The sequence below is a fragment of the Pogoniulus pusillus genome, chromosome 2 (assembly GCF_015220805.1).
Source record: "Pogoniulus pusillus isolate bPogPus1 chromosome 2, bPogPus1.pri, whole genome shotgun sequence".
Taxonomy (NCBI): Eukaryota; Metazoa; Chordata; class Aves; order Piciformes; family Lybiidae; genus Pogoniulus; species Pogoniulus pusillus.
The window spans coordinates 34,373,319-34,474,534 of record NC_087265.1 but is presented as its reverse complement, the minus strand read 5'-3'; the positions used below and the strand labels follow the sequence as shown (position 1 = coordinate 34,474,534).

At 43.5% G+C, this 101,216-nt stretch overlaps 2 protein-coding genes across 9 annotated transcripts; one reads left to right on the top strand and one right to left on the bottom strand.

Annotated features, from left to right (window-relative positions):
- The first annotated feature begins 1,061 nt into the window (after window positions 1–1,061).
- ADARB1 (adenosine deaminase RNA specific B1) lies at window positions 1,062–77,672 on the top strand. 7 transcript variants are annotated; one of them, XM_064160366.1, is made up of 12 exons: window positions 1,062–1,170; window positions 25,228–25,264; window positions 35,383–35,457; window positions 42,278–43,209; window positions 51,871–51,985; window positions 54,979–55,147; window positions 56,530–56,678; window positions 57,291–57,459; window positions 64,362–64,543; window positions 70,372–70,550; window positions 71,543–72,801; window positions 77,530–77,672. In XM_064160366.1, exons 3-11 carry the CDS (start codon window positions 35,430–35,432, stop codon window positions 71,717–71,719), a joined length of 2,100 nt encoding a protein of 699 aa, XP_064016436.1. In that variant the 5' UTR covers window positions 1,062–1,170; window positions 25,228–25,264; window positions 35,383–35,429; the 3' UTR covers window positions 71,720–72,801; window positions 77,530–77,672. The 7 variants fall into 7 exon arrangements, with proteins under 7 accessions (XP_064016436.1, XP_064016429.1, XP_064016448.1 ...); XM_064160359.1 differs by lacking the exon at window positions 1,062–1,170 and adding an exon at window positions 1,497–1,612; XM_064160378.1 differs by lacking the exon at window positions 1,062–1,170 and adding an exon at window positions 1,819–1,840.
- A 5,321-nt stretch (window positions 77,673–82,993) lies between these two features.
- POFUT2 (protein O-fucosyltransferase 2) lies at window positions 82,994–100,567 on the bottom strand. Of its 2 annotated transcripts, XM_064160330.1 has the most exons (10): window positions 100,086–100,567; window positions 99,258–99,508; window positions 98,065–98,209; window positions 97,619–97,729; window positions 92,033–92,099; window positions 88,721–88,846; window positions 87,988–88,168; window positions 87,088–87,211; window positions 86,668–86,852; window positions 82,994–83,676 (listed from the first exon to the last, which is right to left on the bottom strand). In XM_064160330.1, the coding sequence occupies exons 1-9, from the start codon at window positions 100,502–100,504 to the stop codon at window positions 86,699–86,701; spliced, it is 1,578 nt and encodes a 525-aa protein (XP_064016400.1). In that variant the 5' UTR covers window positions 100,505–100,567; the 3' UTR covers window positions 82,994–83,676; window positions 86,668–86,698. The 2 variants fall into 2 exon arrangements, with proteins under 2 accessions (XP_064016400.1, XP_064016391.1); XM_064160321.1 differs by lacking the exon at window positions 82,994–83,676 and having other exon boundaries at window positions 85,114–86,852.
- Between the last annotated feature and the right edge of the window lie 649 nt (window positions 100,568–101,216).

Genomic DNA, 101,216 nt, shown 5'->3' with positions numbered 1-101,216 from the left:
GTGCCCAGCCCAACACATACTGTGTGTGGCCATGTGAGCTGATTTTCTAGCTCAGACATAGGGGCGAGGTGTACGTTCCAGGGATAGGCCAATGACAACAATGGGTAAGTGAATATAATTTCATTGGAGCATCAAGAGCTTTATGTCTAGAAATACAGCTTGTTCTTGCCCCTTGCTGGCTTCTGCTGCTTGAGCTGCACCTGCTGCTATCCTCCCCTGCTGCTCTTTTGGCTGCTGCTGCTTTTGCTGCTTTGCTGCCACTTGACCCCTTCCCCATCTTCCTTAAGGTTATTATATTTTTTCTCTAGTAGTTCATTTCTCTTTGTACTGTTATACTTAAACTGTAAGAAATACAATTTCATCCTTCCCTGACGTTCCAACAAATCCGTGTTGTGGTGAGTTTACTCTACCGGGGGAGGGATCCACCCTAACCCGGGACACTGGAAACAGCTGGGCCACCCCACTGCCACCTGCCTGATGAGATCTGGTTCAGAGCTTGGCCAGAGAGCGGCAAGTCTGGCTTTGCCATACTGGCCTGGCACATGGCTGCCTGCCGTCTGGGGACTGGTGGTGCAGAGGTAGTGTCAGTGAAAGCAGCGGCGTGCTAGGGAGCAGGACACGGCACACGGTGCGAACGTGAGCTGGACCCTGCCCCAAGCCAAGACTCTGTCCCGCCTCTGCCTCCCTGCCTCTCTACACCCGCCCCTGCTCAGGATCCTGCCCTCCGGCCGACGCCGGTCCCGCCTCTGGCCATTCCGCCCCGCGGTGCCGCCCGCCCCGCCGCACTCGCCCAATCAGCGCCGGCTCACCGAGCAGCCGTCCCCGCCTCGCTGTCGCTGTCGCTCGCGGTGCGGGAGCGCGGGCCGGGCTCGGTGCCGCCGCCCCCGCCCCTCCCTCCCCGGAGCCGCCAATGGGGAGGGCTCTGTTGCCCCGGCCCCGCCCCGCGCGCGGGGCTCGCGCCGCTGGCGGGCTGGACGCGGCCTGCACGTCGGCGGGGGCGCGCGCGGCCGGTCGTTCCGGTCGCGCGCAGGCGCGCACGGCAGCCGGTATCGGCGGCGGCGGCGCAGCGGGGGCCGCCGCTCGGCTCGGCCGGGGGTCTGCGGATGGCGGAGTGGCGACGGCGGCCGGCGGCGGAGCCCCAGGCAGCGGCGAGGCGCGGTGCCGGGGGAGGTGAGGCTCGGGTGCGGCGGCGCGAGCGCCCCGCGGGACCTGTCCAGGTCCTGACGCGGCGGCAGGTGCCGGTGCTGGCGGGCCCGGGGACTCTGCACCTGTTGAGCTCCGCGGGGCGAATCGGGGTGAAGGTGCCGGCGGGTGGCGTGGCGGGGCGCAGTGCGGCGCGGGGCCCGGCCGTGCCTGGCAGCGGGGCGGGGGCGGGCTCCCCGGCGGCCTTACCCGGTCAGGGGCCGCGGCGGCGAAGCCATTTTGAGGGGGTGGCGGCGCGGCGGGAAGTTTGGCCCCGGTCACCCACCCCGGGAGAACCACTCGCCCCTCGGGTCCGGCCGCCGAGCTCGACACCTTCTCCTTGTTTCCTGGGGACGCGGCAGCTCTGGGAATCGAAGTACCTGCTCAGGCCGATGCACTGCCGCCTGGGAGCCCGCTGCTGGCAAGGAAGGTGAGCGCGGCGGTCGCGGTGGCCTGCCCGCCCTCCCCTTTCCCCGACTGCCACCCGGCCGCTCGGGGGCGCCGTGCCCCTTCCGAGGAAGCTGCGGCTGCCGGACCCCTGGCACCCGCTGCTTGCCCTCTGCAACAGCGAAGGCAGACGCGTCCTTGCGGTGTGAGCTCGGGCGTGAAATGCGCCTTCGCCTCGCAGCGTCTCTCTTCTGGCTGGCTAAAATACCTTGTAAGCCTGTTTTTTTTTAACTTATTGGCTGTTGCTTTGGCTTCTGGTGGGTTTGGGTTTCGCGGTTCCGCCTGGATTTGGTTGGATGCAGGCAGAGCTGGAACAAAACTGTTACTGTGCAGAAAGTCTGGTTTGCTTAAGAAGCGTTTTCAGAAATTGAGGCATGCTTAGTTCCCCCATAGGGTGCTTGGCTGGCTGATGGCCTGGCCCAGCCCTGCTTTTGCCTATATTTCACTGTCTCTATTTTCATCTTGTATCTGCTAAAACTCAGGGTGACAGAGTGCTGGCTAGAGAGGGAGGCTGCAAAGTGGTTGGAAGTCCAAATTCAGACTGCTGAAACCACAAAATATAGCAACGAATGGCATAGCCACCAGCAGCCAGACTGGTCCTTGGTAACACTCTTGGCTTGGAGTTTTGTTTAGTTCTTCAGAAAAATACGTCTGTGTGCAGGAACATCTTTATTTTCTCTCGAATAGGTCCTTCCAAGCAGCAGCAAACCACAGCTGGTATTTTTGTGTTGCACCATATTGGAGTCTTGAGGCTCTGAATGTGGTGTTGCTACTCATGGCAAAAACCCTTATTCGTTGCACATTAATTCTTCAGGTAATCTCTTTCAGTGATATATTAAAACTTCCTGTATTTTTGTAGCATAAACAAAAGATTGTGGTCTCTTGGGGTTTTTTGTTTGTTTTTTTGGTATGCAGAAGTGGTGACGAGCTCACCCTGGCTGTTAAACTCTTACAGACATGCCACCTGCTCTGTGAGTTATCTGTCACCACTGTTGGAGCATCACACCAGTGGAGCTGTAGCATCATTCTGTGAGCTGTTACACTGTAGAGTGGCAGGAAGCCAACTTAGAGAGTGCAGAAGATGTTTAGAATAATTAGTGATGGAATACCCTTTTAAAATAATTGTTTGGTTTCATCTAGCACTCCATCGTAGTGGTATCTACCTCTAAAAATAGTCAGGTCTCCTGTGTAATGAGTCTTGTAGTATAAACAGTCGTGTCTTGAATGACTGTTGTTACTTTTAGGATGTCCAAGATAGATGCTTTTGGGGGGTTTGCCAAATCCGCTGTTTAACTTCTTTTTTTGTCTGCAGTGAATAATGTGATTCTTGGCCCTCATGGCACGCAGTCGTGTGATGACCAGAGGAAAAGCTTAGTAGCTCTCACCGTTCAGGACTGGCATAGCAGGACAAAAAACTTCCCACCACTGCTCTGGCAGCCCATGCTTGAGCAGCCCTGTCTTTTGCACATAATCCAGGCACAGTACACGTCTATATTTGCAGAATTGTGGCCAGCAGTGGGCTTTGACAGGTGACTGTGCATCACCTTTGCTTTGAGGCACTGTCCTCAGTCGCTTCAGTGCAGAGCTCTGTCGGCTGACTGTGCTGGTAAGCTCGTGGTCATGCGATGAAGAGCGGGCAGCTCAGGCGTGATCGTGATCAGTGCTGCTTCTGCTGGTGTGTTTCATAAGGCTGACCTCCTGGGATGCTTTCCCCAAGTTGGCTGAGGCACAGTTGCATGAACACCCAATTCTTGCTTTCAGTGATTAAGAAAAAGGATTGTGTGTGGAATTTTATCAAGGTTTTCCCAGCAGGTTATCAGAGCGTAACAGATGAGCTGTGGCCCTAACGCCTCTTGCACATGTGCTTTTTAAAGGGTTTTTTTCAGCAGCCAGTGTGCTGGCCAAGGCTTGCCTGACATGGCTTGTGGACAATAGCATCTACTCCTCAGCCCATCTTTTTCAGCTGGTGGAGAGTTGGCTTTATGAAGACTTGTCTTAGGAGTAGGTGCCGTAAAGGATATTGTGCTTAGTGTTTAAAGTGAGAAGTGTCTCGTAGCTCTGTTCACACTGCGCTCAGACCTCAGGCTATTTTACTATTTGACCATAGTTTATTCAGATTTATCTGCTCTGATGAAAATTTGGTGCCCGTTTGTGGGATGTATGTGGTTTGCGAGTGATAATGTGGTGCCGCAAGCTTTCAATGGCAGGCCTCTTGCCTTCTATAAGCACATGAGTCTTCTGGAGTATTTTTCATTTTTATTATAAGCAGATGAGACTTTTTTATCTTCTAAATGATTACTGTGTTTTTGCTTAAGTGAGTAAAACCTTCTAAATATCTGGGCTTATTAGCTCAGACAGGTCATCATTGCAGTTTGGGACTGCAGTCAGGTCAGACTCTGCTGTCTCCAGCAAACTCACTCTGTGCTTGGTACACACTGCTCCAGTGCCTTTTGTTGTTTGCAGTCACCTCGTCAGAGATTGTGCATGGGAGCATGAGCTTTCCATTACACAGGGTGATGGTAAACACTTGTCTGGGAGAGCTGTGAGACAGACCACATATCCTCTGAGCAACATCAGTGACTGTGGGATGGCATCTGTAGCATGAGGAAGTTTTGGGGTGGCAAGGGTGGGCGTACCCCCAGCGAAGGGTGCTTCTATGGCTGTAGGGGCTGAATGAGTGTGTCAGCGCTTCTATGCACCAGGATGATTTTAAGCAAGGCTGAAATAGGGCTGTCTTCAGCTGCTGGTAGTGAGTGTGGCTTTTCAGGTTGATGACTTTTGCATTTGCAGTTGGTTCAGTGGGTATAGGACCCTGATGCATTAGTTGAGGATCTTTACTTGAAACTCTAAGAATGTGGTCTGATAAAGAGAGACACTCAGCACTTGCTGTTTCTGCAGCTTCTGAAATCGGTAGTTGCTTGGCACATTCAAAACACAGGCCATCCAACTGCCATAGTACAGATTTCAGATTAAGTACCAGAGATTAAATCTGTGGTTTTGAACTGTATTGATCAGTAGAAGCTGTTATTTATGCACCTTGGTTGTACAGTTTTAAAAGAAGTATCTTTATTGGATAAATTTTGGTTGACTGAAAAGAAAAAGGTTAGTGAATTGATTATGTAAGCAAATGAAATGACATTTTAAAGCAAATTTCTTTCCTGTTTGCATGCAATTTCCTACCATTTAACAAGAGAGTGCACCTTTTCAATCCTTTTAGTGAATGCTTTTTGTATGATAGGTACGAAAAATACTTGGTTTTGCAATTTAAATCCTTGAAAAGGCTGTTAGCAGGCTCAGGGAGCTGGCAGGAGCCAGCTGTGAGTATGGGGGTCTGCATCTGACAAAAGCATTGGAACATCTGTGTATTTAAAAATACTAATAAAAAGAAGAAACCTATGTAATGGATATTACTCAAGGAGCCAAGCTTGTTTCAGAGTGATGCTCCAGACAGCTGTCCTCTCAAGGATATCTGGTTGCAAAGGGAATTGGAATCTTTTTATGTTCTCTGCCTCCAAGTCAGCCACCACATTTGTCCGTCCCTGTGCGCAGGGAATTTGTTGCCTCCACAGAAGCCGTGAGGGTTACCTTGAGCTTCCTATGCCGGCAGGGAGCAGGAGACTGAGTCAGTGTTGGCAACTGAGGGCCATGACTCAGTGCTGTCCCCTCAAATGCACACCTAGGTTGCTGCCAGCCGATCTAGGAAATAACCTGATGACAGTAGTGTCCTCCCAGAGAGGTCTGGGAATGTCGAACTGCTTTCAGTAATTATGTGTGTGTTGGTGGAAGTTGGGCATTACTGATCTTTTAGGTGTGACACTGAGCAGCCGTGGAAGTGTCAGGGAGCTCAGAGGCCAGAAGCTTCTTTCCTTTGTACCTTACAGCAGTGTTATGGATTTATATCTTTGTAGGATATGTTGATTTTAATTTTCTTAATACTTTATTTCTTTTTTCATGTTTGGGTTTATGGGGGTTTGGGGATTTTTTTTTTAAACTTATGTGCTTGAAGAGGAATGATGCTTTGTTTTCCTTGGGGAGAAATTTCTTTTCTGATGCTGTAGGGATTTATTTCTGTGATCTGTCTGAAAGTAAGGATGCTGTCCACGCTCTTTATTCAGGATTGCTTCGTGAACAAATAAACTCCTAACTATGTTAGGACTCTGAACTCAGTTTTCTACCGAGTGAGTGTCACAGTGTCAGTGAATGAAACTGACCAACCACACTGAAAGAGCCCATGAAATTTAAGAAAAAAGAGTGGAGATGTCACAGGTAAGTGCTGAGATGTGTGACCACAAGAATCTGCATGGAGGAAATTCTCATGTTAGTGCTCTGCAAAAAAGCTGTTGACTGAGTGCAGCTATAGACATCAGAGGATCTTTGTGGTAGGGAGACAGTCAGGAAATCGAGTTTCACAAGTAATTCCAGTAGACGCTGTTAACCTTAAAATCCTTATTTTCCTTTGTGAAAGTGGTGAGGCAATCTTGCATTGTCATAGATAACAGAAGAAAACAAAAGGCTTTGAATACTGTTTTTCACCCTGCCCCTTGTTGAAGTGGGAGTGAAGATTTTCAATTTCACTGTAGAGGCTTTTGCAATTGCCCAGGAAAATGTTCTTTTATATAGGTCCCATGTAACCACTCTAACCAGGATTTTTCTGGGCATAGTGCTTTTGGCAGAGATGCAAAAGGAGGGTCTGCTTGGGAGATTGAAGAGTATCACCTCTTTCCTGTTTGCAGGACTTTTCCTCTGTGAGGCATGCTGAAATGGAAATTTTATTTTAATTTTTGTTTGAAAGAGATTCTAACAGAACAGAGCTCTTGGACCTGTATGTTGTGTCATGCAGGTAAGATACCTGAATATCCTGAATACTCTCATTCAGGGCACATTTGGGAGGAATATATTTTGTTTTAAATTTAAAAGAAACTAGAAATCATCTTCATTTGGTGATGAGTTTGGCGCTGCCTGTCAAAATGTACTCTGGTTACTTTGCTGTCTGTTGCTTTTGCTATTATGATACCTGAACTCTGATGTATATTTTTTTGTGATAGGCCTTTGGTAGTAATAGGCTGATGGACTATACTGATGCCAGTTGATCATTGTTCCAAACTCTATGTGTTCTTGCATTCTTAACTTCCCAGTGTCTCTCCTCCTCCTTTCTGTTATTAATTTTGTCATATCAGCTCTAGGGAGAGATGAACCCTTTAAAATTTGATCAAAAAGAAAGCAAGCAAGTATGGAAAACATTAGTTTCTTTCATTTGTCAGATGTAGCATGGGCAAATGAAGTTTTTACAAAGGGATTGTGAGGCAGCCGCAACTAGAAGTGTTTTTTTTTCCTGTTTAATCTGTTTAAGTTTTGAGAGTTGCAGAGATAATTAGCACCTACATCTTCCATTCTGAAATGCTTCTGCTGAAAGTGTTCAGTGTGTCTAAAATGAGATTGAATTTTATTTAGGTTTATTTATTCAGCTCCTCATCTTTATTAGCAAACAAATCTTTTAAACTTTCACAGCTTTTTTCCTTGCTTACTTGTACTCTAATGTTTGGACACAATATGCTGGGAAACCATTGTGGGGGAAAAGATTTTTGACTTCTTTATTCATGTGCAGATTTTACAAAGCCCATTCTGAATCAAAATTACTTTTTTTTTTAATTTCAAATATTGAGCACAGGTACTGAGTAGTTAATAAGAAAAAAAAGTATATGACTCTCAGTAAGAACATAACTTAAGAGCATCATCAGCCCTCTGTTTTTGTTAATAAAGTTTACATGTGCATGCAGATTAGCTGGAAAATAAATGTGGACAGCCCTAGCAGAGGGCTTCAGCTAGGAATAATAAAAACACCAAGGTAGAGACTGTAAATTGGGAAGTGTTTACAGCAGGAATTTCCAGGGACTTGGGAGAACATTGAAAGAAAATCTGTCTGCAGGCTTGCAGCAGCTGCCGAGGGAAGAGTATAGCCCTCAATATGGTGGAGCCTTACTGTGGTCCACCCTGGATGCTATTAAGAGGGTAGGAAGGAAAAAATGTGTACTGATCAAAACCAGACTAAGGTAACACATTTCCACACTACTTTTGTGTTTAGAATTGCCATGTTTTTCACAGTTAAAGATAGAAGATCAGTAGTGATATATTTAAGACTCTAAAAAAATGAGAAGAATGAACCTAAGCTGGTGGCTAAACTGTGCTTTGTTTGTGGGAAACTTGTAATAAAGCTAGCTCCATGGGGAATTTGGTTTATGTCCCTCCTTTGCTGCCCACATTTTAAAGCTCACACAAGGAAACCAAAGGAGAAAGAGATAACTTCTGTTTTGTCAGGTGCTTGCTCACTTTTTTATTCCGTATAGCCTTTGGTCAAGCTCATATATTGGAAAGATCTTTGTAGCATGCATGTTTTATGTTTTCCATGCTTAAGAAATGAGCAAGAGGTTTTATGTAGGGAGAACTCCCCTTTGTCATAGCTGCTAATCTGTATGAGAAATGCCACCATTTTCTCACTTAAATTTTAGTAGTTTTGGTAGCTGGAACTTGTAAACTGGTTGAACTTCCCTGTTTGGACACTGACTCCTTGCAGCTTTACAGGCCTTTGAACTTGTTGCCTGTGGAGTCTGCCCATCGTCTGGGTGTTGTTTTGAAGGTGTGTTCACAGGCAGCTGTGAACTGTTGTCATATTCCACATTAAACCAGACTCATCTTTTCCAGCTAGGCTAAAACACGTTTTCATTTTTTTCTCCTTAAGCTTCTCAGAGCAGCCATGTGGCATGACACTTCCATTTTCTCAGCAACATTGGCTTTGATGTCTTCTCTGGAGCTGCAGCCCCTCTCACAGCCCCTCTCTTGGTTAGAAGCACTCTTACAGGCAGTGAAGTCATCATTCAAGTGTTGAGAGCAGATGTGCTTTCCTGAGAGTCAGTGTATATTATGCAGACATTCTTGTTGTCATATTTTCACAGACGCTTTTTATCTCCTGCTGCTTATCAAGCAGTGTTCCGTAGTTTGATGTGTGATGCTGTGTTTTGATAATGAAGTGGAGCTTGATATTAATGCTTAACTTGAACCTGTGATCGTGGCAGTTGTGTGTTAAGTGTGTATACTAGCATTTTAATTTGCATCAGGAACGTGCTTTTGAAAGTCTTGCTTGTCTCCACCTCTGTGATTTAGCTCATGTGGAGGAGTGAGTTGGGAGTATGGGGCCAGGTAGCCTTTGGAGTACATACAGTGAGTACAGAGATGAGCTCTAGGAGTGCATATGCTGCCTACAAGTTTGTGATTGGATTGTGTCTCAATCGCTAATGAATGTCCAGCTTTTGATTAATCAGAAGCTAAACTGGGACCCTTGGCTGAGTTAGCAGCTCTTAAAAACATGAAACAGAAATATAGCTGATTCAGTGAAAAGAATCGAGCTGTGGTGCTTCTGACAAAGTACAGAGAAAGCAGCAATGCCTCTCAGACTGAAAAGCTTTCAAGAAAGTGCAGAACATCCTCTCTTAACTCTGTCACGTACGCTACATGCTCAGACCGATGGAGGCTTGAGCCTGGTAGCCTCTTCTCTGTCATGCCCGTCCATCATAGTAAAGTCTCATTTTTTCTTTTTTTTCACCCATATGTCTTTGAACATCTTTGCAAACCTCTGGGAATTTACATTAAACCCAGCTCTGTTGTTTTCCATGATAATGATAATGAGTTGACGGTGCTTCCCATCTGCACAAAGGGCGCACAAGTCTGAAAGCCTTTGGGTAGTTTATCCCTGTTGATGCCTTTCTATCGAAGTTGATTTCCGTAGACCTCAGCGCTGATGAATGCGGATAATGAGGGATAGTGAGTGGAGCTGGGTCTGTTTTTTTTTTAACAGTGTAGCCTAGTTTCTCTTCTCTTATCCCCTGAAAGCTATTCTTAGTAAGTGGTTGTTGTTTTTTTTTTAATTAAATGAGTGAATAATCGGTATTTCATTCACTGTCCTTACATATGCTTAAATATAGTATTAGCATAATCTTCTTATATGCTTTTCCTTCTGCTGCTCCTGAGTTCATAAAGGAACCAGGTTCACGGTTAATAACATCTATGAATGAACTTCTCTGGAAGTAAAAGTATTCTTTGGGACATTAGCTCATATTTATGGGATTTATGGGCAAGGTGGTGATTTATTTCTATTTTTGGGAGATAGCATCATTCCACATGCGAATAACTTCTTGTACTGTGCCATTCCCTTTTTTCTTTGGTGCTGTCAAGAGTAATTTTTCTGGGTACAAATTCCTTAGATGCCATCTGTGATTTTTTCTTTGTTGGTGGTTGTTGTTGTTCTTTGAAAGTAAAATTACTTGTCTGGTGGCAAACTTTCTATTCTCTCTTTCAGGAGGGATGATGATCAGCTAGAGAAGACCAAAGTGGTGGTTGATATGTGTCAGTGAAGGAGCTTCGCGCACCTCTCTTCAGGGAGTGCAGGGAGGGTTACGGAGCACAATGGAGTTGGGGAGCTCAGGGAGGAGGTTAGAGAGCTCGCTGGGGGTGTCAGGGAGCTCAGAGCCGGGCTCAGGGAGCGCAGTGCCGGGTTCTCCCCACAGCTCCGCCGGCGCTGCTGCGGCGGGGGCGCGCACGGGCGGCTGCGTGTGCCGCCGCCCGCCGGGAGCTGGGAGCTCTCCGTGGTGCCGAGCGGGACCGGGGGCCGCCGCGTCCCTGCGGTGGTGCTGCGGCCGAGGCCGGTGAGGAGGGAACCGTGTCGGCTGGCCGTAAGCCTCAGTCTGCCCTTCTAATTCCAACCTATTCCAGGGTCGGACCTGTCGAACGGGAGCTTTGGTCGTAGGCTGCTTATCCCGGTTTGCTGAAGGTACGTGGTTTGTGTGGTCGCTGCGTTCAGAGGAACTGCTCCTTGCTCTGCTGAGAACTTGAGTACACTGGGAATGCAAACTGTGAGCACTCAGCCATGGTCACGTTTCCCGGAGACAGAGTAAATACAGTGTGACTAAATATAGCCAGTGTGCCTAGAACTCACAGGGATTTTTCAGCCCCTCTTCTTTGTCACTGCATTTCAGATTATGACGGCTAGCTCTTTAGTAGCCCGGATAACGCTCAGCACTATTGGACAGCATTCCCAGATCCAGTGTTCATTTTCCACTTCCTTTGGCCTCCTCTTGCATTTTTCCTCAGGCAAAACTGTCTGCTTTTCACACAGGGTACAGTCTGGTTTAACAGCCAGTGGGTGAAATCTCAGTCGAATGTGAACCACAATATTTCTGAGGACAGTTTTGTCAGCCCTGTTATGAACACATGTGGCTTCTTTTAGCATCAGTGGTGTCCCTGCTGGCTCTTTCAGCATAAGCCTGTTTCAAGTTCAGTGTTATTCTTCTGCTTTTGATCTGTTCTTTACTCAGTGACTCGTTCAAGAGATTTTATTGTAAAAGCAAGTTGGCTGTCCAATCTCAAGCAAGCTTCCTTGATAGCTGTGAGAACGTTTTCTAAATAGCTGCCCTTGATTATTTCAAGCAAATGTAGAAAAGACTAGAAATGCAATATTTGATTCTTGCAATAAAAGCTCTATTGAGGAATACAGCTATTGACTGTTATACTCTTGCCAGAGTATCACCTGATCTATAGGACTGCTTGGATGACACAAACTGCTTTAAATCCAAAAGGGGGAAAAAAGCCAGTAGTTTGAAGGTCTTTATGATGCAGTGGTACAAAGTAGAGAAAAGAATTGTTCTCTGGTAGCTTTCCGTGTGATATGAATCCTCCATATTAGCTAATGTTTTGAATGTAGTATTCGTGCTGCTTCCTGGCTTATATACCATCCTTGGCTGCCTCTGGCGGTTTCTTTCCTAGGTTCAGTACATTGCTGTAGTCCAAATGGGACAAGCCTATTTATTAAGATAGGATAGTCCCTTGTCTGAGAAGAGGTAGGAAGCACTAATGCTGTCCATTTAGCTGCAGGCTTGCTCTGATTAGGAGACCCAGAAGAATGATTAGACAGTGGATTGTCCTGACAAAATGCGAGTCAGTTGTTTAAAATGGAATACTACACTGCCACTGTAAGGTATTTGCTGCTTTTGGTGTTGAGCCAAAACTGTCATCTTGTGTGATAATTAACTGTGCCAATAATCAGCTTTTTTGTCTGTAGAACATTTGGACAGGTTGGTTGTAATGGTTCTGAGACTTGCATAGGACCCTCTGATACAGAAATATAGTGAGTGTCCTGTGAAACATAGAATCAGTGCAGCCCTCTGAATCCTAGATGTGCGGAAGTGTGTAAGAGTGGGTATAAATGTGTATTTTTGTATCCTCTGGTACTTAAAATGCAAGTACATAAATGCATGTATATTTCTCTTGCTCCAGTGGTTTGCTGGATTTGAAGTGTATATCATTCTGGCAGCACTGGTAGTGAGTACTATTTTAATGTGTGTGTGTGTGGTGAGATAGTTTTGAGTAAATGACGTTTGGATCTGTATTAGGAGGCCACTGGTGTTATTGGAGGTTTTCCCTTCACAGAGCTTGATTTGTTGTTTAGTTTATGTTCACATTGCTTAGTTATCCTTTACAGAACAGCTAAATCTCTATACTTCTGAAACAGGAGCTTCTGTGCTTCACAGAAAATGTGTGCAATGTGTGCATATAGATGAAATACATGCATATGTATATTTTTTTTGTCCAGAATAAAAAAGTCAGCCTAAAAGTAACTTAGATACAGTAGAAGGGAAGCTACCTTTTCATGGTTTGTTCACGTGTGAACTGATGTATTCCTTGTTTTGGTGACTGAGGTTGCTTAGGTAGTCGTTATTGCATTAAATGCCTCTTTCACTCTGTAACTCTGTTGTAGGGAATCTGAAGCAATTTTTACTTCTTGAGTTAGTTACTCCCCTGTGCTGGCATGCCAAGGAAATGGGGAATTTCCACCCTGTTGCAGCAGCTGATAGAGCATAATCTTCAGAAGCAGCTCTCATGTCTCTGTTAATCTCTTGCTGTTTTTAAACTCGTGGGGACCTGTGATGGCGTGATCTTCAGACCTTATCTTTATGTTGGTGTGTGTGGGAAGTGGCAGAGATTGAGTAGGGATGCAGTGGCAGTACAGGTATGTACATGCCTCAGGATGGGGATGATGGCACTGGCATCCTCTATCTGAGCAGGGATCTGGGATGGCAGTGCCGTGCTCTCATTTTAGATGAAGTGAAAATGCAACCAAAGCAGATACAAAAGAGACATGGCTCTCTGATTTCCAGCATAGTCATGGTGAGGTGCCCCCTGACTCCAGGTGAAGACTGGCTTCCTCAGCTTTTCCATCCTTTCTTCCACTGAGGCTCAAGACTGGCTGGTGGCTGGGCACTGCTCGGCTCATCAGCTGCTCTGAGCCTGGCAGCTCTCTTCCAGGTGGCCTCAGGAGGAGATGCTTTCTGAAAGGCTGTAGGAAAGCAATAGCACTTCTGTCTAATCTGGTGTACTCCTTGCTCTGCCGTCATCTGCAGCGTACATCAGTTCTGCCTGAAAAGCATCACTCATTTCTTGCCTTCATAAATGAAAGCCTCATTCGGTTCTGTACAGAGCTCCCTTCTAGGACAGATACTGTACAGAGCTCCCTTCTAGGACAGATAGTTGCTTCCCTTGTTTCCTTTTCTCTCTGTGTTTGGCATAGTCATACTCTGATCTGTTCTATCAGGTTGAACAGCTCTTGGGAGGCTTCCCCTAAACTTTCTGCTTTATATCATCCTGTAGTCCTTCCCAGTCTGCCTTCTGCTTTGAAATGATATCCATTTGCAAGAAATGGCACAGATGGGTAGGCTTCTCTTTGCAATTTTGCCATGCCTCATGCACTGCCAAATTCCTGGTATAAACAATTTGTTTGGATTGGTAAATTTTTCTTAACAAAATGTCCCTGCTGGCAGAATCCAGTCCTCTCAAGTTTTAATCCCTCTTATTCTGGAAGTCACCATCATCTCTGCAGGATTAGTTAATTATTATGGTCTTCCACCATTATACCACATTGGTTTATTTTTACTGATACAAGTTGTATTATCTCCAACTCTTTCAATGCCCATCAGAGTGATGATGGTGACTGTTTATGAGTGATGTGTGATTTCTTGAGAGGGGACACTGGCAAAAGCCTTTGGAGAGTCTAGGCAAAGTCAGAATACCTGCTTCTAACCAGTGCTTTGCTGATGCATTCACGATACCTAGTGAATGCAGAGTTTGACTGATGGGGTCCCATGTCCCATGGGGTATGTGGTCTTCTTTGAAGCTTCTCCTGCTCTTACTCAGCAAGACTTTGTCTTTGGCCAGTCTCACTCAGCAGTTGCCTCAACTAATATCTATAGGAATTAATTCTTATTCAAAATGTTGCAATTTTTTTTTGTTCTAAAAAGAACTTCTGCATCTTTTGCCCTAAACATTTTTCCATCTTTCCCAGTTGTAGGGGTGTATTGCTTTTGAATCAGCAAAACGCTTGTGTGGGTTCAAAATGAAGTCCCATCACAGCAAAGAGCAGCAGCAGCAGTATAGACTTTACACTACTTAGGGAATACAGATTTTGACAGCAGCATGGATGTAAGTAAGCACAGAGTACTGAAGTTGAGGAACCTCCCACCAAGATGTTGTAATTATGCTAAATTATGTTAAAAATAATAATCTGAAGGCTCAGTATGTGTAACTGAAGTACCATTTCTCAGCCATTGTTAAGACTTAGGTTTAACTCATGCTGTTTAAAAAACCCCATGCATTTTTTCCCTTTTTGTGAGACTGAAATTTCTTCACTGCTGTTTTCTAACGTGACTACAAGTAGCTGTCACTACACTAACCTGGTTTTGTGAGCAGCCACCATTCTAACCCCCTGTTTTCAAGGAAAAGTAATGAATTTGGAAAGGGCTTCTGCCTGTATATGCACAGAGGGAGGAGAAACACCAAAAGGTAACTGGAAGATGGTGGCTTTTGGCATAAGCCAAGAGATTAGCTAGCTAAGAGCTGATTTACAGGGGGAAATGGCACTTGCTTTGACCCTAGTAGTTAAGTCAGAGAATTAGTATTTTCTCTGTTAATCAAGGGGATAGGCAACCCCAAAGTTCCCATGAGGTTAAAAGAAATTAGGACTTTGGAGAAGCCAATCACCTAGCTTTTTGTGGATAAATATTTTCATGCCCTGCTATTTAACTGTTTGGATTTTGAGGATCATGTGGATCCTATATTCAGGATTTTTTTGCCTATGGGAGTAATGCATCAAAACTACCTCCTATACTCTTGAGTCCCTGTCTTCATACACTCAGATATTTTGGTCCAGTTGCCCTCAGCTGTGGTTTCTGCTCAAGAGCCACTACACACTAGACTTTTTCAACATTTTTTCTGTGTGGAAGTAATGCAAGCCAAGGGTTTGTTCTGGACATGCCATCCTGACCTGTGCCCTCCCTCTCTTTTGCTTTCCTTCTGCCCTATTGGGACTCTTAACAGGTGTTTTCCATGCTGGCCTTGTGAAACTTGTGGATGTATTACAATTTATTAAGAAAGTGCAGTCCCAAGCACAAGTACAGGCTGGGTGGTGAATGGCTGAGAGCAGCCCTGAGGAAAAAGACCTGGAGATCTGGGTTGATGAAGAGCTCAACATGAGCTGGCAGTGTGCCTGTGAAGCCCAGACAGCAACTGTGTCCTAGGCTGCAGCAAGAGAAGTGTTGCCAGCAGGGCAAGGGAGGGGACTCTCCCCCTTTACTCTGCTCTCCTCAGACCCCACCTGGAGTACTGTGTGCAGTTCTGGAGCCCCCAGCACAAGAAGGGCATTGAACTGTTGGAGTGAGTCCAGAGGAGGGTCACGAAGATGCTCAGAGGACTGAAACATCTGTCCTATGAGAACAGGCTATGAGAGTTGGGTCTATTCAGCCTGGAGAAGAGAAGGCTTTGAGGAGACCTTATAGTAACCTTCCAGTATCTGAAAAGGGCCTACAGGAAAGCAGGGGAGGGACTATTTCCAAGGTCTTGTAATGACAGGATGAGGGGTAGTGGGCTTAAATTGGAAGAGGGGAGATTTAAACTAGATGTTCTTTACAGTGAGGGTGGTGAGACACTGGCCAGGTTGGATGAGGCCTTGAGTAACCTGTTCTAATAGTGGGACCTGCCCCTGCTTATGGCGGGGGGGGGGGGGGGATGTGGAACTGGATGGTCTTTGAGGTCCCTTCCAACCTAAACCATTCTATGATTGTAAGTACCATTTCTGTGCAACGTGGCTGTAAAATGTCTAATGTTCTGTGATGGCAAACACTCAGCCCACACAACAGAACGGTGGTGGAAGTCAGATTTTACACCATAAGTGTGGTTGGTGGATTTTTCTTTTTTTAACATGCAGATATTTAGTACTGAATAGCAGCACAAGAAACTACTCTGGAAGGGACAATTTTAGTTTTATGTTAGAGAGATCTCTGGTAGCCAGCTGTAACTGATCCCAAGGAATGCTTCCAGAAACTCAGAAGACTGAATGGCAGTTAATCCCTCTCATAAGTTAGCTTGAAGTTCATCAAATCCACTCATATTTGTAGTGGGGGGGGAAGCAGAAATGTGATTTTAGAAGTGAAAGGTAACACTTCCATGTTCTTAGAAGGGCAGCAGCTGGTTCTTCCAGAAACATTGCAGGGATGAGACACACAGAGAAAAACTCTGAAAGGCGCTGCCATGGAAATGCAAGATGCCAAGAAGACTTGAATTACAAACATTGGGTACTTCCAGTTAGGCTTGTTGAGGCTGCTGCCATATGCTCTCCATGCATGCTCTGCGTGGTGGTTTAAGGCTTATTGGAATATTCTAATAAGAGAAAATGGTACTTTCCTGGAAGTTCAGTGCAGAATGTAACTAAATTAGATCATTGGTTGTAAAAGAATAATAATGATAAAGTCTATATCATTCATTGGCTTGCTAAGAGGTATAAAAAGCCAGTGTATAAACAATCTTCTTGTTCTTAGCTCTGAGGCACTGGCTCTGTTTGCTGTTCCTTTGCTTCTCTCTCTAACTAACTTTGATTGACCAGATAACACGTAAGCTTTGCTGGTTGTTTTCTATCTGTGGAGAGGGAGAGTGGTGTTGACCTTTTCTGGGCTTTTTTGTTTGGGGGCAAGATTGGATTTCTGTATTATTTCTAAATTGTATATAATTGTAAATACATGTTAATATTTTGTGTATATATGCTTGTAAATTTAGCTTTGCTGTAAATACAGCTTTATCTTACTTCCAAGCCATCTGAACTGCTCTGGTAAGTTTTAATTGGGGGAGGGGAAGTTCCAAATACAACACATTGTGATGGCTTGAGAGCAGGCCTCTCTGGTGCAGAAGGCCCAGTTTAAGGTGCAAGTTTAGCTTCCTTCTGCGTTGAAGCAGGTTGTATGATCCCTCCTTCCTTGCCTTGTGCAGCAGGGCAAGGGCCACAGGGTCCTGCAGATGGGTCAGTCCTGCTTGTGGTCCAGCCCCAAGGCTGGGCTGTGAAAACAGCTGCAGCCAGGCTGGGCTAGGAAGGCAGAGCAGTGTGTGCTGGTATGTGATCTGTCCTGTCTGCAAGAAAAGGGCAAGAGGTACAGTTCTGTGCAGCCTTTGGCAACTAGCTTTGGCAGCTCTGTCGCTACCCAGGTTCCTTGGGAGCTTAGCCCCACTCCTGCCCTGCGTTACTCTCCTATAGCCCCTGCTTCAGCCCAGAGCACAAGATGGATATATATATATATACACATCTATGGGGAAGCAGTGAGAAAACAACTGACCAGGAAATGTGATTCCCAGCTAATCACATCACAGCCCTTTGTTTGGGAAAACAGAGTGATTTGGGTTTCTTTTTCAGTCTTTTAACTTCTCTGCCTGAAGTTCCTATATTATGCAAGTTAAAGCCAAAGGATTTGGCCTTCTTAACCCCCACATTAAATGTGTAACATTTATGAAAAAGTCAAATACATACAGTATGCACCTGTGTGCTTTGTGACCACTTGTCTATATCAGTAGGGCAGTTGCTGAGATGGCATAGTACTTGCTATTGCTGTGGGTGCCCTGGCTTTTGGGCCACGTGTGCAGTCCATGGGTTTTGTTTCCCCAGTTTAGTTTGTGCTGCTGGCTTTTTGTACCCAGTGAATGGAGTTTCATGATGTTTTTCCCAGTGGGAAAAGCTGTGGCTGAGCTGCAGGTTGATGGAGAACGATTAACATCATGGTTTGTATCAGACGCTAAGCCCAAAATGTGCACAAGCAGTATCTGCATTAAGGCCTATTTCCAGCCTGTACATTTCCTTGTGATGTAATCTTTTATTGGAATTGTAGCACCTTCTGCTGCTGTTTTATTTTCATATAGGTGCTGTAAACTACAATCAAGATGCCTTCTAATCTCCTCCCTGATTAAATTAATGAAATTGATTGGCTTGGGTTGTATAAGATTTTTTTTTCCTGTATTCATTTGTGTGTGAGGGTATGCCTGTGCTCCTTAGGTCTTGTTGATAGGAGAGGGTCATTTTCATCTCAGTCATGTCACTTGTCCTCTATCAGATGCAGGTAGGTAACCCTATCCTCATTCAGTGCTCTGCTTTGAGATCCAGCAGTAAATTGTGTTGGTTCTTCAGTCTGCAGAAGTGGTCTGGTAGCTCCTGGTGAGGTGTATCTCATTGCCAGGTGCTACTTGGCATGGGCATACTTCATCTCTGCTAACTGCTGCTCTGTCTCCCAGCTTTGTCAGCAGCTAGTTGTTAAATCTGGAGGCTGGAGGCAGCTGACAGCAGCAGTTTGCTTTTCTGCCCGGCAGCTGCTTGGCCGTCCCAACCTACAGTTAAAAGTAAAAGTCTGTGAATAAGGTGTGCTGTTTCAGAGATTCTGCAGCAGTAAACTTTATTTAAGGGCTGTGAGGAGTGACTTCCTACAGTCAATACTAAAGAAGATGCTCATGTGTCCTTAATGCCACACAAAATTTCATGGTTTTGAACAGTGTAGCTAATGTTTTGCATCTTTTTACTAAACACTGATTTTTGGACCAGTTTTCTGAAGTCTAATATTGGAGTACAAAATGGTCATGTGCATCCTATCTTTGCCCTAGGGAGAAAATAAAGATGAAAACAATGAGCCTGCCTTGTTCCAAAGTCTTTAAAATGTCACTGTTGTTCAGATGAAGAAGGCTTTTGCTGCTGTAGTTATGCTGAACATATGTAGAACAAGCTTACAGGTGTTTTTCCAGAATGTGTTAAGCTGAAACCCCAGTTGCTCACCACAGCAGAGATAACAGCTTTCAGCAGCTTTCTGCCTTGATGCAGGAATGTCTACATCTTAGTGGAGCATCTTCCAGTGCCAGAATTGGTTAGTGCAACTGGAATGTGTGGATTATCCCATCACCACCAGTCCTTTAGCCTAAATTCTCATCTGCAGTCAGTCTCTAGCCTAGACTAATCTTTTTCTGCAGCTGTTGTCTAAAAGGTACTAACTCAGAACAGGGAAATTTCAGTTGTTTTCTTACATTCCTTTCTCTTTCAGAAGTTGCTGCTTAGTTTCAAGGTTGCTCTATTGTACTGTTTCAGTTTGACGTTTAAAACAGCTAAATGAGTAATGTAAATGTTTAGACATCAGGTATAGTGAAATAAAGAAAAACAAGATTAAAACCTAGGTTCCCCTGAGGATGCTTATGGTAATTTAGTTCATGTGAATAATTTTTTCGGCTTCTGTCACATTCTCTTCTAAGGTAACAGCATTTATACATGACATGTTGTGATCCTGTGGAAAGGTGGAGTGGCATTAAAATATTTGATTTTGAAATAATGTTGTTTCAGTACTGAAATTTTATATTGAGGCTTTAGGCCATCATAAATACTAGTGCATCAACACATTCTTAATGTAATTTTTCCATTGTAGGAGATGATAAAATTAAAAAAGCAGAAATAAAGAGTTCCTTGCTGATATTATGTGGATATATGAAACTGTTTTTTTTTTGGTGGAAGGATGCTGGAGTGTTCCAGAATAAGTGATAAATGTAATCTGATTTGACACCTGCAGCAAAAGCAGTAATAGCTTGGGCAGTACTTTATGGAGTAGCATTTTCTTTTTTCCTCCATGGGTAGTAGCCTGATTGCTGTTACTTAATAGATGCTGAATTTTCATAGCTTTTGAAGTGTCAGTGAACTTTGTTCCAGTGTCATACAAGCAGATACTTTCTATATGTAAATTCAAGAAAAGAGTGTTGTGTGCCAAGGGAAGGAGGCACATTTGACAGCTTTGTATTGTGTACAAAATGCACTTACTGCTTTCAGCAGCAGCATGGATGTCCTTTTTTCCTGAACTAATTTTTGGTTACAGTAATTGGTTGCTAGTCACTCCTGATTTGTTTTAGAACTTTAAATGAGCAGTTTGAAAGATACAGGGATTTCAGTCTGATAAATTAAGGAAGGTACCATCATAGGTTTCAGATTGCTTCTTCATGTTTGGATGAAAAAAATGGTTTCAAGAGGAAAACCCATCTCTAGAGTTGTGCTGTTGAGCTGAGGTTGTAATTTACAGCAGAGATTCATCTGCTTAGTGCATGCAAGGATGTGTTGTTAGCCTGCAACAGAAGATGCACTACAGATTGCTGAGAGGAGCAAAATCTGCCATGAAAGCACCTCTTCTCTGTGTTTTCTGAGAGAACAGGAGACGAGTGAGACCATGGTCTTAGTAGCTGCTCAGAGCTGATTTCAGAGAAGAGACACCCTTCCCTTTCAGGAGAGCCAGTGGCGTCCTGGCCTGTATTGGGAATAGCATGGCCAGCAGGACAAGGGAGGTTATTCTTCCCTTGTATTCAGAATTGCTCAGGCCACACCTTGAGTCCTGTGTCCAGTTCTGGGCCCCTCAATTCAAGAGAGATGTTGAGATGCTGGAATGTGTCCAGAGAAGGGCGACAAAGCTGGTGAGAGGCCTGGAACACAAACCCTATGAGGAGAGGCTGAGGGAGCTGGGGGTATTTAGCCTGGAGAAGAGGAGAGTAAGGGGTTAGCCTCATTGCTGTCTACAACTACCTGAAGGGAGTCTGTAGCCAGGCAGGGGTCAGTCTCCCAGGCAACCAGCAACAGAACAAGGAGACACAGTCTCAAGTTGTGCCAGGGGAGGTTTAGGCTGGATATTAGGAGGAAGTTTTTGCCAGAGAGAGTGATATGCCATTGGAATGGGCTGCCCAGAGAGGTGGAGGAGTTGCCATCCCTGGAGGAGGTGTTCAAGAGAATACTGTTTGAGGCATTTAGTGCCATGATCTAGTTGACTGGACAGGGCTGGGTGCTAGGTTGGACTGGATGATGTTGGAGGTCTCTTCCAACCTGGTTGATTCTATGATTCTTTGGAAACTGGTGGTGGCAGCTGGAAGCAGGAAGGATTCTTCGTTGAAGGAGAGAGTGATGATGCAGAGTAATATACTTGGAGGGACAAATTCTAGAAATTGAATACATCCAAACAAAAAAAAAAAACCAAAACACCGTCAGCTGCATCTGCTGTGCAGCTGCAGTGTGTTGCCACTCACTTGTGTCCCAGCAGAGGAATGGGCAGATAGTTCAGGCTGGAGTAAAGGTTTCTTCTAGCTGCTCACCTTAATCTGGGGTTGGCAGGCTGAAGCAAGTTTATTTTAACTCATGGAAAGGTTAACTCCTCTGGTGCCTAGGGAGGGTGTAAATCAGTTAGCAAAAGCTGTGTCTGTGTGAAATACACACCATCTTTTGAGTTTCTTGTTTGACCTCTCTGAAATGTTTTGGTGCAATCTGTGTCAGGATGTAAACGGAGCAAAAATCAGCTGACCAATGCAGCTGGCTTTCCACCTCTAATCAGCACTATTTCCTGAAACAGCAGTATAGTTGGAAGTACTGAGCATGCTGGATTTCATGGAACATGTGGTTTTTGGCATATGGATGCCTTAGCAGTTTACCTCTGAGTTTCTCAACTCTGCAAGAGTAAAATAAATAGGAAAATAAATAAGTAAAAGTTGGAAGCAACATGTTTTGGCCTGTCCACATGGCTGGTGGTAAGTATCTCCAGATAGTTGCCTTGTGGTTGGGGAGTTCTTCTTGCAGGTTTCTATCTCAAAGTGGGACCTCCTGTGCTTTGTGGGATGAGCATTTTGGAGGTCTCTGTGGCTGGCTGTCCTTCCCCAAAATTGTTCAGAATGGAATAAATTCTTTTAGTGTCTTGCAAATTTAAAATACGGTGGAAAATCACTGTAAGTTACTGCAAGGGAGCACAGGCACATTTGTGTGTGCTCTCAGTGTGTGGATGCTTGCTCCCTTGGACTTCTGCACTGGTGTCATATCTGGGACTTGGGGCTGCAGCTTCCTGTGAAGGAGCCAAGATGGAGTGCCATGTTCTCTCTGACTTGGTAGTGTGAGCCCTGGCCTGGCAGCATGCTCCTGCTCCTCTGTGCTAGAGGAGATGAATTGGTGTGGGACTGATGGTTTCTGGGCTGGGGCATGTTTGGGCTCTAGAGTTGGGACTTGCAGGATCTCCACCACCTGCTCAGCCGAGGAGGCCTTTGTTGTGTTCAAGGAAGGTGATTGCAGGAAAGCCCTCAAATTTTCCTCCTTTCTCAAATGCTTTATGACTGTTGACCAGTGGAGGCCTCAACATTTTAAATGCATGCACTTCCCAATGTCGTTCTTGTAAGAAAGTTTTCAAAGGGCTGGCAGATTACTTCTTCAGATCACCTCCCTGTCCTCCATGTGCCTTATCAGAGATTCTAGGAGAATCTGTCCCATGATCTTCACGGGCACCAAGGTGAGGCTAGCAGGTTGGTAGTTCACAGGCTCTTCCTTTCTACCTTTTTAAAGAATGGGTTGCCTGACATTCATATGAGACTGAGAATTGATTTACTGATATTTTGGGAAGGGATGATGTAAAGATGCTGCAGGGAGGTGAAGAGCTCCTAGAGTAGCCCTTCTGGCAGGCAAACATCAGTGTCCTTGCAAGAAGTGGTGAGAAAGCATGTTATGACTTGAGCAAGCCCCAAAATACCTATTTGCCATCAGACAGAGCCACATAGGACATGTAGAAGATGAAAGGTCTGTTCCTGTTTTTTATAACAGTGGTATTTCCTTTCTCTCCCATTTAGGGTCTTTACTGGTTTAAGGTGTTGCAAGTCTCATTTTCCCCCTCTGTTTTTCATGGTCTTTCATCAGCAAAGCTGACTTCCTCAGTCCTTTTGCTGGTGGAGGGGGTTAGTGCTACACCAGGACTTTGGCCTGGAGACTGGTTCATGGGGGCCTTTTCTTCTGCTGACGTGGTGCTGGAGCCACAAAAACTTCAGAGCAGAGTGCTCCTCTGCTGAATGAATGTCCTGGAGCCCTCCTTGAGCAAGTGCCTGCCTCCTGCAAAAAGCCACTGTAGATAGCAAAATTTGTCCTGTTTGACTGAGATTAAAATATAAACAAAAAATTAAAGGAAGCATTTTTTGTTGTGGTGTTGAACAGATGAGTGTAGTGTCTTAGGGCTGAGCAAAAGTGCTCAGCAGTGTTTGGGCAAGCTTGCAGCACCCATCCTGCTTACTCTCCCTGCCAGCTGCCATTCAGCTTTATCAGCATGGACCTGGACTGCTGTGGTTTGCCATCTAGAAAACGAAGAGTTAGAAAATATGTGTTTGAATTTTCACTGTAGATACATTTTTAAGTAGTACTGCAAAACTGTTCCTTATGCACTGTGCCTGTGAGCTGTCTGTAGAACTGTCTGCAGCTGTCAGTATACAAGGATTTTTGGCACTTAGTAGTAAACTTACAGTAGGTCTTAAGTGTCTGCTTAGTTTCTTTGAAACTATGAGACACATTATGTAAACCAACTTGAGCTTTACCACTAATGTGTTGTCTGAAATAGAGGTAACTATGTAAAGCAATGCTCATGGAGAAAGGTTTACCCAAATACCTTTTTGTGGTGGATTTTGCCACACATACTGGGATTTCATGTCACACAGCTCATATTGTAGGGGTTTGGAAGAGTCTTTCTTTGTGGATGTGAGGGTACTAGGTTGGGAAAATGTCAAAAGATATACAAATATCTCTATTTGGTGGACTTGAGTGTAGGCCATTGCAGCATAGGAAGCTGACTGGCTGACACTGAGCTGAACTTTTATAGGCATTTCTACTACTTCACCAAGTATACCAAGATATTGGTGTATTTTTCTGGATTATTAGAAAATGCCACTCTGAAGTGTTTGAAATTTGAAATGTGTGTTAAAACCAACAAGGTTTGAAATTTGAAATGTGTGTTAAAACCAACAAGGTTTAATTAATGCAATCTTCTAAGGTATAAACTTTAAATATTATGTCAGATCCTTTCTTGTCTAAGTTGACCCATAGGGTTTAATTTGCTATATATTAATCCAACGGTTTGTACTGTCCACAGCTGTGATTTAAATTGTGTTATGTTTTTGTAAGGTGCCAGCACCCTCTTGTGGGCAGTGTAACAGCAGAGACTTCTTTGCCTTTTCAAGGTGCAGGTATCAAAGTCCTTTACAGGTGTGGGTGGTTCATAGATTCATGGAATGGTTTAAGTCGGAAGGGACCTTGAAGATCATTTATTTTTGTTCTCCCTGCCATGGGCAGGGACATCTTTAACTAGACCAGGTTGCTTAAGGCCCCATCCAAACTGCCCTTGGACACCACGAGGGAGAGGGCATTCATGACCTCCCTGGGCAACCTGTTCCAGTGTTTCATCGCCCTTACTGTAAAGAATTTCTTCCTGCTATGCAGTCTAAATCTGACCTCCTCGAGCTTAAAGCTGTTCCCTATAACACTGTCACTAGAAGCCTTTGTAATGTCCTCACTCTGGCTGCTTGTATGTTTTTGCAGAATGTAGCTGCATGACAGAAATGTTCTGTTGCTTTGGAAAAGTCTCCCGTGATTCCCTGAGCCATTTTAGAATAGTGTATTTTCACACTGATAAAGTCACATAAATATTTTCTTAACAACTAGGAGGCTATCTGTAAAAATAAAGCCATCTGCTCCTCGTTGAACAGCTGTGCAGTTTATACGTATCCATGGAAAGAAGAGAAAAGGTCTTGTAGCATCAGTTCTTCCTGTTGTCCTATATCCTTCTTACCCTACATCTATCATTTATTTCCAATCCCTCTGCTGGTAGTTGAGGGATTGTCCAGTTTTACAAATGCTTCAGGAAAATGCAAATTGATTCCAGTGTCAAGAAACAGTGTCAGTGTTTGAAAAGGGGGTCATAGTGTGAAGTGTTACGTGAATTAAAATCAATAACTTTAGATTTGCTTGTAGGTTAACTTGGCTGTGATAACACAGAAGTTGATTTTAGTTTTAAGCCATTTTTGACCACTTTTTTGGCCAACCCTTTCTGCTAGAAGTCGCAGAAATTGCAGACTGGGTTCTGCTAAATAGCTGCTTGCACCTCTGGGATTTCTTCTGGTCTCAAGCACTAAGCATTGTGGTTCTTGATTTTATTTTTTTTTTTTTCATTTAATTCCCTCCACCAAGCCAGGAATGTCCAGAATTGTTTCACCCCCTCCCTTTGCTGGGGTTAAAGGGGATTGTCTCTGTGACTGCTTATATGCAGTGTGTACTATTTATTGTTACAGAATCAGAAATGTGTCCCTTTTAGTGTCTGGAGTTGCCATTTGTTAATGCACTTAAATTTGTGAAAGAAATAAATACTAATTGTGTTTCCTTTTTTTTTCCAGATAGCAGAATCAGCATGTGTCTGTAATACATTAAAAGGTAAGCACACCATCTTTGCAAACATGTATGTAGCAAGATTCTTTGGTGTGGTGGTTTGGGTGTTCCCTGTCCCCCCACAGTTTGGAAATCACCCAGACTAGACTCAGCGTCTCTGGAAATTGAATGAAGCTTATATTTACAGCTTAGCAGAATATACAAGCAGATATTTACAATATATACAATTATAGACAGAAATACACAAGTTAAAAGGTAATACAGAAACACAGCTCCCCTCCCAGAAACCTGAGTCCCCAGGAGGGGCTCTCAACTGCCCTTCCACCTTCTCCCACCCCTCTCCCTTACCCCAGATCTTGCCTTATGCCCAAGGAGGATTGGAGAGTTGGCCAGAGGGGTTTGGAAGCAGGTGGTTTAATCACAGAGATGGCAGGTTAGGTTAGAGATAGATGCAGCCCTTATCTATATTTACACTGTTATTCTTGTAGATCTCAGCAAGCCTATAAGTGAGGTAGACATCACCATTGTTTCCTTTTCACAGCCTGTAATCTAATTCTTCTGACCAAAACATTCTAGCTAGCTTCAAACTAGCATATCTGAGTTTTGATTGATGCATTCAGCTAGTAACTTGGAGGACAGAATTCATCTTAATGTCTTTGAAGAGTTGTGTAAAACTTTATTATTGTATATGTTGCTTTTTTATGTTTCTTGCACTAAGTGCCTTCAGATATATTGGATCAGTACAGTTTAAAAGTAGAGGAAATATTGTTAAGAAATATCAATCTGTATCTAGTCAAAGTTACCAAAAATGTTCTGACTGCATATTTTCATCCCATCCATATAAATAAAATAATATGCAAAGCTGACATGCAGGACTTGAAAGTTTGCTGAGTGTTTGAGCTGAGCTTAATAACCGTGATGGGAAAGGAAGTAATGTATCAAATTTATAAGTCCATCTCCTGATGCCCAAACATGACTTAAAAATTATTGTTATTATTATTGTTATAAAATAACTTAAAGGTGTTTGAGACTTTTAAAATCTCCTGTAAAACTGCTTTAGATTTTTCTTCCAAATAGCTATCATTTTCCTTAGTACTACTGGGTAGCTGCATCTATTACCTTCTAAAGGAGGATGATGAAAATACTGATGTTACTTACATGCAGATCTAGGCTGCTCAGTTTCTTCCCAGAACAGTTAGCAGCTTTTCCTTGGAAGCACATCTTAAATATGTTTCCAACAGTCATGGATATTTGAGGAGTCCTTGAGAAATTGTGTATGTTAAAAGTTAGACATTCTGTCCTCAAAGTAAGCCAGTAAGAAGGATACAGACAAAAGATACAAAACTTCATAATAGATACATGTTCCAAAATAGTTCACTGTAGACTAAATCTGCAGACATCTTAAGTCATTTCTGATTTAGAGCTGGGCTTGAGACTCTCTTAGTCAAGGGAGCAATAGATGTGAAATCAATTATTTATGTAATGTAACAGTAGATGGTGCTGTTGGAGTGGATTTAATGACTTGAGGAGTTGAACTGCAAGCTGAGGCTATGGTATCAGAGTTCCTGAGGTTCCTGGTGTGCAGCCAGCAGCTTTGTGTTTTGAGAATTGCCGTGCCAAAAAACTGCTCAGGCTCTAATTAGCCTATGCAAATCTAGCAGTTGCTGCAGTACATAGGGAAACTGCTGTTGGTCTCCTTGTGCTTGAAAAATACATGAATTGCAGCGTTGGAGGGGAAAAAAGGCAAAATGAATTAAAGTGCTTACAGAATACAATGTGCAACTATTTCTCCAAAGAGTGTATAAAGTAGGCTAACAATAGTGGCCAAATCTGGGAGTAAATGAGACTTGGAAGGTTTTTTGTAGTACAGTCACAAATTGTTTGGGTGGTTGTCATGAAATAAAAAAGGGAAAAGTAGTGAATTTCTTCTGTGTTCTGTTTCTCCTTCACCTCTCCCCAGGACTTTCCCACTTGCATAATTTGAAGTGAGTCTGATGGATATCTAAAGATAATAGATTACTGCTATGAATTCTGTGAGGAGTGGTTGGGGAAGGAGAGAAGTGCCATGTTTGACAGCAGGCCTGCACCTAGTGCCTCGAGCCACCTGGTGCTGAGAAATCTCAGTGGGCAGGGATGGATAGATGCCATAGCTTCTGGTTCTTCAGGGTGAATTCTCTCTATGTATCAATGGTGCTTTTTCTTCCAGGCTATGTAGATACCTCACCCTCCTTGTCCTCATCGTGCGCAGCTTAATGTGGCTTGAAAAGTCAAACCTGGTCTGAAACTGTTAGAGAGGTGCAGAACTCCAACTTCAGTTTGGAAATAGCACTGGTCAGATGCGCAAGTTCTCTGGCAACACACAGCCAATGTCCATACTGACACTGCAGCTGGTTTCACGCACTAGGATGTGGACACATGTCCTTGCATATGTCTCTCCTTGTTCCTGAGATGCGTAAGGCTGAGGCTACACCAAAGAGGTTCCCTCCTTTCCAAATAACGAAGCATAAACAAATTGGCGTTTCCACACCCAACAGTAAGGTTGTGTTCGGTAGTGCCTTGCTAAGAAAATCGTCCTTCCTTGCCCCTTTCACTTACAGAAGGGTTAATTGTCACATGCGCCTCTTGCGGTGAGTAGGGACCAGATGCAGCATTCGTTCATTCATCTTTGTTCTTCACACAGTGCGTTGAGGCACCCTGTATGTAGTCGGAGGAACGAGCCTCAGCTCGGTGTAGAGAGCACAAGGCAAGGCAGGGGTGGCAGTCCTTTGGGGGGCTGCATCACTGCCTCGTTAGGAAAGGGGTGCAGCAGACTGGCAGCGGTGGACCGTAGGGGTGTGTATGGCATCTTTTCTAGCCGCAGCGCTCGGCATGGGGACCCTCCTCAATGTGGTCTGGCGGCGCTGCAAACGGAGGAGGAGGAAACGATCGGAGCGTAAAGGTAGTGTTTTAATTGCTCTGTGATCAAAACAAAGTAAAGAGACCTGTCAAGGCAGTTTTCAGATGAGATTTGAACCTTCCTTTCTAAGTGCAACTTCAGTGTTTTCAGTTTGGATCTGTAGAGTAAAATAAATACTTTGAACAGGGTCTTTCAGTATCTCCCAACATTTTGTTTGACTTGGCTTTCCAAGTTTGGAAGGAGAGTACTTTTTAATAAACTAAACGTGGATCTTTTCTAAAGCTGCTGCTTTCTGGCCTTTTTCTAACAAGAGTTTGGTTTCATCTCTCAGGTTATGTTTGGTGGGCTTTTTTGTATATGCCATTTTCTGTTAACATAAAACATTAGGGAGCTGCTCAATTTTCCTTTCAAAGGATATGTAGTTTTCCCTCCATGATGAGGCTGAACCAAGATAGCTGTTTAAAGGGTCCTTCACAGCAACTTTTGTGTGTGTAGGGAATATACGGAACATTAAACCAAGAGAAACACAAGCTCATTTTGTACTCATGCAGTATATAATTGCTAGAGCAATATTTAGTTTAAAATCTTTCAAGTAGCTTCTTTGGGAAATAAAGACAAATATCATTGTGTTGGCTTGTATGTTTTCTTCTAGTGTTCTTCATGTCTTTGAAAGTACCTTATGGGGGATAGTGCAATCAAAACCAGGAGGGGGTTAAAAGTGTAAATATACTGTATTTTTTCATGGCTCTACCTATATTGGCATACATTTAGATCTCATTTTCCTGTTTGATGTAAAAAATAAAAGCTTTTATGTACTTCTGCTTGTAGTCTGATCATGCAGGGTATGTTGCTATGCAGAATCGCTTGGTTTTGGGGGGGTGTATCTAGCTGATAGTTGGACTTTGGCTTGCCACTACAAGTTCAAAGCAAAAATCCTTCTGCTGCACTACTGGAGTACAGTTTATACTTGAACTTGTTTTAGCAGTATAGCTGAGAGAAAATAACTCATGCAGCCAAGGGGAAGGCTTTCTCCACAGTCCTATTTCACATAAAAAGTGCTGTATATGGTCTGACCCAAATCAGTTAACTAATAGTTATGTCAATTATTCTTTATTGTTATTTTTGAACACTCTGCATATCTGAGCAGTGATGAATCTTTTCCCTTGATTCTTACTTTTTTTTTCCCTCAAGCTAACAATTTCTCCAGTGATCTCAAGGAGTGTTATTCTACTTGTGCCACTTAATCCCAGAACATTCTTTTTTAGGAAAAAAAGTGAGGGTTTACTCTCACCTGCTGTTGCAGGCAAATACACAGCTTCAATGGAGTCCTTTTGGAAGCCATCAACAGTTACCCAACCTCAATGCTGAAGCAGTTTGGAGACTTTGTGCCTGTAGGACCTGAAAGGTTTCTGAACATCTGTTGCTAAATGAATTATGTACAGCCAGTGAATGAGTTTATTATTGCAGTTTTGAAGGTCAGAGAAGTCAAAAAATGGTTTTCCTTCATCAAAGTGAAACAATAAATGAATTATTAATGATTTCAGAAGTAATCAAGTATGCTTGGCAAGAGAAAAAGCTCATTTCTGTGGAGATCAGCCTGAGTTCAGGGTCTTTTTTCTGAAATAAGTCTATTCCCAAATGTATGGAAGAGCTTTTAAAAATCTTTTTTCATTACCTTTGGAAGCTATATGAAAAAATAGTATAAAATCATGAACTGCAGTGGGAGGAAGTTTGGAAGATAAATCTCCTAATTAATAATGTGTACCAAAAATGTTCAGAAATTCATTTAGTGTTATTTGGACTTTATTACTAAGTATATCTAATTAATTTTCTTGAAAGTATTTCTGAGTTTTAAGGGACTGTTGAGAAACCATTTGTAGTGGCAGTCAGTGATGTGTTACTTGGGTCAGAGGAGTTGTAATGAAAAGCACTCAGCTTTCTACTTGAGGCACTTTAAGAGAGACTTCAGGTGTACTTCACTCCTTGCTTTAGGCACAAAAGTCAAATCCTGGCCTTGGTAGGACAGCTTTAGAGTAAGGTCAGATAGGGTCAGTTGTTTGCCAGACAAAGGGCAGACTCCCTGGATGCTTGTGGAGTCAGTGAATGAAGGATTTGCATCTGTCAGTGTACCAAAACATTATATACATATATTAGTAATTATTTTTCTAGCTTTTCCCTGCCTGGGAGGGTGATGTGTCCAGAGCTTGGTAGGCGGCGAGAGTGCATTATTGAGGTGAGATGTAGCAATGGAATCACATAGGTGCCACGAGCTAGTCCAGTGTGCTCTCCGTGACCCTTTCCGCTCCATTCAGGGTGAGCTTCAGTGCCTGCAGCACAACACCTAGGGAATCAAAGCGTGAGAGATCATGGTTTGTTAGCCTGGGATCTGTGCTAGGTGAGCAAATCAGTGAGGAGAGCAACACAGGAGTAAATTGCTGTTGCAATCCTGAGTGCTGGAGGAAAGTGCTGAGCACTGCAGACTTTTATCAAGTGTGTTTTTATATAACAAAGCAATGAGAAAAAATGTGGTCATCCATTATATGTCTAATTCTTAAACACATATGGTTAAACCTTAAAAGGGCACAAACACTTCATTAACAGAGTTTATTACTCTAGCATTGCATCCCTTATGTGCCTGACAGCTCTTCTGTCAACTATCCTTCCTGGCTGTTTATCTTAGTTTTATGCTTCTAAAATCTGTTTAGCACACTTAGTTTAATTTATAAATTAAATTAAAAATTAAATTGTGTAAATTTTCTCTTTATAAACTTCAGTAATGCCACTAGCAGGCTGTTACACAGTTGGAGACACACAGATCTTTTAGAGGGAGTCCAATGGAGAGCCACAAGGATAATTAGGGCACCTGAGCATCTCCCCTGTGAAGAAAGTCTGAGACACCTGGGGCTGTTAGTCTTGAGAAGAGACTGAGAGGGAATCTGATCAATGTCTATATCTGAGGGGTGGGTGTCAAGTGAAGTGGGACAGTCTCTTTTTGGTAGTGCACAGTAATAAGACAAGGGACAATGGATACAAACTGCAACATAGAAGGTTTCACCTCAACATGAGGAGAAGCTTCTTTATGCTGAGGGTTACGGAGCACTGGAACAGTTTGCCCAGAAAGGTTGTTGAGTTTTCTTCTCTGGAGACTTAAAAAATCTGCCTGGATGCATTCCTGTTGAACTACCCTAGGTGATCCTGCTTCTGGCAGGGGGGTTGGACTCGATGATGTCTGGAGGTCCCTTCCAATCTCTAACATTCTGTGGTTCTGTGAAGTATTTATGCAGCTGAACTTCCTATTTACCTCTACTTTTGCCAGATAGGAAGTTGCTTTTCCTCTGCTTCAGGCTGAAGGAACAGAGTGTTCATCTGCGGAGGCATGGTGCTGAGACCAGAGTGATAAATCAGCTCCTCACGGGGGAGTTCATCCCTGGTACTGCAGCGTGCGGCACCTGTGCAGCATTTCTTGTTTCTGCCTTGGCTTGGGTAGCTCTCACTGATCACTCAGGCAGTGACAGGACTAAGGGGAATGGAGCAAAGCTGGAGGTGGGGAGATTCAGACTGGACGTGAGGAGGAAGTTGTTCAGCATGAGAGTGGTGAGAGCCTGGAATGGGTTGCCCAGGGAGGTGTTTGAGGCCCCATCCCTGGAGGTGTTTAAGGGCAGGCTGGATGAGGCTCTGGCCAGCCTGATCTAGGGTAGGGTGTCCCTGGGCATGGCAGGGGGGTTGGAACTAGATGATCCTTGTGGTGCCTTCCAACCCAGACTGATTCTATTCTATGAGATGGCACTTGTCCCAAGTCTTTTGTCCTTGAGCACACGGTGGTGCTGCAGGAGTAACTGCAGTTTGATGTGCTAAATAAGGTGGCAATTATTTGCATGTCCTGTTGATTACAGTCAGCTAATTTCTTCTTGTTACACTGGAGTTGTGCTGATGCTGTATAATGTAAATGTGAAGGTGCAATAAAATGTTTCTTTAGCAGCTCTAGAACTTAAGAGCGAACTTGGGTTATTTGTTGGTTGTGGTTTTTTTTTCTGACAGGAGAAAAAATCTGTTTGTTCTATGCCTCTAAAGTAGTCACCAAGGTTAAAACTAATAGAAAAATTAAGCCATTCTGAGCCTACCTAGCAAAGTACCAAGTTTAGAGTCAATAGCCATGTAAAAAATTACCTTAATGAATTCTTACGCTTTAAGCAACATCTAAGTAACTGCAGAGACCAAGGCAGCTGCTGTACCAGCTGCCTAGCTTGTGCTGCACGCTTGTCTTGTTTTCCAACTCTCCCAGTAAATATGTTGAGGCAGGAGCAAATGTGAGTTTTGAGAACCAAGTTTGTTAGGACAGTAGCAACACTTCATCTGGTCTGTGAGGGATGCGCATTGCTGGGCATTATGCTTCTGCAGGCAATAAATCAAAGCAGGAGCTAACTTCTTCCTGTTTTTCTTCTGGTTCAGGCTTGAACCTGATACTTGCATCATTTCTCACTCTTCCAAAATCTCACTGGCCTAGTGCAGTGATAATAGCACTTGACTCTGATCACTGAGAAGAATTTCCCAGCTGCTTGCTCACACTTTTGATCTTTATTCAGTTATGTGTATGTCATGGGGATGCAGATGTTTTAAAACTGATGTGTTGCTTCTTCTGTTGCTGTAGAGAAATCTGTAGAGAAATGTTTCCCCTCAACTGTTATGCATAACTGTGTGTAATACTGTCCCTAATATTACTAAATAGTCTGGTTGATGGTAATATTAGTATGCCACGAGTTACAGCCTTATTGGTAGTACAGAGTAAGTTAGCATTGCAATCAGACTTTTTCTGTGGTAATAGGAAAGCAAATTTAAGCAGCTTTTACAGAGCAAATAGAAGTAGCCTATTTATCAAAAGTTCTGCTCAGATTTCTAATCTCTTTAAGGGAAGAAGGATTATGTGATTTGTATGATCCTCTCCCTTCGCTCTGCCCATCTGCTTTAGCAAGGACAGTGACCAGGAGTGAGAGAGATGCCCAAGCCAGCAGTGCTGCAGTGGATGGTGCACTTTGTTGTTAGAAATCGATGAGCCAGGTGTTTCCAGAACTCGTGAGCTTGATCCTGCACACCTGCCTTCAGCTGTTGTATTACAGGAAGCCCAGCTGATGGCAGAGGTCCTCCTGAACTTGTCTTGCTTGTATTCAAAGTATGCTGTAGGATAACATCTCAGATTTTCTGAGGTGATGTCATCTTTCTGAAGTCTGTTGCTCCCTAGCCGGGACTAGCAAAGTCTCAACGGCTTAGTGTCTCTGGCTTCTCGTTTGTGTCGCACTCCAGCAGGAAACAAAGCAAGGTGCCTGGTGTCATGTCCTCCCTTCCTCCTGCTGCACCTCCAGCCATACACATCCCGCATGAAAGCAGTTGTCTCTAAAGTGTGGATGTTTATTTTGACATTCTATGGAAAAGATCTGTTTTCCCTTCCCAGTTCTCTCACTCATTCCTTCTTCCTTGTAAGTATTTCTGTTGTTCGTGGGTTATTGCTGGCATTTGTGTACCTGCCATTTGAGCATCACTGTGCCAGCCTCCAGTGTCAGTGGGCCTAGGGACAGAAAGTACTGCAAGAAAGGCAATAAAACACGTACTTGCCAAGGCTAAACATACAAAGATTTGCAATTTCTTGTTCAGCACAACACACTAGCATAACAACATGATGACCTACAGGGGAAAGGCTGGTAGTTCTTTCAGCATTCAAGAGTGGCAGGTACAAGAAAGTTTTCCATGGCCTGAGCCATTCAGTGTAAGAGTGCAAAGCCTATTGATGCTCCATGACTTTTTCCTTCACTTTAATAGTGGATCTTTTGTTAAAAGTGTAAATCTGTGCTTGGTTTTGGGGTCCAGTGATTGCTGTGTTGTGGCATTATGAGATTGGAGTGATTACCTAAAAAGCAATAGATGTTAACTACTTTCTTTGTTTTCAGGAAAAAAACAAAACAAACCCACAAAACTCATCACCCTTAAATTAGTGCTTTTGATTTGGAAAAAAAGAGTTGCCTTCTTTCAAACTGTTTTCTAGGTAGATTACATAATTTGCATGTCAGATGCTTACATTCACCTTTAGATCTGTGGCTCTTGAAGCGGGAGTCCCTGTTGTTCATAAAATCTGTTTCTCCACAGCCAGATAAGCTGTATGTAGTGTCCTCTGAATGTTTTGTAAGTAAGAAGGGCCACATGCAGGAGCAATGGTTACATTACCCACTCTGTCCTTCACCCGATATGGGGTTACACCTTTCAGTTGCCTCACTTACAGGAGGGATCTTGTCTTAGGATTTAAGCAACCAAAGCAAACATTCATCAGTTTGGTGCTACATCTTTAAACTTGTGGTGGTTTGGCTGTTACCTGCCCCCCCACACTTTAGAAGGTACCCCAGCTAACTCAAACGGGCTCTGGGAATATAAATGAAGCTATTTATTTACAGCTAGCACAATATACAAGCAGCTATTTACAATATATACAGTTATATACAGAAATATACAAAGTAAAAGTAATACAGAAGCACAACTCCCCTCCCAGAAACCTGAGTCCGCAGGAGGGGCTCTCAACCACCCCTACACCTTCCCCCTGCCCCTCTCAACCTTACCCCAGTTCTCAGGAAGAGGTGCAGCCAAGAGGTTAAGGAGCAAGGTTAATGGCGGTGAGGTTAGGGAGATGTATCTCAGTCTGAAGCCAAAAGCAGAGAGAGAAGATGGTGAAAAGTGTTATCTAATGTTTACTTTCTTGTTCCCATACCTCTCAGCGAGACTGTGAGGGAAGGAGACATCACCAATGTTTTCCTTTCACAGCCAATTATCTACTTTCTCTCACCAAAACATTCTAGCCTGCTTCAAACTAGCACAAAACCGCTTGAATTGTTTGTGTGGCAAACTGCAGAATGGATTTGGCATTATTTTGGAGTTTAAAAAACAACAGCAACAAAACAAATGGTAGTGAGATCAAGTAATTTACTTTCAGATGAAAACTGCTGTAGTCACCAGGAAACTGCTGTCATCATATAAAATTCCAGTTCTTGCAAACCTTGTTGAATTCACAGCTCTGCAGTGTGCTCCTCAGCTACAGAAGCAGGCATTTTGGGCAGATACTATGTGAGAATTGATCAAAACCCAGGGACAATCCAAAGCAAAGCCACTGCCCAGGCTGCTGCTTTTAAAGGAGATTTTACAGGGTCACAGGATGTTAGGGGTTGGATTTAATGCTTTACTTTCTTTGTTGGTACCCTAAAGTGTAACTATTTCATGTTCTGTATTGCAGACAGAAGCAGTCTCCGCCAGCCAAGAAACCAGCAAAAAAATTTCACAATGGATGTAGATGATGAAGAAAACATGAGTAAGATGTGTTTATTTACACACTAGTAAACTATGTAATGGTTTCTGAAGGTGACTTTTTCCTCACAAGCACAGGGAAGACTGTGAAGAAACTTAAGAAGCATAAAAATATTTTTGGGTGTGTTCTAAAATGTGATATAAAAGAGTGGATTGGAGTTTTTTCATTAAAAGGGTTTTAAACACACTTTTATATGCTGGTATAGTTCTGCCTTGTGTCTCATTTTTCTTCCAGCAACAGATTAATCAAACAAAATATTTTCCTGTTTTGAGGTGTCAGTGAAGAAGAGAATGAGAATACCTTCATTGGTGATGACAAGGCCTAGGGACAGTCAGAAGTGCAAGGGGCGAGGGAAAGAACATGGAGTGGGAGAATATAAACTAAATGAGGGAAACTAGAGATGGAGGAAGGAAAAGCAAAAGGAGACCCTAGAAGAGTTCCTTGCATGTCTTGTATAGCTAATTATTCGCATTAGATGCTGATTGTTCCAACCCTGAGCAACTGAATTAAAGTGTCTCTAAGCACAAAACTAGTAAAATGCAATGATCATCTTGGTGCACTGGTGAAGTGCTGTGAGGTTGCTGATTGTGTTAAGATTAAGATCTGATAACCTGTGGAGAAAACTGTCCTCACTAAAACATCATAAAAATACATTTACTGTTTGTTGACCCTTCAACTATCTTTTGTGAGTGGGAGAGTTTTTCCGTAGCTGCTATGCTGATGTGCTGTTCCTGACTGTAAATAATTGTGTATGATGTCATAACAAATGTGCTTATTTTCCCCCTAAGTGGCAATGGCTCAGTGGCACATCTCTAGCAAAGCTGACAAAGCCCAGGAGTGTAGGAGGCTTTGAAACAGCAGAGTTGTAACTCAGAGTTGCAGAACATTTCAATCAGAAGACAAAGAAGTTAGATCATTGTGTTTAAAAAAAAAAACAACCACTGAACACCCCTGCCTCAACTCTTAAAATTGTCTGGACTAGAATGTATCTTTTATTCTTCAACTGCAATAGTGAACTCAACAGGAATACTTGGCTAATACTTTCTTTTCCTTAGTATAAAAGAATTTTTTTCCAATAGATGCTTTAGCTGTTTCTAAAAGTAGCTTCTAAGGGGGAGTTTCAGTAAAATAAGAGCTATAGTTGGATAATTGACATAAGACTATTTTTGGGGTAAAACATCCCCTTATCTCAATAAGGAGTATATCTGAGCATGAACAAGAGGTGTCTTCCTGAGCCGGAGAAAATATCATCTCTTTACACGAGCCTTCTGTAAGTGTCTTTAAGCAAAATACTCAATTTTTATCTGCTTCTGAGATTTTTGTGTGTTAATGTATCAGTATAGGAAACCATGCACTGAACCTTTTGTTTTGTCAGGAGGCTAGTTCCATGGAGTTGTTACAAGTTTGAGGAATGCTGTGTATAGCTGCAGTTGTCTCTCAGAAGTATGTTTTCAGATGTCATTTGTGTCATGTTTTCAAAAGGAAACTACAGATAATAATGTCTACTTGGATGAACCTACAATAAGACCTTCCTGTGCCTGTATGTCCACACAAATTGAAATGTTAAATCATAAATCTGGAAGGGAGAAATCACAGTTCAAATTCTTAAGCTGTTCACCTTGATTTGTGCAAGGATTTTAAGAAGAAAATCTTCCCTTTCTGTATTTTTGTATCTCTTCAGATTGTAAGGTACAATTGTGTAAGTTGCTACTAAATGTTTTATTATTTTATGTAACTGCCTTTTGGGGAAGTATCTTACAGGAAAGGAAGGTGGACTTAGGCAGTATTTGTAGCTTGCAGTTGCATTAGAATGGCTTTGCAGAAGCCAGAATTAAAATTGTGTTGGTTTGGATAGAATGTGAAATGCTGGTGAGGTTACGAGAATGTCTCTGAGAAAATACAGTATCTCAGATTTCAGAGTATAAGGTCTTCCTTCTTTATGCATTGAACATAGAGCAAATTTTATGAGATTTGGGGAAAGATTTTATTTTTTCAGAATGTTTTATTTGGGGTTTTGGATGGAGGGTATGTCTGCAGAACTCTGAATGCCCCAGGAGGCAGTGCTGGAAGCCCATCGGCATTTTATCCCAGCACCAAGTCACAGAGCTTTGCAGAAGCAGCAACACAATAGGAATAAATAATTTGCTAAATGCTTATCCTTATCAACTGTGTAATGGGCAAGGAGAAGTGGGGCATTTTACAAAACACTTGGGATTCAAGCATGTGCCTGTCCTGACCTTTGTCTTGCATCATTTTTGCCCTTTCCGTAAGAAGATGCTCAGCAGAGATCTTTTTTTTCCTGCCTCCCTCCTTTTTTCTTTTTTTTTTTGAAAAGATGACTTACTCAGAAATTCCCCAGGCCAGTGAATGAGAGCAGCAGTGTAAAGGGTAGCTAGAAACATCTTTCGATTCAGCTAAGAGTCATCTCAATGTAATTAAGTGTGCTCCAGATCAGAGAGAGCAGGGAGAGTGTCGTGTATCAGTAAGCAAATGATCGAAGTTTCCCAGTGGATAAAGTATCTTCAATTACAGACAGTTTTTCATTACAGGGAATAAACCCAAAAATAAACCAATACACATGGAGAGAATATTTTTATTTACTAGAATGAATTTTCCTACACCTCTTTCCTTCTTTGAGTACTCTTTGTAAGCCCCTCAAAAGAGATTTCAGAGGCAGGACTTTTCTCCTGCTGCAACTGTCGGTATGTGATATTGTCAGCTGTGATTTTTACCAAAGCAGCTTCTACAGATGTCAATGAAATCTCTAGTCATGGCTACCAACTATTTTTAGTGGCTAGAAAATAAGCTAGTGTTGCAAAAAATGTCTTATTCTTAAGTTGTGGGTAGTATCAACATTCAAGAAAACAGGATCCCATTATCAAGTGTTTATCTCTGTACTGCATCCAGTTCTGGCTGCCCCCATCATAAGGACATGGAGCTGTTGGAGTGAGAGTGAGTCCAGAGGAGGGCCATGAAGATGATCCAAGGGCTGGGACAATCCTGCTATGAAGATAGGCTGAGGGAGCTGGAGCTCAGCCTGGAGAAGAGAAGACTCTGGGTGGGACCTTATAGCTGCCTTCCTACAGACAGGCCAGAGAGGGACTGTCTAACAATAGGACACAAGGGAATAGTTTTAAGCTGAGGATGAGTAGGTTCAGACTGGATCTAGGGAAGAAGTTCTTCAGTACGAGGGTAGTGGGACCCTGAAATAGGCTGTCCAGGGAGGTTGTGAGTGCCTGCTCTGTGGGGGTGTTCAAGGCCAGGATGGATGAGGCCTTGAGCAGCCGAGTCTAGTTGTGAGGTGACCCTGCCCAGGGTGGGGAGGTTGGAGTAGATGATCTCTAATGTTGCTTCCAATCTATGATATTAAAGCTACTTTAAAGAGTTGAATACACAGCAGCTGTGATGGAGCACCCTGAGCTGGAAAGACAGGGATGAGGAGCAGTATGAAGCCTGAATAATCTTAAGAGGAAATGGTCAGTGACCTACTACATCACTTAGATGCATACAAATTTGTGGGGCTAGATGAGATTCCCTGCAAGGGTAGTGACAGAGCTGGCAGAAGTGCTCACCAAGCCACCTTCCATCATTTATCAGCAGTCCAAGGTGTGACGCCCATCTACAAGAGGGGCCGGAAGAAGGATCTGGGGAACTGCAGGCTTCTCAGATTATCTTGAGTGTGCTCACAGGCTGTGGATGTTGTTTACCTGGGCTTCAGTAAAGGTTTTGACACTCCCACAGCATGGAGCATTTAATATCCTCAAATTATAAAGAAAGTATAAAGCATTAAAAGATATGGATACATTGAGACTAGCAGATGGAGGTTCACAGCAAGCAATGGGAGGTGTTTTCATGCAATGTGATCAAATTGTGAAGTGTGCTGTCCAGGACATTGTGGATACCAAAAGTTTATAGGGTCTTGCAAAGCAGTTAGAAAAATTTGTGGTGGGAAAAGCCAAACTCATGTCTCCCTGCCAGGCTCTCTGGGATGGTCCAGAGTTGTGGCTCTATGCAGGCTGAGAAGCTGCCCTGGGGAAGGGTCCATGTATCCTTGCTGTCTTTTAATACCCTCTCTTGGCATCTGCTGGTTGCCCAGTCACAGGTTGAGACCAGGGCAAGACAAAAATGAGCAAGGAAGGCTGCTCTTCTTTAAGCAGGTGAGATGCCTGGAAAAGGGAGAGCAGTTTCTGAACAGTAGGAAGAGGCTGTGTTGGGGGAGTTACTGCATATCCAGATAGGACAAAATTGAGATAACTTCTCTAACTGTTCACAGGTGGTGATAGTTAATCTTACTTTTGGACTAATCTGTCAGCTCTTCTGTAGCCCTAACGTAATTAGAGAACCTCACCACTGCTGTGCAGGACAGGCTAAAGAAGAGGACCAAACACATCTCTTCACTCTCCGGCTGAGAAGCTGTTACTATTTTTTGCAATCCATTGGCTATGGATTGAAGCAAACCTGGGTCCTCCTGGTTCAGAAGCAAAATCTTTGTCTTTTCATCACATTCAGGGCTTGGATTTGGATCACCTCCATGATGTAGACACTTGCTTACTTCCATGGTCTCTGGGCTGTTTGGCTCCCTGCTTGCTTTCTCTCCTATTTTTTTTCCACTATGCAGATCCTTCAAAGCTAACAAAGCCCAGTAGCACTCAGGCAAGGAGTAATTTTCTTTCCTTCTTTCTTTTTGAGATAAGGTAAGCATGCAAGTTTCTTGCTTCCTACAAGCCTACCCACCCACTCTGTCAGGAGTGCTTCCCCTTCCTATGGCATGAGATAGCTGTGCTGACATGCAAGTCTCTTTTTTCTTGAACATGTTCAGCCAGAGTCTATTCAACTTGTGTTTTCCTTCTGTGGTTTCACAAATACTATGTATGTTGTAGCCTTCATATTAAAAAAAAAAAAGTTAAAAATGGAGCCTGTAATTATCATCAACTAAATGATTTCTGTTTAGCTTGGGAACTGTACTGATTGATCACAAATACCTGATGCTGCTAGTAAGAGCAAAGTTCCAGAAATGGTGTTTTAGATGAGATGTAATTTTTTGAGATAACAGCCTCAGGTAAGAAATTCAGTGCAGGGAATGATTTAAAAATTCACTCCTTTATCTTTAGATTCCTTCACCTTACATGTGTGTGTGTGTATACAGAGAGATAGATTGATAGAGATGTAGATACAGATAGATGTTTAATGAATACATGTGTGTGAACATTGTGGGTTGACAGCTGTGGCCCTATAGAACACATTCTACAAGCAGTCTGATTTGTGGCTGAATGTTACAAGAGATACTTTATTAAATTTAGCAGATTTCTAGCAATAAAATACTTAGAATACTCAATGTTTCGTTCTTGGCCAAATTTAATTGACTGGAATTTAATGTTCAGTGCTGTACAAAACTTTGCTGTGCTACTGTGTCTTAACAAAACATGTTCCTGCTTCGGCTTTTTCTCTTGATCTTGTTTTTCTTCTTCTTTTTTTCTCTTTGAGCACCGAAAGGAGTAACCTATCGAGCTTTTGCTGGAGGATGTTATAAATGAAAATTTAGTAACCATTCCATCAGCTTTGTAACCTGGGAAAAGTGATGTGTGCATGGTAGGGGGTTCTTAGGGAAGATGTGAAGTGTGACTGAACTTTGTCACTGTGAAAGAGCTTCCACCATGATTTATTCCCATTTGAATTAATACTTTTCACCTAATACCAGCGTAGATGTAATGTAGACATTTTCAAGTTTCAAAACAGAATCTACTAATTTTACTTTTTCATTCACAAATGCAAATATAGAGCACCAATAGTAAATTTCATTAGCTTCTTTGTCAGAGTAAAAATGAGATCTTTGCAGTTATAGCAAATATAATTCTTTAAGTATACCTTTGACATATCAGCACTCCAACTTTCCACTTCAGAAAATAATTTACTACAGTACCTTTTTTCTCCCCATTAAATATCATTGTGATTGCTCAGCTTCTGTCAAACTTCATGATTTTCCATAGTTTGAGAAGATCTGTATCATGATTTGGGGATTTTTAACTCTGACAGCAGTTTTCTTAACCTTGCAAGAAATTACAGAATAGTTCATAAATGACAAATACAGGATTGCCTAATAGAAGGCTGTGTGTAAATACATAAAATAGTCTTGTAGTGGTGTTGGCACAGTGGGCGTCTGTAGCAAATTGGGGTGAGGTGAAGAGAGAGTCTAGAAAAAGAACTGACTACAGAGAATATGGAATAGCTAAGGAGGAAGGCAGCCATTGAACAACTCTTCAGTCCAGGTGTCTACCAAAGAACTGACTCATTTTTCATGGCTCTGGTTTTGTTTATGTCATTACTCAATTTGGACAACTGAAATCACTGAAGGGGGAAAAAGTAACATGAATAAAATAAGAATAAAGAAGAACTAAATATCTACCTCATAGGACTGGTCTTGAGCATCCATTTTTATGTTATTAATGGTAATAGTTTTTTTAGTAGGTGTATACTGCTATAACTTATGCTTCTGATTTAAAGCATTTTCCAGGCCGAATGTAACTTAGGAGTAAAAGTTTGTTCCAGTGTGATTTAAGTGAAAAACAAACCAAAAAGGCTGCGGTGTTTTATTGCTGTATGGTTTTGGCACCTGCACAGTTTGAAAGTCATTCTTCGATGTGTTAGTTCTTGAATTATGGAGAGGCTGTATTGCATTATTGTCTCTGATCATGTTGCAAAGCATTTAAGCTGTGAGCACACATCACTTAACCAGTTACAAAGAGAGATAAAGGAATCTATAAATTTTGCATTTACAAGATCCTGCAACGAAGGCATTGTAAGTTACTCTTTCTGGGCACCGCAGGTTCCAGCAGCACTGATGTTAAAGAAAACCGCAACATGGACAACGTTCCCCCCAAGGACGGCGGTGGGCAAGGTGCCGGGGAGGGAACACAGCTCTCCAATGGTGGTGGCAGCAGCAGCAGAAAGCGTCCTTTGGAGGAGGGCAACAATGGCCACTCCAAATTTCGCCCAAAGAAGAGGAAGAAAATGCCTGGCCCCGTTCTGCCAAAGAACGCCCTGATGCAACTCAATGAGATTAAACCTGGTTTACAGTACAAACTCCTCTCCCAGACAGGGCCGGTCCATGCCCCTATGTTTGTGATGGCAGTCGAAGTCAATGGGCAGGTATTTGAAGGGTCTGGCCCAACAAAAAAGAAAGCCAAGCTTCATGCTGCTGAGAAGGCTCTGCGGTCTTTTGTCCAGTTTCCAAACGCCTCAGAAGCCCACCTGGCCATGGGGAGGACTCTGTCAGTCAATACGGATTTCACCTCTGACCAAGCAGACTTCCCTGACACCCTTTTCAATGGGTTTGAGACACCAGTCCCTTCTGATGCTTCCTTTTACCTAGGGTCCAATGGGGATGGGTCCTATAGCTCTAGTGGGGACTACAGTTTGCCGTCATCGGCTGTAGCCAGCAGTCTTTCACAGTCACCTCTCCCCATGCCATCACCCTACCCCTCTGCCAGTGGGAAGAACCCTGTCATGATCCTCAACGAGCTGCGGCCGGGCCTGAAGTACGAGTTTCTCTCGGAGAGTGGGGAGAGCCATGCCAAAAACTTTGTCATGGCTGTGGCAGTGGACGGTCAGACTTTTGAAGGCTCAGGAAGGAATAAAAAGCTGGCAAAAGCTCGGGCTGCTCAGTCGGCCCTGGCATCCTTGTTTAACATGCAGCTGGACCAGACCCCATCTCGACAGCCCATTCCCAGCGAGGGGCTCCAGTTACACTTGCCACAGGTGAGAAGCCCTTTGGGTTTTGTTGATGTCTTTGGGTAATGACCAAGAGTAGCCAAGCTATGCATATTGAATCAGCTTGAACAGCATTTCTACTGTTTATTCTGCTTCTATAGATGTGGGCATGCATGTATGTATATGTGTTTTAAGTGACTTATCCATTTATGGCTTCTGACAATTGTATGAACTCTTTGTATTCTATTGGACAGAGGAGCCTTTGTTGCTGATGCTTTCAGCCTTGATCATGTCACATCAAAGAGCACTAAGCCCAGTGTTGTGCCAGCTTGGATTATGGTTTGTGCTGAGGAGAGGTTGAATCTTGTCTTGTGAAATGGAGTTCAAGTCAAAATCGACGCTTTAAGTAAAGCTATTTGATACACCAGGTTATAGCAGAGTAAAAAGTGTTCTCTTTTTGCAAACTGAAGTTGTTGGCAGTAATGAAGCTGTGTAGTGGAAGTCGAGGACAAAGTATGTGAGGCTGATGCAGTTGCCGTGTATTTGCAGAGTCTCAATAAATGACACACTTGCAGTGCATGTGTCCAAGACATATGGTCAAATAACTGTCGCGTAAAGGGTTGTGCTCTGATCAGATTAGTTAATAGGTAAGTTACATAGGCAACTGAATCTGAGTAAGAAATAGTTAAATAATTAATGAACTAGGGAAAGTATCTCCATCCCTGGAGATGCCCGACAAACATGTAGATACAGCATTTTGGGTCAACAGTTCTGTGATTCAGTGAGGTTGGAAAAGAATTCCGAGATCACAAAGTCCAATCTATCACCCAACACCATCTAAATGCTGTGGTTTAGTGATTGTGGTTGTGGTTGTGTTGGGCTGGCAGCTGGACTTGATGATTTTAGAGGTCTTCTCCAAGCTGAATGTTTCTATGATTCTATACCAGATATAGACTAGAAATTTGAAGTAGCTAGAATGAGGTAATTAAAAATAAAAGAAAGAAGAAAATTTCTCCCTTACTCCCTTGTGTATGTTTCTCTCCAGTCAAAGTGTAGTAAATATTGTTTGATTCCTCTCTTGCTGCTATGTCTTTTGGATCTTTTTAATGATATTGTATGCCTGTCTAAATTCAAATGCTTGCCCGTGACTGTTTTGCTGCTTCCTATCTCTGTATTACTAGAATTTCTGTGGCTTTATCTCAAAATCATTAGCTTAGATTTCATTGCAGTTTTAATATACTGGTCTGAACTGATACTGAAAGACCACTGAAGAATAGGTGGGTAGGTTGGTAAGTTGGTGATGTGATTGGTTTAAGGACGTTGTTTTCCCAAAGGACATGGGCAATATAGGTGGCTCAGAAATTTCTGTGTGCTTTGTTTTTTAATGTTCCACACTGTATTGCATTACTGATGACTATTTCCTTCATTTTCAAATCTAGGCTCATGCTGTTTCAGGTAGCTAGATTTCTTTAGTAGATTCAGTAATACAGACTGCATTCTCTGCTGTGCTTTTAGACACACATTTGGCCCCGAACACCAAAAATATTTCACTGCCAGTACTTTGTGTGTTGTTAGTTCTTGAATTAGGAAAATGGTGAAAATTGGAACTGGATTGAAGAATTAGGAAAGAGCGAAATGTGTGACGTGAAAGAGATGTCATTCTAAGAGGATGTTATCATCCCCCCCACCCTTTGGAAATCACCCAGACTAGACGCAACCAGCTCTGGAAATTGAATGAAGCTTTGTATTTACAGTTTAGCACAATATTTGTGCAGGTATTTACAATATATACAGTTATATACAGAAATATACAAGGTAAAAGGTAACACAGAAACACAACTGCCCTCCCAGAAACCTGAGTCCCCAGGAAGGGCTCCCAACGGCTCTTCCACCTTCTCCTACCCCTCTCTACCTTATCCCAGATGTTGCCTTGTGCCCAAGGAAAAATGGAGGATCAGCCAGGGGCGTTAGGAAGAAGGTGGATAAATCAGAGAAACAGCAGGTTAGGTTAGAGAGAAATGCAGCTCATGGTCCAGACAGTTCCTTATCTGTATTTACCCTCTTGTTCTTATACATCTCAGCAAGCCTATGAGTGAAGCAGACATCACCATTGTTTCCCTTTCACAGCTTCTAATCTAGTTCTTCTCACCAAAACATTCTAGCTAGCTTCAAACTAGCACAGAGGGTGAAGTGGTTTCTCTACCCAGCAGCCTGGTGAATGACAGCTTACACAGCCTCTTTAAGGGACTCAACAGAGCACTTGGCAGTGCTGGTAGAAATGGTTTTCATCTGATGGTAGGAACCTGCTGGTGAAGGGGTCCTCTTTAGACCACTGATGGCCTCTGTTAGGAAAACCTCCATTTAAGTTTTAGGATGATACTTCCCAGATTTCCTCACACTGTTTACTTTAAAAGATAGCTGACAGCCAAAATGCAAAGAGGTGGAAATGAGAGAATCAGAATTGCAAATACTGGAGCTTAAATACAGAGATATTTAGTTTACTGAAAGCTGAGCTATTGTGAGACAAAGCAACTTTTGCTACACAAATAGGCACCGTAGCTGCAGCTGAAATTAATTTTCAAAAATCCACTGGAGGGATTTTTTTGTACTCATTCACCTAATTGTGTTGCAAATCCAATTTATCTTGTGTATCATTGTGGACAGACATTGAAACAAAATGTTGAGCTGGTGTAGTGGAAGGTGTCCTTGCCCATGGCGGGGGGGGAACTGGAATTTTTGAGGCCCCTTGCAACCTAAACCATTCTATGACTCTATGAAGACGTGGAGTGAGGATGAGTACTGCCATGGCTGCTTTTACTGGGAGTGCTGTGTCAGTCCTGGTTAAGTCTGGAGCAGGGGGAAACTAGAAAAGAAGTGTTCAGATATAAGAATGATAGACAAATTAATAATGTAAATGATCTGACTTCTGGGACAGCTGCTTCTGCAGAGGTACTGAAAAGCTGTAGGCAGTTTCTTGCAGTAGACAGGAGAATGATAATGTAACATTCAGATCTAGCAAAACCATAATACTGAATATATTTATGGGAATTAATTATACATTGGAATAATTGCTGTGGTATTGGAGGAAATGTAAAAGATGTATCTGCTTATGGAGTAGGAGACTCTACTGCCAGACAGGAATTTCTTTAGGTACAGGAAATTTTTGAGAACTAGGAAATAGTTACCCTGTTTAATTAGTGTGGATTTACATCTTCCTTCTCTGAAAGGTGTGTGCTTGCCACCAGCAGAGGAGAGGTACTGGTCCTGGTTGACCTTGGTTTTACCATGAGCACTGCCATTGCTTGTCAGCTTGTGGAAGTTCACATAAGCTCTGAACTGTAGAGGTGATAAGAAATAAAGCTGAGGGAGAACATTTGTGTGTGACAATGATCACTGGAGATCCAAGGAGAGCACAAATATTGGGAGGCCCTGGGTCAGTTGCACAGTGAGATCTGGGTGCTGTTAGCCTGTGCTGGGGAACTTCCCCAGCTCCTACTGCCTTTGTTTCCACCACACAGGTGATTGGCAGCATTCATCTGGGGTGATCTCAGGGGGCTGCCAAGGTCTTCTTCAGATCCAGACAAACTTTAACTTCTTCAGCTTCAGAATATTTTAAAACATGGATGGTCAGGAGGGTTCTGCCACAACATTGCTGCAAGACAGATACTAACAAAAATCTGTCTGTAGCGATGAATTGGATTCCCTGTAACTTCATCGGAGAGAGGAACAATGCACCCAGAATAGCTTTGAGCTCACATGCCTCAGTGAGCAAACTCTCAGCTATTTTAGGGCTTTCTTTTTTAGAATTTCCCAACTTTGAATAATGATTTAATGCAGGAGCGAGATAGAGAAGCTGTGTGTCAGATGTTAGGGCAGTCACTGGGAAGGCGAGACATGAGCTCAATTTCTTTTCCAATTAATATTTATTTGTATGAAAGGGAGTAAAATCAGAAGAATTTACCTGAAAGGAGGCTGTAGCCAGGTGGGGGTTGGTCTCTTCTCTCAAGCAACCAGCAACAGAACAAGGGGACACAGTCTCAAGTTGTGCCCGGGGAAGTATAGGCTGGATGTTAGGAGGAAGTTCTTGCCAGAGAGAGTGATTGGCATTGGAATGGGCTGCTCAGGGAGGTGGTGGAGGCACCGTCCCTGGAAGTGTTCAAGAAAAGACTGGATGGGGCCCTTAGTGCCATGGTCTAGTTGACTGGACAGGGCTGAGTGCTAGGTTGGACTGGATGATGTTGGAGGTCTCTTCCAACCTGGTTGATTCTATGATTCTGTGAAGAAGTGGAAGAACCCTACTCAGGCCAATCAGTGCCCTGGGCCTGTTGGAAAAACAGCTTCAAGTCCTTGTTTTTTTATATGGGTCATCAAGTACATCAATTTTAGGCCAGTAAGCCTTGCACCTGGCATTGCAGTGGTCTGATCATAGCCTGCCTTATTCCCACCTCTTCAATGCTCTTAGTGACTCTTAACTATGTTAATGCAATAGACCACCTTGGAGAAAAAAATAATTATTCTAATCTATCAAGCAAGTGTTCCAAAAACAGACCAAAATCTTAGTAACTAAATCTGTAGCCATTTTCAAGTGTTTATTTCTCACCACCCACCTGTTGTCATGCAATTTGATATTTAATAGAATCAAAAAAATCATTAATTTATCAGCCTATTTTCTGGCAGTGATTTCTGCCTCCCTCTCCCCCTTTACAGTTTCTCGCATATTGTTTGCATCTGTAGCGGTCATTTGTCTCGCTTGAGCTCTGCTTAGTCCCTCTTATCAGCTCTCCCCAGTGTCTGGTTTCATGTTCATTCAAGCGTTTTTAGGTTTCCTTGCCAGCAGCTTAGTTCCAGGCTGTTTGAGATGCAGCTCCATCTCATCCTTCCGTGCCAGCTTTCATCTTCCCAGAGGGACTCGCCATCTTCTCGCTTGTATACCAACACCACAGCTTGCTCTGCTTTGCTTATTATGTAAAAAAACCCCAGTGGTTTGTGAAAAAGCTAGTGTGTCCACCTTGTACACAAGCATCCTACCCAAATGCTGTTCAGACAGTCTTTTGTCAGCCGATAAGTTGGCCATGGGTTTCTTCCCAAAAACATCTGGCAGCTTCATTTCCTGCCTCTTGGTGAGAACCTCCCCAAACCAGCTGTGGATCCCCCAGGGAATGGCAATGGCATATCTCTGCAGATTAGCCTCTGTTTGACCAAGTAGATTGAGGATCAGTGTGGTGAATTATCCTTGTTCGATGATATTGGTGGGAGCATCCTTCTCTGTTCACCTTTGGCAGCATTTTGGTATTACTGTTTCTGTTCTGTGCTGAACTTGGTGCTTTGGTGGAGCTCAGTGTTGGAGAAGATCCCTCCAGTTAGGAGTTCATCAGTTCATCATGCTTACTTTGTTTTTGGAGACGGGGCAACCCATACTGTTTATTACCTGGATGGCAAGCCTCTCTGGCAGGCTTTGGAGCCTCTCTGGCAGGCTTTGGAGCCTCTCTGGCAGGCTTTGGAGCCTCTCTGCAGCATGTATTTTTTGGGGAGATCAGGAAAAGCTTGTTTCACTAACTTATTCCATCGTAATGTCATTTGGCATGATTTTACATTACCTGGTATCTTGTCAGCTGCCAGATCTGTTCTCCTGTCCAGCACATCATGATGTAAGCTCTAAGATATATATTACAGAAATGAGATCATAAGACTTAGAATTGTGGAGTGCTTTGGGTTGGAAGGGACCTTTGTCTAGTCCAACCCACTTGCAATGACCAGGAGCATTTTCAACTACATCAGGTTGCTCAGAACCCTGTCTAATTTGAATTTGAATGTTTCCAGGGATGGGGCTTCTACCACCTCTCTGGTAAACCTATGCCAGTGCTTCACCACTCTCATTGTAAAAAATGCCTTCCTTATGCCTAGTTTTGTTTAAAACATCACCCCTGTCTTTTTGCAACAGGGCCTTCTACAAAGATTGTCCCTATTTTTCTTAAATGTCCCCTTTAAGTACTGGAAGGTTACAATAAGGTCTCCACTGCGCAGATGAAAAACAGTATCCATAATTATGCAGTGGGACTATGGATAAAACACTGGAATGGAGGCTCTGCAGGGAGGTTAATAATTTACACCTTTGGTGTATTCATTTTTTGCTTCTAAACCCAAGGTGCTAATGAAACTCTTGCTCATTATTTTTGTGTGCGTGTATTATATTAAAGTTCAGCTTTCTGCACTAGGTAAGTACAGGCACAATTAAGTGCAGATTTTGTGCTGCGTGGTCATGGTGTTGTCAAAATACAGACTGTACAACAATTCTGGGTCCAAGAATAAAAAGACCTTGTTTGAAAAGCAGACATATTTGTAGCCTCAGCAAAACTGTGTTCTTGAAAAATGTCTCTGTTGATTTAAGTTTCTGAGTTGCAGTCCGTTCAGACATGTGAAGAAAAATGTTATTTGCAATGTTAGGAAACTTCTGACTCTGCAGGTTGTGCAGTTGCAAAACATGGACCAACACTTGGTGCAAATGTGACCTCAGTCACCACTGACTGCTGGCTGCTGTCTCCAGCCAGATTCTGGGAAGAAGAAGCTGTTGAGCTCCGAAATCATGACATGTGAGCTTTAATTATTGCTTCCTTGGCTGCTAAACCTTTTCCAGAAGGAAGTTAACTTTGAGGGCTCCTCCACATTATTTCCAGGCTGTCCATTCTCAGAATGTGGTGGGTGAGGAACTTTCCCCACCTCCACTATTGGAATTTGCCAGACTAGCTCAGATGGTTTGGAAGTAAGATGATATTTAGAGCAAAGCAAAATTTGCAAGCATATATACACAATATATTTACAAGTATTTACAATTATATACAAATTAGAAATACTACAGAAATCCAAACTCCCTCCTGGACAAATAAAGCTGCCCAGAGGGGCTCAAAGCTATCCTCTCTTTCTCTCTCTACTTTCCCAGAGAGACAAATAGAACAACCAGCAAAGCTTAGATTGTCTTCTGTTAACCAAGATTAGTAGAAAATATATTAGAATGGGGTGAAGAGGAAGTGAATAGCTCCAGCATCACAGACCAGAGTGGGACAAATTGTTGACATTTTGGCTCTTTATCCCTCTCAGCAAACCAGTGAATGGTACAGACTTCATCATGAGTTTCTTTTCACAACCAATGATCTAATTTCTCTCATTAAAATGTTCAAATTACCCTCAAACCAGCACCACAGGAGCAGTCTGAAGAAAGTGGTGGCAAATCAGACTGAGAATCTTCAAATCCTCTTTGTTTTTATTTCCTTTTGACTCTCGTAGTCTGGTTTTAGAACTCATTCAGGAGTTCATGCTGTTTGAAGTGGGTGCCCTGAAGCTGCTGCCTGTCAGTCCTGTTGATTAGCCTTGGGTCTTAGGGAGGGATGAATGTGATGATCTTCCATTACTTAACAGCCACAAATGTTCTTTGGGGCTTGATGTAGTTGCTTACTTTTGTGTTTGGCACCATTTTGGATGCTCTTGGGTGCCTGGAGACATCTGCATGGTGCTGGCAGATATGACACAGGACCTGTGTTCTTCCGGTGTGTTAACCTTTTGGCCAAGTGGTTACCCCAGAATATCTCAGATATTGCTGGATACCAACACATGGACAGCTGGATCAAGTTCTTTACACCTGGCACCTTGAGATAGGAGACTGAGCTCCCTCCCTGTCCGCTCCTCTTCTCTTGCTACAGGTGCTGGTAGAAGATGGATGGGGATGGTCTGCCCTGTTTCTCCTGCCAGCCTGCTGACTGCTCATTGTGGCATCTAGCTTGTATCTTGCCTTTCTTAGCCACTCCCTTGGGAACAACCAGCAGTACTAGCCATGATGTTGCATAGATTGCTGTGGTTTTCAGTTTCTTTTCATGTGAACATTTCATCTTGATTCATCTCTTCCAGCTGTTACAGTTCCAACTGCCTTATAAATGGCAGGTGAGATTAGCTGCAGTGTTGAACTGAACCACTGTTCAGCAAGAGCAGGGCTGGTATTCTGAAGGTTTGCTTAATATTAGACATTAACTCCATTTACAGCATGACTGACTTGGTTGCTAAGCCTGCTGGCAAGACACAACAAGGCTGTGACTGATCGTTCAGGTTTTCATGAAGGTAAAAGAGATGAATTCTGATTTTGACATAGTTTATTTTGGGTTATAAAGTGACATTTTCTTTTCCTAAATTTGTACATGTCTTGTATAAACAAGGGAAAAAAAATGCTTAACCAATGTTGAAAAGAGATTTGTTCTTGTAGATGTAATAGCTAGATCATGATTCTGATAATCATAAAAGGTTTGCACATTGATTTGAGGAGCCTGGGTTTTGTACTTCAATCTTTTTGTTAGGTTCAATGTTGAGGATATGAAATGATGCATTTTGAGGTTTGAGCATGAAAGTATAGACTTATCTGTCTATCCAGTTGTTTTCCTAAGCCTCACATGTTCATAGTGATCATGAGCATTGGTGCTTGCCTTAGGGCTGTCTGACCCTGTTTTTGTAGATGCTCTTAGGGCTGCAAATGCTCAGAATGACTGAGAATTGGACCAAACCACCTCCTTGACATACTGTTGATGCCTCAAAGTCCACTTTTAAAGTGAACAAAATATAGTTTGATTTGTGTCAAATAATGTAAAAGTGCAAAGCTCGATGATCTGATGCTGCTTTAATTTTTAAATGGTTTAATTGTCTAAGGCCCTTTTCTGTCTGATCCTGCAGGTTTTAGCTGATTCAGTTGCACGCTTGGTTGTAGACAAATTCAGTGACTTGACAGAGAATTTCACATCTCCACATGCACGAAGAAAAGTCCTTGCTGGAGTTGTCATGACAACAGGTAAAAAAAAGAAAAGTACCATTTTAATACAAGATACTAAGTATGAGCACTTGCTTTGCATTCGAGGAAACTTTATTTCAATCAACCAATACCGAAATGTAATTTTAGTGTTTAATCTTCAAGGTGCACTAAATATGTCAGTTAGATCTTGGCTAATAATCATTACAGGAAAATGAGACCTGCAAATACTTGGATTTCCAGAGAGTTCCTGTCTTCTGTCTGATCGAAACATCTGAGATAACTCATGGACTACCAAATACATCTACCTTTTAAAATTAACCATGCAACTTTTGGAAAGTAAATCTAAAATTAATCTCACCACATCAGTCACACAGATGGCATTCTTTGGGTTTGGCATATTATGTAAGAAGTCAAGCTTGCTTTCCAAGTTTCTAAGGTTTCGCACTTTGTTATTCTTGCTGTAGTTCATTCTTAGTGCTTTGTGTCTCAATCATTTTAGTAAAAATATCTGACGAAAGTAAGCAGCTTCTGTTCTGGCAGCTGCCACTTGTGTGCTTGTACAGACAGCAGCAAGGCCGTGGTTTTCTGGTTGCTGGCATGAGATCTCTGCTCTGCCAGGTCTCCCAAAACAGTGAAATTCTGCCCTAAGCTGATCTGTGACCACACTGCTTCTTTTCCTCATGCTAAAATTTGTCTTGATCTTCAATCCATTCAAACACATAACGGGATATCAGTTTTGGGGACGTTATGAGCTATTTCCACCTATCTGTATGAATCAGATGGGGATTATAGAATCATAGAATCATAGAATCAACCAGGTTGGAAGAGACCTCCAAGATCATCCAGTCCAACCTAGCACCCAGCCCTATCCAGTCAACTAGACCATGGCACTAAGTGCCTTATCCAGGCTTTTCTTGAAGACCTCCAGGGACGGTGCCTCCACCACCTCCCTGGGCAGCCCATTCCAATGGGAAATCACTCTCTCTGGCAAGAACTTCCTCCTAACATCCAGCCTGTACTTTCCCCGGCACAACTTGAGACTGTGTCCCCTTGTTCTGTTGCTGGTTGCCTGGGAGTGATAAATGTGCAGCTTCCCCTTGTTAATTTTAGCAGCACCAGCCCTTTCCTCCTGTGTGGATGTTTTTAGGAGCCTCCTCCACAGGACAAAGAGGTCTAGGATGCTGGTTAGGGCAGATGTTAACTGCGTGCTCTAGGGACAGGCATTGTGACAAGAAGGATGTGACAAGGGGATAATGTGGCCCAAAGTCTGTCACAAGACATTAGTAGTGGACTGACTGTCCAGCAGTCAAACACCCACCCAGCATTTTGCTTGCTGCTGTCTCAGCTAGAATTAAATCTGGCTAGGGACATTAAGGAGAACAAGAACAACTTCTTCGGGTATATTAGTGAGAAAAGGAGGATTAGGGAGAATGTGGGACCCTTCCAGAAGGGAAATGGAGAGCTGGTGACAAAATATATGGATAAGGCTAAGGTGTTCAATGACTTTTCTGCCTCAGTCTTCAACAGCAAGGTCTCCAAACACAATGTCCAAGTCCCAGAGAGCAAAAGTAAGGACTGGGAGGAGGAAGATCTGCCCACTATAATTGAAGATTATGTTTGTGAGCACCTAAGAAATCTGAATGTGCACAAGTCCATGGGGTGTGACGAGATTCACCCACAGGTCCTGAGGGACTCTGAGGAACATGCTGCTTTATTTAATGTATTTTGTGGTATCTAACAGCTTTTTAGTGTTACTGCAGTCCTGTGTCCACAATTCCCAGAACAGCAACATAACCAAAGAACAAGATTTAACTAATGTGTAAATACAGCTTGATTCACTGGAGGTAATAGTTTTACACAGAAATAAAAAACATCTTTGCATGGATACCTGTCTGGGGAACCTCTGGAATTATATGACTCTATGGTGCAGCATTGTGTTGTAGGGTGAGGTGATTTCCTGTTTCTCCTCCATGGTTTTCTCCAGCCCTGTGGGCATGAGGGGACAGCTGAGCTCAGGTTCATTTTTTAAGACCCTGTATTTTATTCAGAGCAAGAGCTCAAACACAGTCCATGTTTCAATCACCTCTTTATCCAATTACCAACTGTCTTGCCCTTATATGAGCATTGCCATTATGCAGCCAGGTGGTTAGAGGAGTATCCTCAGCACTAGGTTCTTGGAGTGCATTGAAAGTGTTTTTCCTGCTTTCCCATAGCACAACAACTGTTCTGGGGGAGGAAGACAGCAGAAGGCATTTAGCAGGGCTTGGCTGCTGTCTACCTCTGCTGATGAGGCCTTGAGAACTTCAGAAGAGTTAGTATGGCCTGGTGGGAATTTTTTTGATGAGTCTTTGCTAGAGGGATGTAACATTTTAACCTGTCTTTCTGAATTCTTCGTGCAGCTGACCTTTGGAGTTTTGGGAGTTTTTGTGATAAAGACAGTTTTCTATATATAAAAACCAAAAAGTATTTTAAATTCTATTGTATGGAGTGATTTAATACCAAAAACCACACTTCCAGAACCATTATACACATGTTAAGCTTTACAGTGATTTAAGCATTTAAACTGCTTAATTTTCTAGTTCTGTCTTTCCTGTTGTTGGCTTAATACTCTTCCATAACGTATTGCTGCTTTATGAAATCAGTGCCTTTCAGATTTTTAAAGCTGCTGTATCTGCATAGGTGGCTAGAAGGTACATGCTGGAAGTTAGCTGGCTGCCTGGGGGCTACAGATGAAAGCACTGTCTTTGAAGCTCAAGCTTTAATAACTCTTCCTAAAGCAGCAGTTTTTCCCTGAAGGTTTTCAATTTCAGACTTGTCTGAATTCTAGCATGAAGAACTGGCAATAACCATAGACCATGCTGGGACAAGCAAGGTGTGGCTGACTGAAGCTTTTGCTTTAAGTAATCCACAGAAAAAAGTTTACAAACAAAAAGGCAGCAAACAAAAAGGAGCCTTCTTTGGGTTCTGCAAAGCTACTTGCTAGGTTATTTGTGATGTTAATTGCGTCTGCTGCCTGAAATTGTGTTTTGCAGGTACAGATGTGAAAGATGCCCTGGTAATAAGTGTTTCTACGGGAACAAAATGCATCAATGGTGAATACATGAGTGACCGTGGGCTTGCGTTAAATGATTGCCATGCAGAAATTGTGTCTCGACGGTGCCTGCTTAAATTTCTGTATACGCAACTTGAGCTTTATCTAAGGTAAGCTACAGGGAAGGGGAAGGTGAGCTGATCACATGGGGCTGAAAAGGTGTGAAGAGGAAGGTGAGCTGATCACGGGGCTGAAAAGGTGTGAAGAGGAAGGTGAGCTGATCACATGGGGCTGAAAAGGTGTGAAGAGGAAGGTGAGCTGATCACATGGGGCTGAAAAGGTGTGAAGAGGAAGGTGAGCTGATCACATGGGGCTGAAAAGGTGTGAAGAGGAAGGTGAGCTGATCACATAGGGCTGAAAAGGTGTGAAGAGGAAGGTGAGCTGATCACATAGGGCTGAAAGGTTGAAGAGGAAGGTGAGCTGATCACATAGGGCTGAAAAGGTTGAAGAGGAAGGTGAGCTGATCACATGGGGCTGAAAAGGTGTGAAGAGGAAGGTGTACTGATCACATAGGGCTGAAAAGGTGTGAAGAGTAAGGTGAGCTGATCACAGGGCTGAAAAGGTGTGAAGAGGAAGGCGAGCTGATCACATAGGGCTGAAAAGGTGTGAAGAGGAAGGTGAGCTGATCACATAGGGCTGAAAAGGTGTCTGTATAACACAGCAGCCTTAATTATTTCAATACTTGCCCAGTCACAGTAGGGTTCTTACTTCAGAACTCAGACCCTTTGCCCTAAAGGTTGACTTTAGTAAAAGATGTATTCAAGTATGTGTCAGTCATGAGAGAGGAGGATAGAAAGGCTAATTTGGAATCATTTTGAAAACTGTAAGCATGTAAATCAACATAATTTCAAGTGGATTAAAGGGTGATGATGTTTCATTTGCTGCTAAGTGTCCAGAAGAGAGATGTTGAGGTGCTGGAATGTGTCCAGAGAAGGGTGACAAAGCTGGTGAGGGGCCCAGAACACAAACCCTATGAGGAGAGGCTGAGGGAGCTGGGGGTGTGCAGCCTGGAGAAGAGGAGGCTCAGGGGTGACCTCATTGCTGTCTACAACTACCTGAAGGGAGGATGTAGCCAGGTGGGGGGTGGCCTCCTCTCCCAGGCAACCAGCAACAGAACAAGGGGACACAGTCTCAAGTTGTGCCGGGGAAAGTATAGGCTGGATGTTAGGAGGAAGTTCTTGCCAGAGAGAGTGATTGGCATTGGAATGGGCTGCCCAGGGAGGTGGTGGAGGCACTGTCCCTGGAGGTGTTCAAGAAAAGACTGGATGAGGCACTTAGTGCCATGGTCTAGTTGACTGGCTAGGGCTGGGTGCTGGGTTGGACTGGAGGTCTCTTCCAACCTGGTTGATTCTATGATTCTATAGCTTTTAGATTTATGCCATAAAATTTCCAGACCTCCTGTGTTTGGTTTTTGTGCCTATTAAGAGTGCCCAACTTAGGTTTATTTACACATTAATGTCAGTTTTGACTCTGACTTTGTTTTCTGTTTCAGCAATAAAGAAGATCAGCAGAAATCCATTTTTACCAAATCGGAACGAGGCGGGTTTAAGCTGAAGGACAATGTGCAGTTCCATCTCTATATCAGCACTTCTCCTTGTGGCGATGCTAGGATTTTCTCACCACACGAGGCAGCACAAGAGGGTATGGCAGCAGATCCTGACTCAAGCAAGGGAGTTTAGAAGCATTCTTTGAGCATGTACAGGTGGCACAGTTAAAAATTAGGTGTCTTCTTTCCTTTTAGTGTAGATGTGTATTAGACAATGATCTCTTCACAGAAAATCTGACCTGTTCTTCCTCTGTGGTAGAAGTTAAGTATAAACTGATCCACCATGTGGTCTTGAAGAGGCTGAATGCTAGCCAAGATAAGCCAGTGAGTCAGCAAGTGTTTGTACAGAACTAACCAAAACGTTTCACTGCTTCCATCTTTTAATGGTGGTCGTCTGCCTGTCCCTTTCCTGATCTGCCCATTAACTTCATCCTAACGCTGCCACGCACAGAACAGAATTGAAGAGCTACCTGCTGTGTACTGCTCCTCTGTGGAAGGCTTGGGTTAATTGCAAGTGTGTTTCAGAAGACAGCATTTGTGAGAGATGTCTGATGCTGTAGCTAATTTGCAAGGAGCAATAGAAATTGCTGCGCAAGCCAGCGGTTACGCAGGCAAATGCCATTAATTGACTCTTCTTATTGTAATGTTGTCTGTAAGATGCTTGGAGAATGTTTCTCAGCTGATTCTAAGTGATTATTGTCATTTAGATCAAGGTGACAGGCATCCAAACCGCAAAGCAAGAGGACAGCTACGGACAAAAATAGAATCTGGGGAAGGGACCATCCCTGTGCGCTCCACTACCACTATCCAGACGTGGGACGGTGTCCTGCAAGGTGAAAGGCTACTTACCATGTCCTGCAGTGACAAGATAGCGAGGTGAGATAGCACAAGTGGTCGGTTTCTTTACTCTTGCTTCTTACTGCCAAAGGAGAAAGGAGGGTTGCAGTGAGCATGCAGGTTATTGATTGGCTTATTTCATTGCTTAGATGTAGCATGCGGGTGGCTGCAACTCCAGTGGCAAAGCTCTGATTCTTCACCTGCAATTGGTGTCAGACCTTCTGCTGGCTTCAGAGGCAAGGTGAAATCATTGTCTATCATTCCAAGTCATGACAGCTTTGGTTTGTATTTTTATAGCAGAGGAATGATTAATTTTATTATGATATAGCATTAGCAGAACAGTACAATAAATAGACTGCATTAGTTATATTTGGGTAACATACTTGTCCAGTCATTGGAAATGTTCAATGAGAGGTTGGATGGGGCTTTGAACAACTTTCTCTACTGGATGATATCTCTGCCCATGGCAGGGGAGTTTGACTAGATGATGTTTTAAAGGTCCCTTTTAACCCAAGCCAGTCTATGATTCCATGATGCCAAAGATACGCACATTTCCCACAGACAGATTTAGGTTTGTATTACTTTGTACAGGATGTGATGGTTGGAGCTCCTGCCCGCCCCCCCACACTTTGTATTTGCCCCAGCTAACTCAGACGGACCCTGGGAATATAGATGAAGCAATTTATTTACAGCTAGCAGAATTTACAAGCAGCTATTTACAATATATACAGTTATATACAATTATATACAGAAATATACAAAGGATAAACAATACAAAAGCACAACTCCCCTCCCAGAAACCAAGGTCCCCAGGAGGGGCTTTCAAACCACCCCAACACCTCCCCCGGCCCTCTCAACCTTACCCCAGTTCTCAGGAAGAAGAGAGGTGCGGCCAAGAGGTTAGGGAGCAAGGTTAGTAGGAGCAGGGTTAATGAGATGTGACCAGGTCTGAAGGCAAAGGCAGAAGAGAAAGACAAAATGGAGAAAGTTTACTTCTTCTTCCCAGAGTTCTCAGTGTGACTGTGAGAGAAGGAGACACAAGTGTTTTTCATTCCATTGCCTGTTATCAAGTTGTTTTACCAAAACATTCCAGCTTGCTTCTAACTAGCACACAGGGGAAAAATGTTCCAGTTAAAAAACCCCAAGATGTAGTGGTTGGCACTCTTGATAGTTATTCTAAGTATTTGGACTGTAATTAAATATTTTGCTTTCAGTAGTAGTGCTTTTCTTTATACTTTATCCAATTCCATTTTCCTTGTCCTGTTTGACAGAGACTGTCCATTGTAAATGGACGAATGATTACCCTCCCAATTTAGGAGCAGTATCCTTTAACAAGTATTCAGAAGCACAGGAGAGTGGCAATGTATTAACATAATTTTTTGGAAACAATTCTGTTTGCAGCCTCTGTGTTCTTACAATATAGATGACAAATGCCAAGTTTTCCAGATGATATTTTAGTAATTTTTTAATTGAAGTAACTCTGCTGTTTCATCGAGCCACAGTTAGCCTGATTAAAAATCTATTCAGTTGGAAGTATTCTCGTGAGTTACATGTGCCAAATGAAAAATAAAGGGGGAAAGTTATGTAATTGCTTTCTTCATCCAGTCTTGTCTCTAGTGGAAGATGCTTTGCTTCAGTTTAAATCCCCCTAACACAAAAAGATGGGGTCTGTTGGAAGCTAGGACAGTGGTTTCTTGAAAGGTGATTCTACAACAATGACATTTCAGTTTCTTTCACAGTATTTGCAATAAGTGTCACCAGATAAATTCCCCAGCTTCATTCCAGGCCTTCTCTCTTGCCATATTCATTTGACTTTTATCACATCATCGTTTCTGTTAGTGACAGTTGAAAAAATGCAGACAGTTGCTGAGCTCGAACACATGTGACTGTTGTTACTGGGTTTGTATGAGGCAGAAGCGAATCCTTCGCTCACTTGCGTAGCTGTCACCTCTCCTTGGGGCCAAAGGGAATAATTTTGTTTGTGCCAGTGAAGGAAGCAAATAGAACCCCCTGACACAGAACACAGACCGTATGACGGGTAAGGAGGCCCAAGTTTCATATCTTTTCCCCTTTTTTCCTTTCCCCCTTTTTTCCTTTTTTTAAAAAAAACAAACATTTCCCTGACACTTATGACTGAACCCTGAGAATTTCCACTGAGGTTTGCAAAGGTTCACAGTCCAAGGTTGGAAAAACATGGATAAGTTTGAGGTGCAAGGACTGAACAAACAGGAAAACTCCTTGTATCTGAACAGCCTCATCGTGTTGGTTAGATATTATTTCAAGCCTCCAAGCACTTGGTTGCTGTGTACTGTCCAGCACACTCCTGAGCTTGGTAGGAACTTCCACAAAAAAACTGCAGGGCCACGAGTATGATGCCATTGGGGTCAGAAGCATTAGGACAGGATTATGCTGTTGTGCTAGTGCCTGGTGGCCTTGCAGTATGGTGTTAGGCTGGTTTCGGTGACCAGAGTAACTTTTTGGGACATTAATACACATGCATTTGTTTTAAATGTATCCTAACCTTGTTTCATGGTACTTTATTATGTATATTTTTGTTACCCTTTTTTTGATGTGTTTCTCCACCCCTATTTATACTAAGATTTTTTCGCTTCAAATAACTACTTAATTTTTCATGAAACATTCCAGTTGTGGCCAATGCCTTACTCAGAAGAGCAACATATTTTTTTCACACCATTTCATTGGTAGAGAGGCTGTTGGAATTGAGACACATTGTACCTATGTGGTTGCCAGCCTAGGCAGAGCTAAAAGGGAAAGCTGATTCCCTTGTTTGTAATTGCAGTTCTGACCTCAAGATGCATACAAAGATGTTTGTGAGAAGTGTTGCTGTCCAAGATCATAGACTTCTTGCACTTAGTGGGCTTGCATCTTACTGATATTGGTCTTGGTACAATACAAGCTGGGATGGTGAGACTGAGAGCAGCACTGTGGAAAAGGACTCAGGGGTCTGGTGGATTAGAAGCTGGATGTGAGCCAGGAGTGCATACACACAGCCAAGAAAGTCAATCACATCTTGGGCTGCATCCTAAGAAGCAAGGCCAAAAGTTCAAGAGAGGAGATTCTGCCACTCTGCTCTGGTGAGGTCTCACCGGGAGTACTGTGTCCAGCTCTGCAGTCCTCAACACATGAAAGGCATGGACTTGCTGGAGTGGGTCCAGAGGAGGGCCATGAAGATGATCAGGGGGCTGGAGAGCCTCCCCTATCAAGACAGGCTAGGAGAGTTGGGGTTGAATTTTCTGGCACCACATGAGGTTGCCTTCCCTTTGCGCTGTGCATCACTTCACAGAACTGCAGAGCTAGCTGAAAGAGTATTGTGTGCAGCAGCTGACATTGGGCCAACAGGTACCCCATCTGCAGCTGGTACTCCAGCTTCCCTGGCATTAGATGGCCAGTTCATGGTTGAAGTTCAGCTCAATGACTGTGATGTTGGAGGTGTTGGAGCTGTACTCCACTGCTGAGTAAATCACCTTTAAATGTAATGAGGTCTGGACCTTCAGCTCAAATCAAGGATGCTATATGTGAATGCTGTCAGTTTGGACCTAAATCTTGTGGCTCATACTTTATATCAGTATAGAAGCCTGTATTTTAAAAATCAGCTTTACATGGAAGTTTTTTAAATGTCATGAAAGAAAATTCTTTGTAGCAACTGAAAACCAGAGCAGTCAGAGGCCTGACTCTTGTGAAGCTGTTATAAGAGGTGTTGATTTTATGCTCAGCTAAGACAAATATCTCAAGCTTTTCCAGTAAGAAGTTTTATGTTGGAGGGAGTCTCTGCCTGGTGAAATGTTCTTCCCCTTTGACAAAACTCTTTTATCTATGTACCTTGCTTTAGGCATGTCAGTATTGTTGTTGATGTGATGCAGCACTCATGCATTCTGCATATACTCACTCTTTAGTGCTTTTATCTGTTGCAAATATGATGCCACTTCTGTGCTTTAGTGGTGAGGAAAAGTACTGCATGGGCCCAGTCTGTCTGGTAAGACTGAACCTAAGATTAGGCCATTTTATGTGGGAGCTTTGGGTTTTTTTGCCCATGGTTGGTGCGGGAGAGGTGTCATCCATTATCATTTTCTTGAGGTATCAAATGCTCCTAAATGAGTACTGTGCTGCAGCCGGGATCTGTGTCCACTCCACTGCAGTGTGGAAAGGTTTTATGAACTACATCTAAGCCTTGGAAGGTTTGAGTTTGTGAGCTAGATTTTAGTAATTTTAGTTACTTAACCCTTTTCTGATACTATTTTAAATGTGAAGAAAAAATCCTTTGCTGAATTGTTTCACTAGAAAGACAACACTGAAGTTTTCTGTAATAACTTTTTGCTTTTTCTGCTCTGTACCTCACTGTTTGTAGTGAAATGCAGAGTTTGGCCCAGTAACTTCAAAAGAAGTTGTGGTTCCAGTGAACTTTAGTACCAGATTGACAGCATTTGTTGTCAGGTGTTCTGACAATTCATGTTTATAAGTGAGCTGGGCAAACAAGGAAGTTCTATTTTAGAGGCCAATGTCTGTGGCCTTTTGAAAGCTGTTGTGTGGTATTGGGTGGCCTTTTATGATGGTGGCCTTGTATCTACCAAGGTGTTTTTTAGTGTACATGCTAATGGAAGAGAGAAATTACTGTTGGACAAAGTACAGTATAATAAAGAAACAACAAGGAAGTCTCTGTGCAATCCTTCCTCTTGATGCTTACAATCTGCAGAACCTCATTAGGGTTTTGTGTTTATCTCTGTGTTGCTGCCAGTTTATGATACAAGTATAGGTTTCTATAAATAAGTATATATTCTTTTATTATAACAATGGAAATGTAAAGCCATCCAAACCTGCCTAATCAATATTAAGAGCTTGAGGCTTTGATTGTATGAACGTTTTCTGTAGCAAGCCAGCTGCTCCAAATCCAGTGCTCATGAGCAGGTACCACAGTGGTAAACACAATGCAGCACACCCCAGCAGAACAGCAGGCATGTAGGTAGTCACAGAGTAGCTCTTTTGTAAAACCAATTCATGCAGTTCACCTTGCAGGAGCTTGTTCAGATGTTCACACTCTTCCTCTTAATCAAAAGAAATTAAGTGAGACAAACTTCAGCTTTCATTTTCTGTGCTGGGGAAGGTCAAGTGTGGGAGGAAGCAGCAAAACAAAAGCTCTGGAAATACTAGAGGCTGAAGGGAGGAAAAGCATTTGGCAAGGGTTCTATTTAGGGAGCTAGGGCTTGCCAGAGGAGTACTTTGGCCTTTTAGAAATGTCCATCTGTCACTCAGGTACTGTTTACAAAAAGTAAAATGTGCCTCACTGAAGGAAGCAGTCTGCAAGTTTCAGCTACAACTTGTAAGACCACAGTTTTCAGTGCTTAGTCTTGAGTTCTTTCCAGATGTTTCTTCCATAATATGTCTGTAGCAGTCCACTTGCTTCTGTGTGCTTGTGGTACATAATACTGCAAATAACAAGAAAATGTTACCGTGATTCATTTGGCCTCTGAAACACTAATAGTCATGGTAAGGTCCTGAGAAAGACATCCTGGGAAGCAGTAATTTGACCTTGATCTCTTTAGTATTTGGTTGCTGAGTGCATTTTCCATCATATGCAAACTATGTCTTTATTCAGTGTAAAATATGCCTTACTTTTTATTAGCACAGTACTTTTACTCATTCATTAGGGCCAATCTTTTTAATGACAAGTGAGTAAGCCAATGCATGTTGCCTCCGTTTTCTTCCTTGGTAAAGATATGCCCAGAAATTGTTTCTTTCAGTTACTCTTATTTTAAAACATTTTGCAAGTCTTGTAGCCAACCCCTGTAGTTCTGTTTTTGCAGTAGTGAAGCAGTTCTTACGGTTTCTGGTTTGAACTGATGGTGATGTGTAGCCATGCCATCCCAACATAAGCCGTGAGAAACACTGTTAGCAACATCCAAGTTTGCTATCTTCCTAGGGGAGCCTTGCATCCCAGTTGAAGATAGCCCTTTAAATAAGAACAGTCATTCTGTGTGTGCACAAGAGCTTCCATTGTTCTTACCTGGTTTATTCGAGCACTAAAACAAACTTTTTGTGTCTGGGTCTTGCAGTTGTACTCAAGTATCCTATTTTAATAGTGCCAGGCTGTTTGCAAGTACACCTCAAGAATAGTGAAAGTACCCTGCAGGAGACTTTGATGTTTTAACAAGTACTCTGTACAACTGTTACGTACATACTGAGAGCACAAACTTGATGAAATCAACTCAGCAGAAAAAACACCATATTTTTGTGCTGTCTGTGCTGTATCCCTGCCACTGGACATGGTCCAGTGTAGGTCACAGTGGTGCAAACAGGAATTTATGGTTGGAGTCTGTGAAACATCTAAAGTGAGCAGAGAGTGTGTGCAGTCTGCATATTTTCAGTTTTCAGATTCAGTTTTCTCCCTGCCCATGAATATTGCACTATGTTATTTCTGGCAGCAGGATGTGGACAGGTTGGCTCGTGTGTCAAGGACAAGCTTTCCATTATGGTGATGAGGTGCTGAAGTCTTGCAGGCATAGTCCTTCTTGTGTTCTGGGAAGGATGGTTTGCCCATTGATAGGGGTCTTTTGGAGGCATCATCTGTGCTTTCTGACTGAAGGTCTCATAGTTTGGCTTTCTTCACTTGCATGATCCTGTCTGTCTCTAGCATTAGGGTGCTGGAAAATGCATCAGCAGACATGTTAGCAAGGAAGCGAAATTATGGAGCCAGCTGCTGAAGTGGATGCTGGCAGTAGACCAGTTGCTATAGGTCATCTTACTGATCTCTGACATTCTGGCAGGTGTCACAGCTGTGCTACCATAGTCATGTGCTAGTTAAGGGGAAGACTTGCAAGTTTGGTCTGTTGTGATTGGTTGCTATTATGTCTGGCAGATGTTATTTGTTCCATTAAAAAGAAAGTGTTTTTTGTGTTCTTTTTGTTTTGTTTTTCCCTTCCTCTTAGGTGGAACGTATTGGGTATTCAAGGAGCCTTACTTAGCCTCTTTGTGGAGCCAATTTACTTCTCTAGCATCATCTTGGGGAGTTTATATCATGGGGACCATCTATCCAGAGCCGTATACCAGAGGATAGCAGAGATAGAAGATCTACCACCTCTTTATACACTCAACAGACCTTTACTTAGTGGCAAGTATCTAATGGAGAAGGCCGTGCCGGTAACTAAGTCTGTTCCACTAGCAATGTGATTTTGCAGTTCTCAAAACCTTGCAAATTATGCACTGTGAGTAAATTGCTCTCTGGTTATGACAGAGGAGTTATGGTCTGAACCTGAGAAAGGTACTTGGTCATAAGCATATCAAGGACCTGTTGTGACTTATGAGATAAAAAGAACTGGAGTATGAACTTTTGGATTCACTTTGCTGTCTGGAGCATGCAGTAGCAGTATGTGAGGCAAGTGGAAGGCCCCAGCTTAGTGAAACCTCTTCCCACTCTGGAAATATCATGTTAGCTCTCACTGTCACTTCTCTTTCCATTGTAGATGTCATGTCACATCATTAATCAGTATGCCAGGACTGACACGTTTGGTTCCCAGTTTCTAGATCAATAACCAACTAAAAATGGAGAGAACATCTCAGCTGCCATTGGTTATATTTTCTTTATATCATCAATCTGTTGGATGCAGCATTAGCTTAGCACCCAATTTGTTTGCATGACCTAGTAATAATAATATTTTAACTTCCACTTTGTGGGTTAGTGCACAAATGCCTCATTCAGAGCCTGTTGGAAGTATTTTTAATAGAGTATTAAATATATCTGACAGTCAGCAATATGGCAAGCCCCAGCTGGTGTAGTTAGTGGTTGTCTTCTGCAGCTGCTCTTGAACATTTTGGTACTGTTCTTTGGCTTTGCACTGCTCCTAGGCTCTAGTGGGGCTAAGAGGAATGGCAGTATTGAAATGAAGAGGTCTTAACTTCTAATTGAGCTGTGACTTTCCAAGGAAAATTCTGAAGTGCCTTAAATTCTAGAACTGCTAATTACAGTAATGCTGTTAAAGCTTTGAAAGTGAAGTCTCTTACCCTCCCTCTTGCAGCGTGCATTGCTTTGTTCTGTAGAGCTTGGCTTTTGGCATGTGTCTGTTTATTTTCCCACCCCAACCAAACCTTGGTATTTTAAAGCATGTTTAAAGTTTGAGATGAATTTTTAAAATAGATTTATGGAGGAAGTGGGGAAAAGAGCACAGTGATTAATGAGTATTTCTCTAGCTCAGAAAGGCAGTTAGTAAGGATTCCCTGAACTAGGATGTATTAAAATGATAAATAACATATCTGTCCTCATATTAGCAAGTAAGTGACAGTTGCAACACTCACAGTACTAAATATAGTTAATATGCTTTATGGACACAGTAGCTGATGCATGCACTGCTTCTGACTGATTTCTGGGCATTTTTATCAGTTCTTCAAGACAGCAGCTTTGGCTTGGGGTCAGGTATTCACCTCAGGTTTTTTCGCCTCACACACAATTTCCAGGTCTGCATAGAGCTTGAGTGTCTCCATCTGTGTTGTCTTTTCCCAAAAAGACCTGCTTCATACAGGTGTCCTTTAAGTCTGTTTTTAAGGTAGATATCAGACAGGCCTTCTACTCCCTGGGCTGTCTGAAAATTCATGTTGCACTGACCATGTCCAGTCTTCAGTTACTGTTGAATTATTCCTGATACATCTGTGCCCAGTAGTGTGGTATCGAAGCTCTTGCAGCCACCTTGGTCCAGATGTCATGTTTGTTGACTGGTGGTTCCCTGGCACACCTCTAATTTCCTTAAAAATTGGAGTCACAATTGGCCACTTCTCATCCTGGAGAACTTCAGTGGTTTATGATGGGAGGTTATGTACCGTGACAGCTGTTCCTGCTTGCACGTGGTTGAATATTGTCTGTGTGCCATAACCAGTGTTTTCTTATGTCATGCACATATGTTAGAGCTATGTTTCCTGGCAGCTCAATTTGGGATGGCTCCTCTGGCTCATTGCCTGTGGAGAGGGCCTCTGGCCTGGGAACTCCTCCACCATTTTTCAAAACACTAATTTGTTTTTTTGAGTTTAGCCACTGCAGGAAGAGTAGTTATTATAGATCTTCATGCCTCAGCACTCCTCTGACTCCTCTCTGCATTTGCTTTTCGATTTATTTAATACATTTTCAAAACAAAAATAAGTCCTTCAGCAGGTCCTTTGGTGATTTCTTTTTTTTGCCTGTTTCCTTGGTACCTTATCCTCCTCTTCACATCACTGTTTTTCAACTCTCTCTCTCATCTCCTTTTTAATGAAGACTTTTGAGCTCTGTCTCTAGAGAACTGTCAAACCTTATTATTTTTACAAGCGTTGGCACAAAGAGCTGTGACCTTTGCTTTTGCTTATTATACCCCATTATAATTATATTCATAATACTTAATATATAATAATAATAGAGTTGTGAAGAGTGTGCTCTAAATAGCTTGGTTCTGTCAGATTTCAAAGGAGAATGAAAATTTTACTTGCTACCCTAGCTTTCTCTGCCATTACTTGTTCCAACTTACTGTGCTATGTTTATGTCTAGGTTTTAAGGGAGAAGATACAATCCTATAGAAAATGTTACCAACACTTTCCTTTTGAGATGACCAATTATTCCCTGTCCCTCCTGTCCACGATCCACCTTCAGGGACTCCTTCGCCATCTCTTCAGGCGTTGTGCAGATAATTAAGCAGTATAACAGGGGGTTGATATTTAAGTCTTTGTGACATTCTGGGCTTTTTAAATGTATTTAATTCATCAAAATAACCCAAGGAATGGAATTGGATAATCACTATGGAAATGTAGTGCACACTGGATGTCCAGCATCCTTAGCTTTATTTATTTGCTTATGTATCTGCTTGTGGTATCACAGGTTTCAGAGTAGCTGTCAGGGCATGAGCAGGTTCAAGGAGCAGGTAGTGTTTTGCAGTGCTCAATGAACTGTATCTGATCCTTGTACTTCTTCAGTCATATATGGAATGAAAACAAAGGGAATAGTGTGGATATCATTAAAGAAAAAGTATGACTGACTTGCTTGTCATGTGGCAGTTTCTTAGCTCTCTTGTCTCAGCAATTTTGGTAAAACTAGTTTTTGATTAAGAAGTTTTTCCAGCATAAATCTGTTTCCCCTAAGGTTCACAAAAGCAGTCTGACTTTAAATGCTTTTGAATACTTGGACTGCAGAAGATTTGATGAGGATTTTTTTGACTCTTATTATAAAGTTCTTGCTGGGTCTTCCTCAAGTATCACTTGCATGATATTCTTGATGGTACCTGCTCAGCAGGGACTGCTGTCTGCCCTTCCATTTGGTAAGCTTGTGTATCCCACATACCTGCTAATCAGTTTACAGACCAGTGGATGTAGATCCACGGCATCCTGCACTATTTCAGCTCCTGTATGCATCTCTCCTAAAAGAAATCAGAAAAGAGTTCTTCAGGAAACTTCTTTGTTCCAATTCTAAGTTTTTTTCCACTTATATTTTAAGAAAATGGGAAATTGTCAGATTATTTTTCACTTGTTCATTTAATTACTGATTTTCAATAGTTGTGACCAGGTTGACGTAGAATCATAGAATGGTTTAGGTTGGAAGGGACTTCAAAGATCATGCAGTTCCAACTCCCTGCCATAGGCAGGGACACTTCCCACTAGAACAGGTTGCTTAAGGTCTCATCCAACCTGGCCTTGAACATCTCCAGGGAGGGAACATCCACAACCTTCCTGAGCAACCTGTTCCAGTGTCTCCCCACTCTTACTATAAAGAACAAGTCTTTCCTAACATCTAGTTTGAATCTCCCCTCTTCCAGTTTAAACCCAATACCCATCGTCCTGTCATTACAAGACCTTGTAAATAGTCCCTTCCCAGCCTCCTGCAGGCCCCCTTCAGATACTGGAAAGCTACTCCAAGGTCTCCTTGAAGCCTTCTCCACACTGGAGAGACCCAACTCTTGTAGCCTGTCCTCATAGCAGAGGTGCTCCAGTTCTCTTAGCATCTTTGTGGCCCTCCTCTGGACTCACTCTAAGACTTAGATATCCACAAAAATAAAACAACTTCAGGAAGTTCAGTATAGTTGGTATTTCACAATGTTTGTTTACTTACTTATTAAGGAATTGATTACAGAAAGCAAAGAGAATTACACTTTGTTGTTCAGGCCATGTAGGTCTTGCACACTCTCAGTGTCTGGGCCCAGAGATGCCATGAGACCAGGGATAAGTGAGCCAGGTGATTGAGGCTGGCTTAACTTTGTTTCTTAGCTTATGCATCAAATATCAGCAAGAACTGCACCTGACTGCATGTTCAGTTTATACAAATTTGGTAGATTTATAAAGGGTAGGACCTAGCAAAACTCTGGAGTAGATTTGAAATAGGCTGTCAGTGAGAGCTGTGTTAAAGTAAAACCAGTGGCTTATGAGAAAGGAAAAATTGCTCTGTATTCCCTTGTTCTCTCCGTTGACACAACAGCGACAACTTAAAGGTAGCCTTTTGCCACCCCTGTATATGTCTGCAGGACCAAAACAGATGTGGCCTGTAGCTTCTCCATAGTGCCAACCTGAGCACTCATGAGCACCAAGCACTGTCCTGCTGCATGTGTGGGAGAGGGGTTGGTTATGCATGGATAGCAGCAATGGCTGTCACCTTCAGGCATGGTGCTGCAGTCATGATGTACAACATGCTGCATCTCTGCAGCCTCAGAACCCTTGGGGAATAAATAAACCTAGGCAGGCTGGATAGGCAGCCAGCCTCACTTCACACTGGTGTTTGCTTGATGGCTTTGCTTCTACATCAGTAGAGGTCAAGATGTACTTGATAGATGCTGCACAGGCAGAGTATTGGGCCATCTTGTCTAGACTCTGGTTTTGCCAAGAAAGGTTGGACAAGATAATCCCTGATGTCCCTTCCAATCTGATCTTCTACAATTCTGTGATTTTAACATCTGAGCAGAATGATCCAAGTCCTGTCTTGAGTCTGCAGTTTACCATTTCTGTAAGTAGCAGTAGGCATGTAAAGTGGGAAGGCAGCTGGAACACAGATGAATTATTGGTGAAAGATTCAAATGTTTGACAGTTTTGTCTCTTGGCAGAAGATACTGAGGATGGGGCTCACTTTGTCTAACTTCGATGCCCACAGCCATCAGTGGCACTGCCTCTGCTAGTTGTGCTGTGCCCTGGCATCTGTAAGAAGGAGGACATAGATTGGTAGCTTTTAATGAAACACACTCGACAGCCACTGAAATGCAGACACTTCATGCCTTGGTTTGCAAGGTATCCTGCCATCTTGTTCCACTGCTCTGACCTAGCTCTGTTTTCCTGAGGGAGAGGACTTCTGAGCAAGCATGATCTCTCCAAATAAGACTGCAGGGCTTTTTTAAAACGTGAACAGCATTCACAGTTTCACACCCATTTTGACATGAGATAAGCAGTATGCACCTATGTTTTTACAGCAGCAGAGTGAAAGGGAATTGATTAGGTTACAACTGTTCAAAGCTGATGGTGTCTCCTCTCCTACAATTGGCTTGTCCCACTGCTGAGTGGGCTCTGAGAACAGCAGTTTGTTGTGCAGAAGTAGAGCCACTTGATTTCTGCTTCATTGGTTTGCACTGTGAGCAAGACCAGAGTCTCCTGAGGTGGGTGTGGCAGGGTGCTCTTGTTCCTGTCCCCGTGGGCCCTTGCTACAGCCCTCTCAGTGCTTCCCTTCCACTGGGAAGGGTGGTCTCTTGTGTCCCCAGCAATGTACACTTGCCCTGCTAGGAAGAACAGAAAGAAAAAGCACTTTAAAAACGATGAGAATGAGATGTGCATTGTAATACCTCTGTGAGTTGGTGAAAAATCTGCAGGAGAATGTCCTCACTATACAAGAGACTCTTGTAAGGCTGCTGAGCGATGCGATTTCAGGAGCTCTGCTGTATTGCTTGCTCTCCAGTAAAAATAAAATGCGAGAGTTCTGTGTACTATTGCCATTAAGCATTGCTCTTCCTGCAGGTATTAGCAATGCAGAAGCCCGTCAGCCAGGGAAAGCACCGAACTTCAGTGTGAACTGGACAGTAGGAGACACTGGTCTTGAAGTTATCAACGCTACAACGGGCAAAGATGAAATGGGTCGTGCGTCTCGCCTTTGCAAGCATGCTTTCTACAGCCGCTGGATGCGCATCCATGCAAAGGTATGGCTGCCAGACTGGCACATTTCCCCTTCTTCTTCATTCTGAATGAAATGCCTGCACATGCTGCTTCCTGTATTCAGAAATCGCCTTCTGAGCCTGTTTTAAACTGAACCTGGTGTTAGCTACTGCTCTGTAGTAATGGAAAAGAGCAGTGCAGTTGTGTAGCTTGTTCTTTCATTGGAGGGTGTCTGGTCCAAAACACGCAAGGATCTAATAACCATAGAATCATAGAATCAGTCAGGGTTGGAAGGGACCACAAGGATCATCTAGTTCCAACCCTCCTGCCATGGGCAGGGACACCCTATGTTAGATCAGGCTGGCCAGAGCCTCATCCAGCCTGACCTTAAACACCTCCAGGGATGAAGCCTCAACCACCTCCCAGGGCAACCCATTCCAGGCTCTCACTACTCTCATGCTGAAGAACTTCCTCCTCACATCCAGTCTGAATCTCCCCACTTCCAGCTTTGCTCCATTCCCCCTAGGCCTGTCACTACCTTGGTTTATAGCTAAGCAGACGAAAATTGCTATCTCTTTTGAGCTCACCTCTTCATTGTAGTTTATTTGAAAGATAATCCCAGTTTCAGTGCAGTCAGACTTGCTGTGCTGCTTTGCTCAGTTCTCAGAAAGAAAAAACTGTCAGTGGCTTTTCAGTGCCTGGAATTCATCTATTGAAGGAAACTGATCCAGACACAGCAGAGGGCAGCCTTGCTGGGATGAGAGGAGTCCCAGGAGTGCCTCTGCCGTAGCACAGTTCTGCCACAGGGCTCATTTTGCAAGAGGAAAGTATTGCCATTGAGTGCAGTGAAGCCAGGTACAGCATCATGATGGCTGGAGGGAGCAGTAGTGTGAATTTATCTACCTTGGCCTGAACATTTGGTTCAGTAGTTCCTTGACTTGTTTTAATGATAGTTCTTTGAATAACTTGGTCACTTTCAAACTGTTTGACTTAAGTTTCTTGTCTCTCTCCTTTTCTCACCCTTTACGCCACACAGCTTTCCTCCAACTTGCGCTCAAAGATCCTCAAGCCTAACTTGTACCATGACACCAAGCAAGGAGCCACTGAGTATCAATCTGCCAAAGAGTGCTTGTTTAAAGCATTCCTGAAGGCAGGACTGGGAGCCTGGGTGGAAAAGCCTATTGAACAGGATCAATTCTCTCTCACGGTCTAATTCACAGACTGCACATCACTTTGGAAAGGAGGTTGTTCTGGAAATTCCTGGTGTCCAGCATTGCTTTCTGGCATCTCCACAGCCATCAAAACATCTTTTTACTGTTTGGAGTTTTTTTTTTCCCCCTTTGTTTCCTTTTTTTTTTTCTTTTTTTACTTTTTCAGTTCCTGATTCTGTTTTCCCTGAGTATTGCAAATCAATGATGGTTTGACACATGACTGTGTTTTGTCATGGGAAAGTAATTTCCAGTGTATTTCTAGAAATACTTTTACTTTAGAAAATTTGCAGTAAGGCTGTCCTTACAGTATACAATGACTCATTTTTGTCTGGGTTAAAAGAATAATTCTTTTTTTTTTAAATTCACTGTCAAGTGCATGAAGAAATTAAAGTTTCTCTAGGTTTTACACCACACTTTTAGGAGGTAGCTTAATTTTTTTCAAAAGAAACTAGGTAACAAAACTGATTCTACTCTGTTAACTTGTTTTTGAACTGCAGATATTTCTAGCATATAGATCACAGAGCCAGAATGGAGTCTGGACAGCTAGTTTTCCCCCACTTCCTTGCTCTTTAAAACCAGCTGCTGAAAATCCATGTCTTTGATGTATGTATTTATTAGTCTGTGACCCAGTTTTTAACATGCAGCTTTTTATTCTGTTTTTAAAAATACACTTACCTCCCATTTACACACATTGTGAAGTCTTCATTTTTTTTAATCATTGTAAACTGGAAACAGCAAAATAATTATTTTTAGGTTAAGAAGTTTAGTCTATAACATGCAGAAACCTGTTTAAAAGTTTGTGATTTGTGTATTCCCACAAACTCATCGGAATACAACTGCAACTGTAACAGTAATATGACAGTAATATAGCAACTGAAGCAAGAAATGGTTGCTCATTTTGATGACACTAAGCCTGAATTGCCAAAACCAATCACTTGCTGAGTATTAATTGCTTTCCTCTTGTATGGACAGAAAGTTGTTTAACAAATCTTTTGTGTGAGTTATATCTGCTTTCACCCAAGCTGTTGTGTTTCTGAGATTTCTTTGTCTTCACATGTGTGATCATCTTCATGGAGCTAATTAGGTAAGTTGTTCTCAAACATGCTTTTGTTTGCTCTGATGATTACTTAGATGTTTTTCCTAAAGGTGCAGACACTTCTGCTTTATCTAAAAATGTGAGTTTGAAGGGAAATGTTGTGAGATCAGTTTGATTAACTGGTGTACAGAAGGCATTTTTCAAAATGCTTTTTAGTACACAGTTTAGGAGCGGCTGAGACAATGTCTGGTATCGCTTCTCTGCTCACGTGGCGTGTGTCCAAACACATCCCTTGGCTCATGCCCATCGGGGTATCACCTGTGCTTTCTGAAGAGTATCTCCAAGATTGTCTGTGTTCACTTTGCAACTAATGATGTTTCATGACATTGGAGTTCGCTGACAAACCAAATTGGTGCACCAATGCTCCAGCTGCTGGTTCCTGTCCCTCCACTCCTTCACCTCTTGCCTGTGCCACATGGGACATCAGACCAGCAGGCTGGTCCATGCTTTGAAGTTGAATCAGGGATTGCTTTTAGACCCACATTGGGCCAGAGATCCAGTTTGGAGTTGTACTGGTGCATCTGCAGAGGCAATGGAGTGGAGCAGAGCATGGGTCCCTTCAGCCAGCTTCATGGCCAAAGCCTCTGTATCATGAAGCTGTAACTGGAGTTGCCATACCTCAGCCCCAACACCTCTGGGGCATTAGAATATACTTGGGGTGCTGGAGACTTGGATGTAAACCCACTTCTGGCCAATACTGAATGCCAAGGAGATGTATTGCTTTGTTATTGCTCAAATAGGAACCCCTTTTCAACTTCAAAGAATGATCAAGTCTGAAAATCTGATGTGTGCTAGTTGAAGCTTCTGTGTTAGTGTCTTGGAAGCAATGCATTGAGGTGCAAACAATGCATTTTTGGTGATATGGGTAATGATGAGCACTGCTATGGGAAGCTGAGCAAGTCTGTGGCCTAGTGATCCCCTTGGCAAAAACTGATGCTTCCAGAGGTTACTGCCTTTTCCGGAGGCCAGAGGAACAAATGTTGCAAGCTGCAATAGGCTGTGTTAATTCACCTTCTTTGGCAACTTAAAGCCACGCTGTCTGCTACTCATTAAATCCAAAAGCACTGTGATGGCCTCTGCCAAGCTAACAAGGCTTTTGTGGTCATCATCCAACTGAGGTTTAGACTGACTTGTTTGTAAAGAAGTTTAATTGTATGTGGCCAGGTGTTGCAAGCACTTGGGCATCTGTCTTTGAGATCAGCCATGTCTCACTCATGTAGGGGTTCTGGTGTGGCCATAGCTGAGTAGGTGCAGGACGTGAGACTGCAGGACTGAGGGAAGCTGGGTGCACTACATGTGTTTTCTTGAGATGGTTACTGCTCTGAGATGAAGTACATGTTTTTAAGGGGCTCAGTCTATTGATAAATGAAGACTTTTGATAATTTTCAGCAAATTATTTTTACTCTTCTTTCTGAAGTGCTCATTCAAAAGTTGGTGTCTCTCTGGATTTTTTTTTTTTTTTTGGATGAGGAAAGTATTAGCTCAAACTATTTTTTTTATGAAGTCACAGATATGAGCAATATATTTAAGTGTTATTATAGACATAGTTTTTTAAACTGTTCAGATGAACAATGAGAAATTAAACTGTAAAGGAAATGTTCCATGCCAAAACCTTTTGATGAAGGAAAGGTGTCAGGTTATTTATGAGGAATGAGTTCTCTTGTTTATAATTCTGGGATTTTTAACAGTAACAAGTTTTCCAGGGTTGTATGCAATCCATATCTGTCTTCTAGGAGTCAATAAAATACTGCTTGGCTTCCTTCACTTGCCTGCTCCTTTTTGTGCAGTTAATACGTAGAAAACAGTTGGGAGGCAGAGCTGTGGTTGCTGGTGCTCCCATATTCCTCACAGATCACCATCACTGAGCAGGAATTGATAGTGATGTGTGTAATTCTGAGCAACTGCAAAAGATAAGGCAGCTCAGTGTGCCACAGCTGCTGGATGTTGTGGATGACCTTGCCATTGGGAGCTGCGAGTCTCCCTGATGGGCTGGGAGGCTGAGCGATCTTGTCTGAAAAGTCTGGGCTGAAAGGATGGGAGCTGGCCTGCACAGACACTTGCAATGCTGCTCTGGGAGCTGCTTCAGTTCTTGTAATTTTTTTCCTCTTATTTTTGATGGAATGTGAGTGTTTGTCTCAGGATCTTCAAAGGACTTAAAGAGTAACAACTTTAATGTTGATGAATACTTGAAATCTAATTTAAAGTGTTTTTCTCCAGCTGACAGTCTAGCTATAATAAAAGTTTGTAGGTTAGCAAAATAGATAATTATAAATATAGGTGTTTGAAATACATATGTTCTGCAGGATCATGTTAAGAAAATTTGGGCTTAAAGGTTAACACTTGAAATATTGGTTATGGCTGTACTCAGGACCTGGTAATAACTATAGATTATTTCTTACTGCTTGTGTGTGAAGCGTGTTGTGTGTAGGAGCTTGTTAGCACCTGTCCTCCCCGGATGCTGTGGATGTCTGCATAGCTCTGAGCTTGCAGCCCCCTCTCACCCTCGCATAGCTAGTGATGGTAGTCGTGACTGTGTGCTTAGGAATGCACAGCAGCAGGGTTTTTGTACAGCTGGTGATTTTAATCTTCCAATCTTAGGGAAATTTTACGTGGCTGGTTACTGCATAGGAAACTCAGGAGTAGAAGATCAAAAATAACTTGCAGGGAAAGATTTCGAAACTGGTGTTGCGCTTTGTCAGTCCAGTTCTGTGATGTCTATGAGTGCCGTTGACCCAAGGGAAGAAAATAAATCTCACCCTGCTCTCTCAGTGAAAACATGCATGAAATGAAACTGTTGGTTCAGAGAGCTTGGTAATGCGAAGCAGAGCGTGCCTCGTATGGAAGAGTAGTGCTGCCTTTTGAAACCAAGCTGTTGTCTTGAAAAAACAAACAGGGACTAAGAATCAAATCTAAGAATTGTCTGGTTGTAGTCACCACATAACTGAGATTTTATTTATTTTAATGGGTTGTAATATCAGTGGTTTACTAAATAGTGAAGACTATTATTGCCATCCCTTTAAATTAGGCTTGGGAGGCTCACACTTGTGACAAAGCTGTGCTTTGGATCCTTTGCTTTTCTTGTCATTGTAAATTGTCCACTGTGAAAATTATCCCAAAGTTTACTGGAAAAGAAGAGCTGCAATTCACATATACAGTCAGAACAGAAATGTCTGTTATTACTGAAAACCTAAGAACCCTCAGAAATAAAATGTAAAGCATATAATTGCCCTGTCTCAGAATGGCCATGTTTGGTTTTGTTTTCTAAGTCTAAGTGATTTCTTTACAAGATTGCCTATTTACTTGACGTGCTCCTGTTTGGAGAGAAGCTGACTTTTATCCCAGGGTTACATAGAGCTAACAAAGATTTTTTGAAGGGGACACCAGACATGGGGCTAGGAGGAGGCTGGTGCAGGTGTGGTCCCTGCTGCACCCTGGTGCAGCAGCCCAGGCTTGGCATACCTGTGCTGAGAGTGGCTTAGTGTGCTACAGCCATTGCTGAGTCAGCGTCCAACTGAAGCAGGAGGATGAGGAGAGAGAAATTGAAGTTGGTGCTTGCTATAGTTTATAAAGTGGAAATGATGGTGTGGTATGGGATTTCTGCTGCTTCCTGCTCTGCTCAAGAAGTACTTGGGCAGGAGGCTGGTGTGGATGAGTGGGGTGTGAGCCAAAGGAATTGTCTGCTCAGCAGCAGGTGCTTTCCAGCCACCACCTTTCCCAGAGATATCCCAGCACAGATGGGCTCCAGCTGTGTCTGAGGCTTTTAGGGTGGATTGAGCTTGCTGCTTTTCCTTTATGGAAACAACTGGCATAGAGAATTTGCAACAATTTTGAATTGAACCCCAGGGAAGAAGGTTGCATGGATGTTTGTGGCAGGCAGATAGAGGAAGTGTTGAGTTTCATCACTTGGCAGGTGATGTGTGTCTTTGAAAGACATAGGTGGATGAAACTAAGGCCCCTAAGTCTATCCACCGGCATGATGTGCTTGAGATGTTATGGTGCTTATGAGAAAACTTCTCATTGTTTCTGTCGAGCTGACCATGATAGGAACAGTGCAAAGTAACAGTGCACTGCAAAAAAAAAAGCTATGGCTGAAATCCCAAACCTGTCAGAGCTGGTGGAGAGCAGATAGAATCTGAGTTACTCCTTGAATCATGTCAGTGTATGGTGTTTTTCAAAGCCTTTCAGACAAACCTCTGTCCTGTTGCCTGTTAATAAACGGGCAGCTAATTGTGCCAATGGCATCTGCGTGTGCAGGGATGAGTTTTATGGTCAGCTATGGTTTCTTTTCTTAAGTCATTCCAGACAAGAGGTATTAAGATCTGTGTCTGCTGTCAGTACCAAGGGCTGCTGTTTTCTGGAGAGAAAGATTTGCAGTCAAGCTCATTGCAGTGTATTTTACATTTTTAATATCTTTATCATTATCATACCAGTATCATTTTTGTTGCAGTTTGGCTGAGATGTCTTTAACAAATTTAAGATAAATGTGTGTGTGAATATATATTTATACATATATATTGCTGCATATTATTTGCATTAAGCATTTATTCTTCCCCAGTCTTCCTGTGTGATCATGTGAATACACTAGCTTTACCTACCTGGTGTAAGGATATTAAAGAACACTCTCAGATACTGTCCTCAACAGTTACCTTCTTTGTCACAGTCCCAGCTTTGAAGATGAGACCTCATTTTACCTCTGGTTTGTCTCTTTCCTTGCAGCACACTTGTTCCTATCCTGGTGTCACTGCTGAAGCACAACCCATCGGTCAATTATTCTAAGCAATGACTGTTTTGCATACTACCTTGCTTTAATTAATGTTTGTACAGAGATTTGAAAATATAAAGAGCTATATCATTGCTAAGTTTCATCATTGTTTCTGTATATTGATATCACTAGCAGCAGCAAAAAGTAAGTGAAGCATCACAAAATGCTGTGCATGTCTTTAAAACAGTAGTTTTGGTTAGCTGGTGAGAAAGTAGGCTGAAGATATGTTTCTGAAGCTGCTAACTTGATCTCTGAAATGGCAGCTTTTGCTAAGAGAGAGGGAGGGAGGGATTTCACTCTTGAGAGTGAATGGCACTATATTGCAGAGGAAGCCGGAGCACCCCTCTGGAAATGGGAGGTGTCAGCTGCCCTCCCTGCCCATGGGACACTGACCTGATGCCTGTGTGTAGTGTGGTGCATGATGCAGAGCATCACTGCTGGTCTCAGTGTGGGAGGAGAGAGGACAAAGAGGGTGGGAACGCAGCTACCCAGTGCTGGGGACAGCAAAAGCCCAACTGCCTGTTGTTCACTATCAGCACCTGTCCTGGGAAAGCAGGAAAGCCTGGTCCTAAATGTGCTGCTCTTTACGGTATCACAGTATCACCAAGGTTGGAAGAGACCTCACAGATCATCAAGTCCAACCCTTTACCGCAGTAGTATCCAGAAAGAGTGAGCAGAGTCATAGGTGAAATACCCCAGTAAAGGAGTGGAAGAGCTGGCATCCATTCAACTGACAGCCATGGTAATGTCTCAGATTAGGGGCTGCAGTGGTGGCTGGGGCAGGACAGAGACCTTATGACTATTCTGTGTGCAGCCTAACCTGCAGAAACAGATGCAGAGCTCATGGGGCACTGAGATGGTTCTCTCCCTGCACACCTTTCCATGCATGAACCGGTGTGAGTTTTGATGACAGAGCCAACTCTTCATCTGCCCCTGCATGGAGAAAATGTGTCCTAAAAAAGGAGACTGATCTCTGTCAGTTCAACTCCACAGCCAGCTTGTGAGACTGATGTGGATGGTGGCCTTCAAGCTGATCACTTATAATCCCCTTGACTTGACCAGCTCAGCTCCTGGCTGGGAGAAAGCAAGGTGTCAGATTGCTGCACCCTTTCTGGAAGGACTCCTTTTAGGCTCTGTGACCTTCCTTAAGCAAAGGAGAAAAAACAAAGACCAGGCACATGCAAAAGAAAACTTCATCAGTGTGAAAAGAGTTTCTGAGATGCTGGCTTGATGGGCAATGACACCACTTGTGTGCCATGGTCTGCCCCACAGCCACGGACGGGATAGCGCTGGACAGTGAGAGCTGCTTGGCGGGGGAAGCAATGGCGCTGGCAGTGGCACGGCACAACCCGCTCACTCTGCGCCTGCTAGTGTATTTGTTTCTGCTTCATGAAGAAAAGCAGCCGCTTTGTGGATGAAGGGCACGGGGTTCGAGCACACTTGTGCACTGCTGTGCGCAGGGCTGAGCGGTCTGTGTCTGGCTTCTGAACTGCCGTGTCACGGCCACAGCCGTGCAGCGGCCGGGGCCGGTGAGCAGAGAGCGACTCCTCCTGCCGGCCATCGCCTGTGCCCTCCCCCGGCGCTGCTCGGCCGGCAGCACCACGCCGGGAGGTGCCGGAGCGGAGAGCCGGCCCTGGGGCCGTGTTTCCCCGCAGCCCGGGGCCGCGGCTCGGCCCGGCCAGTGTCACTGTCACCGGCTGGGGTCGGCTTGATTCAGGGCCTGCTGCGCCACACGCAGTGGTAGTATTCAGGGGAGAGCAGCAGGCCCCCCAGGGGAGTTCCCTTCTACAGTGGAAGCAGGATGGTGGTGGCTGGAGGCAGGAAGGCATTGCTAGGCAGGTGGGGCCATTTCCGAGGCATGCCCTGCCTGATCCTGCTGAGCCCAGCCGCTGGCCTAGGCCACAGAGGCCTGAGCCGTGCAGGCCCCAGGGGCTGCCCGGCCGTGCCCGCGGGAGTGTAGGGACTCCACTGCCTCCCACTGTGCTTTGCTTAGGAGCTCCACGACCTGAGCAAGAGCCTGCCCCTGCTGCCTCGGGCACCACCCTCCAGGAGAAGAGGCAGCGATCACTGCAGTCACCCTGCCCCACACAGCACCCTGGGCTACGGAGATGGAGTGTGGACTCCATCCTGCCACCCAGGCCCACCACCCTGGGGAGGGGAGAGTCGTGGGGGAGAAACAGTGCTGACACCTCGCTGAGGAGGTGCAACCCTTCTGTGTTGTGCTTTCCGTGTGCTACGGATAAGGTGACTTTGTGCTGTTGTGCTTTGTCTCCTTGCCTCTTTGGGCTGTAGGACAAGAGGCCTGTGGGGAGATTGCAGCCTGACCCACTGAGGCAAAGGGGAGGACCTCGGAGGATGAAGAAATAGGAGCTTAAGAAAGGATCAGAGAGAGAACTCAAGCCAAGAACGTGGCTGGAGCCATCCTCAAAGCAGTACATGCCCTCATGGGCTTCAGAACTCTGCTGGTTTCCCCATCCATAAACACATGTTTGTGGCAACCTCCTCTCCAGGAACAGGCCCTGCCTTTTAAGTCTCACTAAAACGAGCAGGAACCTTTGCTAGCTGCCAGGTTCAACACTACACAAAGGAAAAAGGTAAGTTCCTGAACATTGTTTTTTATGCTGCACTGGGTTTAGCTAGGATAAGGTTAATTTTCTTCAGAAGAAGCTAGGTGGTGCCACGCCCTGGAGAGCTAGGCTGGAGTGTTCCATACTGTACAACACCATGCCCCTAATACAAGGGGGGCTGGCACAGTTAAAGCAGTTTTTTTGGCACACTGGCATCACTTGAGCATGTCATGTTTTGTATTACTTGGGTTTATATATCTTTACTACCGTTGTTACTCCTCTTTTTCATTTATTCTTTGTGGTGCTCTTTTTAAAGAATCATAGAGTTATTTAAGACCAAAAGTCTTCTACGACCAGAAATTATTGCCTGATCCTTTCTTTTCTCAAAGGATGAGAAAATAACCTGCCTCACTGCCCAACTTTATCAGCAGCCAACAACAATCTGGTTACAGTAAACCACATGTACTGTCATTTAAAGACAACTATAGCTGCTTTGTATTACCATTATGTACAAACCCTACTCCAGTGCTGGTTGCAGGTTACAGCTGCTCAGGCCCTTCATAAATGTGGAAATCTGTCTCCACCTTGTGACAGAAAAGCTATGCTGGCAGTCAGGGAGCTCAGTGGCCAAAGGAGGACATATCAAACAAAACCTCCCTACAGAACAGGCCCCTGTGCTAGCTGTGCCAGAGACACGATTGCAGCTGCACTTTGGGTTTTGCTCTATCTTTAAAACCCAATCTTTAAAACTTCTGCTGTGGAAAGATGTGGAAGCAGACACAAAACATGTGATGTTTATCCTTGAAGGTGGAGAGAAAACCCACTGCAGTACTCTGGATATTTTTGCATCTCACAAAACTTTTGCTCTTCTTATTTGAGCATAAAACAAGTTTGAGGAATGTATCTTATTCCACTGTGCAACGAGACAGGGAACTAATCCTGCAAGCCCATATACTCTAAAAATAGAGGGTAACAGCATTACTGCCAAGGATATAAATCTTCTAAGCTCTCCTGTGCAATGGGATAAGGATGCTCTGTTCAGTTAATTGCTGTGCTACCACAAAAGCAGCAGACATTGGTTGAACACCAGCAAACACAGAATTACAGGGTGATAGATGTTACGGTGCAGAGTGCCAGTGGAAAGTGACTGTGGTCGCATATACGCCTGTCACTCTCGTCTGTTTGTAAACACATGTATTTTCACTGCAGAGATGAAGGATAGTCCTGTCTCAAGAATGAACCCCCATTCTTTCATCCCCTGCTGTCACCTTTACAGCTTTCTGTTGTGGTGACATGGATACAAGAGAGGGGATGTTGCTGGAAACCCTTGACCACAAGAACTGTCACCCTGCTCTCATCTTCAATCCACATTTTCTGCTTGAGCCAGTAGACTCTCTATGATTTATTTGCATGTGAACTTGTCCTCTACTGCTTTTGGCTTTTTCAGCAAGGCTGAGACAGTACTGCTGAAAGCTCTGCTGTTCCACTCAGGGACCTGTCCCAAGGCTGCTCACCTCCTGGTATGCGAGGTTGTGCCTTACGCCCAAACACCTTCCTGTGCCGTTGCTGTGCCTCTGAGAAAGGCCTGGCTCTGCCTTCCCCGTGGCCTCTTCTTTACGTAGTGAAAGACAACAGTCCTCCTCCCCTCAGGCCATGGCCTACAGTTTCCTCTGGCCTCTCTCCTGTTTGTCTACACCCCTCTTGAAGTGGGGGACCTTGAGATGTACCAAGTGCACTTGCTCTCCCAGTACCAACAGGAGTAATGGTGTCTGCACGTTCCAATGCAGTACGTCAGGGGAGAAATTATGACAAAAACTCTTTGTCAGGGCATGCAGGTCTTGACCAAGTTTCTCCTACACTGGAGTTCAATGCTGAGAAGCCAGAAGAAAGGGTCAGAAGGTAAGAAGTATGGACACATCACAGAAAATGCTACAAAGCTTTCTATTTTTTTAATGAGATATATACATTACATGTAAAATGGCACCACAGCTTCACATGGTGCACAGGCTAAACAGGAACATTTGACTTGGTGGGAAAAGGCACTGCTTTGAAATGCTGGACTCCTCACTTTATCACCAGAGAGGTTCAGCTGCTGCATGGAGGTACAATAAACAAGCGATAAGAACAGGAGAGCTTCTGCTACTACTATCTGAGAAGGCTTCACAGCTTTTTTGCTTTTTGTAATATATTCCACTGTAATCTGTAATACATTCCACTGCACAGTGCAGAGGGCTGTATATACCTTTGCAAAGGTCAAGAAGAAAGAGCAAGTGAAAGATCTGCAATCGGCAAGGTAATCTGGTAAAACTGACTTGAAGGAAAAATTACATTTTACTTTTTAGATTTTTGTCTCCTCATGCACTTTGGAAAAAGGTTTCTCCTGCCTTAACAGAGCCAGGCAAACCTCCAGGGCAAAAGCCTCATCTGAAGCACAGAGTGGAGCAGAATACTTCCCAGCAGCCAATTCTACCTAGTGGGAGACTGCAACAGCTAGAACTGGTACTCACACAGAACCCTTCTCAAATAGGAGCTGCACTTTCCCTTTGGCTGGTGGCACAGCATGGAGCTCTTCCCCAGGACCTCTGTTAGAGCACAACCAACCTCACCTGCAAGGTTCCTGACTTTATCTTGAGCTTTGCTGTCTGCGATTGTCCTCAGTTTGCTCCCTTAGACAAAGGGAGCAGAAATGCAGGAGATTCATACCGGGATGACCTATTTAACGCCTGTGGAAACTTGAAAGGTCTCTTGGCATGCTCCCTAGCAAAGCACCACTGTCACTGACTAACTGGACGATCCCAAAAGTGTGCTAACTTTGGCATCAGTTCAACTGAGCAGGTCTTTGGGAGGACAGTGAAGGGGAAAAAAATGTTTATTTTGTGAAGGTATAGCATAAGAAAAAACAAACCCTTTCTTTTACCACTCTAAAACCATACAAACCCCATCTCTGCGCCTCTCTCATCACTAATAACTGCTATTAGTGGGTCTAATAGCAGTTAGACCCACTAACTGCTATTAGAAGTAGTGGTGGTCAGGTAGAAATACCACCTCCTCTTACCAAACTCTGATTGCATCAGACAATTTGAATGTTCATGAATTACCATTTGAAAAAGGAAATTTTGCCAAGGAAGGGCAGAGTTTATGCATAATCTGCAGCTCACCTAGCGAGGGTGACAAACCAAGGTGCATTCTTTTGCTATCAGAAAAAGAAATACTGAACCAAAAATACGGAAATGCAGTACAGACCACAGCTGTGTTAAATTTATGAAAGTTCAAACTCCTCTTCTTCCTTGGAACTCCAAAGAAAGTCCATGTGGCATAAACACTTGCCCTGACAACACTAAGAACTTCGGGGTAAGTGAACCCCAGTAACAAGCAAGACCCCCTCAGCTGTTAAGGAGCCTCGGTCCAGAAAAGTTTCTATTGAGTTACCATGTATGACCATAAGCCTTGATCCAGCTGGAGTATGAAATGGAGTTCTGCTGGGGCCCACTTGGGATTCCTCCCTGGAGTAGCAGGTCTGTGACAAGGTTCTCCCTGTGGTAAGGACATCCACTGTGAACATTCCTTGGAATTGAGTGCCCTCACTCTAACTGCTGAATGAAAGTATACTATGGATCCTCCACCTTCTTCTCTGCCCTAGACTGTAACAGCTTTCAGGTCTCCCTCGTAGTACTGCTGTACACATTTGGTTTTGCTCTTGTTCTGTAGCTAAGTGTGGGCTAACTTTGGTGGCACCTGAACTCATTTAAGAACTATATGGACACTTGGTTTTTTGTTTCATCTCTAGTGGTTGGTGGTTTTATTCTGTGACAGTTGGCTTTGGTGTTGTCACAAGATGTCACTTGGGCATGCCCTTGCCTCCATAACAGTAACTCCTCCTTTTCCCCCAGGTGCGAACAGGTTCAGGAGAATGGGGAAGTGGCAATATCCTAGTGCAGTTGTGCAGAGAATGGAGGAACATCAGGGAAATTTTAAGAACACAAAGAATAAGAGCCTCATATGTGCCATCTTATCTGCCTGTTTGGCATCTGTGCAATTATACAGGCTGGCTGTGAAAGGACAATCTTGCACAGTCTCTAGCAACCAAGTACCTGAAAATGAATCAGAACAGGCTCAGGCAAAGTTACTGGAAAAAGGAATTGAAGTTGTGCTAGCAGGAGTGAACCACCCCTTCACCCTCCCCCCAGTATTCTTCAGGTAGATAAACTGATTGCTTACTCTGGTGACTGTGATGGAGACATCTGGGGACATTCAGATGACAGTGAAGAAGAGGACACTTAGTAAAAGACACAGTAGTGTGACTACTATTAAAAACTGAAGGATCCACAGGCCCTCAAGGAGTCAACCCTTGCAGTGTGGTGCATGCAGCACCATGGTTGAGACATGGTTTTTGTTTGTGTGAAGAGGAAGCCTCAGGATCTTGGGGACTTGGAGTTTTCCTTATGGAAGAGCCAGGTGTGACCAATGTATTACTGCTTGCGTGGCTTACCGGGCAGGGGGAAAAGATTTGAAGAAGCACAGAAAGCCAGTGCTGATTGGTGTGAAAGGATTATCAGGTGTATTCAAGTCATGCAATCAGTGGGGATGGAATGGACTACCTGTGGCCACCCCTATAGATCCAGGACACCTTAGACCTTTTGGAAAAGCAGTGAAATGCATTGATTGCAGAGCAGAAGATATGCACAAAGCAGTGAAAAATGATGATCAGTAATTCAAAGCAGCTCACACAGAAATACAAGTCCTGGGGCATTTAAATGCATCAGATCCCAGCAGTAAGTAGTGCTGTGCCAAGACATTCAAGAGATCTGAATACCACAGACATGTCTGCATTGGTTTTGAGCAACTAGGGCTCAGCACCTATGACTTTATTAAAGAGAATGGCTTTCTGCCATTTAGGCTGGACCACACTAGAGAGGGGGTACATTTGAACAAGTTCATAGACCCAAAGAATGGCAAGTTGACACATACAGATTTGAAACTGGAAAATGTTTTATTTGTGACATCTGACTGTCTAGAAACTGAGCACACTCAAATTGAAGTGTGATGAATGCATGCTAAGAAAATCCACATGTCAAAACATAACGTTATGGTGATGTCGCATCACAGCGCTTCGGTGTCTCCAAGATGTTACAAAGTTCCTGAAATTATCCTAGCACTGGAATGGTCACAACCATGTGATGTTTGCAACACAGGATGTATCCTAACAGAATGCTGCCTTAGATTCACAGTATATACGACCCATGATGGCAAAGAACACCAGATAATAACAGAGGGAACACTGGGAGCTTTGCCTAGTCCTATGATAAAAAAGGCCATGAAATGCAAATTTTTCACAGATGACACTACACTGAGCAGAAGTGTTGATCTGCTTGAGGTTAGGAGGGCTCTGGAGAGGCTGGATTGATGGGCTGACCTCAATTGTATGAGGTTTAACAAGGCCAAAGGCCAGGCCTGGCACTCGGGTCACAACAACCCTGTACAATACTACAGGCTTGGGGAAGAGTGGCTGGAAAGCTACCTGGCAGAAAATGATCCAGGGGTGCTGGTGTACAGCCAGCTGAACATGAGCTGGCTGAATATGAGCCAGCAGCATCCTGGCCTGTAACAGAAATAGTGTGGCCAGCAAGACCAGAGAAGTGATTATTCCCCTATACTCAGTATCAGTGAGGCCACACCTTGAGTACTGTGTTTAGTTTAAGGGTCCTCACAAGAAGAAAGACAAAGAAGGGCAACAAAGCTGTTGAAAGATCTGGAAGGCCAGGTGTGACCAATGTATTACTACTTGAGTGGATTATGGCACAGGGGGAAAAGATTTGAAGGAGCACAGAGAGCCAGTGCTGACTGGTTGTTTAGCATGGAGAAGACTGAGGGGAGTCCTTATTGCTCTCTACAGCTACCTGAAAGGAGGTTGTAGCAAGATGGAGATTGGTCTCCCTAGTATCAAGTGATGGGACGAGAGAAAATGGCCTTAGGTTGCACCAGGGGAGGTTTAGATTGGCTATTAGAAAAAAATGTCTTTACTGAAAGAGTATCAAGCATTGGAACAGGCTGCCAGGGAACAGGGTGGAGCCACTGTCCCTGGAGGGGTTAAAAAATGTTGTAGACATGACACCTGGGGATATGATTTAGTGGTCATGGTAGTGTTGACAGCTGGACTTGATGATCTTAGAGGTCTTTTCCAACCTTAACGATGCTATGATTTCTGTCATGAGCACCTGGGTTGGACGGAACACAGTTCTGTTGGCAGATGTGTCTCAAGCCACCAAGAGTCTTCAGGAGCCGCCACACAAAGTTTTGCCTTTCAAGTCTCAGTTGCAGTGTCTGGTATTGTCCTCTAATTCTAGCTATGCTGAGCACTGGATCCCAGGCTGATGTCTTTTTTCTTGCTGAATGCCTGGCTAAGAAGATGAATATTGCTTCAAAACTCAAATGTCAGGTAAACAGTGAGAAGAGGGTGGAGGACTAAGTTGTAGTTTGGTCAAAGACAGCTGTTTCCCCAGTTTTTCCTTTTTTTTCTGAGCTCACCAGTACTGAAGTCCTTGGATTTCTCTATAGTTTAGTATACAATTTTCCAGTGAGTTGGCTGCTCACAGTTTTTCTCTTTTTCACCACAAAATCGGTTGTAAGTTGTTTTTGGATCAAATCCCAGGATCTCCCTTTCCTCGTGGATCCTGAAGGAAAATGTTGAAACTGAGGTGCCTATAAAATACCTGTGGGGGAAAAAACCCAAACGAGTCTGTGAAGGGGGCAAGTAATTGATTTCAGATGAATGCACTTCAGTGTTAATTGGAATGACATGATAATGAAATCATCAACTATTACACATGTCTCAACTACAGTATCATGCCGTATATGATTTGGAAACTGTGATGCTTGGGTTCAAAACAACATGCAGATTTGTGACAGTAGGACTATAGCTCCTCAAAGAAAAGTGGAATTTGCTACCTTGCATGTGCGCAGATCCACTGGTCAATCACAGCCAACCCCCCATCTTTGTAGAGTTCTAGCTCCTCCCAAGAGGGTTCAAACCTCACCATCTCAGGCAGCAGTTCCTTGAGTAATTCAATCTCTGAAAAAAAGGAAAGATGCAAATTTATTTTTATGTTACAAAGAGCAACTGGATGCTGCTATGAAGCATGTTTAAGGGTGAACAGTTACAAAGCAAGTGAAACCAAAACCCACCTACAAAGTTTACAAAACCGTTGCCAAATATCAGAGTACTGAGAGGGATGTGACGTGTAGGGATGCAGTTCTCAAGGGAGTGGGGGAACCTGCAGGGGGTAGAACAGATGCTGCCTCTTACAAGAAAGTGCCAAGAGGCCTTTCTTGTCAGCAAACTTGCATTAGTTATCACAGTTGCCACTCCCTGCAGGGTTATTCTAATGTCACACTTTGAAACATATCCCCACATAGTACTGAGAGGTAGGTGCAGCCCTGGAGAGAGGGAACCCCACCCTTGAGGGTTTCTAAGCCTTGGTCACACACAGTCAGGTCCACCCCAGTCTGATATTGGGGACAGCCAAGGGGAAGGCTGGGTGGGAGAATTCAGGGGACACTTCCCGCCTGTGAAATGCTAAGAAAAAAATAGGGTGGAGGGAGGAGGAGGAAGATGAAAAGGCAAATGCAATTCCCAGTTTCCCATTGTGGAGACAATCAAACCTAAGGGAACCACTAAAGAAACTGTTTGATACCAAGTAATCGGAAGGAAACAGTTGCCCAGTGCAGTTCAATTCCCAGTTTAAGGATGTAGATATAAGAACTTCCATTCACTTTTAAAAGCAAAGTGGCAACTGCAGCAGTCGTGGCCAGAAGTTCTTAGTCCTAAATGGACAACAATTTGCTCACCCTCCTCGACAGCATCAGTGGCTACAAAAACTTTCTCAAGTTTATGCATCTCCAAGAGGCTGTGGATTTTCGCTACTGCTCCTTCCAGGGAAGGTACATCTTCTCTGTGACCCCAAATGAAGTCTTTCCTTCTGAGATGAACCCCAAGGTATGGACCACCTAGAGCTGTTCCCGTCTTAACCTAAGAGAGAAAGAGTAATAAACTTTAAATCTGGAGAGCACCACTGTTCTCTCATACTGGAAAAGCCTGAATGCCTGGCCTCCAGATAGGGTGCTGAACTACACTGGCTGCAGAAAGTCATTTTAAGGTATGGAGTTGTAGTATTTTGGGAAAACTTATCGCAACATTCTGACCTTGGGTGGCCTGCACCATTCAAGAGAAACTAGGGTTTGAAGCCTTTGTAAGGAAGAATTTCTTTTTGATGAAGTCCACAACTGGCACTTGCAGCCGAACTTTGCACACACAAATGCTGCTGAGTGCCAGAAGAAATACAAGTTCCTTTAGTGAAACAAGGGTCACAAATGTGCCACCCAGAGCCACTCTGCCGTATCTCAACAGACCCCATTAACTCATGTGACACTGGGATAAGAGGAACATGCACATCCACATGTATCTGAGCAGTGAGAGCTGTTTCACATGTAACTTCCAATATTCCAAGCAGTCTGCAGCCAGAAGTAATTTTTTCATTATTTGTGTACTTTTGTTAGAAGAAACAAACTGTTAGACTTTCACCTTCATCTGTGTCCAGTCCTCCTTGTAATGAGTCCTGTCTGCCTCATCTGTGGATTGCAGATACTTGTTTCTAAACTCGTCTCCTACTACACGGAGGTGTTTAGCAAACACCATGCTCCTACGGGTCTGTTGGAACAAGAGCAGATGCTGAGTCAGAAAAAGGGAGAACTGAAATTGACTAAATGGAGACAGATTCACATACACAGAGCTTCCAGGAAACTGGTACATCAACATAGTGCTACAAACAACAATTTCTAACCTTTCATCTGAGCTTTAATTGCTTAACCCTAATCATTCCAACATTTTTAACCAGCATACCCATCCAACCCTAAAATGCATGGGTGCACAGAATAGCTGCTTACACAACAGAACATGTAATACACCAAATAAAACACTCTAGCAATATGTCTGATCTTTGGAAACAAAAGCTGGGCAATGACCTTAGCTTGCAAAAAAAAAATAAACCCTGCTTCAATAAAAATCCTGCGTCTGGCCACAGCCACTCCAATCAAACTCAGTGGAAAAGTGCTAAAAAAGGAGTCAATCCTTTCACCTGTAGATAATAACCTTTTGAAAAGATGTGATGCATATGCCACTGCTCACAGCCACACAGAGCCTTCTTATTAATGGGCACACATAACAGGGAATCTCATGGCCCTTACAAAAGACACTTGGAAGTCTGGTCTAATTCTATACATGCCTGTAGTCTGTCATGTGTCAAGCTCCTAAGAAGGGGCAACAGAAACATTTCTGTCTGATTTCCAACAGTCTCTCTTCCCTCAGCACAGTGCAGCTCACAGTGGAAGCAGTTTGCTTTACAGTGGAGGCGCCAGGCAGATCATTACTGGTACTCCAGGACACCCACACTGATAGTCTCTTTGCCTTGCTCTATCAGAGCAGCAAGAATCAGAATCCAAAAGCCTTTTTTCACCTTTTCCCTAAGCAGCTATCTCTTCATATGCCAAACTCACTTGGGCTGAACTGATTCCTCCTTCACATGGTTCAAGAAGACACAGAACAATTGTTTTTTCTAGGATCCATAATGCTGGTACTTGGAGATCCATGCCCCTCTAAGTAGTCAGTGAAGTACTAAGTCTGCTCTTTTGGCATCTTCAAGGAGATCAGCACTGGCTTTCTAAGATCATCCCAAATCCTCCAGCAAAACATTTCTATCAAGGGAGGATGTACATTCTATCTGCTGCAGGGCACTCACATTGCAGGTCGCAAAGATCCTTTCCATCCTTCTGAGCCAAGTCATTGGGTACCTCACCCAAGATGTGGTGAACATAGTATGCCTGGAGGCAGCAGATGTGTACACAACCTATGGCAGTGCAGCACTGGTGAAGGACAATAAAGATCGCTATGCTGTGTCAGGCACCCTTAAACTTCTTCCTGATGGATTCTGACTGCCACATCATGTTTAGCACTCAGGCATTATGCTATGCCAAATTCTTTCTGAGCACAAAGCACTGACAGCAGCTCTTCTGGATGAATTTATTTTGCACAGCATACGTCAAAGAAAGCAGATGAATACATGAACCTCCACTAATAGACTTTCTAAACTGGATGCTCTCTGTACCTGGTTATTTGCTTAAAGTGCATGTTTCAAATCCGCACATGATACTGACATCCTTTCAAACTACCTCCAAGTTTTGCTTTTCCCCCCTTTTTGTATGCAAAGAAACAAACGGAAGGGAGAGATGCTTCTTAGAGGTGCACGGAAAAGGACAAAAGGCCCTGAGCCCAAGCTAGAGCAAACCAACTTCTGTTTGGGTATCTGGCAAAATCTGCCAAAAAAACGTGGCACAGTCCTGGGACAGGTCCTAGAGAGGTGGTGGATCTCCACCTTCAGCTTGGCACAGCCTCAAACCACCAGTACAAGCTCTGGAGGGCAAATGTTGAGGCAGGACTTCCAAGACACCTCCCCACCTAAATTTTTCTGTGAGTCTAAGTTTGAGCAAACAAACAAACAAACCCAGTGTTGTGTACATCAGCTGAGTTAAGGGTACAGATCCTCTCAGTCTTTGAGATTGTTCTCCTCAGGTGATGCAACCAAATGAAAAACTGCTGTTTTTACTAGATTTGTCCTTTGAGAAGAGTTCCTGCTCCACTACAGATGGTAGAGCACTCATGGTCTCCATGCTACACTGATGCCCTTCAAGGGGTGCAATGGTTGCTCCCAAACCATTTCAGGGGGGTCCTTCCTGCTCTGCAGTCATTCCAGCATTAAGAATCCCAAAGCTCTACCTTTTGGCTTGCAGTGATAGAGAAGTCTAGATAAAAATGACAGTAATACAGCTCAGTATGGAATTCACATCTCTTTGCACATGGAAGATACAGGCTGGTTGCAAAGGGAAGCTGGATTGTTGTAGTTTTAAAACTTGAGACAAGAGGGCATTTGTTATCAAGACTCATGAAGAATTTGGGATGTTATCCAGAGAGTTAAGAAAAAAAACTCACCACCTCAAAAAATCAAGCAGGTAATTAAAGCTAAGATAAAAGGAAGAATATTTTCTGGAAAGATGAAAAAAAATTGAGACAAGTTTAAATTGCTGAGACAATATTTGAAGTGCCACTATTAAGAAATGTGTGTTATGGATCCATATGGATCTGCTTTTACAGGACAAGTCAAATTCAGAAATGATAAATGGGTTGCATTTCTCTGTTTGGAAAGCCATTCTCAATGAAAAATTCAGTTAGCAAACTACTTTTTGGTCTATTTCTGAGAAATATGCCATATACCAAGTGAATAGCCAAATGCTTTCCAAGATTGAGGTCTGTGTAACTTGTCTCATTGAGTCACATTATCTCCAAATTTTTATCAAGCACTCCATATCACACTCTATTCCCTGTCTCTAAACTTTTCCCCTAGGAATTATTTCACCCCATGGGTGGGGTCTCCCAAAGCGTTTGGTGTTGAAAGCCATGGGAATTTTGCCACTGAAGCCAGCGGGGAGATGGGTAAGGCAATATTGGGCACTTTCAGGAGTACTTCTGAAAAGACTGATTTTGAGGCTAAGGCAAGAAACTGCACAAAGGCAGTTCCCTTCTCATTGCAGATGTGATGCATAGAGGAGGTCCTCCTAAACACTATGTCTTGCAGCACTGAGTCTTTGGGGACACCAGGACAAATTCCTGCATTGTATTAATTCACAGCAGCCCGAAGCCCATCTTTAGCATACACTGCTGAAACATAAGACACAAGTTATTGTCAGGAAAGAAACCTGAGGCAAATGTGACACATATTTCAGTTACTGAATTTTTATCAGAACCAAGCAGAAAGTCTAGAGAAGCTAACTGGAAAATACTCACATTCCAATAATCTTTCCCTCCGTAGTGGTCATGAAGAAGGTTTTCAGCTCTGTCTAACATCACTGACCTATTGAAAATTGTAAAACTGAGTGCAGTTCCCTTAGGAATAGAATTTACATTACGATGTTTCTTTAAACAGTTGCCAGGATAAAGCACAGACTGTGATCTGTTTGCAAAGGAAGCTCGGGGAAGAGGGATAGGCTGCTAATCTGGTTTGTATACACCTTAGCTGTCACCCAGAGCCTGTTGGGAAGAGGAGGGAGCTAGGCCACGATGTGGTCCTGCTCTCTTCATTAATAGTGGTACTCTTAATCCTGATAGTTAAACATAACAAGCATTAACAATCCCTTATGTAGTCCTCACAGTAGTTGCTGCTGGAGAAATAAGATTGCTAACAGGGAGACTGAGCAAAGGGGAGAAGCAACCTGTGAGATTATGCTGTCTTGGAGTACACAAGAGCCTCTTGGAGGAAGAACAAGTCATGCTCACAAAAGCAAAACAAGAAAAGGCGTGGAGTGAAACAACAGCTCAAGGGACACTTAGACAGTACAAACATGTGTTAGCAACTGAGTAAAAATTTTAAAATGAAAATGTTTTACTAACATAAAAACAGCCTGTGCTTTCCAGAAATACAGTTTGGGATTGTGCACTGGAAACGTAACTGCACTATCCAAGCTGTAAGAAGCAGAAATGATTTTTTGGGTTTTGAGTATCCAAGAGCACAAGGGGTGCAGGCTTAGTTTGTGCTCAGAGCACGCTGAATATGAGATTACACAGAGAAATGCTTCTGCTGAAAGGGGACAAAGTCCTCATCTGGACTTCCTACTAAAATGAGAGGAAGCAAATAACCAATCAACTTTAGGTTATCATTGCTGATAATCAGCTGGACACTTGCTCATAAAGCTAAAAATAATCTGGAAAACAGAGTAGACTCTGCTGGAGTTGAGGCACTTAACAGGAAGGATGGAGGTGAATCACATGGGTATGTATCTATCAAGAAGACTCTTGTAAGTGACTACATTTGAAGAGTAGTAACACAGTACTGGGACCATACAACGGACTGTTGGGCCAGAAGGGCAGTATGGGAGATCAGAGAGGCCATGGTGCACAGGTCACCACAGCCACTGGAGATTTCAACTGTCTCCAGGTGGCCTGGGGATGTCCCTGTATGGGTTAAACAGGGATTAACATCCAGTTGTCATTGTAGGGGGAGGCCACAAGCAGAAGGGATCTGCTTTTCACTATATTCCCAAACTACTTACAAAACAGCAAACTATGGGGTGGCACAGCTGGCTGATCATTTTAAATAACTCAGAGCAGCAAACACAGAGGCCAGCTGTGAAGAACTACGGAAGCAAACGGGTAAAACGATGAACATGACCTGGCAGTGTGTGCTTACAGCCCAGAGAGCTGGGCTGCAACAAAAGCAACATGTCCAGCAGTTCGAGGGAGAGGATTCTGCCCCTCTGCTGGTGAGACCCCCACCTGCAGTCCTGTGTCCAGCACTGGAGTCCTCAACACAGGACCCTCAACGGGAAGGACATGGACCTGCTGGAGTGGGTCCAGACAAGGGCCATGAAGGTCATCAGATGGCTGAAGCACCTTGCCTATGAGGACAGGCTGAGAGAGTTGGGGTTGTTCAGCTTGGAGAAGACTGTCGAGACCTTATTGCAGCCTCCCAGTACTTAAAGGGGGCCTACAGGAAGGATGGGGGAAGGACTCTTTATCAAGGTGTGTAGAGATAATATGAGGGCAAAGGTTTTAAACTGAAAGAAGATAGATTAGATATCGAATTAAATTCTTTCCTGTCATAGTGGTGAGGCACTGGAACAGGTTGCCCTGAGACACTGTAGATACCCAGTGCATGAAAGTGTTCAAGGCCAGGTTGGACTGGGCCAGGTTGGACTGGGCTTGGAGTAACCCAGGATAGTGGAATGTGTCTCTGTCCACAGCAGGGTATTGGAACTGGGTGATTTGCAAGGTCCTTTCCAACCCAAACCATTCTGTGATTCTATGATTGGCCAATAAAGCAACGTGTGAAATCTAACATAGGAGTGCATCTAGTGAAAAAGAATACTGGCATCACCTGATAACTAAAGGGCTCTGTGCTAACCTCTGATGTTCAAGGAAGAGGATAGCTTGATGAAAAATTCAAGATAACACTTATCAGGGGTCAAAAAAGGGAGCTTATTAGTAATTAGCAGGAAAAGATGAGAACGCTAAACAAAGCATGTTATTAAACTGCCATGTAGTGGCTTTACCCACACTCAATGTGCAGGATCCAGCTGAAGTGTAAAGGCTCAAAGACACAGAACAGCTTTCAAACAAAGAACAGCTGATGAAGCCAGGGCTTCATGCTGCAGATGAGATAATCAAGAGGACAAAGAGATAAAATAATGCATGGCATGGAAGTGAAAATAGGAGAGCTGTCTGCTTGCTGTCTTTTTCATTACATGGATTAGGGGACATCAAATTAAAGTTGCAGGTAGGAGTTACAAAACAAGGTGGATTTTCAGATGATGCAGAGTGCAAAACCTTTAGCTCTTGTCCCAAAATTTTGTGGATGCTAACACTGTGCATGGGGTTCAAAGGGAAGCTTGCATAGATCCATGGACTCACTGAAGGATGTAAGATACAAAAACCACTTGGCTCAGGAGGTCACTACAACCACAGATCTAAAGGACATGACAGGACTTAGGGAAAGTATAATGCACAGCTACCTTTTCCCCAAGCATCTGATTTTGGCTGCTCTTGGATTTCACACACTAAACGAGACTGACTTTAATGTGAATCACTGATTTTAACATGAACCACTGTAGCTGCCCTTACATCTCTGTTACGTTGGTATTACTTCCTACTCATGTCTAATGTGATCTATTGGGGAAGGCACCTTGTCTGCATGTAAGGAAATCTTGGGCAGCTCCCCTAATATTGCTCTTGTCCTTCCTCATCACCAGACCACGAGCACTTGCTATGAAAGACTGAACTGTAGGGCTAAACATGCAAACCTCTATAACTTCTTCAATCTATTTTTTTGTTGTCACTAGCAAAGATCATGGCGTAACTCCTATAAATAGAATAACATCCATGTCACAAAACAGAACTTTGCTTCCTCTGCTCCCAGTGGGAAGTACTATAGATTCCCTCTGCTCTCCTTAGGGGAAGCTTAATCTCATTTCTAGTTAAATATTGAAGTTTTTGAATATTTTTGCTCCCATGGCAAAACCACACTTCAGCTTACAGGGTTTGTGTTTCTCCTACATATTTCTTCCCTGAAGTATTCACAGACTGCGACTATCTCCTCACCCTGTTCTGCTCTGTATCCCAGCAGCCTCTGTGTTGCTTTTACAGGGATACTGGGATAATCTAAGCGTGCTCCATCTCTCACATATGTAAGAGCTTTCCTTTCCTCTGATTGTCCTGGTGCAATCTCAGAGCAGAAACACAAAACATGCTGCTTCGCTTCTCTAAACCCAGCTCATGCTATTGAGGATGGATGTCACAGGAGACCAGCCACTGCACTTTGTGTTCCAAAACATGGGCTTGGGAAACACTGATTCCACTCTGTTCTTTCCTCTTGACATTAAAAGGTAAATGATGGAAAGCTAAACACAAGGTGACAAGAACATTTAGCTACCCAAGAGAATATAAATGAGCTCAAGGCTACCTCCTCTTAGATTTTTAGCTAACTTAAAGCTAGGTGTTTCTTACAGTGTACATTCCTTTTGCAATGGTTTTAATGAGTGACAACTCAGTGAAGAAGTATCACAACAGTGGGACATAGCCTATACGTTCTCCCTGCTCTTCCCACCTAGCAATGGGTTTGTGAACATGCAGTTATCATAGAATCAACCAGCTTGGAAAAGACCTCGAAGCTCATCCAGTCCAACCTATCCCCCAGCCCTATCCAGTCAACTAGACCATGGCACTAAGTGCCTCATCCAGTCTTTTCTTGAACACCTCCAGGGACGGTGCTGGCTGACTGGAGTAGTTTACTGAGAGAAATTAAATCCTTAGCTGTGAGAAGAAAGAAAAAACCCAACAGCTCAGCTCTTCTGCTGAGAAATGCAGCTAGTCAAAATATAGATTATTTCTCACACACTTCTCAGCTCTCAGTTCTGTTCCCTCTCTCTGTCAGTCTGGTCTGTGTGGCTGCATCTGCCTTAGCTCTTTAATCCAACCTACCCCTTTTTCCTCCAACCTCCTTGTTGTCTTTTTGACATCTCCCCTCAGATCTCTCCAGATTTAACACGTGAGATATGTGGGGATAGGTCTGGTTATTTCTGAAGGGCGGGAAAGGGGAGAGGAGTTTAGGTTGGGAGCCTCCTGGCAGTCTGATTGTTTTGGGAGGGATATTGTGTTTCTGTATTACTTGTAACTTGTATGTAACTGTAAATATTTGTGTGAAACTTTGTAAACTGGGACAAGCATTTAGCACAAGCAACCTGGTTGGTAAATAGTAGGGATTCAGGAAACAGAGCACGACTTGCACAGACTTGGTGCAAACAGTAGATGGTGATAAAGTTACTGTTGTACCTGAAAAGTATCTATTAGGGAAAACTGGGCATTTTCTCCTTCACGCAGAGGGAAACCTGTACCAGGGATGGTCTCTGCTGAAGATCCTGGTCATAAATACTGGGTAATGCAGGAGAATGGAAAATTCCAGTGTATCCCACAGAGAAATTTAACTTCAGCTGAGAGAGCTTAAACTCAGAGTGTATAATGCAAGCTGTCAGGAGTTTCTGTTCTAGGTATTCCATGGTGTCAAATGAAAGAATCTACAGTACATAAGCACAAACCCAATGTCACCTGGGAGTCCTTGTTCTCGTCTCACCTGTGAGGAGATAAACTTTTTCTTGGTTTCTAAGCTTTTGAATCACCTACTTATGAGATAGCCAGAATGAAGCCGGAACTGAACTTGTACTATTCGTTATTGTAAATACTGTTTTAGATTAGATAGTTCTCAGCAAAACATTGAGTGATACAGAGGAGTGGATTGTGCTGGGTTGAGGCTAATTGGAATATTTTACTGAGAGAAATTAAATCCTTAGCTGTGAGAAGAAAAAAACCCAAACAACTGTACCCTGTATCACTTGCTCTTCTGCTGAGAAATGCAGCTAGTCAAAATATAGCTAAGACACTTCTCACACACTTCTCAGCTCTCAGTTCTGTTCCCTCTCTCTGGCAGTCTGATATGCGTGGTTTCATCTGCCTTAACTCTTTAATCTGACCTACCCCTTTTCCTCTAATCTCCTTGTTGTCTTTTTGACATCTCCCCTCATATCTCTCCAGATTTATCACATGAGATATACAGGGATTGGTCTGGTTATTTCTGAAGGAAGGGAAAGAGGGAGGGGGGAGGAAGTTTGGGTTGGGAGCCTCCTGGCTATCTGACTGTTTTGGGAGGGATACTGTGTTCTGTATTACTTGTAACTTGTATATAACTGTAAATATTTGTGTAGATATATGCTTGTAAATAGCTTCATTCCTTCCAGCCTAGTCTGGGTGATTTCATTGTGTGTGGGGCAGGTAACTCCCAAACCATCACAGCAGTACAACAATGAGTAGTGACACAAAGCAACTCACTGTGCTGAAGTGTTCTTCAAAAGGATGGGAGCCACAATAGAGGCAGATCCTTGGACAGACAGACAAGAAAGATTTAGGCCCCTTGTTTCGTCATAACCCCAGAACCATCCCCTGAAAGGGAATACAAAGTATTGGTTCACACACTTATATTTTAAATTAACATCATATATATATAATAGAAGAAATAGAGTGCCCTTAAAAAGATCATATGTATCATAAATAAACTAGCCAGCTCCTTTATACTCTTTAAAACAACAACTTTCTAAAATCAGATGTTTTAGTACTGATGCAACAATTTATTATTGGCGGGGTTCTAAAAACAAAGTGAACCTCAAGTGTCCAGAGATTCACAAAGTAGCAACAGCCACAGGTCTATTCTGTTAGAGCAGAATACACTGAATACAATTAAACAAAAAAAAAATACTGCAATGACAGCTCGATGTTACCTGTAGTAGTCCTGTTTGTCTTTGGAGTACATAAGCTGCTCAATGCATGGCCTTTCGTCTATTTTTTCTTCCCACGCTCCTTCTTTCCATCCTTCTGCATAGCTTTGTAGGACATAAATCTGCTCAATAAAGGGCCCACCTGACTCTAAACAAAAGGCAAAGTAAAGCATTTGTGAGCATGAAAAAACACCCGATAAAGGTATGAACTCTCATTAATTGCACTTAAACACCTGCTAGAAATGCTAATATTACACTACTCACTCTCCTCTGAGTTTTCCTTATTAAAAAAAAAAGATACCCTGGGTGAGACAGAAAAACTAAAAAGCTCAGGGCATGTTACAACCTGCTACTCCCACCCAGTTATGTGTGGTTTAGTGTGCCATACAGAATTGAATCCCTGTGTAAACGTAGACTTAAAACTGTGTGACAAACTCCATGAAGCACAGGGATTTTCAGTGCTGTAGGCAGCTGCTATGTGAAGAAAGTCTCTAAGAAAATGGCAAATACAAGCCCTTCTTGCCTTGAATTTTTGGGTTTCTGAATGCTTTTTCCTGAAAGACAGGGGACAATGGTCTCTTCAGAGCTCTTTGCAGAGTGTGGCATTTGGTGGCCTGTATTTCCTTTGCTGAAGAACCTGTAACACTGCTGCAGATTTTGGTGTTTGGTGATTAGCGCAAAATTATATTAATTCCTAAAGGAGCCAACTTCACAGTTTCCATATTCCTAGGGAAAGCCTTTCTCCTATACACCATTTTGTACACAAAAAGCAGGGGTATTTAGAGTATTTGCAGCACTGACAATGAATAACTGAGTTCAAGAACCCCTGTACAGCTTTTACTGTCCAGCCACCTCTGGAAAAAGGTGCCTTGTCTGTATTTTGACAGGCTGCCTCTCCTCATAGAGTTGTTACTGTGGCCAAAATGATGCTGAAGTATCTGTGACTTTAACCAGAGGCATTCATTGTCTCTAAGGGTCCCTAGGAAGTCAAGGGACATCAAAAGAGCTGTCAAATAACTGGGTTACTCCATCCTACCGGTCTGTTATTCTGCATAACTCTTTCCCATTCCTCCTCTCTCCACCTTCAGTTTTTTTTATTCCACATTTCAAACTAAAAGCACATACAAGCATAAACCTGGCAAGAAACTGCCTCAACTATTCAGTCAACTGGTAGATTTCACACTGGCATACTCTACCTGCAAGGAACTGCTCATATTCAATGACAGGGATGTTCCTGTTGAGGCTTGGCAGATCAAAAAACTCAGACCAAGGGATCCGGACTTGAAGGATGTCAGGGCTCTGCCAATGATAAAGACGTCCCCAGGGAGGCAGAACTAACACCCAGTTTTCACTTTTCAGCAAGGTCTTTAGAAGGGAAGCAATGCGAATGTAGACATCTCTGCGGAGGTTGAAGCCTTCAGGGGGATTCACATCATACAAAAGGTATCTGGAGAGAACAAACCAACGTAACTACTTTGGGCAGTTTAAAATGTCGACTCTTTCTGGGGTATTTTTTTCCCTGTTTTTTTTTAAACCCCACAATCACGTCACACAGCTCTACGGAGACTGAAACTTCCTTTTTCAGGAGCTTATGGTACTCAGGACTACGGAAGGGGACACAGCCAGGGAGGGCAGCGTACTGCATGCTACAGAGGCTGGGGGAGCCACTGGGTCTTCTCACAGGACATCATCAAGGTGCCCCATGCCACGAGCCTTTTCTGCAGCAGGGTGGGATCCGCCTGGCTCAAGAAGTGAGCCCTCCGCGTTTGCACGGGGAATCATACGCTGCGTAGTGGGAACGGTGAAACAACTCGGGCGCTCTACTTGGGCTAACTGCTGCGAGCATGTTCGCATGAAGGCGGAGGGCGCTTCAGGAGACAACAGGCCATGCCAACCACTGCAGAAACACGTCTGCCAGAAGCGACGGCACCAGCGAGCGGGCCCACGCTGGACACTCGGGCGCTGCCGCCCCGGCACGGCCCCGCCGGGCCCCCTGCTGGCTGCACGGGGGAACCGCTCCTCACCTCAGGCGCGGCGCGGCGGCGGCAGCGGGCAGCGAAGAGGCAGCGTGGCCGGCGCGAAGAGCGGCGTGCGGCGGCTGGGCGGCGATGGGCGGCGGGAGGCCGAGCGCAGCTACAGCCAGCAACAGCAGCAGAGATAGAAGACAACGACAGGGAGCTGCCGCCGCCATTCCCGCGGCGCGCCACGTCCGGGGCGGCCCCAGCGGCGGACCGGCCCTTCGGGGCGGGAAGTGGTGGCCACGGGGTCCCCGGCGCAGCTTCCTTAGAAGAGGCCCGCGGTCAAGGGCCGGAGGCTGGTGCCTGTGAGCCGGTTCAGCTCTTCCAGGATCTCCGCCTCCTTCTGGTACATCTGTGGCAGGAAAAGCGGGAGAGAAGCCGCGATCAGCGCCGCCGCCGCGGACACCGCACTCGGCAGCTGCCATCGCCAGTATCGACGCTTTCCCCAGCCCCACCGAGCTGACTGTCTGACGGGCCGGGCCCTCCCGTTTGCCACCACCGGAGCGGCGAGGCAGGGAGCTCCATCCACCCGGCTGCGACCTTACAGCAGCCGAGCACCGCATACATCCTATAGTCCTAGGGCACGGCCGTACCTGCTGCCACTCGAGTTTCGTATTGTGCTGGTAGCCAAGCAAATGGCACAGGCCGTGGGCAGCCGTCACCTGTGCAAAGAGGAAAGAACAAACGACACGAATTACAACCGAAAAGACAGCAGCTTGCTGGCACAGCTAGCACCAGTGCCACAGCATGAACTACGGTCCAAGGGGTGGTCAGGGCCAAGCTTGTATCAGATCAGTTCCCATTCCACAAGAACCAGCAAGGAAAAGTCAGCATTCTGTGTGCAAAACCACTAGGATCATAAACTCTAGAGTGCTTTGGGTGAAAAGAGACCGTTCACTGCCATCTAGTCTGACCTGCAACGATTAGGGTGCAACTAGATCAGGTTGCTCAGAGCTACATCCAACCTGACCTTGAACTTTTCCAGGGATTGGCCTTACACCACCTCTTTGGACAACCTGTGCCAACATTTCACCACTTGTCATAAAAAAATCCCTCTTCACATCAGTCTAAAGCTATTTTAGTTTAAAGCTATTATCCCTTGTCACAACTGGCCCTGAAGAAAGTCTATCCCCATCT

Coding starts and splice junctions, on each gene's coding strand:
- ADARB1 (XM_064160338.1), top strand. CDS start 2,405: ATGGCAAAAACCCTTATTCGTTGCACATTAATTCTTCAG. Junction 51,986..54,978: donor TGGAGTTGTCATGACAACAG/GTAAAAAAAAGA, acceptor TGTGTTTTGCAG/GTACAGATGTGAAAGATGCC. Junction 70,551..71,542: donor GGATGCGCATCCATGCAAAG/GTATGGCTGCCA, acceptor TACGCCACACAG/CTTTCCTCCAACTTGCGCTC.
- POFUT2 (XM_064160330.1), bottom strand. CDS start 100,504: ATGGCAGCTGCCGAGTGCGGTGTCCGCGGCGGCGGCGCTGATCGCGGC. Junction 88,847..92,032: donor GAGGGAAAGATTATTGGAAT/GTGAGTATTTTC, acceptor TTGTTCCAACAG/ACCCGTAGGAGCATGGTGTT. Junction 86,853..87,087: donor TGGATCTGCGCACATGCAAG/GTAGCAAATTCC, acceptor TTTCCCCCACAG/GTATTTTATAGGCACCTCAG.